This window comes from Ranitomeya variabilis, chromosome 2 (assembly GCF_051348905.1).
Source record: "Ranitomeya variabilis isolate aRanVar5 chromosome 2, aRanVar5.hap1, whole genome shotgun sequence".
Lineage (NCBI taxonomy): Eukaryota > Metazoa > Chordata > Amphibia > Anura > Dendrobatidae > Ranitomeya > Ranitomeya variabilis.
In genome coordinates this window covers 376,057,237-376,201,415 of record NC_135233.1, presented here as the reverse complement: position 1 = coordinate 376,201,415, position 144,179 = coordinate 376,057,237, and the positions used below count along the sequence as shown (strand labels likewise).

At 45.5% G+C, this 144,179-nt stretch overlaps 1 protein-coding gene across 1 annotated transcript; it reads right to left on the bottom strand.

Annotated features, from left to right (window-relative positions):
* Window positions 1-33,136: 33,136 nt before the first annotated feature.
* Window positions 33,137-107,383, bottom strand: LOC143809468 (uncharacterized). Its single transcript, XM_077292537.1, has 21 exons — window positions 107,203-107,383; window positions 103,476-103,606; window positions 101,120-101,211; window positions 100,128-100,223; window positions 99,444-99,545; window positions 97,211-97,263; window positions 96,510-96,649; window positions 95,739-95,788; window positions 95,539-95,628; window positions 93,486-93,599; window positions 91,183-91,238; window positions 90,766-90,902; window positions 54,746-54,813; window positions 52,460-52,549; window positions 51,397-51,495; window positions 50,343-50,395; window positions 44,250-44,374; window positions 43,326-43,375; window positions 43,141-43,245; window positions 38,113-38,206; window positions 33,137-33,243 (listed from the first exon to the last, which is right to left on the bottom strand). The coding sequence occupies exons 1-20, from the start codon at window positions 107,314-107,316 to the stop codon at window positions 38,115-38,117; spliced, it is 1,857 nt and encodes a 618-aa protein (XP_077148652.1). The 5' UTR covers window positions 107,317-107,383; the 3' UTR covers window positions 33,137-33,243; window positions 38,113-38,114.
* Window positions 107,384-144,179: the final 36,796 nt, after the last annotated feature.

The window sequence follows — 144,179 nt, the reverse complement described above, 5'->3', positions numbered from 1 at the left end:
GCAGTTTACCGATTGGATTAATTATTTTTATATATTATTAGGTAGGGCAATTCTGAAAGTGGTGATACCAAATATGTATATATTTGATTTTTTTTATTGTTTTATTTTGAATGGGTTGAGAGGGGGTTGATTTGAACTTTTGTTTTTTACTTTTTACTTGCTTCAATAGTCTCCAAGGGTGGGATTTGTGAACTGACTTAATTTTCCCCAAAATTTTGGTATCTGTGGCTATTTGGGGGCATTCAGTCAACACAGAGCTGGGGCCTAGTAGTGTACACTTAGGATGTACCCAGTTTGTTGCTTCCGGGGGACATGGATGACAGATGGGGTTGGTGGATGGACATAATATTCCACAAAAATAATGGTAACTATGACTTTATAGACTGGTGAATGGCGGCATTCAGTCAACACAGGGTTGGGCTCTTGTAATGTGCGCTTAGGAAGTACCCAGCAAGTAGCTTCTGGGGGATGTGGATGAGCTAGAGTACGACAAGTGGCATCTGGACTGATTAAATGGTGATGCATGAGTTGCTCAGGGCCAGGGTAGCAGACTGAGGTCAGAAGAAACAAAAGAAAAAAGGAGGAACGTCTATGGGACTGTATGGTGTATAGAGCTGTTGTAAGACAGTGTACAATGGAAGATGAGATTCCCCAGTGGTGTGTACCATTTGTAATCAGAGACTACCATCTACTGCTCAAACGGAACACTGTGGAACCAGAAGTAAGAGGAAGTGTTTTGGGAAGGATGATTCCAAAAGGACATCTGGTCAGTTAACATATGTGATGCAGTTCTATGTTACAAAAGACTGGAGTGATAAGGCGTGAGTTAGTTTGGCACCAATAAGTAAGACCAGCAAGATGTGTGATGAGGAGGATGCCAGTACAACCCCGGGGGCATCACGCGCCTGTGACTCTTATGATGACGGTCAAGACCCTTGAGCCAGACTAGGCCTGTTAAGATCTGAGCCCTAGCCCTGTACCAGTCAAGACCCATGACCCAGACTACGCCTATTAAGACCTTAGGTGTAGCTGTGTGTCGGTAACTTGAGTAGAACCATGTTAATGACACCCTTATCCCTGTGAATGCTGCATCAGCAAACTTGCTCACACCGTCATCATTGAAGAGCTGTGTCTGGCGGTAGATGGGTGATGGAGGCGAACCTGACGCCCTAAGAGACTACGTATATAATAGGTCGCCAAGTTATAGCCCTACAACCCTGATGTGACATCTCTTGTTTGCCTGACATTCACTGTAGAATTTTCTTGAAATGTCATACATTACCAAAGTGAACTCTTCCTACATATATAGCAATATCTCACGTTAGACATTCTCAGGATACTCTGATGTAAAATATTTTATGACATAACACATCAAAGCAAAACTTCCCTTTTTCTCATGGCTTTTTGCCATTACAAACTGATGTGTATGAGGAATTAAATGTGCGGTCTTGCTATATTTAGAATGGCATTATTATAGTTCAGAAACTACTATATGTAGTAGAGGCGGGCACCGTTGACCTCCGCAATGTATTATCATCGTGCCCACGTGCCGCCTGCACAGTTGACAAAAGTCCTAAATTTAGTGGGATTGTTATCATTACTTGGAAATAATCCTGACAAATTTGGGGTTGACTCAAGGTAAAAAAAGGGCATGATTTAGGCAAAGTTACCAGTCCCACCCAGTTTGCGGGTGTAACTGTGTGGGCAACGTTGACCTCCGCAATGTATTATCATCGTGCCCACATGCCGCCTGCACAGTTGACAAAAGTCCTAAATTTAGTGGGATTGTTATCATTACTTGGAAATAATCCTGACAAATTTGGGGATGACCCAAGGTAAAAAAAGGGCATGATTTAGGCAAAGTTACCAGTCCCACCCAGTTTGCGGGTGTAACTGTGTGGGAATAAGGTTGATGCGTATAGGTCCCCGGTTAGTCAACTGCTATGTTAGTAGGTTTATGTCTACAGGGAAACTCACATGACAAAACTTCCTCAGAGAAACCGTTGTAACCACCTTCAATTTTTGAAAAATTTTGATTTTGTAAAGAGGTGGAGGTGTTGCCCACGTTCCCCCTTGAAGACACGTGTATTGTTACAATGTATTTGGATGTGCAATGTCTTTAGGGATATGTGTTATTAGCAGTAGAGTTGTGTTCTTCCCAGCCACAGATAGTTGATAGTGATAGGTAGAGTTAATGGTTGGGACTAGCCCAGGGTGTGAGGGTGTAAAGTGAAGTGGCAGAATGAGTTTCCTGTTAGAAAGGCAGAAAGAGCTTAGCTTGCAGCTATAGCAGACCTTTGTTCTGATTAGTCAGCAGAGCTAAATGAATTGGGTGTCCCTAAAGTGAGCAGAGACCAAGGCAACGGATACCATGATCCAGAGTGGAAACAAAGAAAAGTGTTAGAAGGAGTGAGCCATTCTTTGGAGGCAAGGTCTGGGGCAGGAAGCCTAGTGGGACGGTTCAGAGTTATCTGACAGTCAAATGACGAAGCAGCTCTGAGAAGGAAAGCAGGACAAAGAGAGAGACCATGTGGTAGTTCCAAGGTGTCATTGTGACGCTAGTCGTGAGTCAGAATGGTCATAAGTCATAAACAGAAGATAGAGACAAAAGCGTAGTCAGGTAACGTTCCGAGGCCAGAGTACCGGGAGGACAATAGATCAGAGCAGAAGGGGTTAAACAGGGGGATGGTCAGAACGAAGTCCAAGGTCAGACAACAGATCAAGCATAAAGAACTCAAGGCACAGGAGAACAAATCTCACAAGCTGAATGTACGTCTGGCAGAGTTCTGGGAGTCACAGCCCAGTTAAGTAGCATGGCAATTACCTGGAATAATAAACACTTGGAGACAGCTGAAGCCTCACAGTCTCAGATTGGGTATTGGAGCTGTCAATCAACACACTGACAGCCCAGCATGCCCATGTACCAGATTGGATGGCCAAGCTGTCAATCAAAGTACTGACAGCTTCAGCACACCCTTATACCAGATTGGACAGCCGAGCTGTTAGTAACTGCATCCCAAACACACTGAGGGGTGGAACCATGACAGTGATCGAGCAGAGAAGTTAGGTAACAGCCATAGTGGCAAAAGTATCTCACCTAAGTGGAAAAGGAAGCGGAACGTGTTGAAAAATAGGACTCTTGCTTACTGGTTAATGGTGCTGATTTGGGAGACCAGAGAAGGTCCCGAAGTGCTATGCTGGGTGATGGTGAAGCTAGAGAGAAAGGTTAATGGACAGAAAGCGGAGAAAGCTAAGGAAGGAATGGGAATGTGTATGATTTTGTCATATGTTCTAAGAAAAATATCCATGAAGTTTTGCACCCGCTATCCACTGTACATACTTTTCCCTATGTTATTGTTCAGTAAAATACAGTTACATTTTGATTGGTGGTCTCCTTCATTGAACACTACAACATCTGGTCCTGGCCAGCCGAAGTCATAGTCATCATGAGGTCTGCAAGGGTACAACGCCCCAATAGATAAAGCCTACACAGCCAGCCAGGACCTCCATTTTTATGTAGTGTGCTGGGGAGTGAAGCACAAGTCCCTTGCCCATGGCTACGTTAGAATTTGTCAGGAGAGGGAACGAGGTGATTCCAAAAATGTATAAAAGTAGAAGACACAGTTTATGGAAGTATCTTGTCAGCAACTTGTGAACATTCACATATATCATACAAAAAACAATGCTCAAGGCCCCCCAAAAAATCCTTTCAAGGTGGCTTCACACCCAGCAATTTTGACTATTTTTGACACCATTTTCTAATCTCGAGAGACTGGAATTATTTATACTCATCTTTCCTCAGCCATACCCATACCTCTCCTGCTGCCGCCAGTCCTCCGATCGGGCCTCCGGTTCAGCCGTCTTAGACTGTGCTCCACGTGGCCACATACAGCACAATTCACGTAATTAACGTCAATGATATGCACTGCCCCCATGTTAGAGTGGGGCCTAGTGAAGAGTGGGGCCTAGTGAAGAGTGGGGCCTAGTGAAGAGTGGGGCCTAATGAAGAGAGGGGCCTAGTGAAGAGTGGGACCTAGTGAAGAGTGGGGCCTAATTGGGACCTAGTGAAGAGTGGGACCTAGTGAAGAGTGGGGCCTAGTGAAGAGTGGGGCCTAGTGAAGAGTGGGGCCTAATGAAGAGTGGGGCCTAGTGAAGAGTGGGGCCTAATTGGGACCTAGTGAAGAGTGGGACCTAGTGAAGAGTGGCTCCTAGTGAAGAGTGGGGCCTAGTTTAGAGTGGGGCCTAGTGAAGAGTGGGGCCTAGTGTAGAGCGGTAGCACTGGAAGGCCAAAAACAGAAGATAGAACACAGAGAAACCTTTCTGAGAATCAGCGATGGTGTAAGAGTTTTTTTCCCCTTCCCGCCATATTCAGTTTGCACTGAATTTATTAGATGCAAATCTGATTTCCAGGCCGAATCTGAGTGAATCTGCCAAAGTTGAATATCGAGAGATTCGATCATCTCTCATTTTTTATTGCGCAACAATATACATGTGAACATTGTGCAAAATAATAAAATTAATAAATACTTTTAAGACATACAGTATTGTCATTATGGTTTACAAGGATTGCAAAGTGACAAAAATAAACTAGGGGAAAATTTACAGAAACTAAAAAAAACTGCATTGGTTGCCCATAGCAACCCGTCACAGCGCAGTTTTCATTTTCTAAGACTAGAATTTCCAAGATAGACTTTCTTTTAGACAGTTTCATGAATCTCTCCCATGTGATAAATTTGGCACAACTGGAACCATTTGCATAATACACATACCTTACGATTGTCCCAGATCGAGAGAGTCAGCCCCAAACTTGGTGAGCTGTCCCATTGTCCTGGGAGGTTGGAGGTTTGTCCCAACTGTCACTATATCTGTGCCCTCGGGGCACAGATACAGCTTATAAAAAATGTTGGACCAGGTAATTGTGAGATTCAAGCTCCATTCCAATCTGGGTACAGGCTGAAAGACCCACAAGGACCACCATGTCACATGACATTCTCAGAACCCAAAACTGGGCCACAGACACCAGCTCAGTCAGAGGAGCAGGGATGAGAAAAGACGCAAAAGCAAATGAGATACTTGTGTGGAGGCATTATAATGCATGGAGGCCACTGTGGGGTATTCGTATTGTGTGATGGGAACTGTGTGGACATCAAAATGTGGGGGGGACTGTGGGGGCATCATTCTATGGGGAAACTCTGGGGGCAACATAGTCTGAGGGGTCTCTGGGGGCTTCATACAGTGTGTGGGGGGGGGGGCTGTGAGAGGAATATACTGTGAGGGGAGACCTTGGGGACATCTTACTTTGTGGAAGGACTGTGGGAATCATAATGTAAGGGGCATCATACTGTGTGTTGGGGAGCAATTTTGGGGCAGCATAGTGTGTGGGTGCTGCGGGAGGAATTCTACTTGTGTAGGGGCATTGGTGATATCATACTGTGTTGGGGGGGGGGACTGTGGGCATCAAAATATGTGGGGAACATCATACTGTGTGTTGGGGGTAATGTTGAGGCATCATAGTATGCGGAGAGTTTGGGAGGAATTCTGCCTGTGTAGGGGCATTGGAGACATCATAATATGTTGGGCGCATCATAATGTGTGTGGTGGACACTGTTGGGGCCATTAAAGGGGTACCATAGTGTGTGGCAACACTATTGGGCATCACAAGGAGCAATATTTCTGGGTGGGTACAAATTAATTACTGGGTGAGACCAGGCTAATGGATTATCATAAAATAATAATTGCCGTATGCACCATGCACAAAGCAGTATGTCTCACTCTTTCCTAAAATTTAAAGTTGTGACCTATGCATTAGATGAATAGAGACTTTGCAATATTTTCTAGCTCACAGGGAATAAACCATTCAAGTTTATCATAATAATTAAAATAAAATTCCATCATCGAAACAAAAAAAATATGGAAAAAAAACAACGCGTTTCAAATGCAGCAGTATTGATAAATTTCCTCCCAGCAATCCCAGGACGTCATTACCACTGCCAGGAGCCATTTCTCAGTGCTGTAATATTAGGTGACGTTTATAGATCTGTGTCGGTTTAATTTGCTTTTCCTCTGATCTCATGAGTTATATTGAAACTAGCAGATGAGTGATTACTGCAGCCAGATATGAGTCTGCAGGATTTCGTACACGCGAGCTATTTCTACCCAGAACCATTTATGTAACTGTAAAAATTGCCGCCTGATCTGTATAGGGAGCCGCCATATTGGACGAGTCAGAAAGGGAGATGATATCATACAGTGATCAGCAAAAATGAGTACACTGGTGATGAGTGAACGTGCTGGGAATAAGGTGTTATCTGAGCATGCTCGGGTGCTGAGTGTTTTCGGCGCGCTCGAATAAAATGTTTGAGTCCCCGCGGCTTCATGTCTCACAGGTGTTCGACAGCCGCAACACATGCAGGGATTGTCTGTTTCGTATCACAAAAACAGCACCAGCCTCTATAAAGACACAGAAATCAATCTGTGCAGAAGGTGGGAACTCTTTGGACATTCCCTTTAAGACCACACAGACTCCTATTATGTGTCAGCTTCAATACAGAAAATAACCATCTAACACAGAGAAAAAAGGAATAAATGCAGAAACTTTCTTCAAAGGACACAACAGTTCCAGGGACAAATCTACTAAATCTGGGACTGTCCCTGAAATGTAAAAATAATGAGGAACTATAATGTAGGCAGCACCGAATATCTGTGTTAATTAAAAATGTCCTCAAATTTTGTGTATACAGCTCGAATGAGGATCTATGTGTTTCCATGGTTACAGACTACTACAAATCCTTGTGTAGTATGACTCTGCCTATATGTGTTACCTCTTTCAATCTTCTATTTCTGTATAAGTTGAGGCAAAACTACATTGAATCCATCTAAGCATTTATTGACCCAGGACAAACAGCAGATTCAGATTATAATACAGTCATGACTGAAAGTGTTGGCACCCTTGAAATTATTCCAGAAAATTAAGTATTTCTCCCAGAAAATCATTGAAAATACTGTTATGATAGTGTAGCAACTCACTAGGGAAAATATATAACAAATTTGCAACTGACCCTGCAGTTGCCTCCTAAAGAACCAGAGGACGGAGCAGAGTGCAAATTACCTACAGAATGGAAAGTGTGCTGAAATAGAAAGAGACCCCAGAGTCCGTAAAAAAACACAAAATCTACTATATAATTGTCTAAGGGTCACTTCCGTCTGTCCTTCTGTCTGTCACGGTTATTCGTTCGCTGATTGGTCTCGCCAGCTGCCTGTCATGGCTGCCACGACCAATCAGCGACGCGCACAGTCCGGAAGAAAATGGCCTCTCCTTACTCCCCGCACTCACTGCCCGGCGCCCGCATACACCCCTCCAGTCGGCGCTCACACAGGGTTAATGGCAGCGGTAACGGACCGCGTTATGCCGCGGGTACGTACTCCGTTACCGCCGCTATTAACCCTGTGTGACCAAGTTTTTCACTATTGGCGCAGCCTATGCAGCATCAATAGTAAAAGGATCTAATGTTAAAAATAATAAAAAAAAATAAAAATCATTGTATACTCACCTTCCGCTGCCTTTCCCGCTCCTCGCCACCCTCCGGTAACCGCTCTGTGCAAGCGGCAGGTTCCGGTACCAATTATCGTATGGCAGAAGGACCTGCCATGACGTCATGGTCATGTGACCGCAACGTCATCACAGGCCCTGCGCGCCTGCGCGAGCAGGACCTGCCATGACGTCACGGTCATGTGACCGCGACGTCATCACAGGCCCTGCGCGCCTGGGCGAGCAGGGCCTGCCATGACGTCATGGTCATGTGACCGCGACGTCATCACAGGCGCTGCGCGCCTGCGCGAGCAGGCTGGGACCGGAAGCTGCCGCCTGTACCTCGCACAGGCGACAGAACTATAAGTATGGTGAGTATGTTAGAACTACAAGGGGCCCTCGGATCGGAAGGTGAGTATGTTTATTTTTTATTTTTTACCCTGTGACATACGTGGCTGGGAAATATACTATGTGGCTGGACAATATACTACGTGGCTCTGTGCTTTATACTACATCGCTGGGCAATATACTACGTCGCTGTGCAATATACTACGTCACTAGGCAATATACTGCGTGGCTCTGTGCTGTATGCTACGTCACTGGGCAATATACTACGTCGCTGGGCAATATACTACGTCACTGGGCAATATACTACGTGGCTCTGTGCTGTATACTACGTCACTGGGCAATATACTACGTCACTGGGCAATATACTACGTGGCTGGGCAATATACTACATGGCTGGGCAATATGCTACGTGACTGGGCAATATACTACGTGGCTGGGCAATATACTACGTGGCTGGGCAATATACTACGTAGCTGACCAATATACTACATCACTGGGCAATATACTATGTGTCTGACCAATATACTACGTGGGCTGTGCAATATACTACGTGGACATGCATATTCTAGAATACCCGATGCGTTAGAATCGGGCCACCATCTAGTACTAAATAAAGGATTAAGTAAATACTGATAGAGAATATGCTGCCTAATTCTTAAAAATAAACAGTTGATAAGTGCAGGGTAAAGAACATAAACAGCTAAGAGAAAAACTTTAGCTGGTCTTTCACTGACTTAGTTAACCTACAGCAGTATGTGAGACTATCACCTGCAGGAAATACCAGCAAGGGAAAAGAATATACTGTAAAGCTATATCCGAAAGGTGATAGGGCAAACAAATTAGTAAATGAAAACAGCTGTTAGCCTTAAAAAACTGAATTAAGGATAAGGCTAGTTTCACTTTAGCGTTCGAATCCGCAGCATTTAATCCGCATCCACAAGTGCAGGAAAAAATGCATGGAAACACGTACAAGCGCGGCGTTTTTTAGACGCATGCGAGAACGCATGCGTTTAAAAAAAAGCAGCGTTTGCACGCTTTTCTATGCGTGTTTACCTGCGTTCGCGTTTTTGGTGCGCATGGTGACAAATTTTACAGGAGAAAAATCTAGATAACCAGAAACCGCCAATGGGACTACAGAGGTATTATGGGATCTCTATATATAGACCCTTGAACAGCTGAAATCTTCAGATTTTGCTCCTGTATGCTGTATCAGAATGGATCTTTGCATGGAGAGCTTTTATTTCAACCTGGAATTAAGCATCAAGCTGTTTCTTGCCTGTGCGTTTGCTTGGGAGCAAGACAGAAATCGCGAAAGATGGAGAAGGAGATGGCGTAGGCGTTTTTGGAGACACCCCATTATCGAACTACGTGAGAGCCGTGGAGCCTACCACACGCTCTATGCCGAGCTTAATGCCAACCCGGAGAAATTCCAGGAATACACACGAATGTCGCAAGACTCTTTCCGGGATTTGCTTGCTCGTGTCCAAGGAGCCATACGGAGACAGGACACCCAGCTCCGTAGAGCGATTCCACCCAAGGAATGTCTGCTGGTTACATTAAGGTACGTTCCAAATCTAAACCAATGATAGTCCAAATTTTGGGTGTTCTGACATGTATTTTTGGGTATTTTCTATTCTGTCTTTAGCGTAACCACACCATAAATAGAATAGATTGTAATTTTTTTTTTGTTTGTTTTTCTTACAGATTTCTGGCAACCGGAGAGAGTTTATCATCCCTCCACTTCCAATACCGGCTTGGAATATCCACCCTGTCAGGAATAGTTGCGGACACCTGCCGGGCTTTGTGGAATGTACTGCGGGATGAGTTTATACCCCTACCCACCTTGGACATGTGGCTTGAAATTGCGGAAAAATTATGGAGTGTGTGTGATTTCCCAAACTGTTTGGGAGCGGTTGATGGAAAGCACATTCGCATTATCAAACCAGCCAGAACAGGATCGGAGTACTTCAACTATAAAAAATATTTTTCTGTTGTGCTCATGGCAATAGTCGATGCGGACTGTCGCTTCATCGCCATGGACATTGGAGCTTTTGGCCGTGGCAACGATTCCCAGACTTTCAAGAACTCAGATATGGGCCGCCGTGTGTATGGAAAAAATTTTAATTTTCCACGACCACAACCTCTCCCGAACACTCAAGGTCCACTGATGCCATTTGTTATGGTTGGGGATGAGGCCTTTCAGATGTGCGAAAACCTACTGAAGCCATATTCCAGTCGTGACTTGAACCACACTAAAAGGATCTTTAACTACAGACTGAACAGGGCACGAAGAACTGTAGAGTGTACCCTTGGGATTCTAGTCTCAAAATGGCGCATTCTTGCATCAGCCATTAATCTAAAAATGGAGACAGTTGACGAGGTGGTCAAAGCCTGTGTGGTTCTGCACAATTACATTATGGCTAAGGAGCGGCCCAACATTGAACTGGATGAACCAGTTGCACACCCACTGCCCGATTACCAGCATCACCCGCTGCGTTCAACAGCTGAAGTTGGGCACATGCGGGACCAATTTGCTGCCTTTTTTTATTTGGATATTGGACGTGTGTCATGGCAGGACAATGTTCTGTAAATGTCCTGTTGTTATTTTATCTGTACCAGTTATTTTCTTACACGTTACTAATGTTTCTCGTTAATAAACTTTTTTTTGTTGTCGTGACCGTGTCTCATATGTATTTCCTCTATAAACCGAGGTTGTCCTCACACTAGCAGTATTTGGTCTGTATTTATTATCAGTATTTGTAATACAAAACCAGGAGTGGGTGATGAAGGCTGAAGTGCTACATATGCTAATATACTTTTCCTCTAATAGTTCCACTCCTTGTTTTGGCTTACAAATACCACCATAAAATAGTGACCACATACTGCTAGTGTGACGGCAGTCATGTGGTTTAAGGTTGTTGACGTCATTGCGTCCTGATTCTGTTCTGCTATGCAGTATCCATTGGACACAGACTGAAGAGACAATGGCTGTCATACAAAACAGATCTATACTCATCAAGTCAGGTGTCAGAAATAATGAATTCATGATGCACATATAACAGCCTCATGAATTCACTATTTCTGACACATGTCCAGGTGAGCATAGATATGCCATGTATGACCGCCATCGTCCCTTGAGTTTGTGTGAAATAGATTATGTACACAGAAGAGAAAAAGGAGGCTATACAATGCACTTCTCTACTCACCAGGTCAGGTGTCCCAACTAATGAGTTTTTGGGCACCTGACCTGTAGAGTATAGTTTTGCATGGTATTGCCACCATTTTCTCTTCAGTCTGCAACACAAGTCACAGACTAAGCAGAATGAAGAGATTAAGGAGAAAATACAAGTATAAATTTTTTGGTCCACCTCATAGCTGTATACTAAAGACACACAAAATCTTGTACTTGCTAACTACTGGAGCTATGATGTGGCCCAAAAATAAAGTGTGTGGCGAAGTTTGTTATTTGGCGCACGGTGTGTGTTGCCAGCGGCGAAAGACACAATAAACCAAACATAATTGGGGCAAAAAAAGTGTATTTATTTTTTAACAAACAAAATATTTATTTAACTGCGCCTGCTTGGGGTAGAGTGATATAAACGTGGAGTGTGAAGCACTGAGGCCTGGCTAACCGTGGACGACGCAGAGGTGACAGGAGAAGGGACAATGAAACTAGTGGGGTCCGGTAGTTCGGGGATAGGGCTTGACACGAGAGGCTTGAGACGCACTGGAAGGGTGAGAGAAACCTGACATTACAGACACACTGGGAGGTGAAGGGGGAGGAATACTAAGAGTCTGCTGTTTGTTTTTTTTTTTTTTTCTGTGACTGCCGGGTTCTGGTAAGCTTCGGTGGGCTCATATGTCGTGGCATGGTCGTGGTGGGTGACCTGTCAGGGTCCGGCTGCACTGTGTCAGAGTCCATAGTGCTCGTAGAACGTGCAGCCATGCCAGAGTCCATAGTGCTCGTAGAGCGTGCAGCCATGCCAGAGTCCATAGTGCTCGTAGAGCGGAAGGCCATGCCAGGGGCCTGCTGTATCGTGGTGGTGGTGGTACGGAAGGCCATGCCAGGGTCCTGCTGTATCGTGGTGGTGGCAGTACAGAAGGCCATGCCAGGGTCCTGCTGCATCATGGTGGTGGCGGTATGGAAGGCCATGCCAGGGTCCTGCTGCATCGTGGTGGTGGCGGTACGGAAGGCCATGCCAGGGTTCTGCTGCATCGTCGTCACAGTGGAGGAGGTCCAAGCAGGAGCAGCGGTTGTCATGGTGGTGGCGGTGGGCTGTCCAACAGCACTCAGCATCGTGGTGGTGCTGTACTGGTGTCCAGCAGTGCTAGGAATAGAGGTGGCTGTGCAGTGATATGCAGCAGAGGTCGGCATTGAGGTTAATCGTGACAGTGAAGGCACAGGTGGATATGCCGCCACTGTCTGCTGAAAATACCGACTCTGCTGCATAGCCTGCACGTAAGCAGCATTGCAGGCCTGCATGACACTCAGCTGGAGATCAGGAGTAAGGTGTTCCGACATGCCCTGCTCAATTTGGTAAAAAAATGATGTGCTGGCCCCTGGAGGTCGGCTTTTACTTGGTCAAGGCTTTTGGTGACATCCTGGATACGTGTATTCATATGGCTAAGTGAAATATCCATTCGGTCACCCAAAGCCTTGAGTCCTTCGTGAAAAACCGAGCTCAAGTGCAAAAACTCGGGCATGAGGGACCTGTCCAATGCCCTCTGCCGCTGCCGGGAGGAGCCCCCAAAAAATGGGGCAGTGGCAGAGGACTGGGAAAGGGGAACACCTGATGGACCAGCTTCCTGGTCTCCAGTTAGTGTGGCAGGCCCACTTGCTGCAGCGCTGCTGTATGGCTGGGACGGGTCCGTGGCTGTCTGATGAAGGACCGCTCCAGAACCTGGGCCAACAGTAGTGCTCCATGTGCTGTGAAAAAAGGAAAAAGAAAATTAATACCAAAAATTAACCAGATGCAAAATCCTGTGGTATAGAAATATACAGATTATGGCAATACAATACAACCTAATGCAAGGGAAAAATACTTACGTTCTCTGGGCAAGGACCGGTCTTAAAAATGCCAGAACGCGATGGTATTTGTATTTTCTGATCCTTGCTCCTGAACCACTGGGAACACGGCTCTCTTGACGCAGGTCCTTGTTGAAGCGGTCCTACATCGAACGCCAACGTGTTTTGACTTTGGCCACTGTTAAAAAAAAAACATTATGGTAAGAAAATTAACTTTTGGCCGTGCTCACACAACTGTGTGTGATGAGAGAAACTCCTGAGAGTTTATCTCATCACACACAGTTGTGTGAGCACGGCCAAGGTCTCTGCTGCTTCACACTGCATTGCAATACTTACCAAAAGCATTTCGGACCCGAGTCGGGGCGTTGTCCCAGCCATCCCACATCGCTCTGGCCACCTCATTCCATAGGCGCCGGATCGTCAGTGGATCCCGGGTGTCCCACAACGGGACTCGCTCCTGGACCAGGGAGATGAGGAGGTCATTTTCTATGAGGTCTTCATCCCGTTCTGGAACCTAAAAATTAAATAAAGACATTAATGTTGGATCAATTAACATAAGGAAAAGAAAGAAAACAGAGGCTAAGAAATGGCATGAATAGGAAAGTCAAGATACAAATGGATTCCAGAAGAAAAATGTAAAGAAATAGGAATGTAAAGAAAGTAAGATTCAAGAATACTAAAGTGAGGATACAGTAAACTGTTAGCCTTGTATACGTACACGCTGCCGCCTTGCCACCCGACCTTGACTCCGCTGCTCCTGCCCAGTCTCTGCCGCAGTAGAAGAAGAGCTCTAAAAAAATTAAAAACAAAAATTGTCATGTGTAGATGTGACAGTGAATACTTACCAATCTGAGGAGGCAAGTACTCACCTCACTGACATGTTCTACTTCCGAAGGCCCAGGACGTTGCTCCTCATCAGAAGAAGAAGACATTCTGATGCATGCAGAAAGAAATGGCAGAAATTAGGACATATAGAGACAGAAAATAGAAAATAAAGGCATTGGATAGGATATACTCACATTGTTCAGTGTCTTGTTTTCCTCCAAGGATGTAGCCTGTGTCTCGTCTGCTTCAGTGTCTGCTGAGTAGTGACTTGCAAATGTCCACTACCTCCCTTTATCACCTTGTATGTGGGGGGTGGCTTATCAGTGTCTAGACATGTTTTTCTTTTGTGGAACGCATGCGTTCACGAACGCAAGCAAATGCATGTGCTTGTGAACGCATGCGTTCATATAGACAGCAGTGCGTTTTTTTGGCGCATTCCTTGTGCAATCGACCGCATACGTTTCCAGGCGGCAAATTGACACCTCTAAAAATTACTACATGTAGCATTTCCGCGAAAAGCCGCAGATGACGAAACGACGCATGCGTCGTCAAACACAGCAAAACGCGAAAGATCGCAGACGCTTGCATCCCTAATGTTAAAGATAGGAGTACACAACGCATGCGGATATTTGCGGAAGAAACGCTGCGGACACAACCGCAAATGTGAAACCGGCCTTACAGAAACTAAACACCTGGAGAAAAGGTTGAAGGTTTTGAACCCTGACGAATGACAATTACACATTTTGTTGTACACATTTCATATGTGTGTATTTGAACTATACAAAAAAACAGAGAGAAAAAGGCAAATTGGATATGATATCACACAAAACCGCTAAAATGGGTGGACAAAATTATCGGCACCCTCAATTTACTATTTGGTTGCACACCTTTTGGAATAAATAACTGCAATCAGTCACTTTCTATAATCATGAACCAGTTTATTACATGTCTCAACTTGAATTTTGGATGACTCCTTTTTATCCAAACTGCTCCAGGTCTCTCATATATGAAGGCGCTGTCTCCCAACAGCAATTTTAAGATCTCTTCACAGGTATTCAATAGGATTTAGATCCAGACTCATAGCTGCCAATTCACAACTCTCCAGGGCTTTGTTTCCATCCATTTCTGGGGGCTTCTTGAAGAATGTTTGGGGTCATTCTCCTGCTGGAAGACCCATGGCCTAGGAAACAAACACAGCTTTCAGACACTGGGCACTATAATGCCACCCAAAATCCTTTGGTAATCTTCAGATTTCATGATGCCTTCTACACAGTCAAGGCACCTAGAGCCAGAGGAAGCAAAACAACCCCAAAATATATTTGAACTTCCACCATATTTGACTCTCATTCCATTTTCGGTAAACAGTAGAATGATGTGCTTTACCAAAAAGCTCTTGGTCTCATCTGTCCACAAGAGTCTTTCTCATAATCATTTTGACTTACTCATTTACATTTTGGCAAACTGCAGTGCAAACTGCACTTTTTATGCCTCTGTGGGATCCTCCTTGGTCTCCTTCTATAGGATCTCATTCATTCATAATACAGGATGTACCTCAGGATCAGTACAGGATCAGTAATGTAATGTTTGTACACAGTGACTGCACCAGCAGAATAGTAAGTGCTGCTCTGGAGTATAATACAGGATGTACCTCAGGATCAGTACAGGATCAGTAATGTAATGTTTGTACACAGTGACTGCACCAGCAGAATACTGAGTGCAGCTCTGGGGTATAATACAGGATGTACCTCAGGATCAGTAATGTAATGTATGTACACTGTGACCGCACCAGCAGAATAGTGAGTTCTGCTCTGGAGTATAATACAGGATGTAACTCAGGATCAGTAATGTAATATATGCACACAGTGAAAGCACCAGCAGAAAAGTGCAGACCTTCTCCAGTTCTGTCAGGTTGGATTGTGAATGTTGGTGGACAGTCACTTTCAAGTCTCTCCAGAGATACTCAATTGGGTTTAGGTCAGGGCTCTGGCTGGGCCAGTCAAGAATGGTCAGAGTTGTTCTGAAGCCATTCCTTTGTTATTTTAGCTGTGTGCTTAGGGTCATTGTCTTGTTGGAAGGTGAACCTTCGGCCAAGTCTGAGGTCCAGAGCGAGAGATTTTCATCCAGGATATCTCTGTACTTGGCCACATTAATGTTTCCTTCAATGGCAACTAGTCGTCCTGTCCCTGCAACTGAAAAACACCACCATAGCATGATGCTGCCACCACCATGTTTCACTGTTGGGATTGTATTGGGCAGGTGATGAGAAGTGCCTGGTTTTCTCCACACATACCGCTTAGAATTATCACAAAAAGGTCTATCTTCATCTCATCAGACCATAGAATCTTATGTCTCATAGTCAGAGAGTCCTTCATGTGTTTTTTAGCAAACTCTATGCTGGCTTTCATATGTCTTGCACTGAGGAGAGGCTTCCGTTGGGCCACTCTGCCATAAAGGCCCAACTGGTGGGGGGCTGCAGGGCTGCAGTGACTTTGTGGAACTTTCTCCCATCTCCCTACTGCATCTCTGGAGCTCAGCCACAGTGATCTTGGGGTTCTTCTTTACCTCTCTCACCAAGGCTCTTCTCCCACGATTGCTCAGTTTGGCTGGACGGCCAGGTCCAAGAAGACTTCTGGTGCTCCCAAACATCTTCCATTTAAGGATTATGGAGGCCACTGTGCTCTTAGAAACCTTGAGTACTGCAGAAATTCTTTTGTAACCTTGGCCAGATCTGTGCCTCCCCACAATTCTGTCTCTGAGCTCCTTGGCCAGTTCCTTTGACCTCATGATTCTCATTTGGTCTGACATGCACTGTGAGCTGTGAGGTCTTATATAGACAGGTGTGTGCCTTTCCAAATCAAGTCCTATCAGTTTAATTAAACACAGCTGGACTCCAATGAAGGAGTAGAACCATCTCAAGGAGGATCACAAGGAAATGGACAGCAAGTGACTGAGCAAAGTGTCTGAATACTTACAGTATTACCATGTGATATTTCAGTTTGTCTTTAATAAATTTGCAAGTTCTACATTTCTTTTTTTTTCAGTCAAGATGGGGTGCAGAGTGTACATTAATGTGAAAAAAATGAACTTTTTTGAATTTACCAAATGACTACAATGAAACAAAGGGTGAAAAATTTAAAGGTGTCTGATTACTTTCCGTACCCACTGTATGTACACAATGACTGCACCAGCAGAATAGTGAGTGCAGCTCTGGAGTATAATACAGGATGTAACTCAGGATCAGTAATGTAATGTATGTACACAGTGACTGCACCAGCAGAATAGTGAGTGCAGCTCTGGAGTATAATACACGATGTAACTCAGAATCAATAATGTAATTTATGCTCACAGTGACTGCAGCAGCAGAATAGTGAGTGCAGCTCTGGAGTATAATACAGGAGGTAACTCAGGATCAGTAATGTAATTTATGTTCATAGTGACTGCAGCAGCAGAATAGTGAGTGCAGCTCTGGAGTATAATACAGGATGTACAGTCACTCAGTGCCAGTAGAGGATAAGTAAAGTAATGTAATATATTTACTCAAAATTTTCTGCGGATTATCTCTCTATTGAACAGGGCATATAATAGCATGTTAATTTTCTGCCTTATATTAGTCTGTAACTAAATGACTGTAGGGAATTCTAATTTAATGTCATCATAAACCACATTAGGAACTCACTGCAGCATGGCAGTAACCCAGATGCATCAGCTGAAATATCCCCTAGTATGAGAGCGGCCAATCACCCACAGAAGACAGTAAGAAGTGGTGGTAAGAGTGCAAAGAAAATGACTTCCTACCACCAGAGACACGTATGATAAAGCTTGACATGAAAAAGAATGGAAATGATGAAGGAGATGAGAGAGAGGGGACAGTGGAAGAAACAAGGCAGACGTGAAAAGGAAGATATGAGGAAAGTACAAGTGACTGACAATGAAAAGTCACAGAAAGTGAAAGAAATAAATTTAGTTGAAGAACAGAAAGAGTGATGAAACATCAAGTGAAAGTTCTGTTACTGATACTTCTCCTGTGGTTTGTGCTGTAAGCCCCAGAAAGTCTTCTAAACCTGATCACAACGGACTGTAATGACGACGCTGACTCATATTTATATCAAATTCGGGACATGGGGTGATGTTATGTAACGTCTCCCTCATCTGGGCCGTTCAGTCGTGACTCGTGAAGAAAGTAGATTAAGCCCAAGTCTACACATCAGTGGCAGACACAAAAAGCCAAGAGGACCACATCTGGTACTGGCCAGGAAGGCCTGAGAGGAATATCGCATGTGAGTCGCCCCGCCTGGGCTGTGTGCTACTCGGTACCGGGTCCTGAGTTCACAGGGGGATGTCACGGTGGCGACCTAGTCCGTGGCCCTGGGCGCCGATTTAAAAGGGGAAGGTCTTTAAAGGGAATAAAGTTTGTGTTCGTGATGCCACCTGTGGTATTCGATCAGTGGGGACCAACGCTGCTTTAAGGGGTCCTCTGGGGTGATGTTATGGCAGTTAGATGGTATACCTTCCCACAGGTCAAGTATATCCCCAGGGCTCCCGGTGTGTGGATGGTAGATGGTGAATGGCGCAGTAAGGAACGAGGACACAGGTTTGCAGTCTCTTTACCTTGCTTACTGTCAACTTCAGGCAGCCACAGTCCAGGACACCGGATCACAGAGCAGGCAGGGTCCGGCCGGCTTGGAGGCTAGTTAGGAGTCCCCTTATCCAGGTGGAAATCAAAGCCTTCCTCTAGTGCCATGGTGTTGTAGTACCTTACTGCCTATGGCTTCACATAAGGTCCTCACAGATGTTATCTCTCTCTCTATCCCCTGGATAGGATAGGACATAACCCGTATGACTGGTGACTTGAGGCTGTTTATAGGGACTCTAGTATGCCCCAGCCTCTAAGGCTGTCACCGTGCCTCCTGGGTATTAGGTCGGACAGGTAACTTGGAGATCAGCTGTCCTGCCGGTCTCTGATGTAAGTCGTAGAGGTCCTTACAACCTCGGTGTTCCAGCTACCGGTCTCTGCGCCTCAGAAGGAGGCAGCCTGCTCGAGGCTGGTCTCCCCCTGATATCCTTTCCTGTGCTTTGCTCTCTTGCACGTTCACTGCAATGTATTCGGCTTTCTGAATGTCTCTTTCCGGGAACTGCTGCACTGCGGCTACACAGCTCCGTAAACTCTCTGCTGCCTCAGACTGATCCAGTCTGTTTCCTGGCAAGAACTGTTCTCCAGCTCTGACTCACTACTTTCCCTCCAAAACTACTTTATATATGGAAAGTCACCTAGTAAATAGGATCAAAAGCTCCCCCTGGTGGCCTGGAGTGTGAATGTGTTGCATGTTTGTGGTACCTGGTTACAGTTATGCCTTCTTGCCTTCAAGCGTAACATCACTCTCCCCGGGAGGAAAGCAATGCTACTGTGACGACCAGGACCCTGGGGCGCCACACATGCTACTATAGCACTGGAGAAACCTTCTGCAACCTCGACGAATGCAACCTTTTTCATTGTCATAATGCCAAACCCGATGTTAAGAGAAACATTCAGGGAGTTGGAATGAGTATGGATTGGGCATTGCCTACAAAAAAGGAGGAGCGAGGCCTACAAGAAAGGAGGAAGGGTGAGGCCTACTAGAAAATAAAAGGGGCAAGGCCTAAAAGAAAGAAGGAAGGGCGAGGCCTAAAAGAAAGGACGACGGTGAGGCCTCAAAGAAACGCGTAGGTGTGAGGCCTACAAGAAAGGAGTTGGGTCAAGGCCTTCAAGAAAGGAGGAGGGGTGATACCTATAAGTAAATAGAAAGGGTATAAAGTGCATAAGTTGTTAGTCATGGGGGAGGGGCTGCTGTTTTCCCACATCCTAGCACTTCACAAGTAAAGAGCGTCCCATCTCCCTTGCGCTTTGTGTGAATTGTAGCACACTAACAATTTGTCTGGAAGCCGCCATTGACTCTGTATTCTCGAATTCTGGATCAGCCACACATTCAACAGGAGACACTTGATCATTTTTAAACAAACAAACTTTACTGAACAGTCCAACTTTCATCTTAGTTTCAGCACAATACGATGTTACAGTCACATCTTTTTCAGCTTGAGTTATCCCTTCCTGGTCTGGCACCCCCGGCCCCTGAGATACTCTGTCTGACTTTGCAGTTTTCATGGGTTCCGATCCGCCTTTCTGCCACAGTTCCCCATCCTGCTTCCCCTTCTCTTCCAGTGAATAGGCATTCTCTTCTATACCTAATTCGGGCTGTAGGCCCTGGATGTTCAGGGAAGGTCCGCTGAAGTTAGTGGTGGTCGTTCACATGCTGCCCCAAAAGATTGTACTTTCCTGTGCTTTCTGACCCTGGGAGCTTGAACTGCACAAGTTCAGTCTTCTTACCTAATCTTCCATCGCTCTCTGACTAAAATCAGGAAGTGCTTCCTCATATAACTATCCTTGCCCCTCCCAACTGGGGCTGTTCCTGAATACTTTAACTGTTCCTGTACTATACTTATCTACTTCTGCACTTCCCCATTCCTATCTACAGTATATCACTTTATCCTATCTCTATACCTATGTTCTAATTCCTTATCCTTTCCCTATGCTTAATACAATAACACATTATATCAAAGCACATTTTGAGTCATCCACGACATGAATAAGAAAACATTCTATAGCATTATTCATCTTGCAACATTCACAATAGTGCCTGTGTCCGCTTTGTGTCAGTCACTGGGGTCGGGCGTACTGTACTGCATGCTATAGTATATACTTTATTCTAATCTTTACATCTTCATATTTATAAAGAGACCTCGCTAATTCATCTGTTCGGTAGCCTGCCATCCTCTGCAGGCGATGTTAGTGTTACCAGGGGGGAAATAATGATTTTAATCTTTCTTCTAAGTAAAACCACTTCCCCTGCTTTATACACTGCAATTTTATGATTCACAGGGGAAAAAGTGAATGTAGGAAGGCAGACAAATATTGGAAAGTCAGATACTTAAAGGTAATGTCCACAATTTTACTCCATTTTAGAGTTTTGATATTCAATTATTTATCTTGTACTGATCCTATGCCACAGTAAATCCTACACTATACTCCAGAGCTGCACTCACTATTCTGCTGGCACATACTGTACTTAAGCAGATTGCTGAGATGCAACACACAGATTAAGACAAGGCAGAAGTAATTTTGAATAGGAAGTGAATAGTGTGGGAACAGAATACGTCAGAATACAATATTGGCAAATCTGATATAAAACACAATACAATTTATACAGCAGAATTCCTCTTCCCTATCCAGTTGATTTCCAGTGGGAGTAGCATTACAGGAATAAGGGTGTCATTAACGTGGTTCTACTCAAGCTACAGACTCTAACAGGGGTCTCCATTTAATCCCACTTCAGGCCGCAAGTCTTTCCTACAAAGTCAATTAAAGCTTTATGGGCCTTCCTCACACTGGCCGATCCCCGTCAGGTCTGCTGTACCACCCTGTACTGAAGTCTGTACAGTACGTTGGAAGTAAAGGCTCGGCTGACTTGTGGCTCCCAATCGCTGCAGTAAACGTCCACTCCCAGATTGGAGTCCACACTTGGTCTTCGGTGCTTGACCTGCGACAGTCGTCTATCGGGCCAGGACAGATGAAGGCTGGGCTTTTGGTCTTGACAGGAGTAGTCTAGCCCTTCGGTTTTGGCCGGCAATGGGCTAGGCCTCAGGTCTTGGCAGGTATAGTCTGGGCCATGGATCTTGGCTGGTACAGGGCTAAGCCTCAGGACTTGGCAGGCCTAGTCTGGGTCACGAATCTTGACCGGCGCAAGGCAAGGCCGTAGGTCCTGACAGGCATCGTCTGGATATCGTTCTTAATCATCATCGTCTGGGTTCTGTTCACTGTCGCGTGGTGCCCCTGGGCCCGTACTAGTGACTCGGCTGTGGTGTCACTCTCAGCACACATCCTTTTGATGTCACTTATTGGTGCCAAACTGCTTCCCGCCTTGTCACTCTGGTCTTTTATATTAGGGAGCTGTGTCACAGATGTCACGTGACTCGGTGCTCCTTTTGAACCTGTCCTTCCTGCAACACTTCCTCTTTCTTCTGGTTTCGCAAGGTTCCGTTTAAGTTTAGGAGGTGGTAGTCCCCAATCATAAATGGTGATTTATATAAGCGGTGCACCCCTGCTAATCTCATGAAAATGGGGTGCAAAACCTGGTCAGTAAAATGAATACTAGAAATACCAGAGAAAAAAAGACTAGGCCAATAACGGTATGCACACCCATAGAATATACAAAAAATCTCAAAAATGTTTATTATACCTCAAAAAAGACAAATACAATAAAACCATTTAAAAAGGCCTGAATACAGAACCATGAACCACCACCCCTAAGCACATGTGCCATGGAATGACAGACACAACAATAAAGTGCAAGAAAAATACACAATGTCTCCTATCTATACAGATAATGGCTCAATATAGCATGCATGAACATATGAAAATGTAAAGGACTGAACAGAGATATATATTGACTTATAATAATACACTGGCGGATAGTCAAGTGATGAAATTACTGCAGTTCAGTGTATAAAGTATGGAAATATAAAGTGTTAAATGAGCATGCTGTTTGCCCAGGATGATAAAGATATCAGTATTGGCATGTTAGTCTGGGCTTCGGTTGTAAGCAAAAAACCTTAATCAGGTTTGCACTGGCAACCCCATATTATCTAGAGTGCAAAGTAATGCAAATGCAGCCTAATGAATACATAATAGTAAGTAAGCAGAAACAGAGGAAAAAAGTGTCCAGCAAGGACAATACCAACGCTGAGCAATGAACCCAGATGCCTGAGAAAGACAGGAGACGGGCTAAGGGGTGAGGCAGAAGCCCCACGCGTATCACTGCAGGCGCAGCTTCGTCAGGGGAAGTGAGAGGGTACGCCCATTCTGAGGTTAATATAAGCGAAATGAAATGAATCAAATACAGACCGGTGTGCAGTTCAGATGTGACTCACAATGGAGGCCGCCGCATGGAGCATTCAGGGAGTGGCTATAGCCAGAAGTGTATGCCGTCGTCATAGTACAGATGCACATGCGGGAAGGCAACACTAGGGGGAGACATTGGGGCATTTAGCTGCATAATAGAAGACAAGCAGCATTCAAGTGTGGACAGCAGAAGGGATCTAAGTACACATTGATATATGCAAACAATGAGTGTGATATCTGCACACATATATAGGCATAATGAAATAAGAAGTGAAATAATGTTATACTTATCCCCTATGTATTAAAACAACAACAAAAAAAAATTATTCAAAGGGACAGCAGGAGAAAGAATCATGATAAGGCAACCATGGAAACAAATATAAGAGCACCTATGTGAGGCGACCATAAGGACAAATGCAAAAGCACCCAAATAATGATGGAATGACTGCGATATAAAGGACAATGAAACCAACTGCTATCCATTTGAGGACAGTTACCCTTTTTAGGTGTAATTTAATTTATTGCAGTTTATACTATCTGGTCATAAAATTTGGCTCAACTTTAGGCCATCTTACCGATGTTTTGTCAATATAACTTATCTGGGCACACTTTACCAACACATCTCCCTTGGGATGCTCGCCTGTTGTGGATTCTGTTTTTGGGCTCCCTCTGGTGGTTACAGCTGGTACTGGGTGACTTTGGTGGGTTGCGGTCTCTGGTTTCCACCTGTCCATCAGAGGCTGGGTGTTTCCTATTTATCCTGGCTTTCCTGTCATTCCCTTGCCGGCTATCAATGTATCAGTGTGTCTCTGTTACCTTTGCTACCTGCTCCTAGGCCTTCAAGACTAGCTAAGTCTGGATTTCCCTGTTTCATGTTTGCTTTCATGTTTTTAGTCCAGCTTGCAGATATGTAATTCTCTGCTGCTGGTTGCTCTAGTGGGCTGAAATTACCACTCATGTACCATGAGTTGGCACATGAGTTCAAGTAATTTCAGGATGGTATTTTGAAGGGTTTTAAGCTGACCGCGCAGTTCACCTTTTGTATCCTCTGCTATCTAGCTTAAGCGGGCCTCATTTTGCTGAATCTGTTTTCATAACTACGTTTGTGCCTTCCTCTCATTTCACCGTCATTATATGTGGGGGGCTGCTATTTCTGTGGGAATATTTCTCTGGAGGCAAGATAGGTCTGTGATTCTTCTGATAGGGGTAACTAGATCTCCGGCTGGCGCGAGACGTCTAGAGTCCCCCCAGGAACGTTCCCCGGCTGCTGTTAGTTGAGTGTTGAGGTTCAGGATCGCGGTCAGCTCAGGTTCCATCACCCTAGAGCTCGTCCTGTTTTGCCCGTGTTATGTGTTTAATTCCCTGCCATTAGGAACATGACACTCGCCCTTTTTAGGACACTCTCTCTCCCCCCTTTATAGTCTTGCCTTGCTGGGCATCATTATGCATTTTGCTTTGGTCCATTTAAACATCACCTGGATAGCAGTTGGTTTCATTGTCCTTTATATCGCAGTCATTCCATCATTATTTGGGTGCTTTTGCATTTGTCCTTATGGTCGCCTCACATAGGTGCTCTTATATTTGTTTCCATGGTTGCCTTATCATGATTCTTTCTCCTGCTGTCCCTTTGAATAATTTTTTTTTTTTTTTAAATACATAGGGGATAAGTATAACATTATTTCACTTCTTATTTCATTATGCCTATATATGTGTGCAGATATCACACTCATTGTTTGCATATATCAATGTGTACTTAGATCCCTTCTGCTGTCCACACTTGAATGTTGCTTGTCTTCTATTATGCAGCTAAATGCCCCAATGTCTCCCCCTAGTGTTGCCTTCCCGCATGTGCATCTGCACTATGACGACGGCATACACTTCTGGCTATAGCCACTCCCTGAATGCTCCATGCGGCGGCCTCCATTGTGAGTCACATCTGAACTGCACACCGGTCTGTATTTGATTCATTTCATTTCGCTTATATTAACCTCAGAATGGGCGTACCCTCTCACTTCCCCTGACGAAGCTGCGCCTGCAGTGATACGCGTGGGGCTTCTGCCTCACCCCTTAGCCCGTCTCCTGTCTTTCTCAGGCATCTGGGTTCATTGCTCAGCGTTGGTATTGTCCTTGCTGGACACTTTTTTCCTCTGTTTCAGCTTACTTACTATTATGTATTCATTAGGCTGCATTTGCATTACTTTGCACTCTAGATAATATGGGGTTGCCAGTGCAAACCTGATTGAGGTTTTTTGCTTACAACCGAAGCCCAGACTAACATGCCAATACTGATATCTTTATCATCCTGGGCAAACAGCATGCTCATTTAACACTTTATATTTCCATACTTTATACACTGAACTGCAGTAATTTCATCACTTGACTATCCGCCAGTGTATTATTATAAGTCAATATATATCTCTGTTCAGTTCTTTACATTTTCATATGTTCATGCATGCTATATTGAGCCATTATCTGTATAGATAGGAGACATTGTGTATTTTTCTTGCACTTTATTGTTGTGTCTGTCATTCCATGGCACATGTGCTTAGGGGTGGTGGTTCATTGTTCTGTATTCCTTTTTAAATGGTTTTATTGTATTTGTCTTTTTTGAGGTATAATAAACATTTTTGAGATTTTTTGTATATTCTATGGGTGTGCATACCGTTATTGGCCTAGTCTTTTTTTCTTTGGTATTTCTAGTATTCATAAATGGTGCACACCTCTGGGGAATCTCATCTTCTATTGTACACTCTGGCACACATACATTACACTAGTCATCCTGTACTGATCCTGAGTTACATCCTGTATTATACTCCAGATGGAGGCTATTGAAGCATGCCAAAAGTAAAAAAAAATGTTTTCAAAACTATTTAAAAAAAAAAAAGTTCAAATCACCCCTCTTTCGCACCATTCAAAATATAACAATAAAAATCAAACATACACATGTTTGGTATCACCGAGTTCAGAATCACCCGATCTATAAATCTAAAAAAAGAATTAACCCGATTGCTCAATGGCGTAACAAGAAAAAAAGTCAAAATGCCAGAGTTACGTTTTTTTGGTTGCTGCTACATAGCAATAAAATGCAATAACAGCGATCAAATGATCGTATCTACACCAAAATGGTATAAAACAAACGGTCAGCTCGGTGCACAAAAAATAAGCCCTCAGTCAGCCCCAAATCACAAAAATGGAGACGCTACAGGTCTCGGAAAATTGCACCATTTTTTTTTACCAAAGTTTAGATTTTTTTCACCACTTAAATAAAAAGGAACCTAGCTAGACATGTTTGGTGTCTATGAACTCGTAATGACCTGGAGAATCATAGTGGCTGCTCAGTTTTAGCATTTGGTGAACATGGTAAAAAAAAAAAAAAACAAGAGTGGAATTGCACTTTTTAGATTTTTTTTCCCGTTTTACAGTACACAATATGTTAAAGCCAATTAAAGTCACGGCCATATTGACGTAAAAATAAAAAGTTATGGCTCTGGGAAGAAGGGGAACAAAAAACGCTACGCTATATTGAACAACACGGTGGAAATTAGTGAAAATCCAGTTGTGTTTATAGCACCATAAATTGTCCAGGATAGCGTCCTTCTTCCTCAGGGATTACCATTGTGCAGGGCAGTGTGAACTCATATAGTTAGGAATCAATAGTGATTGGTTGAAGTTTTTTGTTTTGTTAACCCCTTCCCGACCTTTGACGCCACGTAGGCGTCATGAAAGTCGGTGCCAATCCGACCCATGACGCCTATGTGGCGTCATGGAATGATCGCGTCCCTGCAGATCGGGTGAAAGGGTTAACTCCTATTTCACCCGATCTGCAGGGACAGGGGGAGTTGTATTTCAGCCCAGGGGGGGTGGCTTTGCCCCCACGTGGCTACGATCGGTCTGATTGGCTGTTGAAAGTGCAACAGCCAATCAGAGCAATTTGCAATATTTCACCTATGAAAATGGTGAAATATTGCAATCCAGCCATGGCCGATGCTGCAATAGCATCTGCCATGGCTGGAAATCATGTTCTGCCCCCCCCCACCACCCCCGATCTCCTCCCCAGTCCTCCGTTCTGTCCGGTACCCCCCTCCGTCCCCCTGTCCGCTCCCCCGTGCTCCTGTCCGTTCCCCCCGTCTTCCAATCCCCCCCCCTGTGCTCCGATCCACCCCCCCGCCACCCCCTCATACTTACCGAGCCTCCCGAAGTCGGTCCGTCTTCTCCCTGGGCGCCGCCATCTTCCAAAATGGCGGGCGCATGCGCAGTGCGCCCGCCGAATCTGCCGGCCGGCAGATTCATTACAAAGTACATTTTGATCGCTGTGGTAGGTTCTATCACAGCGATCAAAATAAAAAAATAATAAATAAACCCCCCCCCCTTTATCACCCCCATAGGTAGGGACAATAATAAAATAAAGAAAATATTTTTTTTTTCTTTTTCCACTAGGGTTAGGGTTAGAACTAGGGGTAGGGTTAGGGTTAGGGGTAGGGTTAGGGTTACGGGTAGGGTTAGGGGTAGGGTTAGGGTTATGGCATGTGCACACAGTGCGGATTTGGCTGCGGATCCGCAGCGGATTGGCCGTGGATCCGCAGCGGATTGGCCGTGGATGCGCAGCGAATTGGCCGCAGATCCGCAGCGGATTGGCCGCGGATCCGCAGCGGATTGGCCGCTGCGAATTCGTAGCAGTTTTCCATCAGGTTTACAGTACCATGTACACCTATGGAAAACCAAATCCGCTGTGCCCATGGTGCGGAAAATTCCGTGCAGAAACGCTGCGTTGTATTTTCCGCAGCATGTCAATTCTTTGTGAGGATTCCGCAGCGTTTTACACCTGTTCCTCAATAGGAATCCGCAGGTGAAATCCGCACAAAAAAACACTGGAAATCTGCTGTAAATCCGCAGGTAAAACGCAGTGCCTTTTACCTGCAGATTTTTCAAAAATCGTGCGGAAAAATCTCACACGAATCCGCAACGTGGGCACATAGCCTTAGGGTTAGGGTTGGAATTAGAGTTAGGGTTGGAATTAGGGCTAGGGTTGGAAATAGGGTTAAGATTAGGCTTGTGGTTAGGGTTACGGATAGGGTTAGGGGTGTGTTGGGGTTACAGTTGTGGTTAGGGTTGGGATTAGGGTTAGGGTTAGGATTAGGGTTAGGATTAGGGTTAGGGTTGGAATTAGGGTTACGGGTGTGTTGGGGTTAGGGTTGTGGTTAGGGGTGTGTTGGGGTTAGGGTTGTGATTAGGGTTATGGCTACAGTTGGGATTAGGATTAGGGGTGTGTTGGGGTTAGTGTTGAAGTTAGAATTGAGGGGTTTCCACTGTTTAGGCACATCAGGGGTCTCCAAACGCAACATGGTGCCACCATTGATTCCAGCCAATCTTGCGTTCAAAAAGTCAAATGGTGCTCCCTCCCTTCCAAGCCCCGACGTGCGCCCAAACAGTGGTGTACCCCCACATTTGGGGTACCAGCGTACTCAGGACAAACTGGGCAACAACTGTTGGGGTCCAATTTCTCCTGTTACCCTTGCAAAAATAAAAAATTACTTGCTAAAACATAATTTTTGAGGAAAGAACAATTATTTTTTTATTTTCACGGCTCTGCGTTATTAACTTCTGTGAAGCACTTGGGGGTTGAAAGTGCTCACCACACATCTAGATAAGATCATTCGGGGGTCTAGTTTCCAAAATGGGGTCACTTGTGGGGTGTTTCTACTATTTAGGCACATCAGGGGCTCTGCAAATGCAACGTGATGACCGCAGACCATTCCATCAAAGTCTGCATTTCAAATGTCACTACTTCCCTTCCGAGCCCTTAGGTGGGCCCAAACAGTGGTTTACCCCCACATATGGGGTACCAGCACACTCACAACAAACTGGGCAACAAATATTGGGGCCCAATTTCTCCTGTTACCCTTGTGAAAATAAAAAATTGCTTGCTAAAACATCTTTTTTGAGGAAAGAAAAATGATTTTTTATTTTCACGGCCCTGCGTTGTAAACTTCTGTGAAGCTCTTGGGGGTTGAACGTGCTCACCACACATCTAGATAAGTTCCTTGGGGGGTCTAGTTTCCAAAATGGGGTCACTTGTGGGGGGTTTCTACTGTTTAGGCATATCAGGGGCTCTGCAAACGTAACATGATGCCCGCAGACCATTCCATCAAAGTCTGCATTCCAAAACGTCACTACTTCCCTTCCGAGCCCCGGCATGTGCCCAAACAGTGGTTTACCCCCACATATGGGGTATCAGCGTACTCAGGGAGAAACTGGACAACAACTTTTGGGGTCAAATTTCTCCTGTTACCCTTGCAAAAAATAAAAAATTCTGGGCTAAAAAAATATTTTTGAGGAAAGGAAACACATTTATTATTTTCACGGCTCTGCGTTATAAACTTCTGTGAAGCACTTGGGGGTTCAAAGTGCTCACCACACATCTAGATAAGTTCCCTTGGGGGTCTAGTTTCCAAAATGGAGTCACTTGTGGGGAGTTCCTACTGTTTAGGCACATCAGGGGCTCTGCAAACGCAACGTGACGCCCGCAGAGCATTCCATCAAAGTCTGCATTTCAAAACGTCACTACTTCCCTTCCAAACCCCGACGTGTGCCAAAACAGTGGTTTACCCCCACATATGGGGTATCAGCGTACTCAGGAGAAACTGGACAACAACTTTTGGGGTCCAATTTCTCCTGTTACCCTTGGGAAAATAAAAAATTGTGGGCTAAAAAATCATTTTTGAGAAAAGAAAAATTATTTTTTATTTTCATGGCTCTGCGTTATAAACTTCTGTGAAGCACTTGGGGGTTCAAAGTGCTCACTATGCTTCTAGATAAGTTCCTTGGGGGGTCTAGTTTCCAAAATGGTGTCACTTGTGCGGGAGCTCCAATGTTTAGGCACACAGGGGCTCTCCAAACGCGACATGGTGTCCGCTAATGATTGGAGCTAATTTTCCATTCAAAAAGCCAAATGGCGTGCCTTCTCTTCCGAGCCCTGCGGTGCGCCCAAACAGTGGTTTACCCCCACATATGGGGAATCATCGTACTCAGGACAAACTGGACAACAACATTTGGGGTCCAATTTCTCCTATTACCCTTGGGAAAATAAAAAATTCTGGGCTAAAATTCATTTTTGAGGAAAGAAAAATTATTTTTTATTTTGATGGCTCTGCGTTATAAACTTCTGTGAAGCACCTGGGGGTTATAAGTGCTCACTATGCATCTAGATAAGTTCCTTGGGGGGTCTAGTTTCCAAAATGGGGTCACTTGTAGGGGAGCTCCAATGTTTAGGCACACAGGGGCTCTCCAAACGCGACATGGTGTCCGCTAACGATTGGAGCTAATTTTCCATTCAAAAAGTCAAATGGCACGCCTCCCCTTCCGAGCCTTGCCGTGCACCCAAACAGTGGTTTACCCATACATATGAGGTATCGGCGTACTCAGGAGAAATTGCCCAACAAATTTTAGGATCCATTTTATCCTGTTGCCCATGTGAAAATGAAAAAATTGAGGCTAAAAAAATTTTGTGTGAAAAAAAAGTACTTTTTCCTTTTTCCAGATCAATTTGTGAAGCACCTGGGGGTTTAAAGTGCTCACTATGCTTCTAGATAAGTTCCTTGGGGGGTCTAGTTTCCAAAATGGGGTCACTTGTGGGGGAGCTCCAATGTTTAGGCACACAGGGGCTCTCCAAACGTGACATGGTGTCTGCTAGCAATGGAGATAATTTTTCATTCAAAAAGTCAAATGGCGCTCCTTCCCTTCCGAGCCTTACCATGTGCCCAAACAGTGGTTTACCCCCACATATGAGATATCGGCGTACTTAGGAGAAATTGTCCAACAAATTTTAGGATCCATTTTATCCTGTTGCCCATGTGAAAATGAAAAAACTGAGGCTAAAATAATTTTTTTGTGAAAAAGTAGTACTGTTTCATTTTTACGGATCAATTTGTGAAGCACCTGGGGGTTTAAAGTGCTCACTATGCTTCTAGATAAGTTCCTTGGGGGGTCTAGTTTCCAAAATGGGGTCACTTGTGGGGGAGCTCCAATGTTTAGGCACACAGGGGCTCTCCAAACGTGACATGGTGTCTGCTAGCAATGGAGATAATTTTTCATTCAAAAAGTCAAATGGCGCTCCTTCCCTTCCGAGCCTTACCATGTGCCCAAACAGTGGTTTACCCCCACATATGAGATATCGGCGTACTTAGGAGAAATTGTCCAACAAATTTTAGGATCCATTTTATCCTGTTGCCCATGTGAAAATGAAAAAACTGAGGCTAAAATAATTTTTTTGTGAAAAAGTACTGTTTCATTTTTACGGATCAATTTGTGAAGCACCTGGGGGTTTAAAGTGCTCACTATGCTTCTAGATAAGTTCCTTGGGGGGTCTAGTTTCCAAAATGGGGTCACTTGTGGGGGAGCTCCAATGTTTAGGCACACGGGGGCTCTCCAAACGCGACATGGTGTCCGCTAAAGATTGGAGCCAATTTTTCATTGAAAAAGTCAAATGGCGCTCCTTCCCTTCCGAGCCCTGCCGTGCGCCCAAACAGTGGTTTACCCCCACATATGAGGTATCAGCGTACTCAGGACAAATTGGACAACTACGATCGTGGTCCAGTTTCTCCTTTTACCCTTGGGAAAATAAAAAAAATTTCGCTAAAAATCATTTTTGTGACTAAAAAGTTAAATGTTAATTTTTTACTTCCATGTTGCTTCTGCTGCTGTGAAACACCTGAAGGGTTAATAAACTTCTTGAATGTGGTTTTGAGCACCTTGAGGGGTGCAGTTTTTAGAATGGTGTCACTTTTGGGTATTTTCAGCCATATAGAACCCTCAAACTGACTTCAAATGTGATGTGGTCCCTAAAAAAAATGGTTTTGTAAATTTTGTTGTAAAAATGAGAAATCACTGGTCAAATTTTAACCCTTATAACTTCCTAGCAAAAAAAAAAATTTGTTTCCAAAATTGTGCTGATGTAAAGTAGACATGTGGGAAATGTTATTTATTAACTATTTTGTGTCACATAACTCTCTGGTTTAACAGAATAAAAATTAAAAATGTGAAAATTGCGAAATTTTCAAAATTTTTGCCAAATTTCCATTTTTTTCACAAATAAACTCAGAAATTATCGACCTAAATTTACCACTAACATTAAGCCCAATATGTCACGAAAAAACAATCTCAGAATCGCTAGGATCCGTTGAAGCGTTCCTGAGTTATTACCTCATAAAGGGACACTGGTCAGAATTGCAAAAAACGGCAAGGTCATTAAGGCCAAAATAGGCTGGGTCATGAAGGGGGTTAAAGTTTTTTTAAACTATTATTTTCTTTTTTTACTATTATTTACTTTTTTAACTATTATTTCTTTATTTTGTTACTATTATTTACTCTTTTTTTACTATTTACTTTTTTTTACTGTTATTTCTTTACTATTATTTACGTTTTTTGCTATTTACTTTTCTTGCTATTATTTCTTTTTTTTACTATTTACTTTTTTTACTATTATTTCTTTACAATTATTTACTTTTTTTACTATTTCCTTTTTTTACTATTATTTCTTTATTTTTTTACTATCATTTACCTTTTTACTATTTACTTTTTTACTATTATTTCTTTTCTATTATTTACTTTTTTTTACTATTTACTTTTTTTACTTTTATTTCTTTTTTTTTTACTATCATTTACTCTTTTTTTTACCATTTAGTTTTTTTATATTATTTCTTTACTATTTCATACTTTATTTACTATTTACTTTTTTTACTATTATTTCTTTCTTTCTTTCTTTTTTTTAATATTATTTACTTACTGTATTTATCCACAATTGCAAATAGCTCAATTTCACTATTTAAACCAGCTGGCGTAGATGTGTTCAATTCAAAAATACATCTGCTCTCCATTTTAGACATCTGGTGCATGAAATCGCCCCTTTCCAGTGTTTTTCTACTTTTTGGATTCCCCAAAAGGAGCTGCCTTTTAATTTCCCGTCATGCACTGATTTATAATGTGCCCTGCATATCTGCATGTGATATTACACACGTGTTCCTTCATTCTTAGGGTACGTGCCCGCAGTCAGTAAATGCACGTAATGTAATTTTTGATGTTAAAACTTCCCTCTATTGTAGTGACAGTCTGTGAGATTTGTAATTTTTGCACATTTTACAATTTTTGCATGGAAATCCCCTCCCCACAATTTTCCTCTTTATTCTCTTACATTTTCGCTTTTTTTTTTGAGTTTTCATTATAACCCGTTTTGTATGAATTTCTTTACCATATTATTAGCCCCCTGCTCCGTAGTATTTTATTTTTGGACAATTTTTTCTAACGCTCATCAGTTTTCCTCTCCGGATCTTATTCAACCACATTGTTAGATGGCAACTATTAGTAAAAAATATTACTGTCTGTGGGCTAGCTGTACGATTTTGAGGCAATGACCCTCCCCAACCATAAATATGGTGAAGTCCAAATAATTCACCGCTTCCGTATTAATGGTGGAGGCGAAATCTAAATTAAAATCATTTTTATTAATATTAGTTAAAAACACATTTGACGATTCTTCTCCACCAGACCGCATGGTTCCATAAAGCCTCTTGAAGCTTGAAAATATTTCATCTGCAACCACAAACAATAAGAAAAAAAAGTAAATTCTCAGTCGTAATGTCAATATCTCTGTTGGTCTACGGTAGTGAAACATTTAATTGTAAATCCCTGGTGGCCTGGGGCACTAAAGTAGTAGGTTTAAAGGGATTGTCTGCTATTTTTAGATTGATGGCCCATCTTTAGGATACGATTAGGGGAGCTAGTATTAGGCTGGAGTCACACACATAGTATAAAAATACGGTCCGCTTTTTACGGCCGAGATACGCGAAAATTTCCTGAACAGTGATCCGTATTCAATGCGAGGATGCGATTTTTTTTCTCCAAAAAATATCCGTATGGCATCCGTACGGCAAGATTTTCTCGCCGGCTTGCAAAATGGACATATAATGGATCCATGGGCTCAAATATTCGTGAAAACATATATACAGTCTATATATATACACTGCTCAAAAAAATAAAGGGAGCACTTGAACAACAGAATATAACTCCAGGTAAATCAAACGTCTGTGAAATCAAACTGTCCACTTAGGAAGCAACACTGACTGACAATCAATTTCACATGCTGTTGTGCAAATGGAATAGACAACAGATGGAAATTATTGGCAATTATCAAGACACCCTCAATAAAGGAGTGGTTCTGCATGTGGGCACCGCAGACCACATCTCAGTACCAATGCTTTCTGGCTGATGTTTTGGTCACTTTTGAATGTTGGTTGTGCTTTCACACTCGTGGTAGCATGAGACGGACTCTACAACCCACACAAGTGGCTCAGGTAGTGCAGCTCATTCAGGATGGCACATCAATGCGATCTGTGGCAAGGTTTGCTGTGTCTGTCAGCGTAGTGTCCAGAGGATGGAGGCGCTACCAGAAGACAGGCCGGTACACCAGGAGGCGTGGAGGGGGCCGTAGGAGGGCAACAACCCAGCAGCAGGACCGCTACCTCAGCCTTTGTGCAAGGAGGAACAGGAGGAGCACTGCCAGAGCCCTGCAAAATGACCTCCAGCAGGCCACAAATGTGCATGTGTCTGCACAAACGGTTAGAAACCGACTCCAAGAGGATGGTCTGAGTGCCCGACGTCCACAGATATGGGTTGTGCTCACAGCCCAACACCATGCAGGACGCTTGGCATTTGCCACAGAACACCAGGATTGGCAAATTCGCCACTGGCGCCCTGTGCTCTTCACAGATGAAAGCAGGTTCACACTGAGCACATGTGACAAACGTGACAGTCTGGAGACACCGTGGAGAGCGATCTGCTGCCTGCAACATCCTTCAGCATGGCCGGTTTGGCAGTGGGTCAGTAATGGTGTGGGGTGGCATTTCTTTGGAGGGTCGCACAGCCCTCCATGTGCTCACCAGAGGTAGCCTGACTGCTATTAGGTACCGAGATAAGATCCTCAGACCCCTTGTGAGACCATATGCTGGTGCGGTTGACCCTGGGTTCCTCCTAATGCAAGACAATGTCAGACCTTCTGTGGCTGGAGTGTGTCAGTAGTTCTTGCAAGATGAAGGCATTGAAGCTATGGACTGGCCCGCCCGTTCCCCAGACCTGAATCCAATTGAGCACATCTGGGACATTATGTCTCGCACCCTCCACCAACGTCACATTGCACCACAGACTGTCTAGGAGTTGACTGATGCTTTAGTCCAGGTCTGGGAGGAGATCCCTCAGGAGACCATCTGCTGCCTCATTAGGAGCATGCTCAGGCATTATAGGGAGGTCATACAGGCACGTGGAGGCCACACACACTAGTGAGCATCATTTCCATGTTTTGAGGCATTTCCACTGATGTTGGATAAACCTGTAATTTGATTTTCCACTTTGATTTTGAGTATCGTTCCAAATCCAGGCCCCCATTGGTTAATAAATTTGATTTCCATTTATGATTTTTGTGTGATTTTGTTGTCAGCAAATTCAACTTTGTACAGAACAAAATATTCAATGAGAATATTTCATTCATTCAGATTATTTGAGTGTTCCCTTTATTTTTTTGAGCAGTGTATATATCTATATATATATATATATATATATATAATTGTCTAAGGGGTACTTCCGTCTTTCTGTCTGTCTTTCTGTCGGCAACTTCCGTCACGGAAATCCCGCGTCGCTGATTGGTCGCGCCAGCTGCCTGTCATGGCTGCCGCGACCAATCAGCGATGGCCACAGTCTGATTAGTCCCTCCCTACTCCCCTGCAGTCAGTGCCCGGCGCCCGCTCCATACTCCCCGCAGTCACCGCTCACACAGGGTTAATGCCAGCGGTAACGGACCGCGTTATGCAGCGGGTAACTCACTCCATTACCGCCGCTATTAACCCTGTGTGACCAAGTTTTTACTATTGATGCTGCCTATGCGGCGTCAATAGTAAAACATCTAATGTTAAAAATAATAACAAAAATAAAAAATCATTATATACTCACCTTCCGCCGCCATTCCCGCTCCTCGCGACGTTCCGGTGCCAAGGATGGTATGCGAGAAGGACCTTCCATGACGTCACGGTCATGTGACCGTGACGTCATCACAGGACCTGCGCGCCTGCACGAGAAGGACCTGCCATGACGTCATGGTCATGTGACCGTGACGTCATCGCAGGCCCTGCGCGAGAAGGACCTGCCGTGACGTCACAGTCATGTGACCGCGACGTCATCACACCCTGGGACCGGAAGCTGCCGCCTGCTCCGAACACAGGCGACAGAACTACAAGGGGCCCCTCGGAAGGTGAGTATATGTTTATTTTTTATTTTTTAACCTGTGACATACATGGCTGGGCAATATACTACGTAGCTGGGCAATATACTATGTGGCTCTGTGCTGTATACTACGTGGCTGGGCAATATACTACGTGGCTCTGTTCTGTATACTACTTCGCTGGGCAATATACTACGTGACTGGCCAATATACTACATGGCTGGGCAATATACTACGTGGCTCTGTGCTGTATACTACGTCACTGTGCAATATACTACGTGGCTCTGTGCTGTATACTACGTAACTGGGCAATATACTACGTAACTGGCCAATATACTACGTAGCTGGGCAATATACTACGTGGGCAGTGCAATATACTACGTGGCTGGGCAATATACTACGTCACTGGGCAATATACTACGTAACTGGGCAATATACTACGTGGCTGGGCAATATACTACGTGGACATGCATATTCTAGAATACCCGATGCGTTAGAATCGGGCCACCATCTAGTATATATATATATATATGTCAGGGAGACACATATATATAAACATATATTCATATTTCATACAGCGCTAAATAGCAGAAAAGCCGGTAAATCAATTGCCAGCTTTTGCTAAGTCCTTACCGAACCCGACAGGATATGAGACATGATTTACATACAGTAAACCATTTCATATCCGTTATATTTTTATATATCCCTCACTAATAATGTTAGTAGTGTGTGTGCAAAATTTGGGAGCTCTAGGTGTTAAAATAAAGGGTTAAATCCCGGAAAAAAATGGCGATTTTCTCTGCAAGAGTGAGAAAGCCAGTGACTGAGGGCAGATATTAATAGCCTAGAGAGGGACCATGGTTATTGGCCCCCCCTGGCTAAAAATATCTGCTCCCAGCCACCCCAGAAAAGGCGCATCTGCAAGATGCGCCTATTCTGGCACTTAGCCACTCTCTTCCCACTCCCCTGTAGTTGAGGGATATGGGGTAATAAGGGGTTCATGTCACCTTGCTATTGTAAGGTGACATTAAGCCTGGTTAATAATGGAGGGGTGTCAATAAGACACCTATCCATTATTAAGCGACTAGTCTGAAAGGGTTAAAACACACACACAATAAGAATAAAGTATTTTAATGAAGGAAGGAAACACACGGTTTTATTATTCTTTATTGTACGCTCAATCCACCTGAAGACCCTCGTTCTCCTAAAAAAAAGTTCCAAAAAAAACCCAACAGTATCCCATATCTGTCCGCCGTACATTCATGTTCCATGCTGTAAATCCGTCTGAACAGGTTAAATACAGTTACAGCCAGGAGCGGTGCTAATGCCGGAGGCAGCTGGCAGTAAAAGACTGGGGAATGAATGAAATGAAGGTAATGGAGCTTCGGGGACTTGCGGTGCTGTCACTGAAGCAGCGCCCCCTGGTGGCATAAACTTATATGAACTGTAGCGTGAGAAAATATTCTGAAAAATTCCCATGCTACAGTTCATATGAGTTTATGCCACCAGGGGGCACAGCTTCGGTGACGGCACCGCTAGTCATCGAAGCTCCGTTACCTTCATTTCATTTATTCCCCAGTCTTTTACAGCTAGGAGCGGCAGCATTAGCAGGCTCCTGGCTGTAATTGTATTAAACCCCTTTAGATGGATTTACAGCGCGGGACATGACTGTACAGCGGACAGGTATAGGATACTGTTGTTTTTTTTCCCCTTTTTTTACAGGAGAATGAGGGTCATCAGTTGGATTGAGCGTACAATAAAGATAATAAAACCCCATGTGTTTATTTATTTCATTAATATACTTTATTCTTAATGTGTATGTGTATTTTTAACCCTTTCCTACTATTGGATTAATAATGGATAGGTGTCTCATTGATACGTCCAAGAAATATATGGCTGATGGGAGCTGCCCCATAGATAAACATTGGTCCGAGTGCAATGCGTTGTTTTTGCGCTTCTCATACATCTGTATTCCTCTCTAGTGTGACCCCAGCCTTAAACTCAGTGGCCAATCAATCGGCTTGTCTCATCAGTGGGTGACTAAGGAGGTAAGTTCTCTTTTTTATAGTTAGAATATGTTTATTTTTTTTCTCAACTACTGGACAATCCCTTTATGTGCCAACCCTCCCTCTACTATTTGCTCGTTTTTTGCTTCGATAGTAGTTACCCCATTATAGTAGTTACCCCATTACCTCTACTCCTTCAGAAATACCACGCGGATTGACAAACAGGCCGCAAAATGTTTAAACCTTGTGAGCTCATCGGGTTTGGCGTTGCCGGATTTAGCTGTAACAGACACAAATCAATGAATGATTAAAAAACAGTTAAAGTTAACTAAGGGCGGAATTATAAAGGATTTAGCGGTGCTAATCTTGAGCTTCCAAGTGTCCAACAAGAGTCACATAAAGTCCCATGGCAATCTCATGATGTAAATAACCCCAATGTTAATGACTCAGTAGTACCATCCATGTTCCCTAATAACAGTCCTCCTAAATAGTGTCAATAAAATGCTTCCTGAGGAGTACCATCCACATGAAAGGGTAACCCCAATAACAGCACTCCCTTTAAATAGGACCTGTCACTTGCCATAAATATGTAATTTTTATTAGCTGATGTACAAAATGCTTTTCTCCTGAATCTGGTGATGTTTTCCTTTTGTTCCTATTCCTCTCCGTTCCTGAGATATGGCACTATTTTCTCTGGATCTCTATGTAGACTGGCCAATTACTTCAAAGAAAAAATTTACCATATCCGACAGGAAATTATCTCCCAATCCCCTCAGACCATGCACTGTCCTCCCTCCCCCACTGCATCTAGCTCACTCTCTGACTTGGAACCAGTCACAGAAGAAGAAGTAATCAGGCTCCTTGCATCTTCTCGCCCGACCACTTGCACCAGTGACCCCATTCCGTCACATCTCCTTCAGTCCCTTTCCCCAGCTGTCACCTCTCATGTAACAAAAATATTCAACCTTTCTCTCTCTTCCGGTATCTTTTCCTCCTCGTTTAAGCATGCCATCATACATCCATTACTCAAAAAACCATCCCTCGACCAAAAATGTGCCGCTAACTATACACCTGTCTCTAATCTTCCCTTCATCTCTAAACTCCTCGAACGCCTGGTCCAATCCCGTCTTATCCGCTATCTCTCAGATAACGCTCTTCTCGACCCTCTTCAATCTGGTTTCCTCTCTTTACACTCTACTGAAACTGCCCTCACTAAAGTCTCTAATGATCTACTAACAGCTAAATCTAATGGTCACTACTCCATGCTAATTCTCTTGGATCTCCCCGCAGCATTCGACACTGTGGATCATCAGCTCCTCCTCAATATGCTCCTCTCCATCGGCCTTAAGAACACCATTCTCTCCTGGTTCTCCTCATTTCTCTCTGACCACTCTTTCACTGTATCTTTTGCTGGTTCCTCCTCCTCTCACCTTCCCCTTACTGTTGGGGTTCCTCAAGGATCAGTCCTAGGCCCCCTCCTCTTCTCTTTGTATACTGCCCCTATTGGACAAACAATGAGTAGATTTGGGTTCCAGTACCATCTCTATGCTGACGACACCCAATTATACACTTCTTCTCCTGATATCACACCAGCCTTTATAGAAAACATCAGTGATTGTCTTACCACTGTCTCTAACATCATGTCCTCCCACTATCTGAAACTGAACAGGATTAAAACAAAATACTATGTAACTAAACAATGACATATTAATGCCATCACCATGATTCCTTCATCAGTACCTTCAGTACTTTTTTTTTAACCCTGTTGGTCTTCTCCCCTCAGAAGTATTGCGGTTATTTATATTTACCAGAAATGATGGTGCGATTCATTTATATAATGATCGTTTTTGTTTTTTTCCCTTTAATTGATGATATTTCATGTGCTTCTGTGAGTCATATATACAGTTGCAGTTGTAATGAGTAATATTTCTGAATACACCTGAACCATCTGGTAATGAAACCTGGATGATCACAGTTAGCACAGAGATAATGTTGGGAAAAAGTGAATGTGTCATCAGAAAATTACCTAATGTTTTAATCAGGTTTTTATGATAAATGTATTTTTTACATTTTTGGGGTAATTTTTTGAAAATTGTGACTTCTATTTGTATTTAGTTGTCCCTGTAGTTTGATACCCCTAAATAAAATCCTGAGTAACCAATTGCTTCCCAAATTCCCACAATTAGTAATGTATGTAATTTCTTCTCAGTATAACTACAGCTATTCTGTGAAGGCCTCAGAGGTTTGTTTGAGAACAATAGCTATCAAACAGCATAATGAAATACAAGGAACACACCAGACAGGTCAGGGATAAAGTTGAGAAGAGTAAAGCAGGATTAGGTTATAAACAAATAACCCAAGATCTGAACATCTCATGGAGTACTGTTCAATCCGTGATCTAAAAATGGAAGGAGTATGCAAACCTACCAAGACATGGCCGTACACCTAAACTGACATCCCAAGCAAGGAGAGCACTAATTAGAGAAGCAGCCAAGAGGCCCATGGTCACTCTGGAGGAGCTGCTGAGATTCACAGCTTAGGTGGGAGAATCTTTCCACAGGACAACAGTTAGTAGTATATTCAACAAATCTGCCCTTTATGGAATAGTGGCAGGAATAAAGACATTTTTGAAAACCATATGAACTCCTGTTTGCAGTTTGAAAATTGCCATGTAGTGGACAAACCAAGCATGGTGAAGAAAGTATCTGATCAGATGAGACCAAAGTAGAACCTTTTGAGCTAAATGTAAAATGCTATATGTGGCAGAAAAATAACACTGTACATCACCCTGAAAACACCATCCTCACCATCACACATGGTGGTGGCATCATCCTGATGAGGGGAGGCCTTTCTTCAACAGGGACAGGAAGGCTGTTCAGAGTTGATGAGAAGATGGATGGAGCTAAATACAGGGTAATTCTGAAGGAAAACCTGTTAGAGGCTGCAAAAGTCTTGAGACTGCAACATAGGCTCACCTTCCAGCAGGACAACAACCCTAAAAATACAGCCAGAGCTACAATGGAGGGTATAGATCAAAGCATATTCATATGTGTGTGAGTGGCCCAGTCACAGTCCAGATTAAAATCCCGTTGGGACTTGAACATTGCTGATCACAGATGTCTCCATCCAACCTCACTGAGCGAGAGCGAGTGTGCAAAGGAGAAGGTGCAAAAATGTCACCTCTATATGTGCAAAGCTGGTAGAGACAGACCCCCAAAGACTGCAGCAGTAATTACAGAGAAAGGTGGTCCTACAAAGTATTGACTCAGGGGGGCTGAGTACAAATGCATGTCACAATTTTCAGATTTATATTTCTAAAATATTTAGAATACCATCTATCATTTCCTTTACAAATCCTTGCTACTTTCTGCTGGCATTACATAAAATATCAATAAAAAAAATTATACGTTTATGGATGTAACGTTAAAAAATGGGGAAAAAGTTCACGAGGTATGAAGACTTTATCAAGCGATTGTATATTACAAAGTTTCTTGTATTCGTTTGTACTATTGATTTAAGCAAACTTTGCTAAAAGTGTAGTTCCTGTTTGAGAGAAGTTTTTTCTCTTTTTTACCTATGTGCTGACTGTGATACCCAAGGTTTCATTACCAGAACCTAAAGGTGTATTCTGAGATATTAGTCATTATGGCTGCAACCGAACCTGTGACTCACAGGAGCGCATAATACATCATCATTGACCGTGAATAAAAGCAAACGTTCGAATAAAGGAATCTCTGACACTTCTGGTAAATATTAACATCAGTAATTCCACCTGGAAATGGAGCATTGAGCGCTTGCCAATCTTTCTTTTCCTCTTTCTGCTCATTGTACAGTATGTTACATTTGGTCATTGGATATGCAGCGATTCCTCACTTGTTTGTGTTTTTATTACTTTTTGGTTTGTTTTTTTCCTTTTGAAAAATCCTAAATGTGTGTGTTATGATACAACTTGAATGTATCCTAACCTGACGGGAAAATGAAAAATGGAGCTGCCTCCCCTAATCATCCGTGCGATCAGTACTGATTGAGGTTCTTGAATGGTTAAACTAAATTTTCCCACTTTTCTATGACCCTGACTTTTAGCGCTGGTGTGTGGTTGGACTTTCGATAAAATTTCCAAGGTGTACATGTAAGCAATGCTACAGGAATCACCTCCCACTGATGACATTTGTGTACGTGACGTTACATTAAGTAACTAATCTGCCTATTGATAAACCTCATAGGGTTATTCCCATCTTCATAGATGATATTTTCGGATAGTGCTGGTAAAGACAAGCATTTTTGAAGTTTAATGCTCCTGAGATATTAATGTTTTTATTTTCTTTTGTTTACACCTCGATGCCAAGGAGACCGACCACCACTGCAGTTTAATAGAAGTGGTCGGTCTCCAAGACAAGCTGTAAACCGAGAAAAAGAAAAGTGTTAATATCACAAAAACGGCTCAAAAATATAATAAGCAGTTAATTGCAGAAGTGCTTATTTTGCCAGTAGGAGATCTGCGTTATGTTTCCTCTCACCTATGTCTATATGTACAAGGGTGGGCCATTTATATGGATACAGCTGGGTGGGCCATGCATATGGATACACCTAAAGAAAATGGGAATTGTTGGTGATATCAACTTCCTGTTTGTGGCACATTAGTATATAGGAGGGGGAAAACTTTTCAAGATGGGTGGTGACCATGGTGGCCATTTTGAAGTTGGCCATTTTTGAATACAACCTGCAGTAACCACCGATCAACCAAACCACTGCACGACCAGCTCTACCCTCACCTACTGTATCCTCACCCATCCCTTGTAGATTGTGAGCCCTCGCGGGCAGGGTCCTCTCTCCGCCTGTACCAGTTGTGACTTGTATTGTTCAAGGTTATTGTACTTGTTTTTATTATGTATACCCCTCCTCACATGTAAAGCGCCATGGAATAAACGGCACTATAATAATAAATAATAATAATAATAATAATAAATGGCCCACCAGGTGTATCCATATACAGTAAATGGCCCACAATGTATTGAATAAAGCTATTTCACTAATCAAAGACTGAGTAGGTGATCCATATCTACCTACTTTTTGTGTTGGTTATTCCATGTGTCTATGAACTTTTCGAGCACCACAATCCAAATATTAAAAGCCTACAACCACTAATACTCTACTTGAAGTTGATGATGTAACAAAGGTAGTTCCAATTAATTTTTCACATAGGCTGTTGCTTACAGAAGAGGAACAAGGAAATCTTCTTCTCTTTGATATTCCCAATCCAGGTCAACAAAGACTCCCCCAGAGGTTCATGAAATCTCATTTCCATCCAACTATCACCAACTGGGAAATACACAAAAATCCATGAGAAGGGCACTAAACAGCCAATAAGCTCAGAGCATGGTTTGTGAAATGGTTCTTACATTTGCTATACTGAAGTCTTCTATTTTCTACTTTCACTGCTTTTTTCGTCCTGCAATGGTGTAACAATAAATACAGTGTAATATGCACCACATTAAATTCAGATGAAGAAAAATCAAAAGTTTGAAATTCTCTGTAAATTGCACAAAATGTTAATGTACTATAACCCACAGTGGGGTGATAAATGTGTCTTAGGCCGGGGTCACACTAGCGTAGAATCCGGACGAGTGCTATGTGAGAAAATATCGCATAGCACTCGGACCACTGTTAATCTATGGGGCAGCTCCCATCACCGTTTTTTTTCTCAGACGTATTTAGCATGCTGCGAATGTACGCGTATATCGGCCGAGTCTCGCCAATGCAAGTCTATGGGTGCGAGAAAAAATCGGACACCACACGGACCATCAGTGTGACTTGCGACAAATACGCACACATTTTCCTCATTTTAGCTCATTGAGCCATTAAATTAATTGGGGAAAAGCAGTGAGAAATGTAAACGGATGCCATAAGGATACATAGATGTGAGGAAATCGCATAATCGCATTGCAAACGCATTACACGCGGATGACCATACGGAGAACATTTGTGCGACTCTCGACAGGGAGACTCGGATCGATTTTCCATACGGTAAGTGTGACCCTGGCCTTTGAGAAAAACACATGATGCCCATGTATAGAAAGATCATCATGTAAATCAAGGATGTCTTTGTGTACTGCACTGGGACTCTATGGTCCCAGCAGTAATTCGATGTTGTTTTTTGTAACTTTGTGGTTCTGCACTTTTTCCACTAAAGTGGCACCGCCATGGGGTCTTTTCTAGTGCAACCAATTGAAACCACTGTAAATCGTTAACTATACCAGAGCAGGTGTATCATCAGGTACACTAGCAGGTACATTGCTGGTGTCTACAAAGGATGTGTCTCTTACCAGATGCCATCTGTGATTGTCACCTCCTCATTATTAACAGTAAATTGCATCTCAGTTGGTAACACCACATTTTCACTTTCAAGTATATTGGAGGCAATAGCAGCAAGTTTCCATGTACCAGCAATCTGAGAAAATGCAGCAGAAATATGAACAATAACATTCAACTTCAGAAAATTCGGTACAATAGATTTATTTTTAGATTTTTTTTAAATAAAACTATACTGGTATAATGCAATCAAAGTTATATGAGAAGTTATCTAGATGACATCACTGAGCTACATTTCATAGCATTGTCTTAATTTGGAAAGTAAACATTTTTTTAATATGGTGGAAACTATGATCCGTCTGGCAAATTTCTGATGGCGATCACTCTTTGTAATGAAGCGAATATCCGAGAGACAGAGAAAGGCTTTTATGTGGACCCAAGTAATGTGTCTACCAACTTTCTTAAAAGTTTTGAAAAGAGCAAGGAATATTTGAACAAGTTTTTGCTTTCAGACACATCAGGAAATACAATAAAGAAATACCTTGGGCATAATACCTTGGGCTCCCACCTTCTAACGCTCTGTCTGCTACTCCTCATCTCTGGTGATGTATCCCCAAATCCCAGCCCCCCTCAACACACCCCCACACTCATTTCTAACCCCCTGCCACGATTGCCTACACATTTTCCAAACCATGATAACCTCATACCCATTCATCCAGTCCCCACTCCCCCGATCCCTTACTTGGAGCACTATGGAACACACACTCTGCAACAAACTGCCATTTATCCATGACCTCTTCATCACCAACAAACTATCCTTCCTTGGCATCACTGAAACCTGGGGCTCACCCCTATCTGACTCAGCACTCCAGCTGCGATTTTCTATGGCAGATTCCACCTCTCTCACTCCCCTCGCCCCAGAAACAAACATGGTGGAGGAGTTGGCTCGCTCCTGTCCGACACCTGCTCCTTTACTCCAATCCAGCTACCACCCTCCGCTACTCTTCCCTCGTTTGAGGTGCACTCCGCCCGCATCTATTCCCCCTCCAACCTTCAGCTGGCTGTCATCTACCGCCCCCCAGAACTAGCCATCTCCACTTTTCTCGACCACCTCACCACCTGGCTCCTTCATTTCCTCTCTGCTGACATCCCCACTATCATCATGGGTGACTTCAACATCCTCATTGATACTTCCACCTCAGCTGCCTCTAAACTTTTATCGCTCACTGCCTCCTTTGTTGTGAATTCTGCTTTTGGGCTCCCTCCGGTGGTTGTAGGTGGTAATGCAGTTGTCCCTGAGTTGCAGTCCTGGGCAGGTGTATCTGCTGATTGCAGTTCTGACTGGGGTATTTAGGCGTGCAGGATTCATTAGTCCTTGCCAGTTGTCCATTGTTTTTGGAGGTGTTGGTCCTTGCTTGGTTCCTCTGCCTTGCTACCAAATTCAGCAAAGATAAGTGTCTGGTTTTTGTTTCTTTGGTACACATGCTGTGTGCTTAATAATTCAGTGCTATTCATTGTTTTTTGTCCAGCTTAGATTGTGTCAGTATCTTCTCAGTCTTGTTGGATTCTCTGGAGTTGCAGATATACATTCCATGTCTTTAATTAGATTGTGGAACTTTTTGTATTATCTGCTGTGGATGTTTTTGGAAGGGTTTTAATACTGACCGCTTAGTATTCTGTCCTATCTTTCCCTATTTAGGTAGAGTGGCCTCTTTTGCTGAACTCTGTTTTTCTGCCTGCGTGTGTCTTTCCTCTCCAACTCACAGTCAATATTCGTGGGGGGCTGCCTATCCTTTAGGGTTCTGCTCTGAGGCAAGATAGTATTCCTATTTCTATCTATAGGGGTATTTAGTCCTCTGGCTGTGTCGAGGTGTCTAGGGTTTGTTAGGCACACCCCACAGCTACTTCTAGTTGCGGTGTTAGTTCAGGGTTTGCGGTCAGTACAGGTTCCACCTACTCCAGAGAAAGTTTCATGCGGCTCCAAAGTCACCGGATCATAACACTCCTTCGGCCTCACTCAATGGTCCTCTGACAATGGTCCTCATCACAAAGATGGCCACACGCTGGACCTCATCTTCATCCACCTCTGCTCCCTTACTAATCTCACTAACTCACCCCTCCCTCTATCTGACCACAACCTACAGATATTATCTTCCCTCTCCTTTACTAGTGTGCAAACCCCACTCCACAAACTCACTCACCCTCACAGAAATCTCAAACACCTCAATTTACAATCACTCTCTGAGTCCCTTCTCCCTCTTACAGACATAGCCTCCCTTCATGACACAGATTCTGCTGCCACTTTTTATAACACCACAATAACAGCAACACTCGATTCGGCTGCCTCGCTCATGCACAGCAAAACTCGTACAATCAACAGGCAGCCCTGGCTGACCAGCCTGACCAAAGAACTGAGACGGGCTTCCAGGGTCGCTGAGCGGAGATGGAAGGAATCCCGCTCTGCCGACCACTTAACTGCATACAAGCAGTCCCTCGCCAGCTTCAAGTCCACGCTCACTGCCGCAAAACAAACTTACTTCTCATCTCTCATATCCTCCCTGTCTCACAACCCTAAACAGCTTTTCAACACTTTCAATTCTCTACTCCATCCCCCTGCACCTCCTCCCTCCCCTCTCATTTCTGCTGAAGACTTTGCCTCTTTCTTTAAACAGAAGATCGATACGATCAGAGAAAGCTTTGGCCCACAGCACCCAATGCCCCTCTTAGCTGGTCAACCCTGTTCCTCCAAAACCAGCTTCTCCACCATGACAGAGGATCAGCTCTCCACCCTCCTGTCAAGATCACACCTCACCACTTGCACACTTAACCCGCTCCCGTCCCACCTCATCCCTAACCTTGCCACGATCTTCATACCAACCCTAACACACCTCTTCAACCACTCACTCACAACAGGTGTCTTCCCCTCATCCTTCAAACATGCCAAGATCACACCCATCCTCAAAATGCCCTCCCTCGACCCATCCTCTGTGTCTAGCTATCGCCCGATATCTCTTCTCCCTTATGCCTCAAAACTACTGAAACAACTTATCCATCTTGAACTGTCCTCCCACCTCTCCTCCTGCTCCCTCTTTGACCGGTTACAATCTGGCTTCAGACCCCATCACTCAACTGATACTGCCCTAACTAAAGTCACCAATGACCTACAAACGGCCAAGAGCGAGCAACACTAATCTGTCCTCCTTCTCCTGGACCTGTATTCAGACTTTGACACTGTGGACCACTCCCTTATGTTACAGATCCTCTAATCTCTTGAAATCACAGACTTGGCCCTATCCTGGATCTCGTCATATCTAACAGACCGAACATTCAGTGTCTCCCTCTCCCACACCACCTCCTCACTTAGCCTCTTGTCTGTCGGTGTTCCTCAAGGCTATGTTCTAGGACCCCTACTCTTCATCTACACCTTCGGCCTGGGGCAGCTCATAGAATCCCACAGTTTGCAGTACCATCTCTACGCCGATGACACGCAAATCTACCTATCCGGACCTGACCTCACCTCCTTAATTACCAAAATCCCACTCTGTCTGTCTGTTATCTCGGCCTTCTTTTCTGCTCGCTTTCTAAAACTGAACATGGACAAAACAGAATTCATCATCTTTCCCCATCTCACTCTACCTGACCAATCCATCAATGTCAATGGCTGCTCACTCTCCCCAGTCCCACACGCCCGGTGCCTCGGGGTGATCCTCGACTCTTCCCTCTCTTTCAAGCCACATATCCAAGCCCTTGCCTCCTCCTGCCATCTCAAACTGAAAAATATTTCCTGGATCCGTACATTCCTTGACCACAAGACCACAAAAACACTAGTGCACGCCCTTATCTCCTGCCTTGACTTCTGCAACCTCCTACTCTCTGGCGTCCCCTCTAGCACTCTGGCACCACTCCAATCCATCCTACACTCTGCTGCCCGACTAATCTACCTGTCTCCCTGCTATTCCCCGGCCTCTCCCCTATGCCAAGCTCTTCACTGGCTTCCTATCGCCCAGAGACTCCAGTTCAAAACCCTAACTATGACATACAAAGCCATCCATAACCGGTCTCCTCCATACATCTGTGACATGGTCTCCTGGTACTTACCTATATGCAACCTCTGATCCTCTCAAGATCTCCTTCTCTACTCCCCTCTCATCTCTTTTTCCCACAACCGCATCCAAGACTTCTCCTATGCTTCCTCCATACTCTGGAACGCTCTACCACAACACATCAGACTCTCGCCTACCATAGAAACCGTCACAAAGAACCTGAAGATTCCCCTCTTCTGACAAGCCTACAGCCTGCAGTGATCCTCAACCTACTGAACCACCGCACAACCAGCTATACCCTCTCCTAGTGTATCCTCACCCATCCCCTGCAGACTGTGAGCCCTCGTGGGCAGGGTCCTCCCTCCTTCTGTACCTGTTAGTGCCTTGTTTTTGCTCATGTTTATTGTATTTGTCTATATTTGCCCCCTTTTCACATGTAAAGCGCCATGGAATAAATGGCACTATAAAAATGTATAATAAAATAATAATAATATGACCAGATGGCAGAAATATTACCCTCGTGAAAGCTAATATGGCTACTTCATGGCTTAAACTTCAAGTTAGAAGAGGTATGGAGAATGTAGATTAGATAAACTGGATGCACATAATGATTTAGGATCCCAGTCGTGTTCATTTTGGTTAAAAGTATAAATTGTATATGCAGCGCCCCAGAGTCCTGGTCGTTGCAGTAATGTCTCTCTCCCACCAGGGGGAGTGATGGTACGTATGATGGCACTAAAGGAGTTCACCTGACCAGGTATCACAGTCACACACTACACTTAACACTCCAACCACCAGGGGGAGCAAAGGGTTCTATCTATTAGGCCACTCCTCACACTCGGGTAAAACTGGGGGTTGGATAGGAAGTTAGTCAGAAAGCTGCCTGTGTGAGACCCAGAGGAGACCTGTCAGGCAGATGGGGAGAAGGAGGAACATCTGAGCTGCAGAAAGAGGTCCCTGTCAGGGGTGGGATCCTGACAGAGATATAGCAAGAGATAGAACGTTACGGAGCAGCGCCTGCACCTCATTGCGGCAGCATCCTAAGGAACGACAAGAAGCGAAGTATATTGTGGAGAGTGAGAAACGAGATCACAGCACAAGGAGATAACACCAGGAGGAGTCCTGCCTTAAGATCGCCAACATCCTTCTGAGGCGCGTAGCCGGTGGCCAGAACACCGAGGGAGTAATAGGCTCTACGCATTACTTCAAACAACGGCAGGACATTTAATTCCAAGTTGGCTGCCCAACCTTTAACCTAATGAAGACAACGGAGGCAAATTGTGGGAGAGGGGCGTCACTAGGGTCCCTATAAAATAGCTCCAGGCCTACCCCGTCATACGGGTGCGTCCTATCCATACCATCTGGGGGACGGAGAGAGAACATCAGAATCATACATGACAGTTGTGAGGACTATCCCGTGGTGCTCAGCAGGGAGGTACTACAACACACAGGCGCTAGTAGGAAGGCTACTGATTTCCACCTGCAAAGGGAAGTCTGGATGTGCCTTCGGACTGGCTGGATTCAGCCAGCCCTGTGAACAGTGCTCTGGACTGCGGACGCTGAAGTCCTCAGTAAAAGGTAAAGAGACTGTAACCTTGTGTCTTCGTTATTTACTGCGACCTACAATCACCACCTACCCTACCGGGAAGCCCTGGGGACATACTTCACCTGTGGGAAGGTACACCATCTAGCTGTTATAACATGACCCCAGCGGACCCCTAAGCAGCGTCGGTCATCCTGACCGAATACCACAGGTGGCGTCACGAACACTTGACAAACTACACCTTTAATTGGGCGCCCCTTAGCAGGGCCACGGACCAGGTCGGGCCACCGTGACATCTCAAGAACCAAGACAGAGGGACCCGGTACCGAGTACCCCACTGCCCTGCGCCTGGGGGCGATCCATACAGTATATCCTAGGTTTTTGTCTCTCAGCAAAGTCAAAGCAATTGTGACAAGAGCCCTATATTATGGTGTCTGGGCAATTCCCTTGATTGGCCTGGGCAGAAGCCCTCAACAAGTCAAGATTATAACTTTACTTAACTAACTAACATTATATATTACCTTTTCCAAATCTAGAGTGTGAACTTCAGCAGGCATCTCTGAACATAAAAATGCTAAAAAATAAAACAACGACAAATTATAAAATCTGAAATGGGCTAAGTCTCAGTAGTTGGTTATATGGTTAGTCAACTGTTAGGTCATAGATCAAACAGCTGATGCAATTGAAGTAGAAAAGAGTAGGCTCAACAGATAAACAAAAGAGCCTCTTCTTCCTAACAGTTCTTTTGTGGTAGTAAAGGTACCTTCACATTAAGCGACGCTGCAGCGATAGCGACAACGATGCCGATCGCTGCAGCGTCGCTGTTTGATCGCTGGAGAGCTGTCACACAGACCGCTCTCCAGCGACCAACGATGCCGAGGTCCCCAGGTAACCAGGGTAAACATCGGGTTGCTAAGCGCAGGGCTTGTAAAAAAAACAAACAGTACATACTTACATTCGCGTCCCCCGGCGTCCGCTTCCTGCACTGACTGAGCGCCGGCAGTAGCAGGGCACAGCGGTGACGTCACCGCTGTGCTGTGCTTTCACTTTCACTTTGCGGCGCTCAGTCAGTGTGGCAAGCGGACGCCGGGGGACGCGAATGTAAGTATGTACTGTTTGTTTTTTTTACATTTACACTGGTAACCAGGGTAAACATCGGGTTACTAAGCGCGGCCCTGCGCTTAGTAACCCGATGTTTACCCTGGTTACCAGTGTAAAATATCGCTGGTATCGTTGCTTTTGCTGTCAAACACAACGATACACGGCGATCGGACGACCAAATAAAGTTCTGAACTTTCAGCAACGACCAGCGATATCACAGCAGGATCCTGATCGCTGCTGCGTGTCAAACTAAACGATATCGCTATCCAGGACGCTGCAACGTCACGGATCGCTAGCGATATTGTTTAGTGTGAAGGTACCTTAAGTTTATGACCCTGGGGCTGCATCTCCAACCTTAATTTACTTATGTAAGCGTTCCTATGCTAAAGGAAAGTTTTTAGCCCCCCTCACTTCATGGTTGTCACACAATCTAAGGTAATAGTCTTTGGCTAATTTTAACAGTCCAATACTCACAGGCAGGTTGACGAATCAAAATTTTGTTAAAGTTTCGACAAGTAGCGTATTTCAGAAACTGACCAATTTCACCCATGGGTGCAAAGTGGTCTACGCGACCTATATAAAAAAGATACATAAAAAAACTTTTTTAGAAAAAACATTGGACAAGAATCTACTATTGTACTGCTCAAATGTACAATAACATAACTACTGTAATACTGCCCCCTATGTACAAGAATATACTATAATACTGCCCCTATGTACAAGAATATAACTACTATAATACTGCCCCCTATGTACAAGAATATAACTACTCTAATACTACCCCTATGTACAAGAATATAACTACTATAATACTACCCCTATGTACAAGAATATAACTACTATAATACTGCCCCTATATACAAGAATATAACTGCTATAATACTGCCCCATGTACAAGAATATAACTACTATATTACTGCCCCTATGTACAAGAATATAACTCCTATAATACTGCCCCTATGTACAAGAATATAACTACTATAATACTGCCCCTATGTACAAGAATATAACTACTATAATACTGCCCCTATGTACAAGACTATAACTACTATAATACTGCCTCTATATACTAGAATATAACTACTATAATACTGCCCCTATATACAAGAATATAACTGCTATAATACTGCCCCATGTACAAGAATATAACTACTATATTACTGCCCCTATATACTAGAATATAACTACTATAATACTGCCCCTATATACAAGAATATAACTGCTATAATACTGCCCCATGTACAAGAATATAACTACTATATTACTGCCCCTATATACAAGAATATAACCAATATAATACTGCTCCTATGTTCAAGAATATAACTACTATAATACTGCTCACTATATACAAGAATATAACTACTATAATACTGCTCCTATGTACAAGAATATAACTATTATAATACTGCCCCTATGTACAAGAATATAACTACTATAATACTGCCCCCTATGCACAAGAATATAACTATTATAATACTGCTCCTATGTACAAGATTATAACTGTATCTGTGTAGCAGACAGTTGGATGGTTACATACAGTTAAGGAAGAGGAGTGGTCCCTCAGGTGAGAAGAGGATGCAGTTGGCACTCACACTATGGATGGTGGCTGTGGTCATAGTTGGCGAATCTACAGAGGGAAAATACGATTTATCAGCATGACATGTTTTGTTTGGTTTATGCGCTTTCAACCATGTAAACAAAATAACCGTCCATCTATATATAATTGTCTAAGGGGTACTTCCGTCTGTCGGTCTGTCCTTCTGTCTGTCTGTCTGTCACGGATATTCATTGGTCGCGACTCTGTCTGTCATTGAAATCCAAGTCGCTGATTGATCGTGGCAAAACGGCCACGACCAATCAGCGACGGGCACAGTCCGGCGGCAAAATGGCCGCTCCTTCCTCCCCGCAGTCAGTGCCCGCTCCATAATCCCCTCCAGTCAGCGCTCACACAGGGTTAATGGCAGCGGTAATGGACCGCGTTATGCCGCGGATAACGCACTTTGTTACCGCTGCTATTAACCCTGTGTGACCAACTTTTTACTATTGATGCTGCCTATGCGGCATCAATAGTTAAAAGATCTAATGTTAAAAATAATTTAAAAATTAAAAATCGTTATATACTCACCGTCCACTGGCCCCTCGGATCCAGAACCGGCCTTTCCCGCTCCTTGAGACGCTCCGGTGACCGCTCCATGCATTGCTGTCTCACGAGATGATGACATAGCGGTCTCGCGAGACCGCTACGTCATCATCTCTCGAGACCGCAATGGAGTCTTGGGACCGGAGCGCGCGAGGAGCGTCGGTAACCGCTTTGCCTGGATCCGGGGCCAACGGAAGGTGAGTATATAACTATGTTTTATTTTAATTCTTTTTTTTAACCAGGATATGATGCCCACATTGCTATATACTGCGTGGGCTGTACAATATACTACGTGGGCTGTGCAATATAATACATAGGCTGTCCAATATAATACGTGGGCTGTGCAATATACTGCGTGGGCTGTGCTATATACTACGTGGGCTGTGCTATATACTACGTGGGCTGTGCAATATACTACGTGGGCTGTGCAATATTCTACGTGGGCTGTGCAATATACTACGTGGGCTGTGTTATATACTGCATGGGCTGTGCTATATACTACATGGGCTGTGCTATATACTACATGGGCTGTGCAATGTACTACGTGGGCTGTGCAATATACTGCATGGGCTGTGCAATATACTACGTGGGCTGTGTTATACACTGCATGGCCTGTGTTATACACTACGTGGGCTGTGTTATACACTGCGTGGCCTGTGTTATACACTACGTGGGCTGTGTTATACACTACGTGGGCTGTGTTATACACTACATGGCCTGTGTTATACACTACGTGGCCTGTGTTATACACTACGTGGCCTGTGTTATACACTACGTGGGCTGTGTTATACACTACGTGGCCTGTGTTATACACTACGTGGCCTGTGTTATACACTACGTGGCCTGTGTTATACACTACATGAGCTGTGTTATACACTACATGAGCTGTGTTTTACACTACGTGGGCTGTGTTATATACTGCGTGCGTGGGCTGTTATATACTACATGAGCTGTGTTATATGCTGCATGGGCTGTTATAAACTACGTGGCTGTGTTATATGCTATGTGGTTGTTATACACTCCGTGGGCTGTGCTATATACTCCTTGGCTGTGCTATATACTCTGTGGGCTGTGTTATATACTACGTGGCTGTGCTATATACTCCGTGGGCTGTGCTATATACTCCATAGGCTGTGCAATATACTACGTGGCTGTGCAATATACTACGTGGCTGTGCTATTTACTACGTGGGCTGTTATATACTACATGGCCGGCCGTGAACAATCAGCGACAGGCGCAGTCCGGCCGTGAATTGGCGCGGGCTTCGCTAATTGGTCGCGGCCTGCCGAATCCTGTATATTCAATGTATTATTCTAAAATCTTCATAAATAAACTACATACATATTCTAGAATGCCCGATGCATTAGAATCGTTTTGTTTGGTTGATGCGCTTTCAACCATGTAAACATAATAACCGTCCATAAAGAATAAAAGACAGATAATATGAATGACGTCACTTCCATCTGTTGTGGCACCTGACCGAACTGTTATACAAACTCTAAACTTTTGAAGAATTTCTTAAAATAGTGAATATTCTTTGCGGAGTAATTACAGATCTCACAAGACTCTGATCTTTAGCTGATCTTTGAGGGTCTTCAGTGTCAGGCCTCAATGTCCTGTGTTATCCTTAAAACAACGACCTCAAAACTCACGTAAACACGGTGACTATTTTGGGTTAGTTACCTTTATATATAATGCGGCCAGTGCTTTCCTCCACTTCTATATCATCCAGAGTGTTGATTGTGCCATCACTGTAAATGAAACATTAAATTAATGTATAATGAGCCTTAGTCATTTATGGGGTCACACAAGTCAGTGGGACTGAGCTGCAACATCAGACACGGCCAATGGACAAGAGTGGCCTGATACACTCCTTCACATTCACACCCAATTTCATATTTTCCCACCTCTCCTTGTTACACCCCAATTTTGAAATCTTTTTTGCAATTTCATATGGGCAGCTCCTCCACTATGGCCACTTTTCAGATCTCAAGCAACAATCGTTATGAGCTATTCAGAAACCTGCCCATTCTAGCCATTGGTGGAAGTCCATCTTCTGGAACCCTCCTGACCTGATATAGTTGAGATATCATCACTGCACTGCATATCAATTTAGCCATTTTTCCCAGAACTGTAAACTTTCCAAGTCAAAAAGAATCTAGGAAGCTGAGAAATATGAAGAAGTTTGTCATAGTCTTGTACTCTAGTTCTGCTTTCTACGCGCTATCCAGTGGGATTTTTTTTTCCAATTAGAGATATTACTCTCTCTGCTGGGTCAAAGGAAATCCATTATAAGAAAGCAAAGCATGTAATGGATTCGATCTTGTGCTTTTTTATCTGTCATATTGAGTCCAAAAGCTTCTATAAGCCGCAAACCTATTAGGACCTAGAAAAGGACAATAATTACACAGCATGTCCTAAATATTAGAAGAAACATCTTCAATGTGGTCAGAAGAGGCAGCATTCCTTCTGTGCGACATCCAGATGGTAAAATAAATCCAATACCTCCAGTATTGCCTGAAGGTAGTCACACATCTTTGGTATGACTGTCAGCTACCTACTGCTGGTTACACTAGACCCGAGCTGCCTCCTGCTGGCCAACTAGAGGAATACTACCTCATGCTGTCAACAGTAGAGGCTGACTCTCTCCTGGTCTACCTCCCATGGGAACACAAAACCCATTACCTGAATAAAATTAAAGACACAAACACAATTTCGTTGGAATATAATGGCCGAGGTGTTTATTTAGGGTTACTAAAAATATAACCATTTAATTTAAATAAATAAATAAATAAATAAACAACCAATTACGAATAAATTATAAACCATACCAACCGAATCCACCCAGACACCTGGGCGATTTTCCCTCGAAATAAACACCACGACAGGGGGAAAAAACAACAGGGAGGGAGGGTGGGATCTTCTTTCTTCTTTGAAAACTGACAGGACTGAGGTACCTCAGTGCTATAAATAGCACACTCTCCCGGACTTTTTCAAACCAGCCAATCACCTTCCTGGTAAAGGGCGCCAAAAACAACTGGATAAAACCAGTATCCACAGCTCGTGACACTTCACAGCTTAACCAAGGGTTATTATTAACCTTGAAAACCACAGTTAAAATTCACCATTCTCTTTAATAATTATTTCTTAGAACAAAAACCACCACCATTTAAATAAAAAACTCAAATAGTTAGGGTCCGTGTTCCCATGAGACCCCCCCTACATAGGATTCGGGGGAGGGCTACCATGGGAACACAAAACCCATTACCTGAATAAAATTAAAGACACAAACACAATTTCGTTGGAATATAATGGCCGAGGTGTTTATTTAGGGTTACTAAAAATATAACCATTTAATTTAAATAAATAAATAAATAAATAAACAACCAATTACGAATAAATTATAAACCATACCAACCGAATCCACCCAGACACCTGGGCGATTTTCCACACGCCAGCCTCAAAGAGGCATGGCCCCCCCAAAACACCGCAGCCATTTTTCAACCATGGATTGAAGATCCAGGTTGAAAATGTCCAACCCTACATCTGATAAATGAACTAGATCATTTCTGTATAAACCTGGTGTAAAATCTTCCAACTCGCAATGCCTAAAAGAAAATCCCGCTATCAGGTACATATAACGTTCCATAACTCTATTAACTCTTTTACGAATTTTATTAAGAAAGCTGAGATCTGGATTCGACCAAGTCATCCTGGGGACGATCTCTGAAAAAATAAAACAGGTGCTCGGAAATCTGCACTTCAAATAAGATAAATCATTCTTCATTTTAACCAAAAGATCCAAAGTTTTACTTTTTCCGAGATCGTTACCCCCTAAATGGACTATAATTACATCAGGCGATGGAAATAACTCAATTAACTTAAGCAATTCTTCAATTAAGTCCCTCCATTTCATGCCTCTGACACCATGCCAGAAAATTCTGACTTGGGAACAGCTGAAAGATAGGTTTTCTGAATATGACCTTCGGCATGCTCTATTCTGTGCCCAAAACACAAAAGAGTGCCCGACAATCCAAATTGAGAACGGATCTGAAAGACAATATTAACAATTAATAAAAGTAAAGTCCTGGACGAACATAAATCTTAAAACGTCTAGAGTTCCATCTCCCCAGCTGCATAATTCTATCATCCTGAAGACCAGCTCTTGCCGCTTCAGTTGCAGCTCCAATTCTGAAGGAATGAGAGGTGATTCTCAAATGTTCTTTGCCTAAATTACCCAAACATTTTTTAAGAACTGCATTAAACTGAAAGATAGTGGCTGGTTCGCCATTTGCATGAACAAAGAGCGGACCAGGCCTGTTTGATCTCAATAAAAGCCAACGTTTTGTGTTCGCTACCGGGCAAATAGGAGAATCGGGAATAGCATTTAGCCGGGCACTCGCTCCTCTACCTAATTGATCGACTTTGGACTTCCTTATAAATAGGACTAAAAACGAATCCCTTAATAATAAATCAGATAACATTAAACCTGAAGGCTCGGATTTTTTAAAAGACATTATCTCCCCCACCCTCATTGCCCCAAAAAATGCGAGACAAAAAGCAGTGCTGAACAAACATGACTCAAAACTATCAGTACAGACTGATTTTGAAATTAAACATAAGTCCTTTAGTAGTTCAAAAGATATAGGCCTCCTCTCGTCTTCTTTGAAGGTGCCTTTCTTAAAGCCTTTCAGGAACTGCTTCACTGGAAAAAATTCGGATAACGAAGTTTTTCCAGACAACTTTAAAAAAAAAGAAACCCCGGCTAGGTATTTGTAAACAGCAGAATAGGATAACCCCTTTGATACCAAAAACTCTGCGAAGCCAAGGGCTGAAATTGAGGATGATTCTAGGAAACTAAAGTCATTAGAGAGGCAGAAATTAACCCATTGTTTCCACGCGACTGAATAATCAGCCCATGTTTTTGGTGCCAATGAGTTTACAATAAATTGTGGAATTAAACCTGAATAATGTCCCACACATGAGGGGGGCAAGGAGTTGGTTCCTTGTCTGCGTCCGGAGCCAAACGACGAAACACTGACCACTGCTGATGACAAATAGAATCACAGATTAATAAATCATCTGTAACGCCTACTTTGGACTTTAGCCAAATGTTAAACTTCAGACAGCATAAAACTAAGGCCCTCAATATTCTAGCAGCCGTAACATTCTTTGATGATAATGTATTGATACAAAAAACCACACTCTGGCTTCCCGAGAAAATTAAAAGCCTTTTGTTTTTTAATAAAAAAACCCCATGTAGAAATGCAAACAAACAGCGAAAAAATGTCCAAAACCATTTGATTACCAATCCATGTAGTAGTAATCCAAGACTCAGGCCAACAATGTCTCATCCAATGGCGATGACACAAAATTCCAAAACCAAAAGACTTATCAGAATAAAAAGATAAATGAATAGAGTCTGCACTAACCACTGAGCTTTGCCAGTACGAAATGCCATTAAAATTAGCAAGAAATTCCAACCAAATCTTAATATCCTCCTTAATCTCAGAGTCGATCCTAATATGGCAATGGGCAGACTTAATCCCTTTTGTAGCATCATAAAGACGCCTGGAGAAAACCCGCCCCATGGGGAGAACCCTTAAAGCGAAATTCAACAAACCCAAAACCGATTGAAGCTCTTTTAATGTAATTTTCTTCCTTGCCAGAACATTCAGAAGAGCACTCTGAAGTTTTGAAACTTTCTCCAAAGGTAGCCGGCACTCCATTCTGGAGGAATCCAAAACAATACCTAAAAATTCCAGAGTGTTAGTAGGTTGAACCGTTTTTTCCATAGCTATAGGGACACCAAAATGAGAACAAATTGCGATGAACTTATTGAGAAGACAATTGCAAATGCTAGAATTGGGAGGACCTACAAACAAAAAATCATCTAGATAATGAAGTACACCCCCTTCATCAAATTCAGACTGAACGACCCACTGCAAAAATGAGGAAAAAGCTTCGAAATAAAAACATGAAAGAGAAAAACCCATAGGTAAACATTTGTCAAAAAAAAATTTATTGTCAAAACAAAAACCTAGGGAATTGAAACCAGATGGGTTCACCGGAAGCAAGCGAAAAGCGGCTTGAATATCTGATTTTGCTAAAAGAGCGTCTCTACCAAATTTTTTAAGGATATCCACCGCTGAGTCAAAGGAAGCGTAGTGAACCGAGCTTAGAGACTTATCCACTTCATCATTTAAAGATGACCCGTGAGGGTATGATAAGTGATGGATAAGTCTGAAAGCACCAGGTTCTCTCTTAGGTACTATGCCCAATGGGGATATACGAAAATTTTTAAAAGGGGGTTCGTCAAATGGACCAGCGACCCGGCCTAATTGCAATTCCTTCAAAATTTTAGATCTAGCAACCTCCGGGAACTCGTTTAAAGAACTAAGATTGTTAACTATAACGCAACCATTACCTTTAAAAGAAGGTATAAAAAATCCTGAAGAAAAACCTTGAATCAAAAGTTCCTTAATCACTAGATCTGGGTAACTGCCTAGCCAAGGTAACATTCTTTCCAGTATCACTGGTGTCGGGGCTTTTAAGAAAATTCTCCTTGTTAGGGTGTTGTTGCGAGGCAAGAGATTGTTTTTTAAAACATTTGGTTAAAGGATGCGACCCACCACATAAAGAGCATTCATGTTTAAAACGACAATTGTGCAACCATTTGCAATTTGACTCGTTAAAAGCAAAGCAAATCCCCTTCTTGGTTGGTAAAGGGTTTTGCTGCTTCGTAAAATACTGTCTCTGTGGGAGCATCAAATTTAACCAAAGGCCCACATCCTTCACACCCCAAGAAACATTTGGGTGCACAGCTAGTTTTTGACGAAATGCTTCGTCGTAGCTAAGCCATGCCATACCGCCGAAATTACGATACGCCTCGAGTATTATGTCCACATGATGAAAAAGACCGCTACATAATTGAGGGAATTTTTCTCCCAGAACAGCAGAATAGATTGAAAATGCCTGCAGCCAGTTATTAAAAGACTTGGAAATACCTGGCTTTTTTTCTTCATTTGATGATTTTTCATCCTTTCTTTCAAATCTATTCTGTTGTTCTTTTTGAGTAGGTAATAACGAAAATAACTCCACATAACCCTTACTCCAAATCAGTTCCTTAACTGAAGCAGTCAGATGAAAGCCCAGTGGAGACAATTCACAAGTAATAGCCTCCTTAAACAAAGATTGGGGTACACCAGGGTGAATAGGGTTATAGCTACTTGAAGGCTGAATAACCCCAATAGAGCCCGTATTAGCAGATTCCCTTAAAGCCTCAGCCATCATGGAGCTAATTAAAGATTTCAATTCTATATGAGACACAGACAGGGGCATAATAAAATTCTCACCCCTTCTGGCGCGGGCCAAATCTTGATCTTCCCTCACATTTCCACTCACACCCGCTGTGGGGGGCGAGCTGAGATGGACTGGGACCTGCCTTGCTGGGATCTCCTCTTCTACCTCAGAATCCGATGATCTCCACGCTCGTGCAGGAGTTTCGGATACCTGGGGATCCTGCTGCCATACCCGTGAGCCGTTACCTTGATCCTCTGAGGCGACATCCATGGACTCCGCAGCGCTTTTACGGCCGCGATGTCTAGAATCATCGCTGGTGAGGCCTGCTGACTGGCGCGGCGCCAACGTATGACGCCGACGAGATTCCCGAGCCGGACTGCGGGACTTCCTGGTCTTCTGCTGAGATGTCTTCATGCGCACGGACGGTGCACGGCTAACGGACCTATCCGTCGCAGGGGGTGGTGAGTAGGGCGTCCTCGGGTGCCGACTCCTCTTGGTTCCAGTCGTCTCCTGACACGCTTGGGATGACATGCTTACCGGCTGGCTGAGCAATGAAGAAGGGACCGGAGCAGAAGCTTCGCCCGCCGGCATTGTAGGTTTAAACGAAAGGCAGCTACGCAACCATTCCGCTCCATCCTCTTCGCTGGCTCGTAACACGACTTGCTGCAGCAAACTGTCCATCTTCTTTCTTCTTTGAAAACTGACAGGACTGAGGTACCTCAGTGCTATAAATAGCACACTCTCCCGGACTTTTTCAAACCAGCCAATCACCTTCCTGGTAAAGGGCGCCAAAAACAACTGGATAAAACCAGTATCCACAGCTCGTGACACTTCACAGCTTAACCAAGGGTTATTATTAACCTTGAAAACCACAGTTAAAATTCACCATTCTCTTTAATAATTATTTCTTAGAACAAAAACCACCACCATTTAAATAAAAAACTCAAATAGTTAGGGTCCGTGTTCCCATGAGACCCCCCCTACATAGGATTCGGGGGAGGGCTACCATTCTCCTGGTCACATGAAACAAATGCTTCCTACAATAGAGTAATCCAATCCAGCAGGAGATAGCACTTCTCTAATCTAAGCAGCAGGAGGTAACACACCTCTAATGTGACCAGCAGGAGGTAACACACCTCTAATGTGACCAGCAGGAGGTAACACACCTCTAATGTGACCAGCAGGAGGTAACACACCTCTAATGTGACCAGCAGGAGGTAGAGTACACTTCTAGTATGACCAGCAGGAGGTAGCACAACTCTAGCGTGACCAACAAGAGGTAGCACACCTTTAGTGTGACCAGCAGGGTGTAGCACATTTTTAGTGTGACCAGCAGGAGATAGCACACCTCTACTGTGACCAGTGGGAGATAGCACTTCGCTAATGTAACTAGCATGAGGTAACACACCTCTAATGTAACCAGCAGGAGATAGAACACCTCTAGTGTGACCAACAGGAGGTAGCACACCTCTACTGTGACCAGCAGGAGATAGCACACCTCTACTGTGACCAGCAGGAGATACCGTGTTTCCCCGAAAGTAAGACAGTGTCCTACATTCTTTTACCACTCAAAAGTCCCACTATGTCTTACTTTCGGGGTATGTCTTACATTGGAAAAAAAACCTGTGTGGTCGCTGGAGAGCTGTCACACAGACAGCTCTCCAGCGACCAACTATGCGAAGTCCCCGGGTAACCAGGGTAAACATCGGGTTACTAAGCGCAGGGCCGCGCTTAGTAACCCGATGTTTACACTGGTTACCAGTGTAAATGTAAAAAAAAAAAAGTGAGGTGTCATATCTTGTTTTTTCCAGAGGTGATTTTGGGGTTTTTGGGCTGTCGGGACAGAATACAGTGGCTCTTCCTTTGCCTTTTGGTGTTTTTAATCCTTCAGAAAGATACTGTTGACTTCCATCTCCAAGTTCTAATCGTCGCTTCGCCGGAGGGCGCCCCAGTGCAGGCTGCAGTAGGCCGGCTCTGGCGGCGGGTCCATGCGGGGTGGAGTAGATGAAGCTGGCCGCTGCTTGCTGCTCCGGAGCGCACAGTCCGTGCGGGGGATGGTGCACCGGGCCGGGGGAGGACAGGACGTGCAGGTATCCGCCGCCTCCTGCGCCAACCACAGCGCTGCCCCCGGCCACGAACCCCCGGAGAAGCTGGAGCATTTGTCGGGGAGCAGCAGCTGGTCGTGCCCGAGGTGGCTTCCCTTTCTCATGGTACGGAGCCGCCTCCTTCTCCGCTCTCCTCCTTGTGAGGCGGATTGTACGGCTGTGTGTGTTCGGGCCCCAGCTCCGACCTCCCTGCCACCGCCGCGGCTGAAAAATGGCTCCAGGAAGCTGACAATGAATGAAGGGATGCGGTTTATGTGCGAAGGTCGGAGCTGAGGCCCGAGCACACACAGCCGTACAATCCGCCTCACAAGGAGGAGAGCGGAGAAGGCGGCGGCTCCGTACCATGAGAAAGGGAAGCCACCTCGGGCACGACCAGCTGCTGCTCCCCGACAAATGCTCCAGCTTCTCCGGGGGGTTCGTGGCCAGGGGCGGCGCTGTGGTTGGCGCAGAAGGCGGCGGATACCTGCACGTCCTGTCCTCCCCCGGCCCGGTGCACCATCCCCCGCACGGACTGTGCGCTCCGGAGCAGCAAGCAGCGGCCAGCTTCATCTACTCCACCCCGCATGGACCCGCCGCCAGAGCCGGCCTACTGCAGCCTGCACTGGGGCGCCCTCCGGCGAAGCGACGATTAGAACTTGGAGATGGAAGTCAACAGTATCTTTCTGAAGGATTAAAAACACCAAAAGGCAAAGGAAGAGCCACTGTATTCTGTCCCGACAGCCCAAAAACTCCAAAATCACCTCTGGAAAAAACAAGATATGACACCTCACTTTTTTTTTTTTACATTTACACTGGTAACCAGGGTAAACATCGGGTTACTAAGCGCGGCCCTGCGCTTAGTAACCCGATGTTTACTCTGGTTACCAGTGAAGACATCACTGAATCGTCCGCATCCCGCTGTTAATGCCGCAAAAGGTACCGGTACGGCTTATATTTTTCCAACGTACAGTACTATGTCTTACTTTCGGGGTGCGTCTTACATTAGCCGACCCCGCTAAAACCCCCACTACGTCTTACTATCGGGGGTGTCTTACTATCGGGGAAACACGGTAGCACTTCTCTAATGTAACCAGCAGGAGGTAACACACCTCTAATGTGACAAGCAGGAGGTAGAGTACACTTCTAATATGACCAGCAGGAGGTAGCACAACTCTACTGTAACCAGCAGAAGGTAGAACACCTCTAGTGTGATGAGCAGGAGGTAGCACACCTCTACTGAAAAGAACAGGAGGTAGTGTAAGGGGTTGCAAATACTGAAAAGGCCCTTCTCTCGTTTAAATGTTGCTAACTGTGTATTCTGTGTATGTTTTAATACCTGAGGCTGCTATGTATATCTAAATAAATAACTCAAGGCAAGGGATATGCAAAACTACACGTGTGCATAGATGGTCAATATTTATATGTGTACATATACCCAAAACAATGGACGTAATACCAGACAACTCGGAAATTCATATATAAACATAAAGAACAAAAACCGAACTGATGTCCATATAATAATTGATTTTATTAAAGAGAAAAATTAATAACAAGAAATAACACTACATAAATTGGTAGGGGGCGAGAAAGAAACCAAAAAGGTATGGCACAAAAGGGATACAGCAGCATGCAAATACACAGTCTAAAATATAGCAGTACTATGTGAATAAATAAATAAATAAATAAATACATATGTATCATATAGTAAAAGACTGGAAAATATTGATGTTAGTTTGTTTATACCCCAGCATAAAATACCCCAAAATTAATAATAAAAAAATAAATATGTATATATGTGAGCAAAGTGCTAACACTAGTGCAAAAATAAAGTGCACAGGTGCAAAAAATTGATGAGGTGAACTGCTCGGGTAACAACTAACTGCAGGTAACTGCCATATAGTGTCAAGGCACTGATCCAGGACTAGCTCCAATTACTCCCCATGAATGATTTGGGTGTTTACAGGTGTAACAATCATAATAAAGGGAACAAAGAGTGAAGCAAAGAAAAAGCGCCCAGGGCAAGTTAATACCTGCAATGCTGCTGTCTCCAGGATGTGCCAGTCCCCGACGCGCGTTTCGGCGCTAGCCTTCGTCAGGGGGTGGCAACATCCAGCAGGGAAGGAGACTATAAAGGAGGAACATCCAATGGGCGGCGGACACGCATGTATTTTCCAGTCTTTTACTATATGATACATATGTATTTATTTATTTATTTATTTATTTATTTATTTATTCACATAGTACTGCTATATTTTAGACTGTGTATTTGCATGCTGCTGTATCCCTTTTGTGCCATACCTTTTTGGTTTCTTTCTCGCCGCCTACCAATTTATGTAGTGTTATTTCTTGTTATTAATTTTTCTCTTTAATAAAATCAATTATTATATGGTGTTTGCTATGTATATCTGTTGTGTAGATAGGGAGAGTGCAGTACTCAAGTTAGCCCACTAGAGGGGGGCATTATAGGAACATAGAGATAGGAACATAGAATAGAAACTAGTTAACATAGGAGGGGCCAGCTGTGGGTAAGACAGGAACATTTTCTGAATGTAGTCAGTCGGACCAGGGAGCCCAGATAAGGCAGACGGCCAGGGAGCCCAGGCAGGTCAGCTGGGACTGGGAGCCCCCAGCTATGCCGTGGGCCACGCAACGTTCAATTGTTAGCCCAGTTGTCCAGGAGGAGAAGTGACAGCAGAAGTGGGAGCAGAAGTGACAGCAGAAAGGACAGAAGAAGTGACAGCAGAAGTCACCAGAGAACAGAAACGTAGGTCGCTCCAAGATATGGCAGCTTACTACATGGGCAGATGCCCTTATGTTGGTGCAAAACAGACTAGGGAACTCCTGAAAGTAGTTGAGCTGGACGGAGAGAATGCTGCAGTACCAAACGGGTCGGTACATTCCAGGGACACCCTAGGAGCAATGAGAGAATACACAGGGAAAGTGAAGGATGTATACTGTGTGAATTCTCATGTCAATGATGTGACTTATCTGGATGTGCTGAGATTGGATGCAAGTAAACTTATTTGTTTAAAGTTGGAACTGGACTCTGTCTTTATTTGTGCGCAATCGACGGGAGTGAGCCTGCAACGGACCAGAGGTGACCATGATGGTGCGGAAAGCAGAGAGACAGGTACACTGACTAAGGGACATTGCATTCATGTGGCGGGAGACCAGGGCATGTGTAAACAGATATCCTCAGCTACGACTACGGCCCTGGCACTCCCTCACAGTAGCTCACCACTAGTGTGACTAGCAGGAAGAATCACACATCTAGTAGGTCCAACAGATGTATTACACCTCCAGAGTGACCAGATGGAGGTAGCACTCCCCTAGTGTGACCAGCAGGAGGTATCACACCATTATTATCACCATCAGATGGTAGCACAAGTCTAGTGTAATGCTCGGGTGCTCGTTGCTCGGGTCGAGCAAATTGGAATACTCGGGTACTCGGCCAGAACAACGAGCCCAATGTAATTCTATGGGAGAACCGAGTATTTTTACCGCAATCCCCCTAGGGGTCCTTTTAAGGTCTATAAACTTCTGAAAATGATGGAAACACTGCTCAAATGACACAGGGACATCATGGGGATCGCCCCTGGAAGCATTCCTGATGCCTAGTTCACAGCTTTAATCATTTTTTTCTGAGATTCATGCCATTTTTCCCGATGCCACAAAAAACTCATGAAAACGAAACCAAAACGGGTTTTGCTTGGAAATATGTCAAGGTACATCCTTTGTAGGTTAACCCCTTAATCCCATATGATGTACTATCCCGTCGAGGTGGGGTGGGCCTTAATTCCCACCGACGGGATAGTACATCATATGCGATCGGCCGCACCCCTGGCACATTTACCCCCGGCACACTGCGATCAAACATGATCGCAGTGTTCCGGCGGTATAGGGAAGCATCGCACAGGGAGGGGGCTCCCTGCGGGCTTCCCTGAGACCCCCGGTGCAACGCGTCTCTTACCTCCTATCCCTGCAGGCCCCGGATCCAAAATGGCCGCGGGGCTGCATCCGGGTCCTGCAGGGACTACTTCCGGGTCCAGAGCAGGTGCTGGTAAGCCTGAAGCACTGTAAGTCAGATCGCTGATCTGACAGAGTGCTGTGCAAACTGTCAGATCAGCGATCTGTGATGTCCCCCCCCCAGGACAAAGTAAAAAAAAAAAATTCCACATGTGTAAAAAAAAAAAATAAAAAAAAAAATTCCTAAATAAAGAAAAAAAAAAATATTATTCCCATAAATACATTTCTTTTTCTAAATTTAAAAAAAACAATAAAAGTACACATATTTAGTATCGCCGCATCCGTAACGACCCAACTTATAAAACTGTCCCACTAGTTAACCCCTTTAGTGAACACCGTAAGAAAAACAAACAAAAAAACGAGGCAAAAAACAACGCTTTATTATCATACCGCCGAACAAAAAGTGGAATAACACGCGATCGAAAAGACGGATATAAATAACCATGATACCGCTGAAAACGTCATCTTGTCCCGCAAAAAACGAGCTGCCATACAGCATCATAAGCAAAAAAATAAAAAAGTTATAGTCCTCAGAATAAAGCGATGCCAAAATAATTATTTTTTCTATAAAATAGCTTTTATCGTATAAAAGCGCCAAAACATAAAAAAAGATATAAATGAGATATCGCTGTAATCGTACTGACCCGAAGAATAAAACTGCTTTATCAATTTTACCAAACGTGGAACGGTATAAACGCCTCCCCTAAAAGAAATTCATGAATAGCTGGTTTTTGGTCATTCCGCCTCACAAAAATCGGAATAAAAAGCGATCAAAAACTGTCACATGTCCGAAAATGTTACCAATAAAAATGTCAACTCGTCCCGCAAAAAACAAGACCTCACATCACTCTGTGGACCAAAATATGGAAAAATTATAGGTCTCAAAATGTGGAGACGCAAAAACTTTTTTGCTATAAAAAGCGTCTTTTAGTGTGTGACAGCTGCCAATCATAAAAATCCGCTATAAAAAACGCTATAAAAGTAAATCAAACCCCCCTTCATCACCCCCTTAGTTAGGGAAAAATAATAAAATTAAAAAAATGTATTTATTTCCATTTTCCCATTAGGGCTAGGGCTAGGGTTAGGGTTAGGGCTAGGGATAGGGTTAGGGCTAGGGTTAGGGTTGGGTTAGGGTTGGAGCTAAAGTTACGGTTAGGGTTGGGGCTAAAGCTAGGGTTAGGGTTGGGGCTAAAGTTAGGGTTAAGGTTGGGACTAAAGGTAGGGTTAGGGTTTGGATTACATTTACGGTTGGGATTAGGGTTGGGATTAGAGTTAGGGATGTGTCAGGGTTAGGGGTGTGGTTAGGGTTACCGTTGGGATTAGGGTTAGGGGTGTGTTTGGATTAGGGCTTCAGGTAGAATTGGGGAGTTTCCACTGTTCATGCACATCAGGGGCTCTCCAAACGCGACATGGCGTCCGATCTCAATTCCAGCCAATTCTGCGTTGAAAAAGTAAAACAGTGCTCCTTCCCTTCCGAGCTCTCCTGTGTGCCCAAACAGGGGTTTACCCCAACATATGGGGTATCAGCGTACTCGGGACAAATTGGACAACAACATTTGGGGTCCAAGTTCTCTTGTTATCCTTGGGAAAATAAAAATTTTGGGGGCTAAAATCATTTTTGTTGGAAAAAAAGATTTTTTCTTTTCACGGCTCTGCGTTGTAAACTATAGTGAAACACTTGGGCGTTCAAAGTTCTCACAAAACATCTAGATAAGTTCCTTGGGAGGTCTAGTTTCCAATATGGGGTCATTTGTGGGCAGTTTCTACTGTTTGGGTACATCAGGGGCTCTGCAAATGCAACGTGACGCCTGCAGACAAATCCATCTAAGTCTGCATTCCAAATGGCGCTCCTTCCCTTCCGAGCTCTGCCATGCGCCCAAACAGTGGTTCCCCCTGACATATGGGGTATCAGCGTACTCAGGACAAATTGAACAACAACTATTGGGGTCCAATTTATCCTGTTACCCTTGTGAAAATACAAAACTGGGGGCTAAAAAATCATTTTTGTGAAAAAAAAGGAATTTTTATTTTCACGGCTCTGCGTTATAAACTGTAGTGAAACACTTGGGGGTTCAAAGCGCTCAAAACACATCTAGATAAGTTCCTTAGGGGGTCTACTTTCCAAAATGGTGTCACTTGTGGGGGGTATCAATGTTTAGGCACATCAGGGGCTCTCCAAACGCAACATGGCGTCCCATCTCAATTCCAGTCAATTTTGCATTGAAAAGTCAAATGGCGCTCCTTTCCTTCCGAGCTCTGCCATGCGCCCAAACAGTGGTTTACCCCCACATATGGGGTATCAGCGTACTCAGGACAAATTGTAGAACAACTTTTGGGGTCCATTTTCTCCTGTTACCCTTGGTAAAATAAAACAAATTGGAGCTGAAATAAATTTTGTGTGAAAAAAAGTTAAATGTTCATTTTTATTTAAACATTCCAAAAATTCCTGTGAAACACCTGAAGGGTTAATAAACTTCTTGAATGTGGTTTTGAGCACCTTGAGGGGTGCAGTTTTTAGAATGGTGTCACACTTGGGTATTTTCTATCATATAGACCCCTCAAAATGACTTCAAATGAGATTGTGGTCCCTAAAAAAAAATGGTGGTGTAAAAATGAGAAATTGCTGGTCAAATTTTAACCCTTATAACTCCCTAACAAAAAAAAATTTTGGTTCCAAAATTGTGCTGATGTAAAGTAGACATGTGGGAAATGTTACTTAATAAGTATTTTGCATGACATATCTCTGTGATTTAAGGGCATAAAAATTCAAAGTTGGAAAATTGCGAAATTTTCAAAATTTTTGCCAAATTTCCATTTTTTTCACAAATAAACGCAAGTTATATCGAAGAAATTTTACCACTATCATGAAGTACAATATGTCACGAGAAAACAATGTCAGAATCGCTAAGGTCTGTTGAAGCGTTCCAGAGTTATAACCTCATAAAGGGACAGTGGTCAGAATTGTAAAAATTGGCCCGGTCATTAACGTGCAAACCACCCTCGGGGCTTAAGGGGTTAATGACTATATAAATATTTAACCCCAGACCGAAAATCTCCTCTACCACTTCGGCTTAGTTCAGACGCTGCGTTTTTGAAGCGTTTTTCAATTTTAACATTGCTTTCAACCACTACTAATGTATTCACTGGGAAATGTCATTGTAACATTTAACAACCCTAGCTGGCCATGTGGTGTGTGACACATAAGCAGACCCATCTTGTTTAATTTACGAAGGAGGGACTCTTAAAGTCGCAGAGCCTATTTTTACTGGTGCATCAGGCGGCATTAATCTTCTTAAAGGGCCATTATGAAACAGTGGGTTTCCTAAGCTGTTGTAGCCTATGCTGTGAGTGGATGGGCTGCCAAGAATGACGATGCACCACAATACCCCGTCATGAGATGTCCAGGGAGACTCCTGAAAAAATATGCCCCCCCCCTTACGCCTTGGAACCCATATACTGGATGGGCCCATGAAAATCCACTTCACAATATGCATTTTGTGCTCTATACTCCTTTGTTTTATACATTGGCAGGAAGGCGACCCCTGCTGCATAGTCAGTCATATGCACCCCATTAGGCCTTGGAACCCACATACTGGATGGGCCCAGGAAAATTCACTCGTATTTTTTAATGGTATGATGGTTCCCTCTTTGCACAATTATTTACAGGAGAATTTGGCAATTTTATTTGACATGTTTTTAACAGTAAGGTTCAGATACGGCTAAAGGCTAATACTTGCAATACAAGGCAATTTTATTGCAAACTTCAAAATTCAAGGAATAGTATGATTGAACAGTGTGAGTGCGTACACTTTTGTATGTGTTAACATACACAGGTTAATACACAGACCAAAAGTTTGGACACACTTTCTCATTTAAAGATTTTTCTCATTTAAAGATTTTTCTCTATTTTCATGACTATGAAAATTGCACATTCACACTGAAGGGATCAAAACTATGAATTAACACATGTGGAATTATATACTTAACAAAAAAGTGTGAAACAACTGAAATTATTTCTTATATTCTAGGTTCTTCAAAGTAGCCACCTTTTGCTTTGATGACTGCTTTGCACACTTTTGGCATTCTCTTGATGAGCTTCAAGAGGTAGTCACCGGGAATGGTTTTCACTTCACAGGTGTGCCCTGTCACGTTTAATAAGTGGGATTTTTTTGCCTTATAAATGGGGTTGGGACCATCAGTTGTGTTGTGCAGAAGTCTGTTGGATACACAGCTGATAGTCCTACTGAATAGACTGTTAGAATTTGTATTATCGCAAGAAAAAAGCAGCTAAGTAAAAAAAAAATGAGTGGCTGTCATTACTTTAAGAAATGAAGGTCAGTCAGTCCGAAAAATTGGGACAACTTTGAAAGTGTCCCCAAGTGCAGTGGCAAAAACCATCAAGTGCTACAAAGAGACTGGCTCACATGAGGACCGCCCCAGGAAAGGAAGACCAAGAGTCACCTCTGCTTCTGAGGATAAGTTTATCCGAGTCACCAGCCTCAGTAACCGCAGCTTAACAGCAGCTCAGATTAGAGACCAGGTCAATGCCACAGAGTTCTAGCAGCAGACACATCTCTACAACAACTGTTAAGAGGAGACTTTGTGCAGCAGGCCTTCATGGTACAATAGCTGCTAGGAAACCACTGCTAAGGAGAGGCAACAAGCAGAAGAGTCTTGTTTGGGCTAAAGAACAGAAGGAATGGACATTAGACCAGTGGAAATCGGTGCTTTGGTCTGATGAGTCCAAATTTGAGATCTTTGCTTCCAACCACCGTGTCCTTGTCCGACGCAGAAAAGATGAACGGATGGACTCTACATGCCTGGTTCCCACCGTGAAGCATGGAGGAGGAGGTGTGATGGTGTGGGGGTGCTTTGCTGTTGACATTGGATTTATTCAAAATTGAAGGCATACTGAACCAGCATGACTACCACAACATCTTGCAGCGGCGTGCTATTCCATCCGGTTTGTGTTTAGTTGGGCCATCATTTATTTTTCAACAGGACAATGACCCCAAACACACCTCCAGGCTGTGTAGGGGCTTGGTCGCTCTTCTCTGCACCCGCTCTAGTTCAGCTATGTCTTTCTTATACACCGGAGACCAGAACTGTACACAGTATTCTAAGTGTGGTCGAACTAGTGACTTGTATAGAGGTAAAATGATGTTCTCCTCATGAGCATCTATTCCTCTTTTAATGCATCCCATTATTTTATTTGCCTTTGTAGCAGCTGCCTGACACTGGCCACTAAATGTGAGTTTGTCATCCCCCCATACTCCCAGGTCTTTTTCATTGACGGTTTTGCCCAGAGTTTTAGAATTAAGCATATAGTTATACATCTTATTACTTCTACCCAAGTGCATGACCTTACATTTAGCCCCATTAAAGCTCATTTGCCATTTATCAGCCCAAGCTTCTAGTTTACATAAATCATCCTGTAATATAGAATTGTAATTGTCCTTCTCTGTATTGATTACCCTGAAGAGTTTAGTGTCATCTGCAAATATTGAAATTCTACTCTGCATGCCCCCTGCAAGGTCATTAATAAATAAGTTAAAAAGAAGAGGGCCCAATACTGACCCCTGTGGCACCCCCACTGCTAACCGCGACCCAGTCCGAGTGTGCACCATTAATAACCACCCTTTGTTTCCTATCCCTGAGCCAGCTCTTAACCCACTTACACATATTTTCCCCTATCCCCATTATTCTCATTTTATGTATCAACCTTTTGTGTGGCACCGTATCAAAAGCTTTTGAAAAGTCCATATACACTATGTCCACTGGGTTCCCTTTTTCCAGTCCGAAACTTAGGTATTCATAGAAATTGATGCAGTCCTCAAAGTTTTGGAGGATGTTACATATGTCTGACATCCATGTCCACTCCCGAGGTCTTATGTGTGGAGTCTGACCTGAAATTCGACGACCTTGTTGATGTTGGTAGTCAACAACGGCCCTCTTCTGCTCACAAATCCTTTCCAACATATGCAGCGTAGAGTTCCAGCACGTGGGGACATCACACAACAGTCGGTCAGCTGGAAGCAAAAATCGCTGCTGAAGCACGGCAAGGGCGGCTGAAGCTGTAGCTGACTTTCTAAAATGGGCAGACAGACGGCATACTTTCACTAGCAGATCCGGCAGCTCCGGGTAGCTTTTCAGAATACATTGAACCACGAGGTTAAGCGCTGTCCACAACTCTTCTGCATTGTGCGGTTTGTCACCTATGCAGATTAGCTTCAGCACAGCCTGTTGCCACTTGGCTGAGGCAGTGCTTCCAGCTTCTGACTGATGTGTTGATTTTAGAGATGGAGGATGAAGAGGAGGAGGAGGAGGTGCAGGAGCTGTAGACTGTGGGGGCAACCCTGATTGACGTAGGGCCAGCAATCCTCGGCATGGGGAGGATGTGTTCCATCCCAAGGTCCAAATGGGTCCCGGCTTCTACTATGTTAACCTAGTGTGCCGTCATTGCGATGTACCGTCCCTGCCCACAAGCACTTGTCCAGTTGTCCGTGGTTAGGTGGAATTTCCCGGTAACAGCATTGTTGAGGGCATGGGTAATGTTGTGGGACACATGCTGTGTAATGCCGGTATGGCACACCGGGAGAAATAGTGGCGACTGGGGACCGAGTACATTGGGACGGTTACCGCCATCAGGTTGTGGACAGCTTCCGTCTCAACAAGCCTAAAAGGCAGCATTTCTAGCTCAAGCAGAAGAGAAATATTAGAATTGAGGACTGTGGCCTGTGGGGCGTTGGCTGGGTATCTCCGCTTGCATTCCAAAGACTGGGTTATAGACAACTGAACGCTGAGCTGGGACAAGGACGTGGATGCGCTTGCTGATGGTGCTGCTTGACTGTGGGCCACAACAGGTGCAGGGCTAGAGGCATCTTCACATGCACGGTGTACTGCGGATTGGCTTCTACGCAAAACAGTGGCGGAAGCAGTGGTGTGACCAGCAGGCAGTGGTCCTGAAGCCTGGGGTTCGGCCCACAAAGTCGGGTACTTTGCTTGCATGTGCCTGATCTTGCTGGTGGTGGTCAGGCTGGTTGTTTTGCTACCCCTGCTGATGCGGGCATGGCAGGTGCTGCAAATGGCCTGTTTGGGGTTATCGGCAGAGTCTTTAAAAAATAGCCAGACTCGGGAAGGTCTCACAGGTGGAATGGCAACTTCACTCATGTTGGTGTTACGGGGAACGGATGCACGCCTTCTGTCTGTGGCCACCACACTGCTTCTTCCTGCCTGTTGGGGGATATGCCTCCTTCCCCATTTGTGCTGCTGTCCTCACTATACATGTCCTCCTGCCAGGTTGGGTCAGTCACTATGTCATCCACCACCTCGTTTTCCACATCTGCACCCTGCTCCTCCTCCTGACTTTCTGGCAATTGTGTTTCTTCATCGTCCACCTCGTGACACTTTCCCACCATCGCGTTCATGTGACCGGGGCTGGTCAAAGCTTTGGGCAGTTCTACATGCGATCTCATCTTTCCCCACTTCAAGTTGACCGGCAGACATTTCTGAATATTGAAATGAAAAACTAAACAGCTCTTCAGAGTGTCCAAGTGTGGGATCAGTTGTCTCAGGGCACTCGGCATGGTGGGAGGAAGGAGGATCAGGGTGAGGAATATCCTGGCCACCCTCACAACTACTCAGACTTGACCATGTGGAATACAAGATGGTGGTGGTGGCTAAGTGACTGGAAGCATTATCCACTATCCAACCAACAACCGTTTCACACTGCTCTGGCTTTAATAGTGGTGTGCTGTGGTCCCCCAGAAACTGAGACAGGAAGGTCGAGCGAGAAGATGTGGATCTTTGTTGTTACCCACTTTCACCTTGCCCACGGCCTCGTCCTCTGGATGCACAGTTAGCATCACATCCACTTCCCCATCCCTAGCCCCTTGCCTTAACCATTTTAAATGGATTACTGCCAGGGCCGGACTGGCCATAGGGCACTTCTGGCAAATGCCAGAAGGGCCGGTGCCAGTGGTGGGCCGCTCAATCCGCCGCCCCCGCCGTCGCATTCAACTATACCGGCGCCGGTACAGTTGAATGCAATGATGGAGGAGAGAGCGTCTACAGACGCTCCTCTCCCATCATTCCCCGCTCTGCCTCTGACACTGCGGGTGCGCGATGATGTCATATCATCGCGCACCTGCTGTGTCCCGGGCAGACTGCAGCTGCTGAGACAGGAGCAGGAACTAGGAAGCAACGCTGGGCACGAGGAGAGGTGAGGAGAGTTTTTTTTTTTTTCTGGACTGTGGGGCCATTCTCGGAGGAGGTGAGGGGAGGAAGAGAAGAGATGTGGGCTGTATATAGTTCTCTGTGGGCTGTGCTCTGTGCTGTATATAGTTCTCTGTGGGCTGTATGTAGCTCTCTGTGGGCTGTGCTCTGTGCTGTATACTGCTGTGTGCTGTATATAGTTCTCTGTGGGCTGTGCTCTGTGCTGTATACTGCTGTGGGCTGTATATAGTTCTCTGTGGGCTGTGCTCTGTGCTGTGTACTACTGTGGGCTGTATATAGCTCTCTGTGGGCTGTGCTCTGTGCTGTATACTACTGTGGGCTGTATATAGTACTCTGTGGGCTGTGCTCTGTGCTGTATACTGCTGTGGGCTGTATATAGTTCTCTGTGGGCTGTGCTCTGTGCTGTATACTACTGTGGGCTGTATATAGCTCTCTGTGGGCTGTGCTCTGTGCTGTATACTACTGTGGGCTGTATATAGCTCTCTGTGGGCTGTGCTCTGTGCTGTATACTACTGTGGGCTGTATATAGCTCTCTGTGGGCTGTGCTCTGTGCTGTATACTACTGTGGGCTGTATATAGCTCTCTGTGGGCTGTGCTCTGTGCTGTATACTACTGTGGGCTGTATATAGTTCTCTGTGGGCTGTGCTCTGTGCTGTATACTACTGTGGGCTGTATATAGCTCTCTGTGGGCTGTGCTCTGTGCTGTATACTACTGTGGGCTGTATATAGTTCTCTGTGGGCTGTGCTCTGTGCTGTATACTACTGTGTGCTCTGTGCTATATATAGTTCTCTGTGGGCTGTGCTCTGTGCTGTATACTGCTGTGGGCTGTATATAGTTCTCTGTGGGCTGTGCTCTGTGCTGTATACTACTGTGTGCTCTGTGCTATATATAGTTCTCTGTGGGCTGTGCTCTGTGCTGTATACTACCGTGGGCTGTGTGCTATATATAGTACTCTGTGGGCTGTGCTCTGTGCTGTATACTACTGTGGGCTGTATATAGCTCTCTGTGGGCTGTGCTCTGTGCTGTATACTACTGTGTGCTCTGTGCTATATATAGTACTCTGTGGGCTGTGCTCTGTGCTGTATACTACCGTGGGCTGTGTGCTATATATAGTACTCTGTGGGCTGTGCTCTGTGCTGTATACTACTGTGGGCTGTATATAGTTCTCTGTGGGCTGTGCTCTGTGCTGTATACTGCTGTGGGCTGTATATAGTTCTCTGTGGGCTGTGCTCTGCTGTATACTACTGTGTGCTCTGTGCTATATATAGTACTCTGTGGGCTGTGCTCTGTGCTGTATACTACTGTGGGCTGTATATAGTACTCTGTGGGCTGTGCTCTGTGCTGTATACTGCTGTGGGCTGTATATAGTTCTCTGTGGGCTGTGCTCTGTGCTGTATACTGCTGTGGGCTGTATATAGTTCTCTGTGGGCTGTGCTCTGTGCTGTATACTACTGTGGGCTGTATATAGTACTCTGTGGGCTGTGCTCTGTGCTGTATACTGCTGTGGGCTGTATATAGTTCTCTGTGGGCTGTGCTCTGTGCTGTATACTACTGTGGGCTGTATATAGTTCTCTGTGGGCTGTGCTCTGTGCTGTATACTGCTGTGGGCTGTATATAGTTCTCTGTGGGCTGTGCTCTGTGCTGTATACTACTGTGGGCTGTATATAGTTCTCTGTGGGCTGTGCTCTGTGCTGTGTACTACTGTGGGCTGTATATAGCTCTCTGTGGGCTGTGCTCTGTGCTGTATACTACTGTGGGCTGTATATAGTACTCTGTGGGCTGTGCTCTGTGCTGTATACTGCTGTGGGCTGTATATAGTTCTCTGTGGGCTGTGCTCTGTGCTGTATACTACTGTGGGCTGTATATAGCTCTCTGTGGGCTGTGCTCTGTGCTGTATACTACTGTGGGCTGTATATAGCTCTCTGTGGGCTGTGCTCTGTGCTGTATACTACTGTGGGCTGTATATAGCTCTCTGTGGGCTGTGCTCTGTGCTGTATACTACTGTGGGCTGTATATAGCTCTCTGTGGGCTGTGCTCTGTGCTGTATACTACTGTGGGCTGTATATAGTTCTCTGTGGGCTGTGCTCTGTGCTGTATACTACTGTGGGCTGTATATAGCTCTCTGTGGGCTGTGCTCTGTGCTGTATACTACTGTGGGCTGTATATAGTTCTCTGTGGGCTGTGCTCTGTGCTGTATACTACTGTGTGCTCTGTGCTATATATAGTTCTCTGTGGGCTGTGCTCTGTGCTGTATACTGCTGTGGGCTGTATATAGTTCTCTGTGGGCTGTGCTCTGTGCTGTATACTACTGTGTGCTCTGTGCTATATATAGTTCTCTGTGGGCTGTGCTCTGTGCTGTATACTACCGTGGGCTGTGTGCTATATATAGTACTCTGTGGGCTGTGCTCTGTGCTGTATACTACTGTGGGCTGTATATAGCTCTCTGTGGGCTGTGCTCTGTGCTGTATACTACTGTGTGCTCTGTGCTATATATAGTACTCTGTGGGCTGTGCTCTGTGCTGTATACTACCGTGGGCTGTGTGCTATATATAGTACTCTGTGGGCTGTGCTCTGTGCTGTATACTACTGTGGGCTGTATATAGTTCTCTGTGGGCTGTGCTCTGTGCTGTATACTGCTGTGGGCTGTATATAGTTCTCTGTGGGCTGTGCTCTGCTGTATACTACTGTGTGCTCTGTGCTATATATAGTACTCTGTGGGCTGTGCTCTGTGCTGTATACTACTGTGGGCTGTATATAGTACTCTGTGGGCTGTGCTCTGTGCTGTATACTGCTGTGGGCTGTATATAGTTCTCTGTGGGCTGTGCTCTGTGCTGTATACTGCTGTGGGCTGTATATAGTTCTCTGTGGGCTGTGCTCTGTGCTGTATACTACTGTGGGCTGTATATAGTACTCTGTGGGCTGTGCTCTGTGCTGTATACTGCTGTGGGCTGTATATAGTTCTCTGTGGGCTGTGCTCTGTGCTGTATACTACTGTGGGCTGTATATAGTTCTCTGTGGGCTGTGCTCTGTGCTGTATACTGCTGTGGGCTGTATATAGTTCTCTGTGGGCTGTGCTCTGTGCTGTATACTACTGTGGGCTGTATATAGTTCTCTGTGGGCTGTGCTCTGTGCTGTATACTACTGTGGGCTGTATATAGCTCTCTGTGGGCTGTGCTCTGTGCTGTATACTACTGTGTGCTCTGTGCTATATATAGTACTCTGTGGGCTGTGCTCTGTGCTGTATACTACCGTGGGCTGTGTGCTATATATAGTACTCTGTGGGCTGTGCTCTGTGCTGTATACTACTGTGGGCTGTATATAGTACTCTGTGGGCTGTGCTCTGTGCTGTATACTACTGTGGGCTGTAAATACTACTCTGTGGGCTGTGCTCTGTGCTGTATGCTACTGTGGGCTGTATATAGTACTCTGTTGGCTGTGCTCTGTGCTGTATACTACTGTGGGCTGTATATAGTACTCTGTGGGCTGTGCTCTGTGCTGTATACTACTGTGGGCTGTATATAGTACTCTGTGGGCTGTGCTCTGCTGTATACTGCTGTGGGCTGTATATAGCTCTCTGTGGGCTGTGCTCTGTGCTGTATACTACTGTGGGCTGTATATAGCTCTCTGTGGGCTGTGCTCTGTGCTGTATACTACTGTGTGCTCTGTGCTATATATAGTACTCTGTGGGCTGTGCTCTGTGCTGTATACTACTGTGTGCTATATATAGTTCTCTGGGCTGTGCTCTGTGCTGTATATTACTGTGGGCTGTATATAGTACTCTGTGGGCTGTGCTCTGTGCTGTATACTACTGTGGGCTGTATATAGTTATCTGTGGGCTGTGCTCTGTGCTGTATGCTACTGTGGGCTGTATATAGTTCTCTGTGGGCTGTGCTCTGTGCTGTATATAGTTCTCTGTGGGCTGTGCTCTGTGCTGTATACTACTGTGGGCTGTATATAGTTCTCTGTGGGCTGTGCTCTGTGCTGTATACCACTGTGGGCTGTATATAGTTCTCTGTGGGCTGTGCTCTGTGCTGTATACTACTGTGTGCTGTATATAGTTCTCTGTGGGCTGTGCTGTATATAGTACTCTGTGGGCTGTGCTGTATATAGTACTCTGTGGGCTGTGCTGTATATAGTACTCTGTGGGCTGTGCTGTATATAGTACTCTGTGGGCTGTGCTGTGTATAGTACTCTGTGGGCTGTGCTGTATATAGTACTCTGTGGGCTGTGCTGTATATAGTACTCTCTGGGCTGTGCTGTATATAGTACTCTCTGGGCTGTGCTGTATATAGTACTCTCTGGGCTGTGCTTTATATAGTACTCTGGGCTGTGCTGTATATAGTACTCTGGGCTGTGCTTTATATAGTTCTCTGTGGGCTGTGCTGTATATAGTTCTCTGTGGGCTGTGCTGTATATAGTTCTCTGTGGGCTGTGCTGTATATATTACTTTGTGGGCTGTGCTGTATATAGTACTCTCTGGGCTGTGCTGTATATAGTACTCTGTGGGCTGTGCTGTATATAGTACTCTGTGGGCTGTGCTGTGTAAAGTACTCTGTGGGCTGTGCTGTATATAGTACTCTGTGGGCTGTGCTGTATATAGTACTCTCTGGGCTGTGCTGTATATAGTACTCTCTGGGCTGTGCTGTATATAGTACTCTCTGGGCTGTGCTTTATATAGTACTCTGGGCTGTGCTGTATATAGTACTCTGGGCTGTGCTTTATATAGTTCTCTGTGGGCTGTGCTGTATATAGTTCTCTGTGGGCTGTGCTGTATATAGTTCTCTGTGGGCTGTGCTGTATATATTACTTTGTGGGCTGTGCTGTATATATTACTCTGTGGGCTGTGCTGTATACTACTGTGTGGACTGTGCTGTATACTTCTACGTGGGCTGTGCTGTATACTACTGTGTGGTCTGTGCTGTATACTACTGTGTGGTCTGTGCTGAATACTGCTGTGTGGGCTGTGTTATCTACTACGCGAGCTGTGCTATAGTATGCAGGCTGTGCTGTATACTATGCGGTTTGTGCTATATAATATGCGGGCTTTGCTATATACTATGGGGAGTATATTATATTCTATGGGGGAGGCCATGTTATGTACTATGTGGCTGTGTTATATACTATTGTGGGGGTATATTATATTCTATGGGGGAGGCTGCGTTATATACTATGGGGGGCTGCATTATATTCTATGGGGGGCTACATTATATATTATGGGGAGGTGGGCTGTATTATATTCTATGGGGGTTACATACTCTGGGGTGGCTGCATTATACTCTGTGGGGTGGCTGCATTATACTCTGGGGTGGCTGCATTATACTCTGGGGTGGCTGCATTATACTCTGGGGTGGCTGCATTATACTATATGTGGGCTGCATTATACTGTATCGAGGACTATGGGGAATACGTTATACTATATGAAGAACTATGGGGTGCATTATACTATGGGAAGTGAATTGTACTACATGGATGACTGGCGGTGCATTATACTATATGGAGCACTATGAGGATTGTATTATGCTATATGGAGGACTATGAGGATTGTATTATGCTATATGGAGGACTATGAGGAGTGTATTATACTATGTGGAGGACTGAGCAGTGTATTTTAATATATGGAGGACTATAGGGAGTGTATTATACTATATGGAGGACTATGGAGCACATTATAATATATGGAGGACTATGGGGTGTATTTTACTAAACAAGTAAAATGCTGCATATTCGGATTGTTTTTGCTGGAACAAAAAGCCTTGTTGTCAGCAGCACATTGCCAGTGTAAACTGTAGATGTGCTGCTGAAAACATGATACTGTATGGTGATCTGTTAGTGATCTATTAGTGATCGTTCTGTCTCATCATTATTCCTCAGCTGGTGGAAAGAGGCCGGGAAACAAGCGTTGAACAACTTCAGTATTGTCGATCAAACTCGTTTAGCGGCCTGAACTCAGCGCACGTAAATACAACAGAAAGGCTTCTGTGTGATGTGCAATATGTTAGCATTTGGGGACCCATTTTAAACTTTGCCTAGGGCCCCACTTTGCCTAAAACCGGCCCTGCCTACAAGTGTACAAAGATATTATACAGTCACCATGTGACAAGTGGGCCTGTGTCACTTCAAATGCCAGGGCTGAATTTTAGTCCCAGTCCGGCCCTGATTACTGCACTATTTCAAATGCTCAACACAAATGTCTTTATTAGTAGTGAAATAATATGTGATCAGTATGCCTGCAAATCTACGATTTTTCAAACCCAAACACCAGGCAGGCCTCAGCCTGACCTAACGGACAGTATTCAATTTTTTTTTTTTTTAAAGTTAATTTATGCGAAATAGTGCGGTATAGAATTTGAGGGGTAACGTTTCTCCTTATGGAGAGTGACATACCAGGTGGCTTGTCAAGGTAAGGAGGCTTATTCGCCGTGCAAAGCTCCTCTGGGAATTTAAATATGCAAATTGCCTCTTCTGAGAAAAAGAGGACTTAACTCTATAGCGCCACCTGTTGGAAGTAGCGATCCTACAAGTCACAATCAACCCTTTAACGAGTCGTGCCCGATTCGTTAATGGGTTGATTGTGACTTGTAGGATCGCTACTTCCAACAGGTGGCGCTATAGAGTTAAGTGCAGCGCCCCAGAGTCCTGGTCGTTGCAGTAATGTCGCTCTGCCACTAAGGGGAGTGATGTTACGTCTGATTGCACTAAAGGAGTTTCTCTGACCAGGTAACACTCACACTACACTTCACACTCCGGCCACCAGGGGGGGTGGTTCTATCTAGTAGGCCACTCCTCACACTCTGGTAAAACTGGGGGTTGGACAGGAAGACAGTGAGAAGTAGCTGGGAAGAGCTAGAGAGAGGACCTGTCAGGGATGGGATCCTGGCAGACTCCTAATAGCGGAACAAACCGGTGAGCAACGGGAATACAGCAAAGAGGCAATAGGACCAGAAGGAGTCGTGCTGTAAGATCGAGGCAACATCCTTCTGAGGCGCAAACAGTCGGTGTCCGGAACGCCGAGCAAGTAAGAGACTACAAGCATTACTTAAAACCACGGCCGGACAGCCAATTACAGGTTGGCTGTCCCACTTAACACCTAAGCAGACAACGGAGGCAGCTGTGGGAGAGGGGCGACTCTAGGGTCCCGGAAGAACTCCAGGCCTAACCCGTCATACGGGTGCGTCCTAGCCATATTACCTGGGGGACGGAGAGAAAGAACATCAGAATCAGAATCGAGTTGTGAGGGAACACGAGAAACAGACACATCAGTTGTGAGGACTATCCCGGGGTGCTCAGCAGGGAAGGACTACAACACACAGGCGCTAGAAGGTAGACACTGATTCCCACCTGCAAAGGAAATTCCTGATGTGCCTTTGGACCGGCCGGTCTCAGACAGCCCAGTTAACAGTGCTCCGGATTGAGCACCTCAAGCCTTCAGTAAAGAGGTAAAGAGACTGCAACCTGGTGTCCTCGTTATTCATCGCGACCTGCACAGCACCACTACCTCACCACCATTTACCACCACCTTTCACCGGACGCCCCTCAGCAGGGTCACGGACCGGGTCTAGCCACCGTGACAACCCCAGAACAGAGACTCAGAGGCCCGGTACCGGGTACCCCTCGGCCCTGCAGCAGTGGGGGCGCTCCATTTTGGCATCACGAACAGGATCTACTTAAACCTGAAGAATCAGGTCATGTGTGCCTTGGAACTGTGATTTGCTGTGCTTGGACTGTGCTTTATTACAAAGACTGCGTGTGGCCAATTGCCGCCAAGAGTTTCCGCCATAAAGCGCCATTGCCGTCCGCGGAGGGAGGAGCCTTAGTTTCGTGGGCGGACCCGGCCAAAAGAGGCGCGGAACGAGAAAACGCGGTAAAGCGCCAATCCCGGAAGAGGAACTCCGACCTCCAGCAGGTTAGTGGGAGGAAGGGACAGCCATGTCCGAGTCGGGAGGAGGTGGCGGTCGCAGCCGTGGACGCAGGGGCACCCCTGGTCCCCGCGGCGGGCGAAGCCGCGGCCCTAATACCACCACCGGTTGCCGCAGAACCCACTGCCCCCCTCAGCCAGCCGGACGCTGCCGCTACCACAAAAGCCATAATGCCCTTCTCTATGCCGTACCTGCCCGGAGCGGCCTGGCTCCCACGATACTCTGGGGAGTCGCATACATTCACTGACTTTAAAGAAGGGCTCTGCAGCCTGCTCGAATTCTATCCCCTGACAGAGCCTCAGAAGGTTCATATGATAACCGGCCAACTCTTTGGGGCGGCTCTGAGAGAAGTAAAGTCCTGGCCCGCCGCGGATAAGGGAACGGCACAGCAGATTTTTGCGAAGCTTAAAGCCACCTTCGACACCCGTACTGCTACAGAAATTAAATTGACTTTCTATGGATGCAAACAGAGACCGCAGGATAGCTTACGGGACTATGCCCTTAATCTCCAGGAGGCGATGCGGGCCATTAAGCAGAGTGACCCCGGCAGCATGCAAGATGAGGATAAACTCCTGAAAGAGCGGTTCATTGAGGGGCTCCTGTGCAGTTACCAAAGGGGCCAATTACACTTCCTGGCCATGCAGAATCCAGACTTGACTTTTGCGCAATTCAAAGATAAAGCTATCCAGGCGCTGCAGGAGCGACAACCCAGCCGTGCAATACCACCCAGGCGTCCCGCTCTCACGTACCACCAGGAGGTGGCGTCGGATGCCCCAGTCGCCGCCGAGGCCGACGCCCAGAGCCTAGAGGACGACTCCCCTGCATGACTCCGCCTCCAGATGCAGGAGCTGACCAAGAGCGTAGCTGCCTTAGCCCGGATGGTGCAGTCCCTACAGGAGGCCCCTAAGGAAAAGATCCAGCTGGCCTCCAGACCAGAAGATGTTCCCTGGATGCGACAGAGGAGGACTCCACTGACCAGAGGCCGGGACAGCGATCGCTTCCATCAGGACGGACGACCCATCTGCCGCCACTGTCACCAGGTGGGCCACATTGCAAGGTACTGTCCTTTAAACGAGCAACCCCTGGGGCAAAGGGCCAACCCCCAGGAGTAGGACGATCAGGCCCGCAGCATTGGAGAGCCAAATACGTTGGAGGGCGACCAGTTCTTCCTGTTTTGATCGACGGTATCCCCCTGAACGCTCTGCTGGATACCGGCTCTCAGGTGACGACTATGCCTTATGTGCTTTATAAACGATATTGGGAGGACACTGATATTACTCGTGGCCCCGATGACGATTTCACCATCATAGCCAGTAATGGTCAGCCGTTGCCACAAGTGGGATATAAAGAGGTCACCCTCAAGGTGGGGCGGGTGGAATTGAAGGCCCAAGGGATTGTGATTGTTGATATTAATCGTCGAGAATGTAATCCCATGATGACTATCGGTACCAATGTTATAGAAAATTGTCTTGCAGAAGTTATTGTTTTGTTGCAACAGGTGGCAGAAACCGCTGGCCACAATGAACAACGCGCCCTGCAAAAAGAAATCAGAGCTCTGATGCAGAGACAACAGGTAGAGCTGACTGGTGGTGAGATTGGTCGTGTCACTGTACGTGATTCAAACCCCATTGCGATACCCCCCAGGAGTGAAATGTTAATATGGTGTCGGGCAGCCATAGGTCTCAGGGGAAAGGACTACCAGGCCTTGGTAGAACCCATATATTCAGACAACAGGCCTACTATTCTGACAGCCCGGGGGGTGGTCAACGTCCGCCAGGGGAGGGTGCCCGTACGTGTCCTCAATTGTGGGGAGGAAGAGGTTCATCTCACCAAGTATGCCACGCTCGCCAAACTGTTCACTGTCAATAATAGTGTGATACAGACCCCTGAACCCTTGGTCCCGTCAGACGTGGCGGAGGGCGACGGTTCTGCAGGGCACTCGAAAGATTGGTGTCGGGAATTGCATGTGGGCACTGACTCCACCCTATCCCACCAGAAACAGGGGGCCTACAGGGTGGTTCATGAGTATGAGCGGGTATTTAGTAAACACCCCTTAGATTTTGGACAAGTGAAAGGAATCCAACATCACATCCCCACCGGAGATCACCGGCCCATAAAAGAGAGATACCGCCCTGTACCCCCAGCTCATTACCAGTGTGCCAAGGACATGTTGCGAGAAATGAAGGAGGCTAGGGTGGTGAGAGACAGTTGTAGCCCCTGGGCAGCTCCATTAGTCCTTGTTAAAAAGAAAGATGGCACCATGAGGATGTGCGTTGATTACAGACAGTTGAATCGCATTACACATAAGGATGCATACCCACTGCCCAGGATAGAGGAGTCTCTGGCTGCTTTAAAATCCGCTAACTACTTCTCTACCTTAGATCTCACCAGTGGGTACTGGCAGGTTCCCGTGGCAGAGGCGGACAAAGAGAAGACAGCCTTCACGACGCCGATGGGACTCTGCGAATTCAACTACATGCCCTTCGGATTGTGCAATGCTTTGGGGACGTTCCAGAGGATGATGGAGTGCTGCCTGGGGCACAAGAACTTTGAAACCGTACTGCTGTATTTGGATGATGTCATTGTCTTCTCTAAGACCTACGAAGACCATCTGAAGCACCTGGCTGAAGTATTTGAAGCCCTGTCCAACTTTGGCTTAAAGGTGAAACCGTCCAAGTGTCATCTGCTGAAACCCAAAGTACAGTACCTGGGCCATGTGGTGAGCGCTGAAGGAGTGGCCCCAGACCCCGACAAGGTCATGATGATCCAAGACTGGCCGAAGCCCAGTAACCTCCACGAAGTCCGGCAGTTCCCCGGCCTGGTAGGTTATTACCGAAGGTTCATCAAGGACTTCACCAAGAAGGCCGCACCCTTGCAAGACCTGTTGGTGGGCCAATCAAAGAAGGCCAAGGGGAAGAACGCCCCATTTGACTGGAACGAGGGGCTGGAAGGATCCTTCGCTTGTTTGAAGTCGGCACTGACGGGAGAAGAGGTACTGGCCTACCCCGAATATGACCAACCGTTTGTGCTGTACACGGATGCCAGCAATGTGGGATTGGGAGCCGTGCTGTCCCAGGTCCAGAAAGCAAACAGAGGGTGATCGCTTACGCCAGTAGGAAGCTCCGTCCCACGGAAAGGAACCCTGACAACTATAGTTCCTTTAAACTGGAGTTCCTTGCCATCGTTTGGGCAGTGACAGAGAGGTTCAAACACTACCTGGCCTCAGTGAAATTCACCGTCTTCACGGATAACAATCCGCTAACGCATCTGGATACCGCCAAGCTCGGGGCCTTGGAACAGCGGTGGATGGCCCGGCTATCCAACTACAACTTCACCATCAAGTACCGGGCAGGACACAAGAATGCAAATGCCGATGCCTTGTCTCGAATGCCCAATTTGCCAGAAGCAGGGGAAGACCCGGAGGCAGTTGAAGAGGTGGAGCTGCCTGCATTCCATCGCCCTAAAGCCACTCAGAACTCCCATCATGTGAAGAACAGGCACAGGAACCAACCGGATGCCACGCTGAATCCCCTGCCCCATCACGGGTGGGCGGAAACCCAGGATGGTGACCCCGCGGTCCGTCGGGTGAAAGAGCTCTTGACGCAGGCAGGGTTGCATCCCGGCCCCGATGATCCACAGGAGACCCAACAGCTGTGGAAGGGAAGAAGCAAACTGTTTATCCATGATGGCAAGCTGTGCCGGAGGAGCATCGACCCACGTACTCATGAATTGGTGTGGCAGATAGTGGTGCCAAGGCGAGATGCGCCCATGGTTCTGGGAGCCTACCACGATGGAGCCGGACACTTCGGGTGGAGGAAGCTAGAGAGGCTGCTCCGAGGGAGGTTCTATTGGATTGGCATGAAGAGAGCCATTGAGAAGTGGTGTCGGGAGTGCGGTCCATGTAGCCTACGTAGGAAGGACCGTGACAGCCAACGGGCTCCCCTGCGGCCTATCATCACCAAACGGCCGCTTGAACTGGTCGCGCTGGATCATGTGAAGCTGACACCTAGCCGGTCCGGCTATATCTACGCTCTTACCATTGTAGATCACTACTCCAGATTTTTGGTGGTTGTATCTGTCAAGGATCTAACGGCCAGGACTGCCGCCAAGGCCTTCCAGCAGTACTTTTGTAGGCCCCATGGCTACCCGGAGAGAGTACTGACCGATCAAAGACCAGCATTCGAAGCCGAAGTGTTCCAAGAGTTCTGCCAACTGTACGGGTGTAAGAAGATCAGAACCACACCGTACCACCCTCAAACCAATGGGATGTGCGAAAAGATGAACCAAGTGGTGATCGACTTATTGAAGACCTTGCCTGTAGAGGAACGGAACCTGTGGCCGACAAAGTTGCCTGACTTGGTGGATATCTACAATCACATCCCAGTAAATTCCACCAACTGTACGCCAGCGTACCTGATGCGAGGAAGGTCTAGCTAGTTACCCGTTGATCTGGACATGGGGGTCCTAGTCCCCCGAAGATACCTCGCCAGATGCAGATTGGGATGCAGAAAGGCAGCGAAGGTACCGCGAAGTACAGGAGTGCGTGGAAAGCAGTCTCGCCCAGGCTAGGCAAAAACAAGAAAGGGATTACAACCAGCACGCTCCTGCGATTCCCCTGTCACCTGGTGAGCAAGTACTCAAACGAAAGCGGAGACTACATAAGCTCGATGACCAATGGGAAGCGGAACCATATACCATCCTGCCATCCGATTTCGACAACACGAAGGTCTGTCTCATCAGCAAGGACAGAGGGGAGACCTCGACAGCGGTATCCAGGGATCACCTTAAGGTCTGCCCCGATAAGTTGAGAGAGAGGGACACGGCCCCAGGAATCTCCCCGCCGGTGGAAAAGGAGAAGATGATCCACACCGTCCTTGGTGACTTTCCCCAGTCCTGGACTCAGATAAATCAGGCCATCGTGGTACCTGTTCTAACGTTCCCTCAGCCGGACCCACCAGAAACAATGGTGGTATCAGATCATACGGCCCCGCAACCTCAACAAGCCCTACCTGAAGATGCAATGCCAACCGTTGAACCGGCAAATCCTCCCTCTGCTATCGGTGAATCTGCTGTACCCACTGTGGATAGCAGCAGCTCTGAGAGCTCCAGCCTGCCAGTGCTACCCAGACTCACTAGAAGTGTAGCTAGAAGACAGTGCACTACACCAGCGGTAGCAAGCATAGTGGGCCCTGTTAGGCCAATAGCAACCCCTGCGCTGCGAAGGTCCACTCGCTGCACTCAAAATCAAACTCCCCTCTGCTACAAAACTTGGAGGTATTAATGAGGGCTGCTATTTAGTTGAAAATGTTTGTGTGTATATCTTTTGTTACAGGTTTTAAAATGGACAATAGAGTAATGGACGGTGAATTGCTCCAAAAACTTCTAAAAGGGGGACCCCTTTGTTTACCCGGGGTCCCCGCTGTTTCAACCACTGAACTGAGAGTCATAAACTGTGCATGATCTAACTTTCGCAACGTTCAAGAAATCCTCACCTCCCATAAAGGGAAGCACTGTTATGTTTAACTATTTATGATGTTTCAAATTGTTGTGTGTTTCCTGTTAACATGTAATGTTGTTTTTGTTTTCCCAGTCCGGGAGTACTGGATTTAACCGGGGGGGAGTGCAGCGCCCCAGAGTCCTGGTCATTGCAGTAATGTCGCTCTGCCACTAAGGGGAGTGATGTTACGTCTGATTGCACTAAAGGAGTTTCTCTGACCAGGTAACACTCACACTACACTTCACACTCCGGCCACCAGGGGGGGTGGTTCTATCTAGTAGGCCACTCCTCACACTCTGGTAAAACTGGGGGTTGGACAGGAAGACAGTGAGAAGTAGCTGGGAAGAGCTAGAGAGAGGACCTGTCAGGGATGGGATCCTGGCAGACTCCTAATACCGGAACAAACCGGTGAGCAACGGGAATACAGCAAAGAGGCAATAGGACCAGAAGGAGTCGTGCTGTAAGATCGAGGCAACATCCTTCTGAGGCGCAAACAATCGGTGGCCGGAACGCCGAGCAAGTAAGAGACTACAAGCATTACTTAAAACCACGGCCGGACAGCCAATTACAGGTTGGCTGTCCCACTTAACACCTAAGCAGACAACGGAGGCAGCTGTGGGAGAGGGGCGACTCTAGGGTCCCGGAAGAACTCCAGGCCTACCCCGTCATACGGGTGCGTCCTAGCCATATTACCTGGGGGACGGAGAGAAAGAACATCAGAATCAGAATCGAGTTGTGAGGGAACACGAGAAACAGACACAGCAGTTGTGAGGACTATCCCGGGGTGCTCAGCAGGGAAGGACTACAACACACAGGCGCTAGAAGGTAGACACTGATTCCCACCTGCAAAGGAAACTCCTGATGTGCCTTTGGACCGGCCGGTCTCAGACAGCCCAGTTAACAGTGCTCCGGATTGAGCACCTCAAGCCTTCAGTAAAGAGGTAAAGAGACTGCAACCTGGTGTCCTCGTTATTCATCGCGACCTGCACAGCACCACTACCTCACCACCATTTACCACCACCTTTCACCGGACGCCCCTCAGCAGGGTCACGGACCGGGTCTAGCCACCGTGACAACCCCAGAACAGAGACTCAGAGGCCCGGTACCGGGTACCCCTCGGCCCTGCAGCAGTGGGGGCGCTCCATAAGTCCTCTTTTTCTCAGAAGAGGCAATTTGCATGTATAGAATTTGAGTATCACACAGCCAAAAGGTAAGTACACCGGCCTCCAAAAACCAAACTTAGAGCACAGAGATATATGACGGCTGTAACGGAAATACCACACTGGCAAATCTGTGGCCTTTCAATTTTTTTTTAGGCTAAATAGCACTGTATAGAATTAATATGTACACCGGTCTCCAATGACCAAACTTGGAGCACGCAGATATATGAGGCCTTTTTCGGTGAATTTAAAGCACCAAAAAAAAAAAAAAAAAAGGGGGGGGGCACAAGGGTAGCACACACAACTATGCTACGTATGCCTGACAAGCTATCACTTTTCAACAGGCCTCAGTCTGACAGAACAGACTGTATTTTTTTTTTTTGGGGGGGGGGGGAATTTAAGGGAAAAAAAAGGTATATAGACAGTAAATAAGCTGCAGCAGCAGGCAGTTATGGAGATTTGGGAGGATGCAGTGGGAGCAATGGACGCACATACAGTGCCTGCAGGCCTTGCACTGATGTGGATATGCTGTGCCCTGCCTACCTAGCGCTGCAATATCGGGACCCACGAATTAGCCCTAAAAGGGACTGTTGGTTTCTGAGGAGTTGTGGATGTAAGAGTTGCAGACCTACAATAACTCTAAAACCACGATTCTGACCCTATCTCGGCAGCAGCTCTCCCTACTCTCGCTGAATCAGGAACAGAATGCGTCGAGCAGGGCGGCGCCAGGTCTCTTATACTGGAGATGATGCTGTACGGCCAGCCAATCACTGCACGACCACAACAAAGATGGCTGCGGTGTTTCATGGCCTGGCAGACAATCCCTGCACCATGATTGGGTCTCTAAAATCCGCCAAAAACCCGGGATGGAGAATGCAGTTACTGCAAAATAATCCTGGAAATGCTCGCTGCTCGGCAAGTACCCCGAGTACCCCAATACTCGGGCGAGTGACGAATAGTGGTGAGCACGTTCGCTCCTCACTAATAGTGTGACCAATTGGAGGTAGAAAACCTTTAGTAGGACCAGAAAGCGGTAGCACACCTCCTGTAGGACAAGCATGATGTATTACACCTCTGGCGTGACCAGTTGGAGGAAGGGCATCTCCAGAATGACCTGCAGGTGGTTAAATAACTCCATTGTGGTTAGCAGATGGAAAGATATCTTCAGTGTGGTCAGCAGGTGGTAATATGCCCCCAATATGGCCATCAGGTGCCAGTATGAAAGATTCTCAGGTTGAAAGACCTAACCCTAACCGACTGCCATATCTCCAATTGCCTCATGTCAGCGGTGAGAAATTTCTTCCTAACAACAGAACATGGTGGATGTTGAGGACAAGGGTAAAACATTCTGACTTATGATCTATGTACTGTATCTGACTAATCTAAGATGTTGTCTCTGGTCTGGATGACCTGACTGCTGATTTCCACAGTCCTAATTCACTACTGTTTTAGATACTACTCCTCCCAGTAGGTCATACTCACTATATTGAAGTGTGGGACAAGTGCACTGTATCATTTACAATCACAATGTCGGTTTCTCCATAGGAAGATAAGGCGTCCTTCAGAGCTGTTGTGGTGTCTTTATGGGCTGAGACTACCAGGATCCATTTACCTACAGACTGGAAAAAAACACCAAAGAAATGATATTAACAATGCAAAATTTCTACAAATATTGCATCCTGGGCTGCACCCTCTTTCATATATTCTTCGAGGATTATGCTGCCGTGTCTTTCTTTCTGAGTGACTGTAATTCTTATTTTCCTATCTGGAGTATAACAGATTCTATCGTGCTCCATCTCTTGTTGTCAGATTTCCCACCAAGGACATTAGAAGATGCCTCCAGATTTAGGACAGAAAAAAAGCAACACAACAGGAAAAATGCAGAGCGTATACACTTACTTCTCGGAAGTTAATGGGCACTCTTTTCTCTAGTTGATCAGCACAAGCTTCATCTCCTAAAATAAAGAAGCACAATACTTGTGAAGCTAGAAGTAGGTGAAGCCACTTTACCTCAACAGGAGCTGTGTTAACTTCCCTCCACAGTTAGCAGTGAACACAGCTGGCACAGATAGTACTGTCTATCTGTCTCTCCCTGTAAATCAAGTAGGTGGATAAATAGCACTTCCTTAATGTCTACATGTAAATAATTCTCTAACCACAGGTAGTACTGCACCCTTGTCTCTCCGGCACATAGTGCTGTATTTTTGTTTTTCATCGTAAATTATGTAATCACAGAAAGTGCTGCATCCTGGTCTCTTCCTGTAAATTATTTAAATATAGATAATACTCTCTTCCTATTTCTTCCTGTTAATGATATAGTCACAGAAAGTATGATCTTTCTGCTTCTTCTTGTAAATAATGTAATCACAGATGGTACTGCACAATGGTCTCTTCCTAGTACAGTCTCCCTGTCTTTTACTGTGCATCATGTAGCCAAAGACTGCACTGATTTCCTGTATCTCACTGTAAATGTTATAGGCACAGATAGTACAGTCTCCCTGTCTTTTATTGTGCATCATGTAGACACAGACTGCACTGCGACCGTCCAGGCTGAGAACCACTGGTGAATGAGCTGCTGAGAGCGCAGCATCATTCACCAGCGGGGACATCATCACCGGCTTTTTCTCATGGCCCTGAGGTTATGCAGTTCAGCCCGGCCTCGATTATGTCACCACTGGTGAATGATGATGCGCCCTCAGCAACTCATTCACCAGTGGTTCTCAGCCTGGACGATCACATCTTGGCACCATCCAGGTTGAAAACTATTTAGCCCCCAGACATGGATTACGGCGTGGACAGAACAACGGACAGGTATGGTATATTGTTGTTTTTTTCATTTTATTTTTATTACAGGAGATCGAGGGCTTCGGTAGAATTAGGCGAGTTCGCAAGTATGGTTTATTTGAGATAATTAAAGGAGTCTGTGTCATGTTTTTCAATTAAAGGACTTTATTCTGTCTGTGTCTTTATTTACCATGTAACTATAGGATTGGTAATGGATAGGTGTCTTATAGACACTTCTCCATTACTAAGCGATGAGCTTGATGTCACCTGACAATACAAAGGTGACATCAACCCCACAAATATGAACCCACTTGCCACCGCTACAGGGCAAGTGGGAAGAGTCGGGCAAAGTGCCAGAATTGGCGCATCTAATAAATGCACCTTTTCTGGGCAGCTGCGGGCTGCTGTTTTTAAGCTGTGGGGAGCCTGAGAATACCAGCCCCCAGCTGTGATCTTTAGCATGGCTGGTTGTCAAAAATAAGGGGGACCCCACACCATTTTTAAAAATTATTTAAATAATTTAAAAAACAGCGTGGGAACCCCTCTATTCTTGATAACTAACCTTGCTGAAGCTGACAGCTGAGGGTTGCAGCCCCCAGCTGTGAGTTTTGCCTGGTTGGTTAAAGGAAATAGGAGGGAACTCACGTCGGGTTTTTCATTAATTTATTTTGTTATATCGCAGGCGGCGGCTGAGGAATACCCCAATCATCCGCTCCTTCTGTCACTGTTATTAGCGGCAGCAGGTGTTGGATGATGGGAGTAATAGTCCCAAAAGCCCCCACCTGCTGTCATCGTTCTGACTTTGATATAACTCTCATCATTCTCCTCTGCTTGTGCCAGTCGCCGGCAGAGCAGGGGAGAATAATGAGAACCGTCTTCAGCACCAGCCGCCGGGGAACAGCGCTTACTCTAATGCTTCTTCCCCGGTGCTGATGCATGTCACATGGATGACATCTATTTGTGTTCTTTGTGTGCATGTGTGTGGGATTTTTTGACGCTCCACGCTGATGGTAAAAATCCAGACATGTCTATGTGTATGGCACAAGGACACACGGTCCGTGGAAACACACTGACATGTGCACAGACCCATTCATCAGTGTCTCCGCTACGTGTGAAAACTGCCACCACACGTACTGGAGACACGGATGTGTGAAAGAGGCCTAAATGATATCAGCACAGATAGTACTGCCTTTGTCTACCTGTAAATAATATATTATTATTATTATTATTATTATAATACTGTCTCCTTTTAAATGATATTGGTAGTGAAAATGCTGCCATCCTGTTTTTCTCTTTAAATGATATAGGCATAGATAGTACTGCTTCCTGGTTTCTCCCTACTGCAGAAAGTAAGTGGTTTCAATAATAAATGACAGCAGTCAGACCAACATGTATCTTTTTTATCAGTCGATCCTTACCATCATCGTCTTCCCTGACACTCCCTGGTATGAAGTAATTATATTTAGTTTCAAAGCAAAGTGCCTGGGCCTTGAATTTCTTGATGTCAGACTGGTTTACCGTTGGGGTTTTTGCTACGAGACATGAAAAAGGAGAATTTTTAGCTATTGCCTTGATCTGGTGATCAAGAATGTGATCAATTTGGATATAGCGATCACATCCACTATTCATTGCCTTTGACTGATCTCACATGATACATTATCAGCTTTTTCTTCAGCTCGTGTAAATACCACATGCATTGTGAACGGATGCTGCATAAAACCACACACGACCATGACCCAGAAAAAAAAAAGATTAATGTGAGTGCGGGTTTCAATTGAAAAAACTACATTTTTCTATGGTTTTACCTTTGTAGAGAAGGAAAAATGGAAAAAAAAAGATAATAAAAAACAATAATACAAAAATAAAATCAAAGTACCCGCTAGTATCAATGCACAATCCTAGATAGTTAAGGAGGGCATTTGCACCAGGACTCTTTATTGAGAAGCTTAATATTGTAATATTTGATTATATGATTTATTGACCCCAAATAATGCTCTCAGCTCCAAAAACTGGCTCCAAGGCACCTGCCACTAGGTGTCTCCCTTCTGCCTGACTTGCTGCCCACTGCCTGTTGTAAAGTCCAATCCGTGTGCAGCAGCAGTGATGTTGAGACCAATTACAGGAAGTGCGCACAGGTCCTTGTCTCGCTACAAGAAATTGAGCTGGGTGGGCAGTGAATCTATCTAGACGCTCCTGCTCCTCTGCCTGAGCATATAGGTCTAATCGAGATGAGGGATTTCATTTCAGGGCACACTAGCCAGTGGACATTTGCATTAGCAAAGCTCACAAGGAAGTAGGGTACAAAAAAGTTCCAGCACCTATCATGCTGGCAGATTAATAGTGAAGATGAATCATCCTCTCCGAATGAGTGCATTGCCAAGTTTTTGTGCAGTTTCTGGACATATTAGACTGGCAGATGAATAAAAATCAGCTTGTTGGGCAGCAAGAGCATGCTTTTACTCTAGTTTTGGGTGAAATGGCAGATACAGCTTAAATACACGTTTTTGTAATTCTTCTGCATTCAGGCAAATTAAGAAAATACATTCAAATGTGGGTTATGCAAAGTAAATAGTAATTTATGACATATATTTTATTATTTTATTTCATTGACACAGCTTTACACTGAGGGCCACTCCGAAACATATTTTTTTTAAGAGCACTACTTGTGGTCAGGCATGGTATTGCACCTAAATTTCCAATTACAGCTGATGGAAGGGCGTTCCCAGCAGTCAAATGCAAACAGGTGTAGTCCAACTCTCAATGGTTGAGTCTTTCAATCATTCTCAGCATGGAAATGCCACTCTGCCCCTTGTGGCCAAAGACTGCATTACAAATAAAACAATTTGCTGCTGATTCTTGAATAAAATATTCCATATTACAAAAATTGGCACTCACAATAAATCTAAGCATGATTTAGTTTCCCAACATGTTTTAAACTAAAAAAAAAGATTAAGGACTTTTTAAAAGTCTGAAATGCATAAGAAACTACATCATGCTTGGATTTATTGTGAGTGCTAACTTTTTAAAATAATTTAATCAAGAATTGGCTAGAAAAGCTTCTATTTGTTATGCATTCCCAACAGTCAACCTGGGATCAAATGGATTGTCCCTCAATTTTCTTTGGAACTTTGTAATTTTGGGATTTTTATTTATACTGTCAGCAACGTCCCCCATGACAAGTGGAGTCATATACTCCTATGGTAAAATGTTATCTGCCTGCACCCACCACTAGGGGGAGTCCACTCTGTACATCTGTATGCAGATCCCAAATACATATATCACTAGCTCCCCCTAGTGGTGGCAGATGGCAGCCTGTGGAGGAGATTTCCCTGCTGGGCCAGCAGTATTTCAGCAGAGTAGTATGCCTATAATGGATTGTATCGTGATCATAACGTGTAGGTTCCTTTGATGAGGAAACATCTCTTCATATGTATGTATAGCCTGTAAATTATTTCACCATTGTATACTCACAAGCAAGATATAAAGTTCTTCCGGTTGTAGTTCGTACCCCTAAAAGCAGCAAACTGTTCTCAGTTTTGAATCTCATGACCGCAACGCCATCTAGTATGAAAATGATGAAAGAATTATAGGCACAGAGGTGTAAGCATGGGATCGGCAGCCATCAGATCCATATCTACTCATATATGGATTTTTTTTTTCTTCGACTGTACCTTGATCTGACTTGCCAAACTTCAGCTCTAGGAGATTGGAGTCGATAGGTCTAGGGAAGAAAGTAGAAAGATATATTGAGATATTTCCGCTTCTTTTTTTTTCTATTGTCCTTTTCAAAATTGTCTCTTTGTTATTTTTATAGATCATGTTTGTTTTCTGCATGGATGGAGTTGTAACAAAACGAGATGACGATAGTATGAGTTGACATCTCCATGTCGACTGGTATGTGGACGTTCTCACATTGGTGTAGGTAGGAACTGATGGCCGTACTGTTTAACATCCACAAAGTTGGCAAAAAACAAAATTGCCAACTTTTGGAAGATTTATTTCGAACGTTATAAACTTGCACTGTCCATAGCTATGGCGTTATAGAGGTTACTCCCCGATATGTCTGGTCTCCTACTCCCTAAATGTTCACTTGGGTGCTAGGGAACCAGCTAATGACAGCACATCTTGGAATGAAGCAAAAGAAAACCTGGAAGTTCTGCTTTCCAGGAGGCTTCGAGGAGATTTTGGTGGTCATTTTGGAGTTGTCCTGTTTTTTTTTAACATTCCGGGACACTTGGCATGTGTGACTAACATATAGCAATGGATAATGAGTAGGACTTTTCTAGAGGTTGATTATAGGTGAGTATATGTAGCCTAGAAGATGGGGATTAAGGATGAAAAATGAAGGACTATAGAAATAGACATTTTTAAAGTGGGAAAAAAAGAATGAGGAGAAAGCCAACACAGTTATTGGGGGTGGTTAATATTAGGGGAGGACATACGCGGTGATGATCTCTTTCAAAGTATATTCTCCATCTTTATTACTGATCTCCAGCCGGGCAGTGTAGAGGATTCTCACGTTATAACGGAGGTCCATAGAACTGGAAGACTTAGCCACAAGATGCCAAGAAGTAAAGTTCTCCTACAGAAGGGGAGGAAGCAAGAGTGAAAGTCAGTATTGTCTATGTGGTCTAAGTTATGGTAATATACAAGATGTTAAAAGAGTATTCTGACAATTATGTTTCATTTCTAGAGGGTCTAACCTCTGTGGCATTCATAAATTAATACAACGGAGATGTTCATTACTAGTCTCAACCTAGGGCAGAAGAGGGAGAATAGAACGTTCTAGTACACGCCAAGCAAGAAGGCTCTTTTCGCTGCTCCCTATTGACTTCTACATTGGACCTCTGCTTTATTTTTGCCCTGGGCTTAAACTTAGGTTGAGACCCCCACCATTGAAAGAACTATGGCATGTCCCATGGATACCGGAATACTCTCTTTAAATCCTAAATTCACTTAGAACATCAATTTAGATCCCATGTAAAATTCACGAAAGTCTATGAAGCTGAGCTAGGTGGAGCTTTGATTCTTCATTTGCCATTAAGGAAACATTATCAATAAGTTAAGTTTGGCATAAACCACATCAGCTTTGGAAACAAGCCCTAGATTATTGGATGGTGGACTATGTTTTTTAAACACAAACCTCAGTTTTCTCCAAAAATTCTTCTTGTTTGAAAAGTCCGTAACATTTCTGTGCTAAAGAGAAGAATACTCGTTATAGTAAAGCAGAATAATCAATAATATTTTAATATACAGTACTTACTGTATATAAATCAGGAGTGGATCTATCAAAGAGTAAAAAGTCTACTTTTGACTTTGGTTAAAAAAAATCCCACCGAATACTGCATTTAGGATTATGGTTAAGAAGGTCTATGGATTGCCGACAAAGTTTCCAAACCAATCTCCAGCTACCATTGTGCCAAAGACTCATCAGTGAAGAGGACCGACCTCCATTCCAGCCTCTGCTCTGCACCATGACAGCCTTTATTAGCCGTGGCGTGAGGTCAATGGACACCTTCACAAGGGAACGTCACACCTGGTGGCATAATGTACAGTAGCTGGACCTCTCCAGTCTTCTTTCTAGGTACACTAACAGCTCGGCGTTACATTGGTTGTGGAGCCAGTGGTTCTCGTTCTCTCTCATTGACGCTTGTTCTTTCTCTCTGTCTTTCGTCATGTTCCTCATCTACCAGAATTGTTTTCGTTGTTGTCACCATCCCACATTTTTAGCTATAATTGTTTTTAATTTTTTCGCATTTTGCCACACACAAACATTAGTGTTACATCTATATGAACTTGTGTATATTGCAATTTTATTCCCTCCCCCCCCTTTTATTACGGTAACTTTATAGAAGAATCTCCAACATTTCTGCAGTTTTTTTTTACTTCTAACATATTCCATATAGAGTAAATTCCAGGGCATTAAATCTGTAAAGAAGAATTCTCCAGATGTTTTTAGGCAGAGAAAATTCTCTTAAACTCATTGTTTCGGTGTAAGAGCTAGCTCATACTAGTGTATAAAAAAATCAGTCCCATTCTCATCCGGGACAGTGGGGCGATTTTTTTCTCATTTGTCACCCATGTGCTGTCCCTTTTTTTACAGTACCATTTACAGTTTCCTGTGCTGCAGAATTATAATTTATCCTAAAAAATTGGAGGCCATTATGAGGGTCCGTATGGCATGAGATTTTTTTCTCGCACTGTTCGATTTCAGAGTGAAATCGCATTGCATCCTGCCAAATGAAGCTGAGAAAAAATACGCAGATCTCATTGAATAACATTGGTCTGAGTGCAATCTGATTTTTTATCAGATTGCAAGCATCCAATTTATACACAAGTTGTCATGGGAAGCAATGAGAAAACAGGAGATGAGGAACCTGGGCCCCTAAACTGCCCCTCGGACTGGGGGAAGTCCTATCTTTCCTTAATTCAGGGGTACCCTTGATGGTAGGGAGGCCCGAGGCCTGACCTGTCCCTATCTCCTGTCCAGCCTTGAGCTAAACGCCCAACCCCCACCCCTGGAGGTGAACAGTAATGGAAACCATAGATAAAGAATGACAGGGAATAAAGTAAACTGCACCACAAAGCAAACTAACAGGATGATACAATAAGTGTGTGAGAGGGAACACAATACACAACAAAGTATACTTCACCAAACTCCTAAATAAAGACTTGAGTATCAACAGCTACTCCAACACAGGACTGTCCGGTATGCAAGAGACAAGCAAATGCTATAGTCGGCGTCCAGGAATGTTCTGAACCATACTAAAAGGGAGAAGGCATTCCTAGCAGCTTCAGCCACTAATCAAAAAGTTAACTCCTGCCAAGCTGAACATCAGTGAACAAACCAACACCTGCGCCCAAACTAAGGCTGAGCAACCGGAAGATCTAAGACTGCACAACAGACTCCCTAGTGTGAACAGAGTCCGAAGCCGACATGACACAAGCGTAAGCAAGTCCTTCAATGTTCCACCTGCCATACTACTGAGTTTGAGACCCTGCAGAGATGAGTTTCACAAGCAGCCTAGAATTCATTAGAAGGTTTGGCTGCTTCATGTTTAGGACCATTTGTAGGTTTTATTTTCCACTTGGTCGCTCTTGGGTTGTGTATAGAGTTTATATCTTGGCTAAGGGCTGATATGGTGGTCCACTTGCTATATCCTTTTGCTGGTAGTCCCCAACTCATGGACTACCACAGATAATTGATATTGTCTGTCATGTTGGAAGATGTCAAAAAAGTAGTTACACCCAATCTGCTGCCATCAACTTTTCATCAGTGACCCATCTATTACGGCGCATCCCCTTCTCGATAGAGCAAAACATTGCGAATTATAGGAGGCTTATCCCCGTGAGTCCAACCATAATAATTTTCTTACCATAATCAGTGATGCTGAACTCCTTTTGCAAGTGCAGTTCTTTGCATTTATACCATTCTTTGAAATGTTCCAGCTCTGATTCTGGATATGTAGACGATCTCACTAGAGATATAATAACACCGTATAATAAAGAAACATACAAAAACACATCAAGTAAATACAGTGTGAATATAATACTGTACATAAAGCCCCCATAATACCGTCATATAATGCCAAAATAATACTGCTCATATAATACCACCAAAATAGTATCCTAATAAAATTACAATTCAGCTCTACAATAATACATCCATACACTGCTAAATATTAGGTGGGCTCAGGGTTAATGATAGTCTCATTGAATGCTGAACATAAATTGTAACAGACATTGGATTGTTTTATTGTTACTCCATTCATAGAATAATCCACACACTAGACTTTGGGCCCCAACCTAAAAAAAAAGCCCATTACACCAGCCCTAATTCTAAGGGACATGGACTAATTTTCTGTATTTTTTATGATTGCACTGCCCCTAGTGGTGAATGACTGGTTAGGCAGGAAACCACTGATTGCTTCATGTTATTGCACATGTACATCTACGTAGTCAATTACGTGAACACTCATAATATACTATGTATATATATATATATATATATATATATTTATATATATATATATATATATATATATATGCTCAGGACTCACCGAAAATGATTGAAGTTTTAATGAATTCATTGGATTGATAGCTTAAGATTAACACATCGGAATGGACTTGCAAAAATGTCAACAGCAACCCGCGTTCTGGATGGAAAAGAAGATAAAGATATCACAATTAGGAAATCTCCGATCAGGTTGTAAAAAAAAAAGTGCTTAGAAAAGAAAATAATTAAAAAGATGTAAATAGCCCTTTTTTTCTGATAAATTCTTAGTTATTGGAGAAAAAACTCCTATATATAAAAAAACAATATTTGACATCACCGTTTCTGTAGCAACTCAAACTACTAACTCAAACAACTCAAAAGACTGGCCTTTTACTTGGCTTAGTTTTTTATGACATAAAAAAAGAAGCCCGAATTGCTATTTTTTAGTCACTTGAGATAGAAAAAAAGGAATAGAAAGCCATCGAAAAGTCACGAGCCTCGGAATTACACACGTTAAAATTACAGCTTGTCCCAAACAAAACAACCCATGTCACTGAAAAAATGAAAAAGTTATGACTTTTAGAAGACGATGTCACACTAAGATTTTTTAATGACATTTTTTGGGGAGACAGTAATAAAATTTAAACTACAGTAGAATTACGACCATTTTTTTTCTTGTATTTCTTCTTGCAAAAATGAAAAATTTGGGGTTAATGTTAAATTTTAATGGAAAAATAATTCATTATTGATAGTGGATGAGCCTTGATGGTGGAGAACATCAGAATTACAGTTTTTCATTATGTGCTGCTTTTTTTTCCTAAAAAGGGCGACACCCGTCCATGTGTTGGGTTTCCTATTGTAGCTCAGCTCCAGTGTAGAAATTGAACCTGAGCTACAATATCAATTCCGACTTGTGTCAAGGTGTGGTGCTGTTTTTGGAAGAAAGCACTCATCATCTTCTGATCTCGGCTAAAATTTTTAAGTTGGCTGTTTTTGAACTTGGAAAGTCCCAAACCCCATGGTATAATATAATATATCAGCACCCAGATATCTTACCTCTCTGATTAATATCTCTGTAAGCTAGAGTCTCCGTCCCATCATTCACCCGCTCTAAAAAAAATGGTCCACTAGTCATACTCTCCGATATTCTGAAATTATTAAGGCAAAGTTATTTAGTTAGTGATATATGAGTTTGAATACCGTTGTTTAGGGTGATTTTTCATAAATCAATCGTACACCTGAAAATAAGTAACTTTGTATTATATCTTATCTGAGAAATGCGCTACCTTCTCCTCCTGGGCTGATCATTCATTCTCAATATCAATATTCTCAATACACGGGTAAAATCTGTCTTCAGTAAGGACAGATTTTCCCATTGCTCAAATAGGAAATGTCAGTTGGTGCTCATAAAGTTCTATGGACAACTGTGACTTTCATGTGTAGTAGAATGTCTGTTTGCCTCTAGCTCCTCCTCTCTCCATAAAATTTTAAAAGCACCAACTATCATCTGCTATCTCAGTAATGGAAAATGTGTCTTCACTGAACACAGATTTTACCCATAAATTGAGATTGAAGGTTTAGTCCAGGAGGAGAAAAAAGCAGATTTTTCTGATAAGACATATTGCAAACTTTTTTTAGTTTCATATGTGTCAAGATCATCACAGGCCGAGAAGGTCATACAGAACTTTGTGTGGAACAGCTCTCTGCTGTCCCTTATCGTCCGGACAATTAACAGAGGAGACCGCAGGCTGTCACCACTAATAGGCCGGTTATCAGGAAACTAACAGTGAGCATATAGTATATATACCTCTGATTCCGCATGGGATATGTATTTATCCCCGTATGATCACTGCTATCTCCATGATAATCCCAGACTACTCGCTGCCACCTCCAGTCGTGTTTTATACAGTCTGACTGGAGGCCTGGTTCTGGTATCATATGGCTTTAAGGGGTGCGGTTTGGAGAACAAAAGGAACATACAGTAACTATTAAATTTTATATTTAATCCAAAGGGAGACAGTGTTTGTAAGAAAAATATACAAAAGATTTTTACAAAGGGGACAAAACAATACAGCATATACAGTTACAGAAAATAAAAGGGATTAACAAGGGATCTTACTACATCAATTGCAAAGACGATTCAGTTTAGCTAAAGGAGAGCGATTCACTTGAAGCCGTTCCATATATAGGATTCATGCATACATGATGTGCATCTATCTACAGGAACCCAGATCATAATTCAGCTTGATCTTTTATTAGCATCTGAGTTACACCCACACACCCCCCTTGATGACCTCATGTGGGCCGGATTGTGGGCTACCATCAGCCCTTCAGGATTTTATGATAATCCCAACTTATGCATTAACTCCTCTCTGCTTGACCGCCGAATTTCGAGAACGCCGCCATATTATTGATTGAGATTTTACAGTTCTCAGACACCAAACATGACATTGCTGCTGTGCATATTCTTCCCCTATTAGCCCTGAGGCCAAAAATGTATGTCCCATTACTATCAGATCAGTACAAACTTTGATATTCCATATTTTCTTTCACAGACATATGTCTGCCAAAAATTTGTCCCTTGCAGAAACAAAAAGTGTTTAGTGTAAATGTAGAAGAAACAAAGAGACAATGTATTTCTTGGGGACAAAAGGATTCTTCCACTTTTGTGTCTATGTGTAAATATATGTACGTTATTGAACTTTTGTCTACTTACCTGTCCATGCTAAATCTCAGTCTTTCTCACAAAAGGTTCCTTCTTTCAGTCACCTGAGATTCAAAAGGACTTTGTGTTTTTTTTCAACTAAGATTCCTCACTCCACAATAAGTTAACTGTGTGCTCATATTGTCAGAAGAGGTTGGTGGATTGTAAGCTCTTGTTTCCTTACTGCAAAACCGTGTGAGGTATTCCCTTTAATCCTCTCACTTCACAAAGGGAGACCTGCATGTTAACTAGGCTGGTTCACTTCACACTATAGGTATAGGTAACTCCCAGTCTATTCAAGGAGGCTCGGATTGTCCGTTATTTACCTCCTCAATGGGAATTTGCATGAGGGGGTAGGAGAGTGCACTACAGAGTCATAGAGATTTTTAATATTTTCTATGACAACGTGTAATATTGATTTATGAAAGAAATAGTTTCTTCCTTAATATTCAGAAAGTTCTGAAGATGTGCTGATTCTTATTAAGGAGATCCAGCTGGTATACAAAGTCGTACAGGCAATGTTACATGGGAAACAAGTATGCAAATCAGCTCTCATCCAGAAGATAGAAAATTGTTTGTTTCTGCAGTGTCACCATAATAACGTAACAACAGGTAGTGTTGGTTCCAATCAAAAATATTAATGGATACTGTGAGTTATGAATTAGATGACCATCAATAATTTCCAATACTCGCAGAGAAGAAACTTACGGATTGAAGAATTGTATTATCGTTCCTTCCTTCTCTCCGAGAGATAGTTTGACATACGCATAATGCAAATCTTTCAGAGCACTCAGTGTGTCCCGGGACACTATGGATTTTATGTTCCACAGGCCATTTATCTGTAGAGATAGGATGTACAAAACATAAAGGTAGATCATGCACAGAACTATTTCCTTGATTTTCCAATTCCAAAAAGTGATTGCATATTGTTAAGACCTCCGTGCCCTCATGACCCTGAGAGTGAAGGGGTTGCAGCGTTGGTTTAAGGCTTACCTATCTGTAGGGTAGATTGTTAATATTAGATTAGTGTTAGGCTGGATCGCACTATTGAAGGGGCCGTAAGCAAGGGTGTAACCATCGTTGTGACAGAGAGTTCATCCTCGACCAGGCCAGTGCAGGAGGGAGGGCCGCCGACGTCTACCTCAACTGGATGTACATCGTTGGTCGCACATTCAGTTGAAGTGTATTGCAGTGCAGGGACCCTCCGGCTCCCTGTCCTGCAATACACGCTGCCGACCAATCACAGGCCAGCAACTGATGAAGGCATGCCAGTCACGAGCAACACATGGCAGTGACTTCATATGCTGCCCCTGTCGGTACATTGAAGTCAGCTGCCGGCTACAGAAGAGAACATCACACGTCACAGGAGTAGAGGAAGGTAAGAAGAAAAGTTTATTTTTTATGTCTTGGGAAAAAAACAGACATTATACCAGGAAGGACCCAGGATGGGGTAGTTATACCAGACTGGGATACAGGATGGGGGTCACTACACAAGGAATTATTATACCTGGAAGGGGCCCATGATGGTGAGCATTATTATAGGATCATTGTGGGTCATTGTGCCAGGAAGGGGTCCAGGATGGGGAAATTATACCAAAATGGGGGACACTGTTACAGTAAGGGGCCAAGATGAAGGGCATTATTACAATAAGGGGCCCAGGACAGGGGAAAATATACCTGGAGGGACATTATAACAAAAAGGCGCCCAGGATGTGGGACATTATTACTTTAAGGGGCTCAGAATGGTGGACTTTATGACAGGAAGGGGCCCATGAGGGGGGACATTATACCAGGAAAGGGGACATTATACCAGGAAAGAGCCCAGGATGGGGATATTATAACAGGAAGGGGCATAGGTTGATAGACATTATTACTAGTGATAAGCGAATATACTCGTTACTCGGGTTTCCCTGAGCATGCTCGAGTGGTCTCCGAGTATTTTGGTGTACTCGGAGATTTAGTTTTCATCACCTCAGCTGCATGATTTGCGACTGCTAGACGGCCTGAATACATGTGGGGTTGCCTGTTAGGGAATTCCCACATGTGTTCAGGCTGTCTAGCAGTCGCAAATCAAGCAGCTGCGGCGACGAAAAATAAATCTCCAAGCACATCCAAATACTTGGAGACTACCTGAGCGTGCTCAGGGAAACCCGAGTAACGAGTATTACAGAAACTGGCTAAGACGGGGGACATAATTACAGAAAGGGGCCCAAGATGGGGGGGTATTATTACAGAAAGAAACCAGGACAGGGACATTATTACAGAAAGGGGCCCAGGATGGGGGACATTATTACAGAAAGGGGCCCAGGTTGGGGGACATTATTACAGAAAGGGGCCCAGGATGGGGGACATTATTACAGAAAGGGGCCCAGGTTGGGGGACATTATTACAGAAAGGGGCCAGGATGGAGGACATTATTACAGAAAGGGGCCAGGATGGGGGGGCATTATTACAGAAAGGGGACAGGATGGGGGGGCATTATTACAGAAAGGGGCCCAGGATTGGGGACATTATTACTCAAAGGGGGCCAGGATGGGGACATTATTACAGAAAGGGGCCAGGATGGAGGACATTATTACAGAAAGAGGCCAGGATGGGGACATTATTACAGAAAGGGGCCCAGGATGGGGAACATTATTACAGAAAGGGGCCCAGGTTGGGGATATTATTATAGAAAAGGGCCAGGATGGGGACATTCTTACAGAAATGGGCCAAGGATGGAGGTCATTATTACAGAAAGGGGCCCAGGATGGGGGATGTTATTACAGAAAGGGGCCCAGGATGGGGGACATTATAACAGAAAGGTGCCAAGGCTGGGGGACATTATTACAGAAAGGGGCTCAGGATGGGGGACGTTATTACAGAAAGGGGCCCAGGCTGGGGGACGTTATTACAGAAAGGGGCCCAGGCTGGGGGACGTTATTACAGAAAGGGGCCCAGGATGGGGGACATTATTACAGAGAGGGGCCCAGGATGGGGACGTTATTACAGAAAGGCGCCCCGGATGGGGGACGTTATTACAGAAAGGTGCCATGATAGGGACACTTACATGTATGCCTTTATATGAAATAGAATACTACAAAGGCCCTTACATCTGACCAAGGTAGACGTGGGGGCTCAGATCCATATTTTGCACCGAACCCCAGGGAACTCTGGTTACACCAATGGCTGTTAGATAACAGGGCAGATACATTGTGTTGTGGCCCTGAATTATACTGCAGCTCTCATTGAGAATAAGAGAGCTGCAGCATCACTACTACCATTACACAATGCACCAAGCTCGGCCAGTTCCTTGTGCCTCTGGATATCACCTTTGAAGAGGACCTGTCACTCACTTTATATATAGTTTTTTTTTAACCTGGTGTAAATGCTGCTCTTATCCTGAATCCGGTTAATGGAGTTAATTAGACTGAGCTGCAATACCTCTCACAACCTTTGGACAAGTGTGGCGCTATTCTTGCAAGACAGCAGTGATACTTTTCTAATCCTGCACAACAACTTAAATTGGACCTGTGTAACTTGCCATAAATGTGTACTTTATTGATCAAATGTAAATGCCGCTGTTCTCCTGAATTCGGCAATGTTTTTCTTGTGTTCCTGCTCCTCTCTAATCCTGAGATACGGCATCTTCTTCTGTTTATGTGAATCTAGTCTTTTAACCAAGTGGGTGTGGTCTTCAATTCTTCCTTGTGGGTGTATCCTGTAGAACTACGCCTGTTTGGCTACAAAGACTAGAATTCTACACCAAGAATAAGAGGGTATATCTCAGGAACGGAGAGGCGTAGAAACAAAAGAAAAACAGCGTCCGATTCAGGAGAACAGCAGCTTTCACGCAAGGTAAAGCAAATTACATATTTTTGGCAAGTGATAGGTCCTCTTTAGTCCCGGGAAAAACATTTAAGAATAATTTTTCCAAACAAAATCACTGGTTTATGTGGATGCCTGGCGGAAAACCTTGGACAATCAGCTTATCTTCTCAGTGACCAGTCCACATTGTGAAAAATGCCTGTAATGGGGCAACCCATTTAAGCCTAGTGGATAGCCTGCTAGGAAGGTGCATAACACAGGGATTTATGGAACCAAATAGAGGGAATTCTGTATTTTTCATTTCCAATTAGGGATCTTGTAAACTGAGTAACAGGTAAGTTGAGTAAAGGGAACCATTTTATATCGTAAGGCGGCATAACCTAGGAAAATACCATATTACCATCCAGTAATACTTGTAAAAGGAACGTGGAGTTGTTTTGACAATTAATAGATAAAAAAGGTACAAAAGGCCAAAATGGAAAAAACAACATAACATAATAAGGATCCTATAGTAATGGAGAATTAAAAAAACTAAAAAAAAAAATAGATACACAGAATAGAAAAGGCATCTGGTGAAATTCAGAAGAAGGTAAAGACAATATAGAAGTTTTCTATCCTGCCTACTTACCTGGGTGAAATCGATGGGTAGTGTCTTAATTTCTGGGCAAGGATCTGAGGAGCTCACCCAGGTTACATGAAGGAGAGAAACAAGAATCAGTCGGAGGGTGGTAGAGATCTTCATGGTTGACGAGACGAGAGAAAAGAGACCTGGCTTTCTGTATTCCAGGAGTGAACTATGAAATAACCCTCAAATTACTCAACAGAACAAAAAAAAGCAAAAAGCGCCAGTATCCTGCACCAGGGGTCAACGATTAGAGGTGAGGAAACAAGCTAAATATTGACTCAGATCATGCAATGAGGAAAACAGAATATTTAACCCTTGGCTTACCTAGGTCTCAACCTTTTACCCATAGATTTTTTTCATATGTTGCATTCATTTGGATATGCCATACATGTAGAGGAAAGGTGGTCTCATAGGGAAGAGAACAAGATGTCCACCTTCCTGGTGTTGGTTCTTATCATCTCTCCCCATTTAAAGGAAAGGGTCATTTGGTACAACTGATGATTGCCTTCTCCTCCTTATTTCCATCACTATCTGGAGAAAAGTATCAGGGACACATGTCTTATCGAATTCAGTTTTTCCCTTTCATCTTAGTCCATCTTATTTGCTGATAGGCAAAGTGGAAATCACGTAAAGAATAGTGTTGAGCGATACTTTCCGATATCGGAAAGTATCGGTATCGGAAAGTATCGGCCGATACCGTCAAAATATCGGATCCAATCCGATACCGATACCCGATCCCAATGCAAGTCAATGGGACGAAAATATCGGAATTAAAATAAACCCTTTATACACTTGTAGGTTCATTCTACATGAAGGAAAACAACTAAGAATAATGTAGGATGTATTGGGGGACGTGGCGGAGACATTAAAGGCACAGAGGTTTAGCCCAATGTAATAGAATAGCAGGATTTTTTTTTTTTTTATGACGTTCGGCGTTAGAAAGAATTTGACTATGTTATTTTTTTTTTTTTTATGTCACATATTGATGTTTCACTATCACTACTTCAACGCCCTTCACCTTCTTTTTTACTTCTCCCACGCTTTCTTCTTCATTATCCTCATCATCAGCTTCTTTGACATCAACTTCTTCACCTTATTCATCTTCTTCTTCATCTTCTACCTATTATTTTTTGGGTTACATTGTTCATATTCTTTTTATTTTACTATTATCTTCATCATATCCTACTTCTTCATCATATTCTTATTTGTGACAGGCATTCCCGTAGTTGTTATCTATAAAAGTTTGAAGATTACACCTTCCGTTCTGCCTGTCACAAAAGAGTTACATTTGTCCGCGTTCAGTTTGGCCTGCAGCATCAGGCTTTATCCAGGGGCACCACGAGGAGGAACGGACTCACCCCCATACACTGCTTAGTCTTCTTCTGCTTATAATTTAGATAATATTTTTTGCTCTGATATTTAGTGTTATGCTTAATGTTCTTCTGCTCTTTGTTCTGCAGCCTCTTGTTCTTCTGCTTCTCGGTCTTCCAGGTCGTCGTCGTCTCCAGGGTTGTCGTCTCCGGGGTCGTCGTCATCGGGGTGGTCTTCAGGGTCGTCGTCTCCGGGGTCGTCGTCATCACGGTGGTCTTCAGGGTCATCGTCTTCAGGGTCGTCGTCATCACGGTGGTTGTCGTCTCTGGTGTCGTCGTCATCTTAGGGGTGTTCTTCCGGGTCATCCTGTTTAGTCTCTTGAACTTGGAAATGTAGCAGAAGGTACAAGAAGGCTGAGAAAATGCCGAGAACCAGCTGATGGAACTGGAACTCGGATGGCTACCGAAGGTCCAAGAGCCAATGGAACTACCGAGGACCAGCTGACGTTACTGGAACCCGGTTACTAAGCAGGAGGTACCCGTGCCTGAAAGCACTACCAAGGACCACCTGACGTTGGTGGAACTCGGATACCCAGAGGGAGGCACCTAAGCCAAAGGCTCTGCCCGGAACCAGCTGATGGTACTGGAACCAGGATGGGGAGCAGAAGGTACAAGAGCAAAAGACACTGCCGAGAACCAGCTGACGGTGCTGGAACCCGGATGGGTAGCCGAAGGTCCAAGAGCCAATGGAACTACCGAGGACCAGCTGACGTTACTGGAACCCGGTTACTAAGCAGGAGGTACCCGTGCCTGAAAGCACTACCAAGGACCACCTGACGTTGGTGGAACTCGGATACCCAGAGGGAGGCACCTAAGCCAAAGGCTCTGCCCGGAACCAGCTGACGGTACTGGAACCAGGATGGGGAGCAGAAGGTACAAGAGCAAGTGTCTGCGTGGCTTTTGCAGGACACGATGCCGGCTGCACAGCAGGGGAACAGCTGGCGGTGCTGAACCCCACTGACACATTGGCTGGTGTTTTTCTCTGTGCAGCTAGCAGTACCGGGCCCCAACTGGCGGTGTTGGAGCCCGGGGTCAGCAGGAGGAGGAGATGGAGCAGAGTGTAGGCCGAAGCCTGCACTGGCGGCAGCTTTTGGGTCTGTTGTGCCTGCGTGGCAGTTGCAGGACACGTTGCCGGCTGCACAGCAGGGGAACAGCTGGCGGTGCTGAACCCCACTGACACATTGGCTGGTGTTTTTCTCTGTGCAGCTAGCAGTACCGGGCCCCAACTGGCGGTGTTGGAGCCCAGGGCTCTGCAGGGGGAGCAGAGTGTAGGCCGAAGCCTAATTGAACCAATTTCAAAGGTAACCTTTAACCCCCCCTCAGGGGTTACAAAGTAGAAGAGCCACAGCTTATGCAGCAGTAGTGCTGCACAAGTCAAAGGTTGCTCTTTTAATTTCGCTCCTTGCACACGCTGAGTGAAACACGTATAACATTTAGCCCTTTATACAGTCAAACTGTGTTGGAGGCGCGAGTTCCCTTTGTAATGAGACGCAGCACAGATGTCAAGAATCCCACCTTGGTGCTGGGCGCAGCCTCCTGAGCGTTGTTATTTGCTGTACAGGAGTCTGCGCTGTCGTGTTATCCCCTGGCCTAGCGCTGTTAGCGCTGCCCATCTTCTGACATCATTTAATGTCGGCCGGTGCGGTTCGCGATGACCATGAATCCCAGCCCCGCAGTGTCTTAACATTGTTAAAACACTGCGGGGCTGGGATTCAGGGCCTGGCGCAGCACATATGTTCGCCTCTCACACTCGGGTCCTTACACCCGCTTCAGACTGTGCGGCGTCATCTGATCCCTTATCGCATGCCACGGCCATGAAGCCGCACAGTCCGCAGAAGGCGGAAGGAGATGAGGGACAGGCGAACTGATGCACTGATCATGCCCATCAATCACACCCTCGCAGTCCCAATAACTAAGACAACGAGGGGCGTTGTGTGGGTCAGGGCGGCCGCAGAGGCGCAGGCAGCCAAACCATGATGCCAGAAGACGGGCAGCGCTACCAAGGGGGTTGCAGCGTGTCATTACAAAGGAAAGTCACACCACCGGGACGGTTAAATGGTCACACAGAGGACACATTTTAGACGTGTTTTCAGTTCCACATGTGCGAGGAGAATACGTTTATGAGCCACCTTGCACACATGCAGCATTACCGCTGTACAAGGTGGCCTTTAAAACGTACAAACGCCTGGGGGAGGGGGGACAGGTTCCCTTCAATTTCAGTTCTTGTGTCTGCGTGGCTTTTGCAGGACACGATGCCGGCTGCACAGCAGGGGAACAGCTGGCGGTGCTGAACCCCACTGACACATTGGCTGGTGTTTTTCTCTGTGCAGCTAGCAGTACCGGGCCCCAACTGGCGGTGTTGGAGCCCGGGGTCAGCAGGAGGAGGAGATGGAGCAGAGTGTAGGCCGAAGCCTGCACTGGCGGCAGCTTTTGGGTCTGTTGTGCCTGCGTGGCAGTTGCAGGACACGTTGCCGGCTGCACAGCAGGGGAACAGCTGGCGGTGCTGAACCCCACTGACACATTGGCTGGTGTTTTTCTCTGTGCAGCTAGCAGTACCGGGCCCCAACTGGCGGTGTTGGAGCCCAGGGCTCTGCAGGGGGAGCAGAGTGTAGGCCGAAGCCTAATTGAACCAATTTCAAAGGTAACCTTTAACCCCCCCTCAGGGGTTACAAAGTAGAAGAGCCACAGCTTATGCAGCAGTAGTGCTGCACAAGTCAAAGGTTGCTCTTTTAATTTCGCTCCTTGCACACGCTGAGTGAAACACGTATAACATTTAGCCCTTTATACAGTCAAACTGTGTTGGAGGCGCGAGTTCCCTTTGTAATGAGACGCAGCACAGATGTCAAGAATCCCACCTTGGTGCTGGGTGCAGCCTCCTGAGCGTTGTTATTTGCTGTACAGGAGTCTGCGCTGTCGTGTTATCCCCTGGCCTAGCGCTGTTAGCGCTGCCCATGTTCTGGCATCATTTAATGTCGGCCGGTGCGTTTCGCGATGACCATGAATCCCAGCCCCGCAGTGTCTTAACATTGTTAAAACACTGCGGGGCTGGGATTCAGGGCCTGGCGCAGCACATATGTTCGCCTCTCACACTCGGGTCCTTACACCCGCTTCAGACTGTGCGGCGTCATCTGATCCCTTATCGCATGCCACGGCCATGAAGCCGCACAGTCCGCAGAAGGCGGAAGGAGATGAGGGACAGGCGAACTGATGCACTGATCATGCCCATCAATCACACCCTCGCAGTCCCAATAACTAAGACAACGAGGGGCGTTGTGTGGGTCAGGGCGGCCGCAGAGGCGCAGGCAGCCAAACCATGATGCCAGAAGACGGGCAGCGCTACCAAGGGGGTTGCAGCGTGTCATTACAAAGGAAAGTCACACCACCGGGACGGTTAAATGGTCACACAGAGGACACATTTTAGACGTGTTTTCAGTTCCACATGTGCGAGGAGAATACGTTTATGAGCCACCTTGCACACATGCAGCATTACCGCTGTACAAGGTGGCCTTTAAAACGTACAAACGCCTGGGGGAGGGGGGACAGGTTCCCTTCAATTTCAGTTCTTGTGTCTGCGTGGCTTTTGCAGGACACGATGCCGGCTGCACAGCAGGGGAACAGCTGGCGGTGCTGAACCCCACTGACACATTGGCTGGTGTTTTTCTCTGTGCAGCTAGCAGTACCGGGCCCCAACTGGCGGTGTTGGAGCCCGGGGTCAGCAGGAGGAGGAGATGGAGCAGAGTGTAGGCCGAAGCCTGCACTGGCGGCAGCTTTTGGGTCTGTTGTGCCTGCGTGGCAGTTGCAGGACACGTTGCCGGCTGCACAGCAGGGGAACAGCTGGCGGTGCTGAACCCCACTGACACATTGGCTGGTGTTTTTCTCTGTGCAGCTAGCAGTACCGGGCCCCAACTGGCGGTGTTGGAGCCCAGGGCTCTGCAGGGGGAGCAGAGTGTAGGCCGAAGCCTAATTGAACCAATTTCAAAGGTAACCTTTAACCCCCCCTCAGGGGTTACAAAGTAGAAGAGCCACAGCTTATGCAGCAGTAGTGCTGCACAAGTCAAAGGTTGCTCTTTTAATTTCGCTCCTTGCACACGCTGAGTGAAACACGTATAACATTTAGCCCTTTATACAGTCAAACTGTGTTGGAGGCGCGAGTTCCCTTTGTAATGAGACGCAGCACAGATGTCAAGAATCCCACCTTGGTGCTGGGTGCAGCCTCCTGAGCGTTGTTATTTGCTGTACAGGAGTCTGCGCTGTCGTGTTATCCCCTGGCCTAACGCTGTTAGCGCTGCCCATGTTCTGGCATCATTTAATGTCGGCCGGTGCGTTTCGCGATGACCATGAATCCCAGCCCCGCAGTGTCTTAACATTGTTAAAACACTGCGGGGCTGGGATTCAGGGCCTGGCGCAGCACATATGTTCGCCTCTCACACTCGGGTCCTTACACCCGCTTCAGACTGTGCGGCGTCATCTGATCCCTTATCGCATGCCACGGCCATGAAGCCGCTCAGTCCGCAGAAGGCGGAAGGAGATGAGGGACAGGCGAACTGATGCACTGATCATGCCCATCAATCACACCCTCGCAGTCCCAATAACTAAGACAACGAGGGGCGTTGTGTGGGTCAGGGCGGCCGCAGAGGCGCAGGCAGCCAAACCATGATGCCAGAAGACGGGCAGCGCTACCAAGGGGGTTGCAGCGTGTCATTACAAAGGAAAGTCACACCACCGGGACGGTTAAATGGTCACACAGAGGACACATTTTAGACGTGTTTTCAGTTCCACATGTGCGAGGAGAATACGTTTATGAGCCACCTTGCACACATGCAGCATTACCGCTGTACAAGGTGGCCTTTAAAACGTACAAACGCCTGGGGGAGGGGGGACAGGTTCCCTTCAATTTCAGTTCTTGTGTCTGCGTGGCTTTTGCAGGACACGATGCCGGCTGCACAGCAGGGGAACAGCTGGCGGTGCTGAACCCCACTGACACATTGGCTGGTGTTTTTCTCTGTGCAGCTAGCAGTACCGGGCCCCAACTGGCGGTGTTGGAGCCCGGGGTCAGCAGGAGGAGGAGATGGAGCAGAGTGTAGGCCGAAGCCTGCACTGGCGGCAGCTTTTGGGTCTGTTGTGCCTGCGTGGCAGTTGCAGGACACGTTGCCGGCTGCACAGCAGGGGAACAGCTGGCGGTGCTGAACCCCACTGACACATTGGCTGGTGTTTTTCTCTGTGCAGCTAGCAGTACCGGGCCCCAACTGGCGGTGTTGGAGCCCAGGGCTCTGCAGGGGGAGCAGAGTGTAGGCCGAAGCCTAATTGAACCAATTTCAAAGGTAACCTTTAACCCCCCCTCAGGGGTTACAAAGTAGAAGAGCCACAGCTTATGCAGCAGTAGTGCTGCACAAGTCAAAGGTTGCTCTTTTAATTTCGCTCCTTGCACACGCTGAGTGAAACACGTATAACATTTAGCCCTTTATACAGTCAAACTGTGTTGGAGGCGCGAGTTCCCTTTGTAATGAGACGCAGCACAGATGTCAAGAATCCCACCTTGGTGCTGGGTGCAGCCTCCTGAGCGTTGTTATTTGCTGTACAGGAGTCTGCGCTGTCGTGTTATCCCCTGGCCTAGCGCTGTTAGCGCTGCCCATGTTCTGGCATCATTTAATGTCGGCCGGTGCGTTTCGCGATGACCATGAATCCCAGCCCCGCAGTGTCTTAACATTGTTAAAACACTGCGGGGCTGGGATTCAGGGCCTGGCGCAGCACATATGTTCGCCTCTCACACTCGGGTCCTTACACCCGCTTCAGACTGTGCGGCGTCATCTGATCCCTTATCGCATGCCACGGCCATGAAGCCGCACAGTCCGCAGAAGGCGGAAGGAGATGAGGGACAGGCGAACTGATGCACTGATCATGCCCATCAATCACACCCTCGCAGTCCCAATAACTAAGACAACGAGGGGCGTTGTGTGGGTCAGGGCGGCCGCAGAGGCGCAGGCAGCCAAACCATGATGCCAGAAGACGGGCAGCGCTACCAAGGGGGTTGCAGCGTGTCATTACAAAGGAAAGTCACACCACCGGGACGGTTAAATGGTCACACAGAGGACACATTTTAGACGTGTTTTCAGTTCCACATGTGCGAGGAGAATACGTTTATGAGCCACCTTGCACACATGCAGCATTACCGCTGTACAAGGTGGCCTTTAAAACGTACAAACGCCTGGGGGAGGGGGGACAGGTTCCCTTCAATTTCAGTTCTTGTGTCTGCGTGGCTTTTGCAGGACACGATGCCGGCTGCACAGCAGGGGAACAGCTGGCGGTGCTGAACCCCACTGACACATTGGCTGGTGTTTTTCTCTGTGCAGCTAGCAGTACCGGGCCCCAACTGGCGGTGTTGGAGCCCGGGGTCAGCAGGAGGAGGAGATGGAGCAGAGTGTAGGCCGAAGCCTGCACTGGCGGCAGCTTTTGGGTCTGTTGTGCCTGCGTGGCAGTTGCAGGACACGTTGCCGGCTGCACAGCAGGGGAACAGCTGGCGGTGCTGAACCCCACTGACACATTGGCTGGTGTTTTTCTCTGTGCAGCTAGCAGTACCGGGCCCCAACTGGCGGTGTTGGAGCCCAGGGCTCTGCAGGGGGAGCAGAGTGTAGGCCGAAGCCTAATTGAACCAATTTCAAAGGTAACCTTTAACCCCCCCTCAGGGGTTACAAAGTAGAAGAGCCACAGCTTATGCAGCAGTAGTGCTGCACAAGTCAAAGGTTGCTCTTTTAATTTCGCTCCTTGCACACGCTGAGTGAAACACGTATAACATTTAGCCCTTTATACAGTCAAACTGTGTTGGAGGCGCGAGTTCCCTTTGTAATGAGACGCAGCACAGATGTCAAGAATCCCACCTTGGTGCTGGGTGCAGCCTCCTGAGCGTTGTTATTTGCTGTACAGGAGTCTGCGCTGTCGTGTTATCCCCTGGCCTAACGCTGTTAGCGCTGCCCATGTTCTGGCATCATTTAATGTCGGCCGGTGCGTTTCGCGATGACCATGAATCCCAGCCCCGCAGTGTCTTAACATTGTTAAAACACTGCGGGGCTGGGATTCAGGGCCTGGCGCAGCACATATGTTCGCCTCTCACACTCGGGTCCTTACACCCGCTTCAGACTGTGCGGCGTCATCTGATCCCTTATCGCATGCCACGGCCATGAAGCCGCTCAGTCCGCAGAAGGCGGAAGGAGATGAGGGACAGGCGAACTGATGCACTGATCATGCCCATCAATCACACCCTCGCAGTCCCAATAACTAAGACAACGAGGGGCGTTGTGTGGGTCAGGGCGGCCGCAGAGGCGCAGGCAGCCAAACCATGATGCCAGAAGACGGGCAGCGCTACCAAGGGGGTTGCAGCGTGTCATTACAAAGGAAAGTCACACCACCGGGACGGTTAAATGGTCACACAGAGGACACATTTTAGACGTGTTTTCAGTTCCACATGTGCGAGGAGAATACGTTTATGAGCCACCTTGCACACATGCAGCATTACCGCTGTACAAGGTGGCCTTTAAAACGTACAAACGCCTGGGGGAGGGGGGACAGGTTCCCTTCAATTTCAGTTCTTGTGTCTGCGTGGCTTTTGCAGGACACGATGCCGGCTGCACAGCAGGGGAACAGCTGGCGGTGCTGAACCCCACTGACACATTGGCTGGTGTTTTTCTCTGTGCAGCTAGCAGTACCGGGCCCCAACTGGCGGTGTTGGAGCCCGGGGTCAGCAGGAGGAGGAGATGGAGCAGAGTGTAGGCCGAAGCCTGCACTGGCGGCAGCTTTTGGGTCTGTTGTGCCTGCGTGGCAGTTGCAGGACACGTTGCCGGCTGCACAGCAGGGGAACAGCTGGCGGTGCTGAACCCCACTGACACATTGGCTGGTGTTTTTCTCTGTGCAGCTAGCAGTACCGGGCCCCAACTGGCGGTGTTGGAGCCCAGGGCTCTGCAGGGGGAGCAGAGTGTAGGCCGAAGCCTAATTGAACCAATTTCAAAGGTAACCTTTAACCCCCCCTCAGGGGTTACAAAGTAGAAGAGCCACAGCTTATGCAGCAGTAGTGCTGCACAAGTCAAAGGTTGCTCTTTTAATTTCGCTCCTTGCACACGCTGAGTGAAACACGTATAACATTTAGCCCTTTATACAGTCAAACTGTGTTGGAGGCGCGAGTTCCCTTTGTAATGAGACGCAGCACAGATGTCAAGAATCCCACCTTGGTGCTGGGTGCAGCCTCCTGAGCGTTGTTATTTGCTGTACAGGAGTCTGCGCTGTCGTGTTATCCCCTGGCCTAGCGCTGTTAGCGCTGCCCATGTTCTGGCATCATTTAATGTCGGCCGGTGCGTTTCGCGATGACCATGAATCCCAGCCCCGCAGTGTCTTAACATTGTTAAAACACTGCGGGGCTGGGATTCAGGGCCTGGCGCAGCACATATGTTCGCCTCTCACACTCGGGTCCTTACACCCGCTTCAGACTGTGCGGCGTCATCTGATCCCTTATCGCATGCCACGGCCATGAAGCCGCACAGTCCGCAGAAGGCGGAAGGAGATGAGGGACAGGCGAACTGATGCACTGATCATGCCCATCAATCACACCCTCGCAGTCCCAATAACTAAGACAACGAGGGGCGTTGTGTGGGTCAGGGCGGCCGCAGAGGCGCAGGCAGCCAAACCATGATGCCAGAAGACGGGCAGCGCTACCAAGGGGGTTGCAGCGTGTCATTACAAAGGAAAGTCACACCACCGGGACGGTTAAATGGTCACACAGAGGACACATTTTAGACGTGTTTTCAGTTCCACATGTGCGAGGAGAATACGTTTATGAGCCACCTTGCACACATGCAGCATTACCGCTGTACAAGGTGGCCTTTAAAACGTACAAACGCCTGGGGGAGGGGGGACAGGTTCCCTTCAATTTCAGTTCTTGTGTCTGCGTGGCTTTTGCAGGACACGATGCCGGCTGCACAGCAGGGGAACAGCTGGCGGTGCTGAACCCCACTGACACATTGGCTGGTGTTTTTCTCTGTGCAGCTAGCAGTACCGGGCCCCAACTGGCGGTGTTGGAGCCCGGGGTCAGCAGGAGGAGGAGATGGAGCAGAGTGTAGGCCGAAGCCTGCACTGGCGGCAGCTTTTGGGTCTGTTGTGCCTGCGTGGCAGTTGCAGGACACGTTGCCGGCTGCACAGCAGGGGAACAGCTGGCGGTGCTGAACCCCACTGACACATTGGCTGGTGTTTTTCTCTGTGCAGCTAGCAGTACCGGGCCCCAACTGACGGTGTTAGAGCCCAGGGTCAGCAGGAGGAGCAGGGGGAGCGGAGTGTAGGCCGAAGCCTGCACTGGAGCAAGTTAAAAGGAAACCTTTAACCCCCCCCCCAGGCGTTTGTAGCTGGAAGAGCCATCGTGTACAGCACTAATGCTGGAAAAGGTAAACTTAGCTCTTTTAATTATGGTCCTTGCAGATGCTGAACCTAACACTTATGAAATGTGTCCCCTCACAGCGTTCAACCGTCCGGTAGGTGGAACTTTCCTTTGTGATGTGACGCAGCACAGCCGTCATTTTTACCCCCTTGGCGCCGTACGCGGCCTCCTCAGCGTTGTTTGAATCTGTCCCGGAGCCTGCGCTGTTAGGTTACCCCTTGGCCATGCACACATTTTGCGCTGCCCGTCTTCTGACATCATTTGCTGTCAGGCTGGCTGCGCCTGTGTGGGTGCACTGTCCGAGATTCAGCCTCGCGGTGTCGTGTAATGTAATCCCACCGCGGGCCTGTGATCCGTGGACATGCGCAGTGCATATCCTCGCCTCTCACTACCCTCCCTACGGCTTCTTAAGACTGTGCGGTGTCACGGCCGTGGCATGCTATTAGGGACCAGCTGACAACGAACAGTCTGAAGAAGCCATAGGGAGGGGAGTGAGAGGCGAGGATATGCACTGCGCATGTCCACGGATCACAGGCCCGCGGTGGGATTACATTACACGACACCGCGAGGCTGAATCTCGGACAGCGCACCCACACAGGCGCAGCCAGCCTGACAGCAAATGATGTCAGAAGACGTGCAGCGCAAAATGTGTGCATGGCCAAGGGGTAACCTAACAGCGCAGGCTCCGGGACAGATTCAAACAACGCTGAGGAGGCCGCGTACGGCGCCAAGGGGGTAAAAATGACGGCTGTGCTGCGTCACATCACAAAGGAAAGTTCCACCTACCGGACGGTTGAACGCTGTGAGGGGACACATTTCATAAGTGTTAGGTTCAGCATCTGCAAGGAGCACCACGAAAAGAGGCACTTTTTCCCTTTGCATCATTACTGCTGCACAAGGTGGCTCCTTCAGTAACAAACGCCTGGGGGGGGACAGGTTCCCTTAAATTTAACTTGTTGTGCCTGCGTGGCGGTCGCAGTACACGTTGCCGTATACACAGCAGGGGAACAGCTGGCGGTGCTGAACCCCACTAACACATTGGCGAGGTGTTTGGCTCTGTGCGTACAGCACTTCTGGACGGCAACTGGCGTTGTTGGAGCCCAGGGACAGGTGGAGGAGGAGGAGGTTGGAGGAGGTAGGAGGGATTGCCACACACACAGCAGGGGAACAGCTGACGTTACTGAACCCCAATAACAGAGGAGGGACTGTTGACTGTGCGTACAGCACTTCTGGACGGCAACTGGCGGTGTTGGAGCCCAGGGACAGGTGGAGGAGGAGGAGGTCGGAGGAGGTAGGAGGGATTGCCACACACACAGCAGGGGAACAGCTGACGTTACTGAACCCCAATAACAGAGGAGCGACTGTTGACTGTGCGTACAGCACTTCTGGACGGCAACTGGCGGTGTTGGAGCCCAGGGACAGGTGGAGGAGGAGGAGGTCGGAGGAGGTAGGAGGGATTGCCACACACACAGCAGGGGAACAGCTGACGTTACTGAACCCCAATAACAGAGGAGGGACTGTTGACTGTGCGTACAGCACTTCTGGACGGCAACTGGCGGTGTTGGAGCCCAGGGACAGGTGGAGGAGGAGGAGGTTGGAGGAGGTAGGAGGGATTGCCACACACACAGCAGGGGAACAGCTGACGTTACTGAACCCCAATAACAGAGGAGCGACTGTTGACTGTGCGTACAGCACTTCTGGACGGCAACTGGCGGTGTTGGAGCCCAGGGACAGGTGGAGGAGGAGGAGGTCGGAGGAGGTAGGAGGGATTGCCACACACACAGCAGGGGAACAGCTGACGTTACTGAACCCCAATAACAGAGGAGGGACTGTTGACTGTGCGTACAGCACTTCTGGACGGCAACTGGCGGTGTTGGAGCCCAGGGACAGGTGGAGGAGGAGGAGGTTGGAGGAGGTAGGAGGGATTGCCACACACACAGCAGGGGAACAGCTGATGTTACTGAACCCCAATAACAGAGGAGGGACTGTTGACTGTGCGTACAGCACTTCTGGACGGCAACTGGCGGTGTTGGAGCCCAGGGACAGGTGGAGGAGGAGGAGGTCGGAGGAGGTAGGAGGGATTGCCACACACACAGCAGGGGAACAGCTGACGTTACTGAACCCCAATAACAGAGGAGGGACTGTTGACTGTGCGTACAGCACTTCTGGACGGCAACTGGCGGTGTTGGAGCCCAGGGACAGGTGGAGGAGGAGGAGGTCGGAGGAGGTAGGAGGGATTGCCACACACACAGCAGGGGAACAGCTGACGTTACTGAACCCCAATAACAGAGGAGGGACTGTTGACTGTGCGTACAGCACTTCTGGACGGCAACTGGCGGTGTTGGAGCCCAGGGACAGGTGGAGGAGGAGGAGGTTGGAGGAGGTAGGAGGGATTGCCACACACACAGCAGGGGAACAGCTGACGTTACTGAACCCCAATAACAGAGGAGCGACTGTTGACTGTGCGTACAGCACTTCTGGACGGCAACTGGCGGTGTTGGAGCCCAGGGACAGGTGGAGGAGGAGGAGGTCGGAGGAGGTAGGAGGGATTGCCACACACACAGCAGGGGAACAGCTGACGTTACTGAACCCCAATAACAGAGGAGGGACTGTTGACTGTGCGTACAGCACTTCTGGACGGCAACTGGCGGTGTTGGAGCCCAGGGACAGGTGGAGGAGGAGGAGGTTGGAGGAGGTAGGAGGGATTGCCACACACACAGCAGGGGAACAGCTGACGTTACTGAACCCCAATAACAGAGGAGGGACTGTTGACTGTGCGTACAGCACTTCTGGACGGCAACTGGCGGTGTTGGAGCCCAGGGACAGGTGGAGGAGGAGGAGGTCGGAGGAGGTAGGAGGGATTGCCACACACACAGCAGGGGAACAGCTGACGTTACTGAACCCCAATAACAGAGGAGGGACTGTTGACTGTGCGTACAGCACTTCTGGACGGCAACTGGCGGTGTTGGAGCCCAGGGACAGGTGGAGGAGGAGGAGGTTGGAGGAGGTAGGAGGGATTGCCACACACACAGCAGGGGAACAGCTGACGTTACTGAACCCCAATAACAGAGGAGGGACTGTTGACTGTGCGTACAGCACTTCTGGACGGCAACTGGCGGTGTTGGAGCCCAGGGACAGGTGGAGGAGGAGGAGGTCGGAGGAGGTAGGAGGGATTGCCACACACACAGCAGGGGAACAGCTGACGTTACTGAACCCCAATAACAGAGGAGGGACTGTTGACTGTGCGTACAGCACTTCTGGACGGCAACTGGCGGTGTTGGAGCCCAGGGACAGGTGGAGGAGGAGGAGGTCGGAGGAGGTAGGAGGGATTGCCACACACACAGCAGGGGAACAGCTGACGTTACTGAACCCCAATAACAGAGGAGGGACTGTTGACTGTGCGTACAGCACTTCTGGACGGCAACTGGCGGTGTTGGAGCCCAGGGACAGGTGGAGGAGGAGGAGGTCGGAGGAGGTAGGAGGGATTGCCACACACACAGCAGGGGAACAGCTGACGTTACTGAACCCCAATAACAGAGGAGCGACTGTTGACTGTGCGTACAGCACTTCTGGACGGCAACTGGCGGTGTTGGAGCCCAGGGACAGGTGGAAAAGCAGAGGAACACAATGTAGGCCGAAGCCTGAGAAAGTCGAAAGGGAACCTTTAACCCCCCCCCCAAGGCGTTTGTAGCTGAAAGAGCCAGCTTGTGCAGCACAAAAGATGCAAAAGGAAAAGGTGGCTCTTTTCATCATGCTCCTTGCAAACACAGAACTAAACACTTATAAAATGTGTCCCCTGCAACCGTAAAACCGTCCCGGAGGTGGGACTTTCCTTCGTAATGTGACGCAGCACAGCCGTCATTCCTACCCCCCCGACGCCGCGCACCGGCTCCTCAGCGTTGTTTTATTCCGTCCCGGAGCCTGCGCTGTTATGTTATCCCGTGGCCAGGCACACTTAGCGCTGCCCGTCTTCTGGCATCATTTGGTGTCAGGATGGCTGCGCCTGTGCGGCCGCGCTGGCCGAGAGCCCGCCTCGCAGTGTCTTCTGATTTAATCCCACTGGGGGCCTGGGATCCATGGACATGCGCAGTGCATATCCTCGCCTCTCACTCCCCTCCCTACGGCTTCTTAAGACTGTGCGGTGTCACGTCCGTGGCATGCTATTAGGGACCAGCTGACACCGAACAGTCTGAAGAAGCCATAGGGAGATGAGTGAGAGGTGGAGGTTCAGATATGCACTGCGCATGTCCATGGATCCCAGGCCCCCAGTGGGATTAAATCAGAAGACACTGCGAGGCGGGCTCTCGGCCAGTGCGGCCGCACAGGCGCAGCCATCCTGACACCAAATGATGCCAGAAGACGGGCAGCGCTAAGTGTGCCTGGCCACGGGATAACATAACAGCGCAGGCTCCGGGACGGAATAAAACAACGCTGAGGAGCCGGTGCGCGGCGCCGGGGGGGTAGGAATGACGGCTGTGCTGCGTCACATTACGAAGGAAAGTCCTTCCTCCGGGACGGTTTTACGGTATCAGTGGACACATTTTATAAGTGTTAAGTTCTGCGTGTGCAAGGAGCTAAACAAAAATAGCTACCTTTTCCTTGTGCAGCATTACTGCTGCACAAGGTGGCTCTTTCAGTAACAAACGCCTTGGGGGGGGGGGGACAGATTCCCTTACATTTCAGTTGTTGTGTCAGCGTGGCGGTCGCATGACACATTGCCGGCTACACAGCTGGGGATCAGCTGACGTTACTGAAACCCAATAACACTGGGTCGTATGTTTTGACTGTGCAGACGGCACTTCTGAGCCTCAACTGGCGGTGTTGGAGCCCAGGAATTTAAGTTCAGGTGGTAGAAAGATGAACACAACAGGAGACCTGGATAACGTATACAGTGACCTAATTATTTAATCAGGAGGAGGAGTGGCAAATTCCTGCGAGATCCAGGCCTTGTTCATTTTCAGGAAAGTAAGCCGGTCAACGTTATCGGAGGATAGTCGCATGCGACGGTCAGTTAGTACACCACCTGCAGCACTAAAGACACGTTCCGATAATACACTGGCCGCAGGGCAAGACAGCACCTCCAATGCATACTGGCTTAGCTCTGGCCATGTATCCAGCTTTGAGACCCAAAACTTGAAAGGGGAAGAGCCGTCTGGGAGTACAGCAAGAGGGCAAGACATGTAGTCTGTCACCATCTGACGGAACCGTTGCCTCCTGCTGACTGGAGCCGTCTGTGATGGTGTAGACTTTTGTGGGGGGCACAGAAAACTGTGCCACAGTTGGGCCATACTGGTCTTGCCTTGGGCAGAGGCACTGCTTCTGCTCCCTCTTTGTGCAGAGCCTCCACCACTGCCTGGACGCACTGAGCTGCTTTGGAATGCACTAGCAGCACTTCTCTCAGTTGGAATGGAGAAGATGATGGAATTGACCAGTGTGTCTTGGTACTCCCGCATTTTTCGCTCCCGGTTCAACGGTGTGATGAGGCTTTCTACGTTGTCCCGGTAGCGAGGATCGAGGAGGGTGAACACCCAATAATCAGACATGTTGAGAATGTGGGCGATGCGGCGGTCGTTTCTCAGGCACTGCAGCATGTAATCCACCATGTGCTGCAGACTGCCAACTGCCCAAGAAACGCTGTCCCCTGCTGGAGGCGTGATCTCTGCCCGCTCGTCATCACCCCACCCTCGCTGTACACACTGAGTACTGGACAATTCGGTAACTCCCTCCTCTGGACGGATGTCTTCCTCCTCCATTGACTCCTCCTCATCCTCCTCACAAACTGTCCCCTGCCTACGCGTTTGTGAGGAACCACGTGGCGCTGACTGTCCAGAAGATGATGGAAATGGTGAATCCTCATCCTCCACCTCTTCCACAACATCATCCCTTAGCGCTTGCAGTGATTTTTCAAGCAGGCAGATAAGGGGGACAGTCATGCTGACTAGTGCATCATCTGCACTCGCCATCCGCGTGGAATAATCAAAGGGACGCAAAACCTGGCAGACGTCATTCATAGTGGCCCACTCTGTGGTTGTGAAGTCTGTACGGCGCTGACTGCGACTTTTTTGCGCCTGAAGCAGCTGGTACTCCATTACAGCTTGCTGCTGCTCACACAACCGCTCCAACATATGTAACGTGGAATTCCACCTGGTAGGTAGGTCACATATGATGCGATGTTCCGGCAGGCGGTGTCGGCGCTGCAGAGCCGCAATGCGCGCTTTTGCCGTGCTGGAACGCCGCAAGTGAGCACACTCTAGGCGGACCTTGTGCAGCAGTGCATCAAGATCCGGATAGTCCGTCAAAAAGCTCTGCACGACCAAATTGAGCACATGTGCCAGACATGGGATGTGAGTAAGGTTGCCGAGGCCCAGAGCTGCCACCAGATTTCGGCCATTATCACACACTACCATGCCTGGCTGGAGATTCGCTGGCACAAACCACACATCGCTCTCCTGCTTGATGGCATTCCAGAGCTCCTGCGCTGTGTGGCTACGATTCCCCAAAAAAATTAATTTCAACACGGCCTGTTGACGTTTGGCCACGGCTGTGCTCATGTCGGTCGTAACAGGTACACGTTCATCACGGGTCCATGTGGAGGTGGACTGTGACGGCTCCTGCAGCGATGATTCTGAGGAACTGGTGTAAGAGGAGGAGTCAATGCGTGCAGAATGGATTCCTGCAATCCTTGGAGTGGGCAGGACACGTCCTGCGCCACTCGCACGGTCTGTACCCGGCTCAACGACATTAACCCAATGGGCAGTGAGGGAAAGGTATCGCCCCTGTCCATGTTGACTGGTCCACGCATCGGTGGTGAGGTGGACCTTGCTACTGACGGCGTTCAGTAGCGCGTGTTTTATGTGTCCCTCCACATGCTTGTGCAGGGCAGGGACGGCTTGCCTGCTGAAGTAAAAGCGGCTGGGCACATTGTACTGTGGGACTGCCAATGACATCAAGTCACGGAAGCTGTCAGTCTCCACCAGCCTGAATGACAGCATTTCCAGTGACAGCAGTTTGGCAATGCCTGCAGTCAGAGCCTGTGCTCGTGGGTGGTTTGACGAGAAAGGCCGCCTTTTCTCCCATGCCTGTACTACCGATGGCTGTAGACTGGGCTGGGAGTGTGTGGATGACTGGGAAAGTGGTGCTGCGGGTGGAATTACAGCGGGTCTCTGGACAACAGGGCCAGAGGTTCGTCCACGGCGATCCTGGGAGGAAGCCGAACCAGCTGCGTGTGAGCTAGAGGAAGAGGCAACACGAGCTGAAGAGGTGGTAGCTGCCGCTGTTGGTTGGCCTACCTCTTCAGTGTGTTTTTCTAACTCCGCCAGGTGCCTGTTGCGCACATGTTTCCACATGTTGGAGGTATTGAGGTTGCTGACATTTTTCCCTCTTTTGACTTTTTGATGACACACGTTGCATCTGACATAGCAAATGTCATCTGCAACTGTGTCAAAAAAGGACCAGGCACTGCAAGTCTTGGGAGCGCCCTTTTTGGCTTTTGGAAGAGACATGCTCCTAACGGGTGCCAAAGTGGAGGCTGCAGGATCCGCAGTCTTCCCCCTCCCTCTCCCTCTTTGGGCCGTACGGGGAATCTCTTCCTCAGAGCTGCTCCCACCACCTTCCTGTCCCTCACGCCAAGATGGGTCGAGGACCTCATCATCTACACTACCCTCTGCCCCCAACTGCTCCTCCTGGGTAGTCTCAGCAGCAGAGCACGCACCAGTAAGTGGCACCTGAGTGTCATCATCAGCTGATGCGGCCTGTGATGTGGTGACCGGAGCCACTGGCCCACCCGCCTCTTCAGAGGAAGACAGAAAAAGCTGTTGGGCATCACTGCACCCTGCCTCTTCTTCCATTTCTCCAATGCTGCTTGGCTGGCCCCCTGTTTCCAAGCCAAGAGATTCAGAGAACAGAAGTAGAGACGGCTCCTGTCCTGGGCTCTCTGTCTGCCTGGGCAATTTGGCAGGTGGTGAAGAGACAGATGGCTGCTCTCCAGTGCTCTGTGTCTGAGAGGATGTGGCACTAATGGAAGTTGATGCATTAGCTGCCATCCATCCGACAACAGCTTCAATTTGTTCTTGACGCAGCAGCGGTGTACGGCGCTCTGACACAAAGCTGCGCATGAACGACTGTTGCCTGGTGAAAGTGGGTGCTGATGAGTCACCGGTGCCCGCAGCAGGCACAGAATCCCCACGTCCCCTCCCTGCTCCGTGCCCACGCCCACGCCCACGTGCCTTACTCACTGCCTTCTTCATCTTGGTTGACTGATAAAGATAAGCAGAAAAGTACTAACGGCTTTGTGTGCTTATTCCTGAACAACTCCTCCTAACAGGTATAAGAAACACTAATTTTCTAAAGTGTGGACTAGACTTTAATATGAGCTAATGTGGCCTACACAAATGTAAAGTGGTGTAACTGGTGTGTTTGGTGAACTTTATTATTTATTTCTTTTTTGGGGGCTGAACTGACAACAGATAGAGCTGCAGTCACACAGAGACCGTGCAGACAGACGTAAACGGCACTGCAAGGCCCAAAAACCCTCCTCTACTTTATCCTATGTAGTGTTTTTCCACAAATTAGCTGGAGACGGGTGGAAAGACACTAATAGGATTTTTTAAAATTAATTAGCAGCAGACTACACTACTTGAAAAAAAATGAAAATTGATTTGGCGGTATGACGCAGTGAACAACCCTGAGCTGGAGACAACCAGGCTATGGCTGCTCACAGACTACAGGGCGAGCTGCAGTCACACGGAGACCGTGCAGACAGCCGTAAACGGCGCTGCAAGGCCCAAAAACCCTCCTCTACTTTATCCTATGTAGTGTTTTTCCACAAATTAGCTGGAGACGGGTGGAAAGACACTAATAGGATTTTTTAAAATTAATTAGCAGCAGACTACACTACTTGAAAAAAAATGAAAATTGATTTTGCGGTATGACGCAGTGAACAACCCTGAGCTGGAGACAACCAGGCTATGGCTGCTCACAGACTACAGGGCGAGCTGCAGTCACACGGAGACCGTGCAGACAGCCGTAAACGGCGCTGCAAGGCCCAAAAACCCTCCTCTACTTTATCCTATGTAGTGTTTTTCCACAAATTAGCTGGAGACGGGTGGAAAGACACTAATAGGATTTTTTTAAATTAATTAGCAGCAGACTACACTACTTGAAAAAAAATGAAAATTGATTTGGCGGTATGACGCAGTGAACAACCCTGAGCTGGAGACAACCAGGCTACGGCTGCTCACAGACTACAGGGCGAGCTGCAGTCACACGGAGACCGTGCAGACAGCCGTAAACGGCGCTGCAAGGCCCAAAAACCCTCCTCTACTTTATCCTATGTAGTGTTTTTCCACAAATTAGCTGGAGACGGGTGGAAAGACACTAATAGGATTTTTTTAAATTAATTAGCAGCAGACTACACTACTTGAAAAAAAATGAAAATTGATTTGGCGGTATGACGCAGTGAACAACCCTGAGCTGGAGACAACCAGGCTATGGCTGCTCACAGACTACAGGGCGAGCTGCAGTCACACGGAGACCGTGCAGACAGCCGTAAACGGCGCTGCAAGGCCCAAAAACCCTCCTCTACTTTATCCTATGTAGTGTTTTTCCACAAATTAGCTGGAGACGGGTGGAAAGACACTAATAGGATTTTTTTGAATAAATTAGCAGCAGACTACACTACTTGAAAAAAAAAAAAAAAAAAAAGAACAGTATGAGGCAATGAACCACCCTCCCTGAACTGAATACAACCAGCTATGGATGGCCTATGTGGCTGCACTCAGACTAGAGAGTGGGCTGCACTCACACACACACACACACAGACCTTGCAGATCGCTGTGAAAACAGCGCTACAAGGCAAAAGCAAGGTGAATAGTAGGTGAACACAGCGGTTGCTAAATTAGCCTTTGGAAAGCACAAAGAAGCAAATCGCTATCTCTAAACTGTCCCTCAGTCAGCAAACAGCGTCCTGTCACTAACTGAATTCACAGCAGAGTGATCGCAAAATGGCGCCAGCGAATTTTAAACTGCAGCATGACATCATTTCAGCAGCCAATCACAGCCTTGCCAGTAGTTTCATGCCCTCCATGCTAAACAGGATGTGCCCACACTTGGAATCATTCTCATTGGCTGAATTTCGGAATTTTGAATCTGGGAACTTCCGATTCCGGTATCCGATACGCGGCAAGTATCGGAATCCCGGTATCGGAATTCCGATACCGCAAGTATCGGCCGATACCCGATACTTGCGGTATCGGAATGCTCAACACTAGTAAAGAATCATCTTGTTCATTGTGCAAAGAAAAGTTGGTACTGAGGTCTTCCCTCTCATGAGGACCTCCATGGGAGCCAGAGAGGCACCAGAACTTATGTCTTCTATGAGGTCAGTGGGGAAAGAGCGGCACTGTTAGCAAGCAAAGGGATGTGGGACTGGACCAAGGGTCAAGAAATTGTTGTAAGAAGGGAACCAACACAATTCCTTTGAGTTCTAGGTGGCCAAACGCATCTCCATTAATGGTGCTCCCATTTAGATGTCTACTTTGAAGCCTCTTTTAGTGCATATATTTTACTCTCCAACTATGGTAGAGATTCAGTGTTGTGACTCAACTCTTCCCGTGGTGGCTCATCTCACCCAGGCTTGTTTAGTATGGGGACGATTGGCCACAGTTAAGTTGTTTTTTTCTTTTAAAGACATTTTTTAGCATTTACTATGTACTGAATCTTTTCCTGATAAATACTAACATTTTTGTGTTATGTAAAAATAATGCCAAAAAGGCACACTGATGCTAATAGTTTCCAGTATGATTAGGGTTACAAAGTGTAAAAAGCACCTAACAGAATATTTCTAAAATGAAATAACACGTTAGAAGTTAGAATGTAAGAGTCTTGGGACCAATTAAACCTAAAATTGGACTATGATACAAAGTCTAAAAATCAATAATAACATAAGAAACATTACTCTAAGAAACTCTGTCTTCTTGCCTTGAGGAATACATTATTCCCAAATTGGTTGTTTAGTTTATCCTCATGTAACCCGAGCAGACGTTTCATATTGTAACCAGCTATTTCTGATGACAAATGCACTTAAATATCAATAATTACAGATACGTTTATTGATTCAATACAAATTGAAGTTGTGCAATTTTTAGGATTTTGCTCAACTTGATGAATGTGAAGAATTTTCTATTAACACATTTTACTCATTGCAGAAGTTTGCATGGCCCAGAGAAGGCTCACCTGTCCTCAGGTGCGGCCAAGAGGGCTGCCCAAAATGCCTTGCAGCAATCACATCACATGATATAGCACAGCTAATCAGGTTAAACCATCATAGCCAGTATAAAAGCTGAGGCAGAGAAACCAACAACCTGCCGTTTTATTGTGATTTTGGATAGTGATAGGACATCACAACTCAATAACAGATATTGGGAGAGAAAGCCATAAAATATTGATGAAACTGGACATATAGCGTGCAACAGCATTGTAGTTAAGAACAATTACCACCTGTTTACCATAAATGTATGTGTTGAGGTCACTTTGATGTTACTAACACTGTGTTTGTGCTAAAGTGATTGAAAGGGTTTGAATACCATCCTAGAAGGCTTCAGAGTCTTACACAAATGTTTTCAGGACAATATGGAAGTGTTGCTATATTGAGATTTGTCGTATATGGAAGTGTTGCTATATTGAGATTTGTCGTAAATAAAAGTTTTAAAAATAGTTTAAAAAAGTTTGCCCAAATCTAGCGTGTAGTTCTGTATGTGACTCATTCAGAGACCTGGACTATCACAGATCCGGTGGTAACAGCTCTAAGCTCACAAAGTGCACACAGCGGTATTTGCAGAACTTCATGTCCAGACCTTCTGTTTATTGAGATCATGTCGAAATTCTGCACCCAGAGAATATAGGAAAACCATCGACACTATTGAGACTCTTTGATGTACATGTCAGTCACAAGAGGGAGGTAATCATTAATCTTGCCTACACATCCCCCTAAAACGCTCCTTATTCTGGTGTTATAAACATAAGGGAGCAACTCTTTCATGAACTATATACAATTACAAGCAGCCCAAGTCCTAGGAAATGCCACCAGAACTGTCCTGTGAAGGAGTATACTGTATGTGTTCCTACATGGGAGTATATTTATTAAGTAACCTATATACTTATCTGGTTTACCAGTATCTCCAACCAGATTCAACAGCTAGCAAAGAGTCCAATAAAGTGTACTCTCTTTTTAACCTTGCAGCTGTTCCCTTACTCAACCTCCTGATTTACAGCTTAAAAAATGAACAGGTTAAGGGCAGCTTTGTTTGTGATTGTGAAGATGTATCCCTGGAACCTAAAGGGATCCTACAAAAACTGTACTGCAAGATTGCCATAAAAGTAATGCTGGAATGACAAAAAAAATAATGGATCCTTGGGGCCAAAATTGTGAGCCTTGGTGTTTTTAATAATTTATGGATAGTGATGATCTGGGGGGAAAGAATATTATAACTGATATAGAACTGACTAAACAACAACAGAAAAATATTTAGAATTGAGAGTCCTCAGTGGTTGATACCTTTTAAGGAACTAATGAACTTGCCCATCAGACCATGTGGGGTCATCACAACAGAACCAGACCCTAATCACAGGACAATAAAACAATCCTTATCTAAGAATTGGCCCAATATTTATGGACGTAACTGTTTATCACCCATGGTAATTCTGCTTCATGTCACCTGGCTTATCCATGGCTTTTTTCCCCTCTCCCTTTTTTTTTTTTTTCCTATACTATGTTGTGCATAAATATGTGATTCTTCAGAATTTGTTTTAGTCTTTGCCTGATAAAGAGACGTATGTAGTCTCGAAAGCTTGCAATTTGCTACCATCTTTTCAGTTAGCCATTAAAAGGTATCAACTACTGAGGACTCTCAATTCTAAATATTTTTCTATCTACTGGCTAACACGGTACCAAGATATATTTCTTTCCTGTAAACAACAACAAGCATTTGTAATGCATTTTTTCTTACAATGGACTCAAAGCTAGACCCCGGGGGCTATGGGGCAGCTGAGTAGACTTCAGGAAAGGAAAAATAAGACTTAGGGCTCATTCACATTTGAGTACTATCTATTTTTTCACAGATAGTACTCTTACCTATGGTAGTCTATGTGTAACAAATCATTAAGGGATTTGTGGCTCTTCTGAAATTTAAATGTTTTTTTCTTTTGGTCCAGCAAGAGTTAATGTCAGCTGATAGTCGGTTATAGAGTTTTCTTCTGTGCAGACCAGCTAGGTGTGTGGAGCTCGCGTGTGAAGGTGGTGTTGCTGCTGTGGAAGTTCTGCTATTCTGATGCCTTTTTCTCTTCTGCTGTGGAGCTTAGCAGCAGAGCCTAAGCTGAGTAGATTTTTTTGTCTGTCCCCTGTTCATCTCCTGCCCTGTGTGTTACCATCTGCAGTGGTGAGGCTAGTGTCCTTGCCGGCCAGTGCACTAGCCAGGTGTCATGTTTGCTCAGGAGAGTTCTTTGGCAGTACTTCTAGGGTTAATACTATGTGACTTCTCTTGGTGGGGGAAGGCTATATCTACCCACCTCTGTGCTGTGCTGGTTGTCAGTTATACGTCCGTCCTTCTCAGCTGGGCTTTTGAAGAGTGGAGGCATTTTTTTGAGGGGGCGGCTCATCCTATTACGGTAATTACCAATCATAAAAATTTAGCTTACATTGAGTCTGCCAAAAGACTGACCCCCAGGCAGGCCCGGTGGTCACTTTTTTTTTCTCGGTTTCAATTTTCCATTACTTTTTGCCAGGGATCTAAAAACGTTAAGGCTAATGCCTTATCATGCAGCTTCGATGCAGTGTCTCCTCCCGAACCTCCATCCTCCATTCTTCAACCTGGGGTGGTGGTGACCGACATCTCGTCGGAGTTGGAGGGAGAGATTTTTGAAGTTGGGAAATTGTTTGTCCCGGAACAATTTCATCTTAGACTCCATGAGTCCGTGTTGAGTGCCCATTCGGGGATTTCGGAGCCATGAGGGAGGCCGTGATTAGGGTTTTTTGGTGACCCTCACTGGTTGTTGATATCAAAAAATTTGTGTCTGCATGTGGGGTCTGTGCCCGTTCTAAAAGCTCTCATTCCCGACCGGCCGGGGAATTGGTATCTCTACCAGTTCCTGATAGACCATGGACTCATCTGTACATGGATTTTATCACCAATCTCCCTCCTTCCAGGGGTAATACCATTGTGTGGGTCATGCTGGACAGGTTCTCTAAACAGGCCCATTTTGTACCCTTATCCGCGTTGCTCTCAGCGGAGACCTTGTCCAGACTGTTTGTGCAACACGTGGTGCATCTGCATGGTGTGCCGACGAATGTGGTGTCTGACAGACAGACAGTTCATCGCTAAATTCTGGAAGGCATTTTATAAGAAATTGGGGATTGCTTTGTCTTTTTCTTCTGCCATCACCCTGAGTCTAATGGGCTAACCGAATGTTGTAATCAGTCTCTGGAGCAAATTCTGTGGTGCTTGGCCTCTACTAGGCAGGATGAGTGGTGTGATACTTTACTTTTGGCTGAGTTTGCTTTCAATAGTCATGTGAGTCAGTCCACTGGTATGTCTCACTTTCTTGTTAGCTATGGGTTCAATCCGTATTTTGGGGAGTTTTCACACTTAGACTCGGGTTGCCCTGGGGCTGAGAGTATTGTGCCGCGTTTAAAGATGCTGTGGACTGAGGTTCGTAACATCTCCAAGGCTCAGGGGAGGTACAAGTTTTTTTGCAGACAAGAAAAGGGTGTCAGGTCCTACATTCCAGGTAGGGGAGAAGGTGTGGTTGTCCACTCGTAATATAAGACTCAAGGTCTCATTGGCCAAGTTGGGTCCGAAGTTCATTGGCCCGTATGAGATCATGGAGATTATTAACCCAGTGGCTTGTAGGTTACGTCTCCTGGCTTCGTAAAAAATTTACAACTTGTTCCACAAGTCCCTGTTGAAGCCCTCGGCTCGTTGAGGAGAGTTCCTTGTCAGCCATTCCTCTGGTGTTGGTGGAGGATCACATGGAGTACAAGTAGGACGCATTATTGATTCCAGGTGGGTGCGTAGTACGTTGCAGTATTTAGTACACTGGAGGGGGTATGGTCCAGAGGATCGGTCATGAGTTCTGGCCCAGTCGGGGCATGCTGATCGTCTGGTCCGGGCGTTTCATGCTAGGCATCCTGAGAAGCCTGGGTGTCCTGTGGCCCCCCATTGAGAGGGGGTACTGTCATAGTTTGCTCAGGAATTCTTTGGCAGTACTTCTAGGGTTAATACTATGTGGCCTCTCTTTGGTTGGGTAGGGCTATATCTACCCGCCTGTCACGGGGCTACCACGACAGAGAGGTTCCAGAGAACCGCAGCGCTCTGGGCCTCGTTCACACACGGTGAACAGAAGCTCTTCTCCTCAATTCTGACCTGGCTGTCTTGTGCCAGCAGGGCAGAAGTTTAACCTTGTTGCTGAGAGCTTGGTCTCTCAGCTGAAATGGTTTTTGTAATCTCCTCTCCTATATACACTCATCTTGGACTACAACTGTTGTCAGTGATCAGTTCTGCTGCCTGGCTTGGAGTGGGAAGGAGCGTGGTGTTAGGAGCTTGGAGGTTTATCTACAGAGATTGGTGTCTGCTGTTTTGGTTGCATGTTAAACCTGTTTTCCTTCCTAGTTTTTTCCCCTCTCTTCCCTTCTCTGTGTTTCCTCTGTGGCTGTGTGAGCATTTGGTGAGTTTGAGTTTTTAGTTACCTTGTCTGCATACCCTGTTTACTTGTCATATTTATACACTGGTGCAGTCCTTCTCCCTGGGGGGAGAGGGGGCCACTGATAGGGCCTGCACAGGAGACAGGGATACGCTGGCGGCTCAGGCCTCCTAACCATTATAGGTACCCCTGAGATAAGGGTAAGCCAGGGCCCCTTTATAGTGGCAGGGACAGGTGCGGGTCCCAGTACGCCGTCCTGTCACTTTATCGCCGTTATCGGCGTGACACCGCCCCTGTGCTGTACTGGTTGTCAGTTATATGTCCGTTTTCAGCTGGGCAGCTGACCTCTGTATTTCTGTGTGCATTGCCTGTCTTTGTATGTTTGACTGTGAATGACTCGGTCTGTTCCTCGTTTGCTATCTGCCTGTTGACTCTGTACTGTCTGCTACACTCTTGGTTTTGACCTCGGCTACGCCCCCTAACTTCCCTCTTACTTGTCCTTCTGGTACTGCTCCGTCTTCTGTATTCCGACCCTAGCTTGTCTCTGACCATTCTACTCGTCTGCCCCTTTTGGTTACCGCGTTGTTCTCTAACTTTGGCTAGTTTTGACACTCCTACAGGCTTGCCTGTGCTGCTATCATCCTGGGAGAACAGGGCCTTGCTCCACCTCCAGCCACTCCCCTGGCGGTCACGTGCTGCAGGTCCTGTTCACCTGCAGCACACTCCCAACCGCGCTTACACTTCTCTGTAGGACTCCTCCCCAGGGTTCCCCTGTACATTCCTGGACACGTGCATTCTCTGGTAGTGAGTCTGGTACGGTGTCCTTCACATCAAGGCTCATAGAGGTGACAGTAAGGGACTAGGCACATGACGGTTGGCAGGAGGAAAGACCCGCATAGGGTGTTAGGGAAGCTTCGGGACAGGCACAGGTTGGTATCAGGAGGTATCGTGAGGGCCTTCCTCTCCTTTTTCCATCCCTTCTTATTTATATGCTGTGTTGACGCCGGACTTACCTGTGACTGAGTGTGACATAATAACTGACCTAAATCATTTTCTGGAGTTCCTATGGCTCAAGCTGAGGCATTTGCGCGGCTGATCCAGTGACTCACGGATGAGGTTACTAAGTTGCGGTCACAGGTGGTGCACCAGCTTCAGCTTACTTTTTGTCTGTCCCTTGTACGTCTCTTGCCCTGTGTGTTACTATCTGTCAGGATTTGCTGTCCACTTTGCTTTGTGTATTATGATCACCTACACCAAGGGATATGATATTTTGGGAAGGGTGAGCCACTAAACAGATAATGGACAAAGAAGTCAACATTATAAACAGTTCTTTAATCTTATGCTGGACTCCCAATTCATTTACTTGTAGGGCAGATTTGAGATGACTGAAGTTATGTATTTCCAATACTCTCCTGCCTCTTTCCTTGCTAATGAATAATTTATCAACAACCTTAAAATCCTGTATTCTCTTCAATTGTTGCTGTACCTATAGTAAAAAGCTTAAAATTCGGTTTCACAAATCCTGTGATGCTCTACATCTCCCAAAACTTTTCCGTATTTGAAAACTACTGCTTATCAGACCTCACCTCCTGTTCCTTATTAGCCTGGAGCTGAAGAACCTACTGGCCATGCCACCTGGACAATCGAGTAACACTGGCACAAGTTCCTCAGTAAGAAACAAAAGAAATGCTACCACTGCCAACTGCAGGTAGCTCGTGTCTAGTAGAGGATAGTGGAGGACCTGCAGAATAACATCAGGTATCTAAGTATTTGTAGGAAATGTCATGGTTCATTGACATTTTTTGGGAGGCCCAAAGTTTTAGTATAGAGCTACCCTCTTAGTACAAGTAGGGGGTAATACACTTGAACGTAGAATCACTTGAAACAGGAAAATTTTTTTGATCTGCAAGTGCCCTCAAACAGAATTTTACCCTTACTGATCACAAAAGGGAAAAAACACAAAAATTGAGCTTGGATTAACTTGGTATACATGCAGCATATAAACGCATGTTCACTTTGGCCATAAAGCATAAAAACCTACAAGACCCAAAATAAACATAAACCCTGCTGTAACTAAATAAGTAAAAAGCAAAAGTGCATTTAAATAACATAGGGTTCTTAGTAATACTGTTTTTGATCAAAAGTAGCATAAAAGCCATCCCACCGTCGACAAGGTGACCCAGATCGGGACGGTCCTACAGTGTCTAATATTTTAATAACCTTACCATATGTCAGAGTTGTCCTCAGTGTGTGAATAATGGCAGACAATGGACCGGGTCCTTAGCTGTGGACACGAGCCTAGGGAAGCTTTTAAATGTAATTTCCAGCTCAAGGGAGTGAGGCCACACCCCAGCTTCTCAAAGGTGGGATGGCTTTTATGCTAGTACAGTATTACTAAGAACCCTGTGTTATTTAAATGCACTTTCGCTTTTTTAGTTATTTAGTTACAGAAGGGTTTATGCTTATTTTGCTTCTTGTAGGTTTTGTATGATCATAAAAGGGGCAGAAGTGCTCTGCCTCTTGACTTCTCTTGGTACTCCTTGGAGAATGAAATGAATAGTGCACATCAGTCATGGAAAGTCAATAAGACAGTGCATTGCTCACTTAGCTCTCTTAGAACTGAGTTTAACAGAAGAAATGGGTGGCAGCTCTCAAACAAGCATGTTTGACCCTTTGTTAAAATGTCAGTTACTCTCCATACTTAATTCTTACAGTACAGACCAAAAGTTTGGACACGCCTTCTCATTTAAAGATTTTTCTGTATTTTCATGACTATGAAAATTGTACATTCACAGTGAAGGCATCAAAACTATGAATTAACACATGTGGAATTATATACTTAACAAAAAAGTGTGAAACAACTGAAATTATGTCTTATATTCTAGGTTCTTCAAAGTAGCCACCTTTTGCTTTGATGACTGCTTTGCACACTCTTGGCATTCTCTTGATGAGCTTCAAGAGGTAGTCTCCGGGAATGGTCTTCCAACAATCTTGAAGGAGTTCCCAGATATGCTTAGCACTTGTTGGCCCTTTTGCCTTCACTCTGTGGTCTAGCTCACCCCAAACCATCTCGACTGGGTTCAGGGCTGGTGACTGTGGAGGCCAGGTCATCTGGTGTAGCCCCCCATCACTCTCCTTCTTGGTCAAATAGCCCTTACACAGCCTGGAGGTGTGTCTGGGGTCATTGCCCTGTTGAAAAATAAATGATGGTCCAACTCAACACAAACCGGATGGAATACCATGCCGCTGCAAGATGCTGTGGTAGCCATGCTGGTTCAGTATGCCTTCAATTTTGAATAAATCCCCAACAGTGTCACCAGCAATGCACCCCCACACCATCACACCTCCTCCTCCATGATTCACGGTGGGAACCAGGCATGTAGAGTCCATCCGTTCACCTTTTCTGCGTCGCACAAAGACATGGTGGTTGGAACCAAAGATCTCAAATTTGGACTCATCAGACCAAAGCACAGATTTCCACTGGTCTAATGTCCATGCCTTGTGTTCTTTAGCCCAAACAAGTCTCTTCTGCTTGTTGCCTGTCCTTAGCAGTGGTTTCTAGCAGCTATTTTACCATGAAGGCCTGCTGCACAAAGTCTCCTCTTAACAGTTGTTGTAGAGATGTGTCTGCTGCTAGAACTCTGTGTGGCATTGACCTAATCTGAGCTGCTGTTAACCTGCGATTTCTGAGGCTGGTGACTCAGATAAACTTATCCTCAGAAGCAGAGGTGACTCTTGGTCTTCCTTTCCTGGGGCGGTCCTCATGTGAGCCAGTTTCTTTGTAGCACTTGATGGTTTTTGCCACTGCACTTGGGGACACTTTCAAAGTTTTCCCAATTTTTTGGACTGACTGACCTTCATTTCTTAAAGTAATGATGGCCACTCGTTTTTCTTTACTTAGCTGCTTTTTTCTTGCCATAATACAAATTCTAACAGTCTATTAAGTAGGACTATCAGCTATGTATCCACCAGACTTCTGCACAACACAACTGATAGTCCCAACACCATGTATAAGGCAAGAAATCCCACTTATTAAACCTGACAGGGCACACCTGTGAAGTGAAAACCATTCCCGGTGACTACCTCTTGAAGTTCATCAAGAGAATGCCAAGAATGTGCAAAGCAGTCATCAAAACAAACGGTGTCTACTTTGATGAACCTAGAATATAAGACATAATTTCAGTTGTTTCACACTTTTTTGTTAAGTATATAATTCCACATGTGTTAATTCATAGTTTTGATGCCTTCACTGTGAATGTACAATTTTCATAGTCATGAAAATACAGAAAAATCTTTAAATGAAAAGGTGTGCCCAAACTTTTGGTCTGTACTGTACATATATATTTTTAAAAAATCTAAAATTTTACAAAAATTGGTCTTTGTTGTTCTCACTTTGTCAGAACATGTTACAGGAAATTCAGTTAAACAGCTGAGCTTCAAGTGCGTGTTGCCAAAGTAAACAATTGGCATCTTGTGAAACTTTTTACATCTTGTAGACTATGCAACCATCAGTAATTTCCCAATATCCATCTGCATCCACTGGAAAAACAAAAGTTTGATGGGAATTGTGATCACTACAGCTGAGGACAGCTGAGGATAGCATAGCTATAGGTTATATAGGACATATAAGAAGGTGCAAGCATTTTAGGTGGCAAATGTTAGGTGATGAACAAGTTACAGATTTGTTTTGGGGTCTTGGATTTTCAAGTTATGTCTCTGGATGAAGCACAACAAAGTGCTGATCTACAGTTTGATAATAAGCAGAAACTTTCCAGTAGTTTACCGTAATTGTTTGTTCAGAAGCTGAGCTGTGAAGTTCTCTGGAGACACTGGAAGCTTGAGAGTCAAAGACATAAAGAGTGAAGGTGTTGAAGCACAAAGAAGAGATTGACTTCCAGGCAACCATTGTCCTTACTTATCTGAAGTTGGTCCAACATGCGGTGGGCTCAAAATAAAAAAGGTAAATTTTTATGATTAAGTAACATTATTATTTTTCTGCCTGATAAGGTATTTAAGAAAGCTGCAGTGGTCGAACAGACAGAAGACCATCTCATTACACAAGTGGAATGTTTCTTTAAGACCATGCGACAGTTGAGTATAAAGAGTCCTCCATTGATCTTATTCTTCAAGTACTTCTCGACAGTTCCAGCATATAATAGAGCTACTTCATTTTTTACTTATCGTTACTGTGTATAGTTACTTCATACCCTACCACTCTCTGACCTTGAAGAAAGGTTAGTCCTGTTTTTCACATTTTGTGGTCCACTTGACGTAACAATTTGTATTGTGACAAAAGCGTATCTAAATGGATGTGTTTGTATCTACATAGAATATAATTGGAAAAATGGATGTAAAATTTGTTTCTGTTTGACACACGTTTGTGCATATATCTGTTTCAATAAGTTTTTTTCTTTCGTAGGATGCAAAAATCACTTTTTTACACTTAAAAAAACATGAAAAAACCAAAAACATCCATTTTTATAACACTGCAGTCTGTGGAATACGGATGCAAACATAGTCACACATCTGCATCCATTTTTTTCATTCTTTTTATTTCATGTTTCTATCTTCCAGAAAACAAGTCACACAATCTCCTGACGCTCCTTCTCTGTCAATAAGAAAAATAAAAATGTTTAAAAAAATCCAAAACCTGGTGCAACATATATGGTAAAAGAATGGATATATTTGTTTTAAAATGCACGAGTTTGCATCAGTTTTACAATGCATACTTTTTTTTCCAATATAAAACATGGGACTGTTAATGCCTTTAGTGAAGAAGTTAAAAGGGTTTCCATGTTCAGACCTACCTGTGTTAAAAAATAATAGAAACATCCGTTACTCCCTTCTGTGCTGTTTCTCTGCCACTGCTCGGTGACTCTTGCCATCTACAATGGTGACTTGACATCACCGCTGCAGCCGTAAAACAATCCCCGATGCTGCAGGGGAAACAGCGCTGAACCTGTGGAGGAAGTACCAGCTGTTTCTATTATTTTTAACGTGGGCATGTCTATGGCATCTAGAGTGCTAATAGAGGAAAACACCTTCCGTGTTCAGTCTTTGACATTCAAGAGACTGACTACTTTTACTGTAAAGAATTCTTTCCTATATGTTTACTCTCTCAGTGGTTGTGTGTACACAACCAAACCAGGTGAGCACCACCGTGCATGTTAACAATTTTAACCCAGATAAGACCCTATTTGCGCTTTTTATCTTTTCCAGTTTTTCCTCGCTTCACTTTATACATCTAGTCACCCAAATTATAGCCTATACTAACTCTCACATTTTTGTTACAAAGTGGAGCCAAAAACTAAACTTCATTTCCAGAATGAGGCATTAAAAGGGATTTATAGACGAATTTTTACATTTGGATTGCATATTTGTATGTATTTTTAATAAAATACCTTAAAAATATGCTTGCTTTTGCAGCTGCTGCTTGGTATTGGGAAATGCTACTTGTTCACTCGTAACCAGCATATTCAAGCTCTCTCTTACTCAGTTACTCTAAATCGTAATCCATGTAATGTGTGTGCCATGTTTTTAATAAATGTGATAGTATTTTTTGCATACATTGCCATTCTGTGATTTTGGACAAAACTCACTACCAAAAAGTCAATGATGCAGCTTTGCTACCAAGCTGCTCTGTATATTCCAGATAATCTTTGTGTTATGCTTCAGATAAATACTATGTATTTGATTCTTGAAAATCAAACATCCCAGGATCATTTTATAATAGTTGGGTTATCAACTGACCCTAATCTACAAGTTCCAGCCTTCCTCTTGGTTTTGGTAGTTTACGTCCTCTCATTTGGTGGCAACCTAACCATTCTTCTTCTGATCTGTCTGGATCATCATCTCCACACACCCATGTACTTTTTTCTGGCCAACCTCTCTATAATTGACATGGTATCAACCTTCACTACCCTTCATAGGGCACTCATTAACTTTATCATAGAGATAAAAGCTATCCATTTTGTGGCCTGTATGATACAAATGTATATCTTTGCAGGCCTAACATGCAATGAACTTCTGATTCTGATGGTGATGAGTTATGACCGGCACGTGGCAATCTGTAATTCTTTACGTTATCATGCAGTCATGAACCAGAGGGTTTGTATGACCTTGGTTATCATGTGTTGGCTATTGGGGTTTATACAGGTTCTTCCGATTGTTTTTGTGCTTTCAAGTTTCACCCGTTATAGGTCCAATGTGGTTAACCACTTCTTCTGTGACCCTTTATCCCTGAAAAAGCTCCTCTGTGGTTATAGCTATTACCTAGAGCTTGCTATTTACGTAAATGGAGTGTTTGATGCCACGTGTCCTTTTCTACTCAAGTTCCTTCCTTATGTTTTCATCATGGCCACCATACTGAAAATTCGTAACACTACTGGAAGACGTAAGGCCTTCTACACATGTTCCTCACACCTCACGGTAGTTGTCCTCCTTTACACAACTCTTGTCTTTCAATATTTAAGACCACACTCAATGATCAACTTAGACTCCAATAAGCTCTTCTCGTTGTTCAACACGGCTGGTGTCCCAATGCTGAACCCCTTCATTTACAGCTTGAAAAATAAGGACGTGAAAGCTGCTTTAAAAAGGAGGTTCCAGAGGATGTAAAAAAACAAAACAATAACATTGTGACCCAGATTGCCCCAATTACAGTGACAGCGACAGTCACATAATAGTTCCAGTGTCTCCATGACATTTCCAGCATTGCCAGGTCATCGATGAGAACTCTTAACTGAAGGTGAGCCTAATCATTCTGATCAGTTACCAGGGGAAATTCATGAAGTCCCATCAGGGCACATTACATAACAGTTGGTCACATTAGACTAGAAGACAGCAAACAGATAGCGAAAACCACCTGTAGCAACCTAACGTGCAAACAGCAAGAAATCAGTGGACAAGGTGTTCCAGCATTGCATCAATGTGAACACAAGACATCCAACCATACTGGTGAGGTGTTGAGCGTCACTGCTTCTCTACAGTGTTGGACTGGGGATTGATAGGCCCAATCGAGTAAAGGATCATGGTTATCCATTGCTTACAATGCTGGCTACATATTTTTTGTGAACACCTAGGCAATAAAGTGACAGTAAACCTTCTCTTTTCTCAACTTCTCTTAACGACCCAGAATATTATGCAACAACAATGAATGCCATGATGGGGTTTTCTTTCATAGATTTAGCCACACTTTTTGCATAATTTCTTCTCAAAGTAGAACTTTTTTGGGCTACATTTAAAATGCTATGTGTGGCAGAAAACTAACACTGCACATCACCCTGAAAACACAATCCCCACTGGCAAACATGGTGGTGGCAGCATCAAGCTGTGGGGAGGCTTTTCTTCAGCAGGGGAAGGGAAGCTGGTCAGAGTTGATGTGGAGATGAATGGAGAAAAATTCAAGGCACTCCTGGAGGAAAACCTGTTAGAGGCTGGAAAAGACTTGTGACTGGGGCGCATGTTCACCTTCCAGCTGGACAAAGACCTTAAACATACTGCCAGGGCTACAATGGAGGGCTTAGATAAAAGCATAGTCATGTGTGTGAATGGCCCAGTCAACAGTCCAGACCTAAATCCCATTGAGAATCTGTAGCAAAGGCGTGATAAGTGCTGTTCACAGACATCTTCATCCAATCTCACTGAGCAAGAGCGAGTGTGCAAAGAAGAACAGGTAAAAATGTCACATAGATGTGGAAAGCTGGTAGAGACAGATCCCAAAAGACCTCAGCAGTATTTGCAGGGAAAGGTGGTCGTACAAAGTATTGACTCAGGGGGGTTAAATACAAATGCACATTACAATTTTTCAGATTTATATTTCACATTGTTTAGAAAACCATGTATCATTTCCTTTACACTTCACAAATTCTTGCTACTTAGCATTAGTATCACTTAAGAATCAGATCCATTAAAGATTGTAGGTGTCATGTGAAAAATTGTTGGAAAATTCACGGGGTATGTATACTTTTTCAAGACACTATAGGTTTCACTCATTACAAAATAATGTGCAAAGTTATCATAGTCAGCGCAAATGTGTTTGTGCACAATACATGCACATCCATCACGTTTTTACAAACATTTACATTACACACACATTGTACATAGGCACATACAAATTACTTTTACACATACTGCACGTTCTACACACTTACATACACATTACACAAATAACACTCAAGATCAGCAAGCAAATACTTATGCCATATTTATCCGTAGATGTTAAAGTTTTTTATTTTTGGAAACTGTGTTTTGTAACTTTGTATTTATCGGAATAGATATGTTTTATCCTTATTCACAACGATTCTCAGAGTTTTGCTATTACTGTTTTCTTACGTTTGCACATTATCTTTAGTCATTTATGTATTGTGAGGGGTTGCACATTTAGCTGCTTCTTCAGGTAGACACAGGAACACTTTGATAGTGAAACACCTGCTGGTTTATTCAAGTCAGCATAGACCAAGGCAGGGTTCAGGAAAACAAAAGCAGAGCCTTCCTGGCTTAATGGAAAACAAAACAAACAAAGTTCATCAGAGTCCGTTCTCTGCAGGTTTCTGCAGGCAATGTCCTCCGCTCCTCCTGGAGCCACGTGGGAGTGTTCCCTCTCCAACACACCACCCAGACTGTCTCTCATGTAAAGGTATTTAACCAGGACCATTTGATGATCACATGATCGTGATATCACCGCAGGTCCTGCTAATACACATGCCGGTGATGAGGCGCTCTGCCTGTCCAGAGCACATCATCTACTCTGCCTGTCCAGAGCACCTCATCTACTCTGCCTGTCCAGAGCGCCTCATCTACTCTGCCTGTCCAGTGCGTCTCACCTAATCTTCCTGTCCAGAGGACCTCATCTATGCTCCTATCCAGAGCGCCTCATCTGTTCTGCCTGTTCAGAGTACCTCATCTACTCTGCCTGTCTAGAGTGCCTCATCTACTCTTCCTCAAGAAAAAACAGACACGGCACTCATACAATCACAAAAACGGTGGTGCTCAAGTAGGGTATCCAACCTGTAGTACAAATTATAGAAAAAAACTTGGCACTCAGAGAGAAAAGTGACAAAAAAAACAAAATGTTCCATTTATTGCATTGAGAATTAGCGATAAAAGTTTTCGGTCCACATCCGGACCGTCATCAGAACTGACATGAGAAGAATGGGTTTTATGTCTTGTTATGGATTTCCTGTTTTCTACAAAAAGTCCAGGGAAAAATCCAAGTAGCCTGGAGCGCTCACCCTTTGCGACCACGTTCGCCTGCTCCCACGTGCTGCCTCATGTTAGCTCCACCAGGCATCCAGGCAACTTGGATTTCTCCCTGGACTTTTTGTAAAAAACAGGAGATCCATAACAAGACAGTCTTCTCTTTGCAGTTCTGGTGAAGGTCCGGATGTGGACCGAAAACGTTTAACGCTAATTCTGGGTCCAATAAATGGAACATTTTGTTTTTTGTCACTTTTCTCTCTTATTGCCAAGTTTTTTCTACAATTTTTCACCTACTCTTCCTA

Bases quoted from the DNA above. Each gene is read 5' to 3' on its own strand.
- LOC143809468 (XM_077292537.1), bottom strand. From the start codon at position 107,316: ATGAAGATCTCTACCACCCTCCGACTGATTCTTGTTTCTCTCCTTCAT. The intron at 100,224-101,119 runs GTAAGATATCTG...TTTTCCATCCAG, and splicing joins CAGAGATATTAATCAGAGAG to AACGCGGGTTGCTGTTGACA. The intron at 90,903-91,182 runs GTAAGTGTATAC...GTTTTTTTCCAG, and splicing joins TGCCCATTAACTTCCGAGAA to TCTGTAGGTAAATGGATCCT.